The sequence below is a fragment of the Lepidochelys olivacea genome (genome assembly GCF_965140295.1).
Source record: "Lepidochelys olivacea isolate rLepOli2 genome assembly, chromosome: 10".
NCBI classification, from domain to species: domain Eukaryota; kingdom Metazoa; phylum Chordata; order Testudines; family Cheloniidae; genus Lepidochelys; species Lepidochelys olivacea.
In genome coordinates, this window is record NC_140420.1 from 44,707,389 (window position 1) to 44,848,871 (window position 141,483).

General features: G+C 50.7%; 3 protein-coding genes across 7 annotated transcripts; all 3 read left to right on the forward strand.

Annotated features, from left to right (window-relative positions):
• Positions 1 to 3,175: 3,175 nt before the first annotated feature.
• Positions 3,176 to 81,855, forward strand: CPEB1 (cytoplasmic polyadenylation element binding protein 1). 5 transcript variants are annotated; one of them, XM_084640551.1, is made up of 12 exons: positions 3,176 to 3,258; positions 20,428 to 20,605; positions 32,847 to 33,035; positions 61,605 to 61,831; positions 66,221 to 66,470; positions 66,919 to 67,032; positions 67,723 to 67,827; positions 68,762 to 68,898; positions 71,127 to 71,325; positions 75,890 to 75,984; positions 78,527 to 78,607; positions 80,445 to 81,855. In XM_084640551.1, the coding sequence occupies exons 1-12, from the start codon at positions 3,244 to 3,246 to the stop codon at positions 80,553 to 80,555; spliced, it is 1,701 nt and encodes a 566-aa protein (XP_084496677.1). In that variant the 5' UTR covers positions 3,176 to 3,243; the 3' UTR covers positions 80,556 to 81,855. The 5 variants fall into 5 exon arrangements, with proteins under 5 accessions (XP_084496677.1, XP_084496678.1, XP_084496681.1 ...); XM_084640552.1 differs by having other exon boundaries at positions 3,177 to 3,258; positions 67,723 to 67,812; XM_084640555.1 differs by lacking the exon at positions 3,176 to 3,258 and adding an exon at positions 3,383 to 3,405.
• Positions 81,856 to 95,916: 14,061 nt separating this feature from the next.
• LOC311526890 (uncharacterized protein CFAP97D2-like) lies at positions 95,917 to 101,334 on the forward strand (the record flags this gene model as incomplete). The annotated part of the gene is made up of 5 exons (XM_084640356.1): positions 95,917 to 96,009; positions 98,223 to 98,303; positions 99,195 to 99,313; positions 100,856 to 101,039; positions 101,296 to 101,334. 5 exons carry the CDS (start codon positions 95,917 to 95,919, stop codon positions 101,332 to 101,334), a joined length of 516 nt encoding a protein of 171 aa, XP_084496482.1.
• Positions 101,335 to 113,599: 12,265 nt separating this feature from the next.
• Positions 113,600 to 122,024, forward strand: RPS17 (ribosomal protein S17). The gene is made up of 5 exons (XM_084641834.1): positions 113,600 to 113,706; positions 114,652 to 114,803; positions 116,849 to 116,954; positions 120,522 to 120,587; positions 121,898 to 122,024. The coding sequence occupies exons 1-5, from the start codon at positions 113,704 to 113,706 to the stop codon at positions 121,976 to 121,978; spliced, it is 408 nt and encodes a 135-aa protein (XP_084497960.1). The 5' UTR covers positions 113,600 to 113,703; the 3' UTR covers positions 121,979 to 122,024.
• The last annotated feature ends 19,459 nt before the right edge of the window (positions 122,025 to 141,483 follow it).

Consider the following 141,483-nt stretch of genomic DNA (forward strand, 5'->3'; position numbering starts at 1 on the left):
TTCCGTCCTAAGTGCAGGACCCTGCACTTATCCTTATTGAACCTCATCAGATTTCTTTTGGCCCAATCCTCCAATTTGTCTAGGTCCCTCTGTATCCTATCCCTGCCCTCCAGCGTATCTACCACTCCTCCCAGTTTAGTATCATCCGCAAATTTGCTGAGAGTGCAATCCACACCATCCTCCAGATCATTTATGAAGATATTGAACAAAACCGGCCCCAGGACCGACCCCTGGGGCACTCCACTTGACACCGGCTGCCAACTAGACATGGAGCCATTCCATCATTTCCAGCTAGTAACAGACCATTACCATTGTCAGGATTAGTTTATATAAATACATTTAAATACTCTCTTACTTCCCTTAAATCTGCTGGCCATAGAGTTCTCCTTTGAGTCAGTATGTGGTAGTGTGGCATACATGTTTGTGATGCTTTAAGTTCTTGCTTTCCAGAATCTAAGAAGTCTTCATTGCCCTCTGCCTAACCTCCCCAAATTCCCCCACATCTCTAGCTGATCAGGTTGCTGAGAGCCTTGAAAACCTGAACCAAGTGAAAGTGATGCAGTGAAGTCTGCCTGGGGAACCAGAAATAATTCTGAGAGATGTGAACTGCCTCTTTCATTTCACTGATGGCTAACTCATTCACCCAGTGATATATGTTGAATGTCAACATTGTGGACTATTTCACCACTCATTAAGGCATGGCAGAAATGAGACACAGGATGATAGTATGAAGATCTGCACAACCTCCTATGAATGACAGCTCAGCCCCCCTTGCCTATGGGGAAACCAAGGTCAAGAAGCCCAGTGGGTTGGGGTATACCTGCCCCACCGAGCCCAAGATGGTGTTCTTGGATCTGAGTGAGGAAGAGCTGAGTTCATGGAGACCAGACAGCCTGCAGGCATAATTGTAATTTGAACAACTGTACAAACTACAATGAGCAGCATCTCATGTGGGCAGAGTTTATTTTATGGGCAGAGCTTGGAAAAGCACCTGTTTTTCTCCTCAGTCTGACCCCTGCCTACACCATTCTCATTTCAGACAGGTCTTGTTCATATGAAGAATTTTTTCCTAAAATTTGCTAGTGTTTGTAGCAAAACTAGGAATGCTAGGGAACCAATGGCTTTTTAAGCAGCATATTATGCAGATATGCTCCTAGCCGAGTTGAATAGCATGGTACTTAAAATGCCTGTCTATACTGTTCTTGATGTTATAACCACCAGTGTTAGCAGTGATAAGAAATTTTAAAGAAAAGGGCTAAAAACAACCAGTGAACTTACAGTTAAATAGTGGGTTATATTAGGCATCTCCAGAAAGGCCCAAACAATCAAAACCAAATAAAAAAATATTTTCAACAAACCAGACAAGAATAGTCAGTTAACTAACAAAGTCAATGCACAGACACAATAGAGCACAGTATTATAACCTGGGCCCCAATCCTGCAGATTTATTAACATGGTGCCAGACTCTCAGCTGGTGTGAATTGGCATTAGCTCCAGTGAAGTCTGTTCCAGCTGAGATCCAGACTCTGAGTAATTTGATGCACGACTACCCGCAATGGGTTACTTTTGTGCTTAAGACTTTAGAGGATTAGGGGATTGATGTCAATGCTTGCTAGATATGCACAGGTTGGACTTTGAACACTTAACTGGTCATTTTCAGAGTCCAGCGAAGGGCAACAAAAATTATTAGGGGTCTGGAACACATGACTTATGAGGAGAGGCTGAGGGAACTGGGATTGTTTAGTCTGCAGAAGAGAAGAATGAGAGGGGATTTGATAGCTGCTTTCAACTACCTGAGAGGTGGTTCCAGAGAGGATGGTTCTAGACTATTCTCAGTGGTAGAAGAGGACAGGACAAGGAGTAATGGTCTCAAGTTGCAGTGGGGGAGGTTTAGGTTGGATATTAGGAAAAACTTCTTCACTAGGAGGGTGGTGAAACACTGGAATGCGTTACCTAGGGAGGTGGTGGAATCTCCTTCCTTAGAAGTTTTTAAGGTCAGGCTTGACAAAGCCCTGGCTGGGATGATTTAATTGGGGATGGGTCCTGCTTTGAGCAGGGGGTTGGACTAGATGACCTCCTGAGGTCCCTTCCAACCCTGATATTCTATGATTCTCCTTAAACTTAAAAATATGTTTCAGAGACCAGTCTACACTACACACCTATATCAGTACAACTACATTGACTGGGCGTGTGAAAAATCCACACCCCTGACTGACATAGTTGTACTGACCTAACCCCTCGTGTAGACAGTGCTATGTCCACAGGAGAGCTACCGCCTTCCAGGGAGGTGGATTAACTATGCTGATGGGAGAAACTCTCCCATCTCCATAGTAGCATCTGCACTAAAGTGCTACAGTAGCACAGCAGCAGGGGTGCAGTTGCATTGCTATAGCACTGTATGTGAAGAAAAGCCCATAGTTACTGAGGGCTGAATCCTGCTATGGATCCATGCACAATTCTCCTGCCTGCCCATTGGTTCGGGGGGATTGCCTGCTGGTACCTGGCGCCTGTGCAGGCTGCACTGTCATGTTAAAGATGAGAGAGGGTCATTGCAACTTGGCTACACTTTACCAAAATGGCCTTGTGATGCCGTGCTTGGATTTCTAAGCCATACATGCAAATTTCTAGCAATCCTGGTGCTTCATGAGTACCCAGTGCCTTATTCAGCCTTGCCATCTGACTGCACACCTCGCCCAGGCCATGGAGTGAAGAGCAAAGCACAGTGAGGGGTGAGAGGGAATGGATTATAGAAGTCCTGGCTCCCAGCCCCCTCTGGAGCTGGCACAGAACCCAGGAGTCCTGAATCCCAAGTCCCTTGTTCTCACCAATAGCTACCACTCCTCTCCCTGAGCTGGGACAGAACCCAGGAGTCCAGGCCCCTAGCCCCCCCCGCTCTAACCACTAGATCCCGCTGCTCTCCCGGCGCCAGGGCAGAACCCAGGAGTCTTGGCTCCACCGCTGCGCAGCAGCCAAGCCAGCCCCGAGAACGCGCGGCGCCCCCTTTAACTACCCTTAGGGAGCGTCTGCAAACTCCCCGGGGCCACGGCCCCGCGGCGGGCGCGACGGGTGTGGGCTGTCCGGCCGGCCCCGCCCTTTGGCGACGCCCCCTGGGCCCCGCGAAGCGGGCGCCGCCTGCGCGGGCGGCTATAAAACCCTCCGGGGCCAAGCAGCGCCCGTTGCTGCTGGTGCGAGAGACCAGCCAGCTCACCCGCCCCGCAGCAGCGACCCTGCCCGCCCAGCGCCATGGCCTTCCCTCTGGTGAGTTCCCCGCGCCGCACCCCTCCCTCCGCCGAGCCCCGGGGGCGGGGCGGCACGTGCTGGCCGGCGCGGGACCGCGTGTTGACTTTCACGGGCGGGAGGGGGCGGGGCGCGGCGCGCGAGACTCCTCGTGACGAAGTGTTGGTGGTAGGTGGAAGCGGCTGCTGTGGCGGGGGGGCAGACCCCCCCCCGCGCGCCTTGTCTGAGCCCTGCGCAGGGCCCCTGGCTCGCGGTGGGCGGCTCGAGCTTGGAGCGGGCCGGCCGGCGGGGGCAGGTCTCGGGCGCTGCGGCCCGCGGGGGGGTCCAGGGCACCCGTGGCGCAGCCAGACCCGCTGGGCTGGGCTCTGACCGCGCCAGTTTGGCCGCTGTCGCTCCGCGCAAGTTTCTGAGCTTTTGGCCGTCCGCGGCCGGCCTGGAGCAAGAGGCGTGGGGTGCAGTGGCCAGCAGGTGCCGGCGTCAGCGGCTCGCCGGGGCGTTCAGACCCGCCCTCTAGCTCCTCCTGCAGCCCGCCCGCGAGCTCTACTGCGGGGGCCGGCGGAGTGCGTGTGGGCTTCCACCCTCGCTGCGCAACGTCCAGCACCCAGGGCTCGCCTCTCCGCGGTGCTGCTGGCTTGGGCTGCGCGACCTCGGCCCCCGGGCACGGGCTGTGGGACCTGGCTGCGTGTCTGGGAGGGGAGCAGCCTGCCGCCCTGCCCGGCTCGCTCCAGCTGTGGAGTTCGCGCAGGTGCCCGGGCGCAAGGGCCGGCGGCTCCGGGGCGGTGAGTGGGTGGGGGCTGGGGACCTGGACGGCGCTAGGTCCCCGCAGCGGTGGGGCGGGGTCCTGGCGGGGCGCTCCGCTCTCGGCCCCTTTAAGGGCCGGTCCCCGCAGCGCCAGGCGGGCCGCCCCCTCACGTGGTTTCACACGTTCGCGGAGGAGCCCGGAGCAGCAGCCTCGGCGGAGCCGCCTCCCGGCCCGGCAGCCCCGCGCAGCGCCCCGGCGCGGACACGCCCGGCCCGGCCGGGGCAGCGGCACCTGTTGACAGCGGCAAGAGGGCGACCACGCCAGGTGAGGGCCGGCCGCGGGGCGACCCCCGCCGGAGGATGCTTGGTCATCGCTGTTCCCCCAGGGCGCCCCGGCCTGGGGATGGGGCCCCGGCGCTGCCGAGAGGAGGGCTGGGGGTCCCTGCCTTGGGGAAGGCTCCAGCCGCCCCTGCGGATCTGCCCGCGGCGGGTGAGGGGCTCGCACTGCCGGCGGGGCGGAGAGGGACCCGCCTGCGGGGCAGGGTGAGCCGGGTGTGAGTGCGGGCGGGCTGCCGGCGGGGCTCTCGCTGTGGCTCCCTCACCCGCGGCTGGGAAGGGCTGGGCCGGCAGCGCTGGCTGCGGGTCATTCACCCCTGCCCGGCGCCGCTCGGCCTGGCGCAGAGGCCCTGGGCTCGCACTGTCTCCAGCTTCTCGGGTGAGAGCAGCTGTCAGCGTGGGGTGGGGGAGGCCGGTCCAGCGTGAACAGCGGTTCTGTGCTGCCGCACCTGCTGCTGCTCAGGGGTAGGGGAAGGAGCCGGGGGAGTGACCACTGTGCTCTTAGACTGCCTGGAAAGGTGGTTGGAAAATCAAAGTTTGAATTAACTATTTATGGCAAAAAACAGGAGCACTTGTGGCACCTTAGAGGCTAACATTTATTTGAGCATAAGCTTTCATGAGCTCACGAAAGCTTATGCTCAAATAAATGTTAGTCTCTAAGGTGCCACAAGTACTCCTTTTCTTTTTGCGAATACAGACTAATATGGCTGCTACTCTGAAACCTATTTATGGTAAGAAATTGGCATAAGGACTTGGGTTCAGAGCTCTTCTATAGTTTGCTATGATTTCTTCCAGCCTCCCTTCAGGCTTGGGCTGAAGCCCTATTCGTTTCCCTTATGTTCTCCTGTTGTGAGCAAGGAGACTAGTGCTTGGTGCTTCACTGCCTGTTTTTCCTAGTTAATCTTAAGAGACTTGGATTGTAGAGAATCTCTCTACAAAGGTACAGCTCAATCCAAACATTGGGGGCTTGTGAAGAAAACACCTAAATCCCTTAGGAAGAAAGGTCTGCACACCATAAGAAGTTGTCAGATAAAAACACTGGCTAGTTTCAGTCTGTCTGCCATAGTTACTGCTGCCTATTGGGGCACATATGGCTAGGATGTCACCAGGGAAATGTGCAAGCAGACCTCTCAGGATTTGCTTTGCTGTAATGATCCCTGGCTAAAAGGTGTGTATCCAGACTGAGAAGTACATGAAGGATATGGGTCCTTGATCCTTCACATTTCATAATGAAAGTTATTCTCTGCTCTTCTGAATTTAGCGTGTGGGTTAAAGAACCATATCCTTGCCCCTGGAGTTGGGCAAGGACTTGTTTAAACAGGTTTGTTTAAAGTACCTGTGCTTTAAATAAAGACAGTTGTGCAACCTTTTCCCACACTGTGGAGCCCCATTTACAGGTGGGGGCAAATCTGTCCCCCCACTTTACTATTCAGCAGCCTGAACCCCTACACCAGGGGTTCTCAACCTTTCTTTCTGAGGCCTTCCTGATATGCTGTACAAACTCCATGGCCCACCTGTGCCACAACTGTTTTCCTGCATGTCCAGTAGATTAAAAGCTAGAGCTGTTTGGGGGGGGAGGGTAGCAAGTAGGGCAATTGCCCAGGGCCCTGAAAAGCAAAGTTGCTTGGGCTTTGGTTTCAGCCCTGAGCGGTGAGGCTCGGGCTTCAACTTTCTACCCTGGGCCTCAGGGAGTCTAGTGCCTGTCCTTCTCTTTGGTTTATCTTCTGAAACCTACTCAGCCCCCCAGGGGGGCCCTGGGTCCCTGGTTGAGAATTACTGCTCTACACAGTCTGAGTGAGTGGCATTGCAACCTGTGCATGGGGTCAGGTATCACTCAGGTTTGTTCTGTCCAAAAAGTGGTTGGGCCATGACCATGTTGCCCCTCAACTAGGGTGACCAGATAGCAACTGTGGGGGAAAAATGGGGTGGGGGTAATAGGTCCCTATATAAGAAAGTCCCAAAAAAAAAAAGCATGGCCTCTTTAAAAATAGGACATCTGGTCACCCTGCCCTCAACTCCATTGCCTGTACCCACCAGCTGTTGAATGTTGGGGGAGATGGAAGGTGATTTTTCCAAATTCTTGTCTGAGTGAGTTTGTGCATATGAGCCAAATGCAGCTGTGTGCTCTGAGTTCTGCTTGGCTGCTTAACTGGGAGTGGGGTAAGGGAGAGAATAAGGGCATGGCTACACTGGAAACTTAAGTGCTGCTAGTGTGGTCTTGTGCTGGGAGAGAGGTCTCCCAGCGCTCCTGGTAATCCACCTCCATGAGGGGATTAGCTCTGGCCCTGGGAGCACAACTTCCAGTGCTCGGAGCCTGTCTACACTAGTGCTTTAAAGTGCTCAGACTTGTTGTGCTTTGGGGTGGGGGGGTTGATTTTTCACACCCCTGAGCCAACAAGTTAAAGCACTATAAAATCTAAGTGTAGACAAGCCCTAAGTGGTACAGAAATGCTCCTTTCTTGTGGCCTCAGTTAGGTGTTGCTCACAATAAATTGTGCAAATCTGATCCCCACAATACTTAGGAGGCATGACCTAGCTAACAATGTTGAGATTTAAGTTCTCATTTAGCATGTGGGTTAACACCTCACTGTGATGAATGGGGCTGTTCAGACCTCTCAGAGCTATTGTTCCAGGCTGCCTGAATTCTGTAAATGTCTCCATCTGTTGTACTCGATCACTTTTTGATGCTTTGTTCACAACCAAAACATCTAGATATGCTTAACAAAAGCTGGAGAACAGGATAGCTTCAGAGATGTACCAGTGCACTGTACTGTCACGTACTGCTCCCTTACTTGTAGGAGCTACTAAACTTTGCTGAATGATGCTCCACATGAGCCACAGTTGGCAGTGATCCCCCAACACTAGGATGTATGCCACAGTAACTTGTCAAGCCACTTTTCAGCTACCTGGTGACTGCCTGCCTAGCTGAGTGGCTCTGGTGATGCAATATAGTGCTCTAATTATAGCACAGCTTATTTGTCTTAGATAAGAAAGTGGGTAAGTTAAAGCATTAAATGATATTGGGGAATTATGTCCAAAGTGGCTGTAATGCCATCATGTAGTGTTTAACAATAGCCATGGGTATTTATCTTCTCTCACCAAAAGAACACTATATTGAATTAGTTAGTCCAGGGTCAGACTCTATCTAATGGGGTTTTGGCTGAGAGGGGTGGGGTCAGATGCTTGCTGCAGCATCTGGAGAGATTCCCAGACTAAGGCCTGGTCTTGTATTTTAAAAATTGTTGTAGCATAGCCTTCAGAGGTGTGAATGGCACTGGAGCTATGCCAACGTAACCCCTAGTGTAGACACAGCTAGGTCAATAGAAGAATTATTCTGAAGACCTAGCTACTGCTGCAGGATTACCAACAAGCCTGGTCAGTTAAGCTGACCTAACCCTGGCATAGACCGCTCTAGGTCAACAAGAGGACTTCTGTTGACCTAGCTACCACCTCTTGGGGAGGTGGATTACCTGTCCTATGTCAATAGGATCAACCCTGTCTAGATGGGGCTTACACTGGCATAGTTGTAGTGTTTCAAGCGTAAACAAGCCCACAGTAATGAGAGAGCAATGGAAGGTGTTGTAGGAAGTGTCAGCTGTATGGTGCACTGTGCTGTAGCTGTCCTACTGCAGTGTCCGGAGTGTAATCAGGGCCAAAAGGCATAGTGGGGCTCCATAAGCCCCAACTTCACTTGGGCCCAATGGGCAGCAGCTCTTAGAATGGCCTCCTTTTACTGCCACAGCTGAGGGCTAGGCTACTCTCCCAAATAGGCCAATATAGTGCTGGTGCTCAGGGGTGTGAAACTCACCCTGAAATGTCGTTAAGGTGACCTGGTGTAGACGCTGCTGGGCTGATCGGGGTCTTCCATAGACCTAGCTGCTGTATTTCAGGTAACTTTACTGCAATAGTAAGCATCTAGGCTGTTGTGGAGCCAATAGTTCTGAACCAGGGGTATGCAGAGGCCTTCCAGGGGATACATCAACTCATATTTGCATGGTTTTATAACTGGCTACATGAAAAGCACTAGCAAAGTCAGTATAAACTAAAATTTCATACAGCCAATGACTTGTTTATACTACTCTAGATACTATACACTGAAATTGGTACCATTGGAATTTTTGTTTCCTTTTCCTAATCTGTTCTGCTCCCCATCACTAGTTACTTTACTAATTCAGTTTTCCTGCATTTGTTTCTTAAGCGATGTTGTAACTCCTTGCATTTCCTTTCAGAAGGACCTGTAGTCTAAGGTTCTTATTAGGTATCTTAGATGTATGTATCAAGAGAATCCTGGGTCTCAAAATCCTGAGACATGTTAAATAGAGTATTGTAAATTTCCACCAAACAAAAACATTCAGATCTGTTGTGCCCAACTAGCTGTGAGGCTGGGTTGAGTCTGGTGTCAGGCTGGCCTACAGAGGTGGTCTTCCAGAGCTGCTGTGGATAGGCACTCTAATCTCAGTAAATCAGTAATGGCCAGAATGGTTCAGCATCTTGCTAGCAGGAACTGTTCAACATGGCTTCCTGGCTAGTATAGACAAGATTAAACTATGCAATACAGTATATCCTCACTGATATAATACTCTTCTGTGCTGCCTCTGCTGGCCTGGGAAATGGTATTGAGCACTGTTAGAGCTATTTAAGACTGATCTCAAATGAGAGAGCAAATTCAGCTTAGTTATGGTTTGGGCTTGGGCATGAATGTAGGAGTCCAAACCCCCTCCACCCACAACAAAGCCCCTACTAATGTCAATGGGAAGGGTTCATAAGGATCAAAGGTGGAGTCTGGCCTTTGTTACTATTTAATATTCTACTGTCCCACTTAATTGGGGGGACAGTCACTCCTACCATTCTGCTCTTCAGCAACTGTTTCTGCCCTATATCTCTTGCTTCTCCATCCTCCTGTGTGCTTGCTTCCCCTGTTCTGTATTGCCTTTCTTGCAGCAATTCCTGGGCTTCTGCCTCACCCCTCTCCATTCAGTCTGTTAAAATGCAGTGCAGTAGCTAATCTTGATAGTGCTGTGTCATGCTATTACACCCCAGTTTGTCTCACAGGGCACCCAGAGAAATCAGCTGGGCAGGCTCTGTCCCATGCATGCTGACACCCCAGCTTAAAGATAGTTAAGGCAAATGGTCTTGCTTGGGTCCTGTCTACGCTACAGAATCTCACACATACGGAGGTGGTGGTGGTCTAAATTGTGGCACAGTAGTTGGCACCATTATACTGCAAAATGGGGCTAAAGCATGCCTTACCCATGTTTCCACAGTATGAAGGTTTTGGACTTCATGTTATTTGGGAACACTAGAATCATCATTTGTTCCAGTTGGCTGGAACAATCCCTGGGTTTGTGATTTGTAAGGATTTCCTGTGTTCTAACCAGGTCCCTGACAGTTGACTTTGTCTGAAGCTGTAGGACAGCATGCACAGCATATGCTGTACAAGAAATTCTTGCACAACCCTCTGGGCCACCTAATTGGTCATCTAATTGGCCATCACAAACTAGTATGATATCCTGAGGTAGGCCCAGATGGTGAGGGTGAAAGGGGAAATGTTAGCCAGATGGACGAGGGTAGGTTGCCCTGTCCTGTCCCCAGTGAAGAAAGGTAGTGAGGAAATGGGGAAACAGGAAGACTATGTGCAGGTCTGCACTTAAAATGCTGCCTGGGCACAGCTGTACTAAAGTGAAGACAGTTCTATGCTGGAGTGAATCCATCTCCTGCAGAGGTGATAGGAGGTGCTCTCCTGTCAGCATAGCACTGCTACCCCAGGGGTTAGGTCAGTAGAACTACATGGCTGAGATGTGGATTTTTCACCTTCCCCTCCCACAAGCCTGTAGTTATACAGGTATAGATCTGTAGTGTAGACCTGGCCTATGATGCACAGTGCTTAGGTGACTACTTAGGCATGTTAAACGTGGATAGCTGTGTAAACGTCATGATTCCTGAGTGCAGGGGAGAGGGAGAACTGGGTCAGACTGCTGCTTACTGACTGTAACGAGGTTAACAGGGCTAGTATTAATTGCTTTTTGCAGGGCCAGTTGCTTTATTGTGCACTCTGCTCCCTGCATTTGGCAAGAATTAACTTGTTTGAAACCAGAGCAGCTGAAGCCAGCATGGCTCTTGCGTCTGTCTGTGCACTAGTGTGACAATATTGATGCTGTCAGGAATGTGCTGTGCACATCATTCCACAATTTGTATAGTTGTGGTGTTTGCTTGTGAACACTAATGAGCCTGGGTTGCTAGGAGAGGCATTACCCAGTGTAGTTTGTGTTAACACCAAAATGGCAGCAGCTGGTTTTGGAGAGGTGGAACAGTATGCAAAGCTGGCATCCATAAAATCTTCACTAAAATCTTGAGGTTCAGGTCTGCTCTCACATCTGAGCAGGTATGTGGTTCTTGTTAATCTGTTTGTATTCCCTTAAATGGGTCTCAACACCAACACTCAGTTTCCAGTGAGAATTAATGGGAACTTCAATGCTACAGTGCTGGAACCTGCAGGATGCACTGTTTCCAGGAATGTAGTGCTCTTGACCTTACTGTGATAGTATGTGAGTCTCCATTTAAACACCTTATATTTGGTGGTAGGAATTTAAGGAGGCCTAAATAAAGTTCTTATTAGAGAGTGGCTTTTGTATGTCTGTCTTCTATCACTGGGCAGTGTCTGCATGGAAACAGCATAGCAACAGAAGACAGGCCCCAAGCATTCTTCTCAGGTAGTCAGGGCTCAAGTTGTGTTCCAGACTTTCCACACAGTCCGTACCCCAGGGGAAGTGAAGTGTTTTACTCTAACAAGGCAGCTGGCAGTCAGATTGGAAACACTTTCTTTCATAACCTCATTGGGGGTTTGGTTGAACTTGAATTGGTTCTCTGGAAAAACATGGCAGCATTAAGGGCTGGATAGCTTTACCCCGTCACACCTTCAAAACTGTAAACTGCTCTTTTACCTACCAATTGTGAACTGAATGACAAGGCTAGAAAAACTGTTTGATGGAGGACAGTCTTTCTACATGAACACTAGTGTCTAGGTCTCTTATCTAGCTGACACTGAGGGCAGGTCTACACTACTGCAGGGATTGATGCTCTGAAATCGATCCACTGGCAGTCAATTTAGCAGGTCTAGTAAAGACCCACCAAATCAACTGCAGATTGCTCTCTAGTCAATCCCTGTGCTCATCTTTTGATGAGAAGAGTAAGCTAAGTCAATGGGAGATTTTCTCCTGTAGACCCCATGGTAACTCGACCTAAGGTACATTGACTCCAGCTACATTATTCATGTAGCTGGAGTTGTGTAGTGTAGGTTGACTTAGCCTGAGGTAAGAAGGGTTCTCTGAACAACTAAGGGCTAGTCTACACTGGCAATGTTAAAGCGCTGCCATGGCTTGTGTAGTTGCAGCAGAGCACTGGGAGAGAGCTCTCCCAATGCACTGGAGAGAAAAAACCCACCTCCACAAGGGGTGTAGCTACCAGTGCTGGTGCACTGTCTACACTGGGGCTTTACAGCACTGAAACTTGCTGCACCTGGGGGTGTCTGCTCCCTGGCACTCTACATTTGAAACCAGTATGGTTCCAGTTAGAGCTGTGCAGAGGACTTTGAGATCGAGGTTTTGTGATGGTCTAATTAGGACCAAACCCCAAAATTTTGAAATTCTTAAGGAGAAAATTCTGGAAACATCACTTTGGGTTAATCAAAATGTGGTGTTTCAATGTTTGGCAAAATTAAAACTGCATATCTTGGATTCTACTTTTATTAATGCAATACAAAATTCAAAACAAGTGGCTTCAAAACAAAGTCAAAATACTTTGCTCTAAAAAATAGCAAATGGGATGTTTTGACATCAGAACTTTCCATTTTTTTCAAAGCAAAACTTTGGCAAAAGCAACACAATTGCATGGTGTTTCATCTCAAAAACAATGTTCTCTGACAATGGTTCTGAGATTGTCTGGAAACAGCTGGTCAGAACAAAGCATTTTCTAAGGGCCTGTCTTGACTAGATTGCAAGATTTCCCTCACCAGTTCTTCTCCACTGGCATTTGGAGCATTGAGACTCCAGGTATTTTACGTGGAGTTAGCTTGGGGCTTGTCTACACAAACTTATTTTGCTGCTTTAACTGTCAGTGTAGACAGGGCTGGATTTAGGGGCAGGTGACAGACAACTGACTGAAGTGCAGGGCTTGAGGGGTACTGGGCTTGGGGTGCTGTTTTTTTGTTAGTGATAAGCTTAGAGGAAACAATTTTTAGTTGCTTATATATGGCCCAAATAAATCAGATGCACAGATCCTAGCATGGAAATTTATTGTCTTATGATAGGGATAAGCCATGCATTCAAATTGTATATTGAACTTATGAAATGGGCTACCAATTTAATTAAAAATAATATATGCAAAAGTTTAACAAAAGGTAGGGAGGGGCAGGGGCCAAAAATACTCCTCACCTGGGGCACCATTTGGTCTAGGGCCATTGGAGTGTAGTTAAAGCAGCAAAAACCCTGGTGTGCATGCAGTTACACAGTATAAGTGTATATGATATAGCTTACTCCTGTTTAGAAAGGGAAATGAGCTGTACCAGTGTAAGGCACCTGCATTCACACCAAGGCTTGCTTTTTTTAAAAAAATCACACCTTACCTATCTAGTTATACTGGCATAGCTCTTGCAGTGTAGGCCAGGCCTTGGCATTTCAAGCCCCATTTCAGAATCCAGCTTGTCTGTACTAGGATTCTTGACATCACAGCCAGTGATGGAACGGAACCCAGGTTAGCACCAGTGGGAAGCTACTACAAAATGTTCCTTGTGTGGAAAAGGCTTAAGTTTGCTTGGTAAGCAGAAACAAACCTCACTATTCTAGACCAGGTAAGGACCTAATCTAGAACCTGGTTTTGCCTAAACTACCCTGGATGACCACCCATGTTTGACTTCCTTACACTGTTCAAATCCCACATGAAAACTTCATGTTACATTCTAAAAAAAGTTTTTCCAGCAAGCTTAGATGGAGCTGGCTCAGGCTCCAGGGCTGAGAGCTTTGGTTAAGGGAAGTTGGGGGGGAGGGATAGCTCAGTGGTTTGAGCTTTGGCCTGCTAAACCCAGGGTTGTGAGTTCAATCCTTGAGGGGGCCATTTAGGGATATGGGGCAAAAATTGGGGATTGGTCCTGCTTTGAGCAGGGGGTTGGACTAGATGACCTCCTGAGGTCCCTTCCAACCCTGATATTCTATGATTCTAAGTCCAGCATGAGCAGCATTATTGCAAAGTACCCCCATACATCAGCATACTTCAGCCCCAAGTGAGACCCCACTCAGTGCAAGGAGAGCTCAGTCTCACTGGGCCTCTTGAAATGTGGTCTCAGCTGAAAAAGCCAGTTAAAATCCAATTGGAACTCATAAGAGACCAGAAGTGTCCACTTCACTTCTGAAGCCTCACAGCTGGCAGATGGTAACTCCCTTTGGTCACTAACTCATGCTGGGCCTCACCTCTGGCTCATTGGTTCATGTCCTCAGACTAATCTTCTGAGTCGTCGCTTCCATTGTCTATCATGAAGCCCTGCTACTCATCTCTGGGTTCAGTGAAAACCCTTCCTCTCACTATCCCTCAAGACTGAGCCAGTGATCCAGCTTCCCTCCTGCTATGTCACTCTAGCCCATCCTGTTTCCTCTTTCAGTAGTAGCTGTGTGTAGGCACTTCAGGGAGCTTCATATGTCTAAATACGTATGTTCTTGGCTATGAGTGAGGCTGCTCATGCTTCTGGTAAACTAAACACATCCTTGCACTGGCTTGTTTAACCCTATCTGGTCACCCTTTTATGTAGTAATTTTGGTTCTGCACAATCAGTTGGAGACAACCCAGTACAGAAAGACCCCTCTCTGCAAAGACTAATGCTTCAGCAGTTCTCCATGCTGTCACTTCATCCTGCATCAGCACAGATGCTGCTTGTTGGAGCTGGTTCTCCAGACCTTCTGCACTGATGCTTTAGTTGGAGTAGCCCAGTATCACTTGACCAAGGAAGCAGAGATGAAGGTATTGTACCAAAGCTTGTGGCAGCATCCACTGCAGTGATTTGAATCTTACCTCTTTGTTGGCTAGTCTTCACTAACTAGTAAACCACTTGTGCTAGTAATGTGTGGTCTTTATGCTACCAAGATCTAGAAGGCTATATCTAATTTGCATGCGACTTTACATCACATTTCTGGAGTACCCATCACCATAGTATCAATATATTGAGTGGAAGTCTCTTCTGCCTGTGAATCAAGGCCATGTTTCAAATATTTGAGGTGGGAGGAGTCAAGGGAGATGCAATGTGGGCAAGATATGAACAGTCTACCTTTACAGGAAGGCTTGTAGGCTTGTGGGCTGCAGGGCAAGGATTACTGGCACAGCTTCCCTGGAACCAAAGTGTTGATGTCAAGCTCTCACTTGAGATGACCATGTGACTTAAGTAATGTAGGCTTGTGTCTGGGAGATTAAAGCAATATTCATATTATGGATTTGAACAAATAGATCTTCTTGTGACTCTGCATATATCACTCTGGTGTATAGGCCTGGTCTACACTAGAATTTTAATCCATATAGTTACAGCTCATGGGGTGTGAGAAATCCACACCCTTGAGATGTAGCTTTACTGGTTGAACCGTGGTGTAGACTGTACTAGGTTGATGGAAGAAGTCTTCCATTGACCCAGCTGCTGCCTCTTGAGGAGGTGGATTACCTACACCAACAGGAGAACCATCTCAGTGTAGGTAGTGTCTAGCTACCTGTGAAGCACTACAGTGGTACAGATGAGCCACTGTAATATTTTAAGTGTAGACAAGACCTTAGTAAAGCTACCTCAAATCAGATCATTGTAAATCCATTCTAGCTGAACTTGAATCTTGAAGGTGACATCTAAGGAGGAAGTACCCTTTTTTGCTACTTTTGTACAAAGGCCTAGAAGTTGAGTTGGTTCTGCTTTTTGCTGTTCCGAATTGCCACTCAAATCAGCATGGAAGCTGCTTTACTGAGAGGTTGTCTACACTAGCACTACAGCAGCAGTGCTGTAGTGCATTAGTGAAGAGACTACTTATGCTGATGCCAGGGATTCTCCTGTCTGTGTAGGTACTCCACCTCCCTGGGAGGCGGTATCTAGGTTGATGGGAGAATTCTCCTGTCTAAACTAAGGATTAGGTCAGTTTAACTGCATTGCTTTGGGATATGGATTTTGCACACCCCTGAGGAATGTAGTTATATCAGCTTAATTTCCTGGTGTAGACCAGGCCTGACACTGTAAAGAGCCCTGCAGAATGGCCTTCTGCATGCTTCCTCCCATGGCAGCTTCTGAACTTCCCACATTAGTTAAGCCTGACTAGCATTAACATGATTCCCTGCTTTCCTACTGTCCTTTCCCAGAGCTCCCTAGTCTCTGTATCACTAGAGATAAAAGTAGGGAGTAGGTTTTATTCTACTCCATAGATTGAGTCAAATTCAAGGTCTTTAATTTGGGAGAGAAAGCATGGTCAAGCACCTTTCCTTGAACAGTGGAGCTGTCAGCTGCACTGGCGTTAAATAGGTGTTAACACTTAAAACTATCACTAAAATCTGTTCCATCATTTGCCTAGCTTCTACCTGGTGACACAGCAGGATTTGACAAATCCACAAGTTCTCAGGTATCATAGTTATTCAGGGTACAGAATACCTCAATTTCTAATCTAAAAACTAGAAGAAACATTAAGGCTTGAAAGTTTTCAGTTATAACTGCCCTTGGAACTAGGAAGTAAAGAAAACTGAGAAAGTTGTACTGATAAAGCTAAATATGTTTAAACAGGTGCAAAAACACTGGTGCTGGAGCCAGTGGATGGACTGAGGAACATGGACTATGTACTTGGGTTTAGGATAAAGTTGTAAAGACTTTCTGATTCACACCTGCCAGGTGGATCCTGCCTTCTGAGCCAGTGGTAGCTGTGCGTGTGTGTGTATATATGAGGAATTGGAAAAGGTTCAGAAGGGCTATAAAAATTATTAGGGGTATGGAACGGCTTCCATTTGAGGAGAGTAGTAAGACTGGGACTTTTCAGCTTGGGAAAAGAGGCAACTAAGTGGGGATATCAGAGGTCTGTAAAATCATGAGTGGTATAGAGAAAGTAAATAAGGAAGCGTTTACTCCTTCTCATAATACAAGAACAAGGGGCCACCAAATGAAATTAATAGGTAACAGGTTTAAAACAAACACAGTATTTTTTCTTGCAGTGAACTGTCAACCTCTGGAACACCTTGCCAGAGGGTGTTGTGAAAGCCAATACTATAACAGGGTTCAAAAGGGAGCTAGATTCATGGAAGATAGGTCCATCAATAGCTATTAGCCAGGATGGGCAGGAATGGTGTCCCTAGTCTCTGTTTGCCAGAAGCTGTGATTGGGTGACAGGGCATGGAACACTTGAAAACCTGTCCATTCCCTTTGGGGCCACTGTCAGAGGACAGGATACTGGGCTTGATGGACCTTTGGTCTGGCCCAGTATGGCAGTTACGTTCACTTACAAGAGAACTTTAACAGGGCTTCTAAAAATAAAACCAGCCCAGCAACTGTCTATTCAGTCTCAGCTTGATTTTGTGCTGATAGCAGCATTTCTGGCATACAAGCCTTCCTTCCCATACGAGCGTTGTAGTGAGACTGCAACCACTGGTTATGAATAAAGGAGATTATGTATGTCGGGTATCGGTGTTAGTCTGTATCCACAAAACCAACAAGGAGTCCAGTGGCACCTTAAAAACAGATTTATTTGGGCATAAGACAAAAGCTTATGTCCAAATAAATCTTAGTCTTTAAGGTGCCACTGGACTCCTTGTTGGTTTTTGTGGATACAGGCTGTGTCCAAGATTCCTGAAGAGAAATTTGACTTTTGCATAATTCTAAGTCGGTATGTATTGACCAAGCACATGTTCTGTCTTAAACAGAGCAGAATGCTTTCCTGTTTTCCTTCATTTCATGGGAGCAGATTTAATGGCTGGTAGCTTCAACAGCCTGGCCTGTATCAGCTTTGCTGCAGTTGATGTGTGTTCTGTTCTCGTCCTAGGAATCGAGCATTGTAGCCAGCTTGTTAAAGGCTGCGGAATCCAGGGTTGCACAGTGAAAATGACTCCTTCGCCATTCCAGGGGTCAGGACTGCAGGAATTGTATTTTCCTGCCCCTGTTTTAAACCTTCCCTGCAAGACTCCATCAGTGATAACTTTTGTGTGCCTGTGCATGGGACTTACAGACACCCACAGGAGCACAGCTCTTGGCTGCATTGGCACTTCAGTTGGATGAGTGGGGCAGGTGTCCCCAACCCAATAGCACAGCACAGTGTGGCATCTTGCTCCTAGGTCAGCAGAGGCTTGAGAATGTAGTGCTAACACTCTGGGATGGTGCCAGGGAGTACATTGCTCTCCCTTCCCTCTTCTAGAGGGTCACCATGAGGCAGGGCTTCTGGGAGGACAGGAAAAGACCAACACTTAGTTATGCTTTTCCTCCCTAAAGTCAGGCTAATGCTCGGCTTACTTTGGCTGTCATTCCAGTTAATAGCTGCTGACTGGAGTGATGGGCAGGGAACTAGCTCACAGTGCTGTCCTGTTGCTCTGCAGTGGCTAAAGAGCATGAGTACCAACCTCAGGACAGACTTAAGAACCAGCATGCAAGCACCAAATTGGCTGTGAGTTCTAGACATACATTTCACCAACCACTTACCAGGCATCAACTCCTCAGGTGCTATCAGCCTTAACATGGAGTCAGACAGTCCTGTTGGGTACCCCAATCTGTCTCACCACCCAGGTGGCTCTATCTTTGCAATGGTCCCTTACACCATGAATCACAGCAAGTCAGGTTACTGCAAGTCCCAAAGGGCCAGTCACTTACCCCAGGTCAGCTGAACCTTAAATCTCACCATACACTACACTTGTAGCCAATCCTATAACAAACTGTCTATAGGTTTATTAAATAGGAAAAGAAAATGAGTTGCTTAAAACAGCAGTTCTCAAACTTTGGTGTGTGTGGGCCACTCAAATTGCTGAGACCCTCAGCAGACCACTTAATCTTTCCAGATGTTTTTTGTACCATTAGCTAGCTAACATAAAGCACTTTGGATGAATGTGCTATATAAAAAACCTTAGTGATTAACATTTTTTGTTCTACAAATAAAAGCGCACAACTCGTATTTAATATCAGTAGTCTTACCTTTCTAATGCAATGATGTGCCCTCTCCCCCTGAGCTGAGGAAAGTTGCATGGCTCCACTAATTAGGTGGGTGGCCCTTCGTTCTCTTATGTGGCTGCCCAGGCGTGCACCTTAGAGGGAACTATGTGCAGACCACCTGAATGGAGGTCAGACCAGAGTTTGTGAACCTCTGGCTTAAAAAGTTAAAGCAAGTGTAAACAGACAAATGAGTTAAAATCTTCAGTTTCAAAAGGTACTAAAAACTTCAGTAATAAGTGAGCTTTGTGTGCTCTTAAGGCTAACCCAGGCTCATCATTGGCAGTCTCTTGCATGTGCCTAGAAAACCTTGCCCCCAGAGTCTAAGCAATAATGGTATAGTTCCTCCTTGGTAAGGGTTTTTGTTCCTTTCCTCCCTCTGACTTTGAGCTGCAAACTACGTCAATTGGATGAATTCGCTTGCAAGTCTCCTGTGTGAGACCTCTAATGTTCCACTCATCTGTTGATGGGCCTTCCTAGTTGGACAAGGCATAACGCCTTTTGTAGGAGGCCAGCATTTCATGCTAATTAATGCCTCTCTGCTGTCTGATTTACGGTTAGAGGCTTACAATGCAAATGTATGAACATTACCTTACAATACAATGTTATAAATGTAATTAATATATGCAGCATTTCACAAGCATTCCATAAAGTCTAAACACATTCATATAATTCTAATACCTATTTTAACAGGTGAGCCAGACTGGTTCCAGCTCTGTATTTCAGTATTCAGCTGAGACATGGGGACCTTGGCAGGAGCTAGCACCTGGTCTGCCAGGATCACAAGTGCTCCTTCCCCACTTCCCTCCAAGTGAAATCATTCCTGTAGACTTCATGGTACCTCTCAAAAGTAGGTGTTGTCACCACCTTTTTTTGCAAGAGGGTGGCTTTCTCACTAACCCCACTGCTCTGATTGCTGAGTTGGGCCATAGTACCTGGAATTGCTGTGTCCAGAGCTCCATACCTAATAGTGAAAATCAAGTGAGGTTCTCCTTCCCCAGCAGCTAGGGGGAGGCCTAGGCAGAGTCTGACTCAATGCAGTATGTTAAATGCTAACCGTGATCAACAGAAATTTGCTGCTAATGTGGGCAAGGATGGTTGTGGTTAATGTTAGTGGGGCATGGCTAGCCTTGGGGGCACCACTACAGACAAGGCATGTGAGCTTTGCTGCACCCCAAAATGTCCCAGGTTTCTTTTCCTGCCCCTCTAGCAAGTAAGTGTCCAGCCACTGTAGGTGCTTCTACACAATCTCTTCAGAAGAAACAAGTGTTTATACGGGTACCATCTAGACTGGTGGGTCAGACTATGACCACTGTGTCGTCCATTATCAAAGCAATGAAGAAAGTGCTACCTATGGGCAACCCCCACCCCAGACTGTGCAGTGCAGACAAACTACAGAAGGGCAACTGTGTTCAAGATGGTGTGTTTGGAAATCCTATATTGGCTCAAATGTATCTGTACTCTGGATATGCAAAATTCCAGGACCTTGTCAAACCAGAGCTAGGTGGCCTCTTGCACATCAGTACTGAAAGGGTTCTCAGTAGCTGTTGTGATCTGATCATAGGACTGGAAGACCAGAACTGAGTCCCATATCCCAGTTATGCTGCTGACTTGTGCAGCCCCAGGCAAGACACTGCTTGACTAGGTTGTCTTTTACAGAACAGGGTAAGACTTGAGGAGGGGTGTTCTGATTTCACTGGTCATTCTTTATACTAACAAAAGCTTTCTCACCCATGCTCTTGGCCCTCTTCCTTTGACACAAAGGAACTATACTGAGATGTGGCTCTAAGTGTAGAGGCCTAAAGGTAAAAGTAACCAAGTATTGAACTTAAAACCAAACTGTGGCTGTAAAAATCATACCTTGTTCAAAGTAGGCCAGCTAACATCTAATTAGCATGGCTAGGCACTAACACTTTTCACTTTCTGCCTAGAAGGAAGATATTGGGAGGACCACCAAAGACTGCTGGGATAGCCCTGATGCACCTGCTCTCTCTACTTGCAGCAATGCAGATATCTTCCGCAGAATAAATGCCATGCTGGATAACTCTCTGGATTTCAGTGGAGTCTGCACGACACCCATCACAAAAGGAAGACGTGACCTTTTGCCAGGTGAATTGGCTGGTTTGTGCTCTTATGAGCACAGAGCAATGTCAGATGGTTGCAATACAGGGATTCCATAGCTGGAAGTAATATGTAAACCTGTCTTGCTTGGTATTTTTTAATGTCTCTTTGAAGAGTACTAACAAGTGGGGAGCATAATAAAGATGGTTTGTGAAGGAAACCACTGCAGATCTGTGTGCAGCCCTGTGATGCATAAGAGCCTGAGTCTCTTTCAGCAGCTTCTTTCTACCATAGAAATATCAAAAAGGGTCAAGTCTCTTTTCCTGCTGGAGGGCTGGTCAGGGTCTTCATTCTGGTTTACACACAAACTTGCACTGAAACAACTAAACTGTCACCTTTTGCAAATCTGCTTGGTGCAAGACTTATTCTGGATTGTGTCCTACTTTGATGTTTAAACACTTCCTTAGGGCTTATCTTTGTGTACAGCAGAGCAGCCATACCACTGCAACCCTTCAGTGAAGACGCTACATTGACACAGCTTCTCCCATTGGTGTAGTTAATCCATCTCCCCAAGAGGTGATGGCTGTGTCAATAGGAGAAGCTCACCTGTCAGTATAGTGCGATCTACTTGGGGGTTAAGTCAGTGTAACTACATCATTCAGGGGTGGGGATTTTTCACACCCCTGAGGTGATTTAATTATACCAATATAGGTCTGTAGTGTAGGTCTGGCCTCAGGCCTTGTCTTTAGTAAAATTTTGCCAATATAGCTATACTAGGAAAATGCTCCTAGTGAAGACTCGGCTTATGCTTGCAAGCCCCAAAGAGAAGGAGTCCCTCTGTTCATCCAGCCTGCTGCTAGTAAACCTCTCCTGGGTCCTTTCAGCCAGTGGATCCAAGTCTATTTCAGGAGGAGTGGGTATGGTTATGGATGTATCCTACTCCCCAGTCAGTGTGGCGCATAGTTGATGTACGCTAGGAAGCTAACTGGGCAGCTTTTGTTTAATAGGCATGTCTGTTACTCAGTCACATTTGAGTTCCAGATTATCCTTGTGGAGAGCCTTCATGACACATACAAGGGCAAACTATGAGACTTGGGCATAAGTTTGCCTTGATATGCTGGTCTTAAAATATCAAACTTCATACGTGACTGAAGAGACTGCCATTCCAAGCACTGTAATTACAATATGTATGCAGTCTTGTTCTCTGTCTTGCACAGTATGTTGTGCTCTTCGCTGGCTTCTTTCCAAAGTGGTTCTTGGATTGGCAAAAGCCATAACACTAGCTGAATGAGAGAATAAAAATATTTAAGGGGTCTCTCTAAAACCAGCTGAGACCAATCTGTCAAGATCAGATCTCATTCTCTGCAACAGGAGGCTAAAATCCTTGTTCCTTGAAATAAGGGTGCAGCTCACTTAAGTACAGAGGATGAAAACATTGCAGGACTGGTGTAGGGATTAAAAACCCTAATAAATTAAAAACATGACTAATCAGTAGCATCAAGAAGATTTATAGAGTGCAGCTTCCTAAGGTTTCTGCAGGAGGCCATCTTGGATGTGGTGGGGCCAGAACATCAGAGGGCCACAAGACCCAAGCTATCACCACTTAAGTCAGTTTTTATTGATGGTGTGGCCCCTTCACAAGCATGGGCAGCTTCAGTTACATCTCTCCTCTTGGCAAAGGGGAAGATGCTTTTGCTGAAGGAGCCCTGCCTTATCTAGTTTATATTAGAACACTTGCTCTCAGTGCACCAGGAGTTTCCATATTTTGGAAAATGTAGAGTCCTGTATCAGTGAGTATACTTGCATGGGGACAGGGCATTAGGTGGGGTCAAATCAGTATCTGTTAATGATATTTCCTTAAGCTAGAAAATTTAACCGCATTAATGTTGTACAATTAATCACTAGTCAAGAATGCCAAAACTCATGTTGTCCATGTGTTTCTAATTCTGCCCCTGTGCAGTTGCAGTAGGATCAAGATCACTTACTGTTTCTTGTAGAATGTAGTCCTAGCTGCTTTGTCCAAACTCAAGGACTGAACAAGGCAGGATCCTGCAGGAACTGTTCCTCACTCACTGCAGTCCTATAGTGTAGTTGTATAACTAAATGCTGTATCATAATTCACATGAATAAAGGGCAGCATTATGGTTCTGCATGCATTCTCAAGTATGGCATTCCTCACCTGAGAGCTTAACTGTGCAACTGTAAATTAATGTTGCTTTAATAGTACTACAGTTTTTATCTAACTTACCATCCTGGAAAACAGTTAGGAAAAGGACTTAACCCAGTAGGGAATCATTCATGCTTTAATTTCTGTTGCCAGTTATCTCCATTGACTTCCTCAGCTCATCCTGGATTTTGTTTGTGATTCAGTTTTAGTTTAAAATGCCCCTTTCAGCATGTGTAAAAGGATTACACTCAATGTAGAATAAAGATTTGTAGAGGCTTGGACCCTTTTCTCTAATACTTAAATAATTGTCTAGTGCAATTGAGGAAGTGCACAAATGCATGTAAAGATCCTTCACTTCAAGAGTGGAAAGATGTACAGACACAAGAAAGGAAACAACGCTATAAGCTTGGTGGCCCTGCAGATAAAGCTTTAAGCTTTCAATTGACTGGTGTAGTTTATATGGCTGGAGAGTCATTCAGACTCTCAAGAAGTTGTTTGACATGAAGGAAAAACTAATACCAGTGGGACTGAATGCTCCATACTAAGCCAAACAGTACGTCAGCCTTTTAAAAGGCTGACAATTTTCTTTGTGGTTGTCTTAACACTGGTTAAGATTAAACAGCTGAGTCTTATGGGGTTGTCCCTAGTAATGTTTCATAGATTTAATGAATGTATTGCTCCAGAAGTTGCCCAGAGCTCAGCTTCACTAACAATCCAGGTTACTCAGATGTCCAATACAGCATTATATTGGTTGCTGGCAACACTTGCTCTAGCTGTAGAACCTGTCTGGCAGCCTCTAACACTGCACTTGCAAGTATAACACTCCTGAACGTTTGCCTTTTAGTTTGCAGCCTGTGCTTGGTCTCAAAGGTGGCATTTTTGGAAATATAATGGCATTGGGGGACCTGTGTGCTAAGAGACAGTCCCTTCTCCAAAGAGCTTTAAGTCTAAACAGCTGAGATTAAGGATTGGAGCAGAAGTATTTATCCTCACTCTACAGATGGGGAATTGAGGCACTGAGATGAAGTGACTTCTCAAAGGCAGAGCCAGGAATTTAACCCAGATCTCCTGAATTCCAGTCAGTGTCATACCCACAAGACCATTTCCCTGAGCATAAGGAGAATGCCTTAAGCAACTCTTGTTTTGGGGGGAGAAGAAAGTACACTTCCCACTATCTCAAATTAAACCCCAGTTCTGAGGGTCTGGAATTTGTAATGGGGCATAGTGCTAGTCCTTAAGGCAGAGGAGTCAGATGCCTACCACACAAGAATTGTTGATCCAGCCCATAAGGGTCATTCTGCAGGATCCAAGCTTTCATTTTAAGGTGGTTCTAGCAGTCACAAAAATTAAAAGCTTTTTAAAAACACCACACATCACCAAATAGCATGATCACAACTCATACCATTCCCCACCTTGTTCAGTCTGCAACCACAGGGAAATATTCAACTAAAATGCCAAGTGGAATAGATTTCTTCACTTGCACCTTTGAGTTTGGGCTCCTGAATACTTCTCCAGCATGTTGGGGTCAGAAGCAGTGCCCCAAAATACAGAACTATCTTGAAGCCTTAACCATAGTTCTGCAGGGTATAACATGGTATCCTAGTTCAGGCACAGGTAAGATTCGACAATAGAAAATAACTTGTGACTTAACCTGCGACTGGGCCAACATCAGGAAAGCTGAGAATTGTTACACTTGCATGGGAGGAGATGCATAGCATCTCAGATGTCAGACTTTAAAGGGTGACTTTCTGTGTGGACTTAAGTAGCTGTTTCCAACAACTCATTAAAGTGGGTCTCCATCAAATCTGACTCATCAGTGATTGGAAGCAGATCCCCCCTCAACTCTGGGTCATGTAGTAAGTCTTAAGGCTTGTCTAAAGTGTGGGAGTAGCTTCTAAAGTAAGTTAACATGTTGCATATTAAAAGATCTGTGTGGATGCTGCTGGTGTGCACTAAAGGTTCCCTAGTGCGCTTTAATGTGTTACCTGCAGTGTGCACTAGCTGGTTCTACACTGACCAATTAATGCATGACATGTTGGTGCAATTTAAAAATCATACCCCTGGTGTAGGCAGGCACTGAGATGATAGCCTCTTCTCCACCAGCTGAGCTGGTTTTTGGAGGGGGGGAGGGTGAGAGAACATGGATTTGTGCTGGAAATGGCCCACCTTGATTATCACTTTAGATAAGCTATTACCAGCAGGAGAGTGGGGTGGGAGGAGGTATTGTTTCATGGTCTCTGTGTATATAATGTCTTCTGCAGTTTCCACAGTATGCATCCAATGAAGTGAGCTGTAGCTCACGAAAGCTCATGCTCAAATAAATTGGTTAGTCTCTAAGGTGCCACAAGTACTCCTTTTCTTTTTGCGAATACAGACTAACACGGCTATTACTCTGAAACCTGAGCTGGTAATGTTAGCCTTCTAGTATGTTTGGATTGTGTAGTGCTCTTGCAGCAGCTGTGTTAGCTGGAATTGCTCCTCTTGCTGGTGCAGACTTTAGGTTCTCCTGCAGTGGTTTCCTGACCAGTGCTGTAGTAGGGAGTTCTAACTCTGTCAGTGAAATGGATTTGTGTATGATCTAGGCAAGTATGTCCTGTGGAGTCTAACTCATACTTCCTCCTGCTGCAGAGGCCAGGAACAAAGAATGCCTTTCCCCTCTGTGGTTCTTGAAATTGTCATTAATCATTGGCCTTTCAGAGTTAATCACAAACAAGGTATACTCCCCCACTGGCTCTGAAGCAGTTAATACACCATTAAATGTCAAGTTTTGGCACTACTCAGAGTATGTCTACCCAGTAAAGAGAACCCCATGGCTGCCCTTTGCCAGCCGACTCAGGCTTGGGCTGCAGGGCTATTTCATTGCTGTGTAGACTTCAAGGCCAAGGGACTCCTACCCCCAAAGGGTCCCAGAGCCAGGGCTCCAGCCCAAGCCTGGACATCTACAAGCAATGAAGCAGCCCCACAGCCAGAGCTGCACTGACCAGCTGTGGGGTTTTTTCTGTGTAGACATGACATACCCTCAGATTATGGGAAAAGCAACACTTAACTGAAAGCCTTCAGGGTTTCTTGCCTGTTCCCTGGCTGCAGTGGGCAGAAAGACCCACTATCTACGAACAATAGATCTCAAAGATTCCATGTTCTTTAAGGGCTTGTCTACAGTTCATGGGGAAACTGGGGTGTGAATCCACCCCACACTAGCCTGCTACAGGCTGTCCATGAGGACCCTGCTGCATTTGTTAATGTGCTTTGACTTAATCCCATTTCAGTGAGGACTTGATTTAAAGTGAGTTAATGAGCTGTTAATGTGTCAAGAGGGTCCATGCAGTGGCTGGCTAGTGCAGGATGGATTCATGCTGCAGCTTGCCACGAACTAATTGTGTAGACAAGCCCTTAGTGTGGTAAATGTGAATTCTCAAAGACCTTAGACACTAACGGCCTTAACTCCAGTTCAGTTTCATTATGGGCAGAAACCCTTTAGCAAGTGAATTCTCATTCAGTGGCCTAAAATCTTCCACCTAATGCCAACCATGAGGAGGTAAAGAAACATTTGTTCAGAGCTAGAGCCACAAAGGGATTTAAGTGCCTGGGTCCAAAATTCAGATACTCAAAACCCCTGCCCAGCTGCCATCAAACCCTGCAGATGCTTAGTCCCCTGGCATCTAAACTGCTGCTGGACATGCACACAGCCCCCTCAGTCCTGGTACTTAGTTGTGAAGTGGGTGTAGGTCTCCTGAAGGCATGCCTCTCTAAAAACACTGCCATCCAATGAGGTGGCTCTGATAATTCTTAACCCAGTGGCTAGAGCACTCAGTCAGGATGTGAGGCCTGGTTCACTTTCCTCCTCAGCCTGATGGGGAGCAGGGGCTTGGACCTGGGTCTGACTTATTCTCTCTAGTAGAATGCATGGCTGAACCAGAGCAGAGGGAGATGCCCAGTCCTAGGCCTGGTCATCACTGGAAAATTGGGGAGATGGATTACCTGTGTCAGCAGGAGACTTACTCCTGGTAACACAAGTCCTGTCTACAGTGAAGCACTACAGTGGCACAAACCTGAAGGCACCTGACTTCCTCTGAAGTGTTGGGTTAGGCCACCCCCATTTCCTATTGGCTAGCTTAGGTTGCTCTGCACTCAGCTTGCTGGCTTCTGTGAGCTCTGTTCTTAGGTGCAAGTGCGCTCATGCAGTGTCTAGGGAGCCTAAAGCCAAACTTGAGGCTGTGGATTTTGCTAGGTGGCAGGGTATTGGGCATTGCAATGTGGCATCTAAGGACCAACATGGATCTAAACCACAGGGTCTTACAAAGACCCTGAAACGTCTTACCTTCTGTGAAATGAGGGGCCTTGTAATGGGGGGTTAGCTAAAGATGCATCCTGTACCTTTGAATTTGAATGTTCACTTGACTTCTGTGCTTTATGGGGTCACTTGGCTTGAAAGCTAAACTTTGCAGGGATGCAGGAGTGCACTTTGCGAGACTGCGCTGAGTGTGGAGGCAGCAGCTAGGGTTTGTCTAACTGATCTGAGTAACTGGTGGGTGCAGGTGGAGACAGATTTGTACAACTTCAAGGAACAAAAAAAGGTCTCTTACATTAGGTCTTACCTAAATCTTACTAGAAGGCTGCATACTGGAAAGCTAGGGAGGTAGTGTTCTCAAGCAGATTCTGGAAATTGTATTATCTAGCATCTTCCTGGATGACCTGTACCTATCTTCTGCAAAGCTGGGACCCTCTTAAAAGTAAAGCATGTTTGTGTCATGCTAATTGTCTATTCACCCATAGTGAATGGATGCAGGAAAGCTGTAGATGACCTGAATTGCCAGGCTTAAAAATAAATTTGGAGTGTCTCAGGCCTTTCTCATTATAGCAAGGAGGACATGAACTCATTCCTTCCTTTGCAGGTCACCTTAAGATGCCATTGGAAATGTTAATTACTGGCAGCCTTTCTGCTGAAAATGTCTTGTGGTCTGTAGGGTGTTTAGTTTGGGCCAGTATGACATGAACTAGTGTGCAGAGTCTGACTTGAATGTGCTCTCTAATGTTGTGGTTCTCAGCCTGGGGTATGCAGAGGTCTTCCAGTAGGTACATCAACTCATCTAGATAGTTGCCTAGTTTTACAATAGGCTACATAAAAAGCACCAGCAAAGTCAGTACAAACTAAAATTTCATACAGACAGTGACTTGTTTATAATTGTACTTTTCAGTATAAAGTCAATTGGAATATAAATATGGTAAATGAGATAGTAAGCCTTTCAGTAATAGTGCGCTGTGACACGTCTGTATTTTTGTCTGACTTTTGTAAGCAAGTAGTTTAAGTGAAACTTGGGGGCACACAAGACAAATCAGACTCCTGAAAGGGGTACAGTATTCTGGAAAGGTGGTTCACTGTTCTAATGCATATTGCCCTCTTTCCTTCTATTAAACCTGGAGGTCAGGACAAGTTAGTCACTGTAGTGGTTTTTAAAGTGCAAGTCATCAGTAGAAAGATGGTTCCCACAGACTTGGGCTATGGCACTCCCATAAACAGCCTATGTAGAAATGTTGCATGATCATGAGCTGAGTTATGGTTGCTGTGGGAACTAACTGAATTGCCTGGGGAAAGTGTCTTTAGTGCAGCATCATGACTAAGTTTAAAGACTCAGGCCCCATCTGAAACAAGTTGCACCTCCAGCTATACTACTAGAGCTAAAGTAGTTCCATACCCTAGTGTGGCTATAGGTAGAACATAAGTGTTTATCTTTGGTGTCGCTTAGGCCTGTGCAGGAAGGGGAATACGTTGTACCAGTATTGCGTGCAAAAACTACATGAAGATCATGCAGCTTGCAAAGGCAAGTACTCAAAAGTTAGGACATGCCAGTTTGCCTCTGCAACTTCAGCTCAGTCCCCTTATGCATATGCCTCATGATAGTCCTCAGCACAGTCACAGGTCACGTTTCAGTCAGTGCACAGAACGGATAGTGCTCGGGGAAGGAGTAGCTATGTACTTCGTTCTCACTGTTCAGCATAATCCTAGGCCTCATACTGCATGCTAGTCAAACCCTGCTCTAAAGACAGAATTATTTCCTCGTGGGCTCTTCTGTGGTTCTCATCTCAGTATGAAGCTTCACAAATGTTCCTGTGAGTTGAGTGGTGGGATCCCTATTGCCCAAGTTAAGGTCAGAAGTACCTACTGATCCAGGGTGCCCAATTTGAGACCCCTTACAACCTGATTTTGTTTCAGAATCCTTAGCATTATATAGCACTTAATTATGTTCACAGCACAGCTCCCATTTGAATTCATTTGCCAGCCAAGAGTGGTCAGCACATGTGTAAATCAAACCAAAGGTTTTAAATTGGGCACCCAGAAAATGAGGAACACTTTGTGACCCCCCCTGTGAAGTTTTAAGTGACATGCCCAGCTTTACATAGGAATTCTGTGGATGAGGCAGGGATAGAATTGAATTCCTCAGGAGCATTTAACTGCCTTAATCATGAGACCCTCTGTCACAGGTCAGGCCCATGGCTGTGCCTGCACACCCTTGGGGCTGTGTAGCCAGTCTCACTGTCAGGATGGGCTGCCACCTCAGGGGGCAGTGGCCAGGATGGGGGACCCAGGCCCACCCTCTCCACCAGGTCCCAACCCAGGGCCCTCTTGGTGGCAGGGATCTGGCCGAAACACACCAAGCTAGCCTCCTGTTGTCTATTAACTCTCTGGGTTATTTCCTGCCCACTTCTCTGCATCTCATGGCTTCCTAGTTCCCTCAGTTCCTTCTCCCTCAGTTTTGTCCAGTGCCTGGGGGTTGAGGGTTGCTGTCAGCTGGCTGGCCTCCACATTGTAGGGTGCTCACAGCCCTTCAGAGGGGCCAGCAGCACACCACGTTCCCCTACAGTGGTCTGCCCAGACTGAGCCAGGCTGCTCCCTCTTATACTGGGTTTGCTCTCTGAGCATGCCCAGTAGGTCCATGAGGGCATGGCTTCCTCAGCCCATAGTGAGGGGTTAACCCCTGCAATCCCAGTGTGGGGCATGCATGCCCTGTCACACCCTCCTTTCTGCAATCACCTGCCTCACTCACTACTCACCTCCAACTTCCTTGACTAATGAGGCAGGGATCCTACAGGCACCTTCACTAACAGCCCTGACCTGTCCCCACAGCAGCTGGACTCCATGCAGTGAATGAGGCAGGGTCCTGTTGAAAATGGTCTAATGTGATGAGACTGTTGTAATACATACATGAATTAAGGCTGCACCTGAATTCTGGCATTTCTGAACTCCTGAGTGCTTGACTTGTCAGTGTTCTCAGATAGATAGCTTTTGTGACCTGGACTGGATTCAGTTAATTGTTTAAAAACTCAAATTTTGTCTTATTGACACCCTATGGGTCCCAAGCTGGGTTGGAACCTTTGGATCCATATACAGACCTCTGCCAGTTGAGGGAACAGAGTAACTGACAGCAATAGTACTATCCTCTGCATGGAGCAGCACTAGAGGTGGAAGGGTCACCTTGCCAGGTATTTGCTGGCAGCAGAGGAATGCTGAGACTTGGGAACTTTGGTTCCATTCCAGGTCCTTGGGGGGGAAATGTGCTCTTCTGCCCATTGCCTCCAGTTGACCCCTTTGTGCCCATACCCCTTTTACTGGTACAAGTTTTTTTCCCCACCCCAGTTTAGTCCTAGCCCTATTCTTCCCACTTAGTTGCCACTTATCAGGCTTTCAATCCCAGTCTGCTTGCCCAGTAAGCTGGTCTCACTGCTCCAAACTACCCCACTCCTAGTCTCCTTGCCCAGCCAGTTCCTAGTCCTTCCATGTGCCCTACCTCTGTTCCCAGTCCCTGCCCACCCCACATTACCATCCCCACTAACTCCTAGTCTCCCTCAGTTTTCTCATCTAATCTGGCCCCAATTCCCCTGGCTCCTTGTCCCAGTCTCCCCCATCTGATCTCCGTTCCCCCTGCCTTGAATCAAATGACTGCCTGGATGTCAGCTGAGGGTAACAGAGGGGCTTCTTGCTCTCTGTTCCAGTGGCCAGCCCTGCCCTGGCCCAGAGCAGCCATTACAGGGAGAGCCTTCACCCCTGGCCAGTGCCATGTGCTTGGTCAGCACTAGGGGCTGAGACTGGAGCATGTGCAGGATGGAATCTTGTTTATCAAATCCCTGAAGCCTCTTCTCAGCATGTGCAAACAGTTTTGAAAGGTTTGTCATATGGATGGATCTACAGCAGACTTTGGATCAGGGATGTGCCTTTTGCCAAATTCCAGGTCCCTGCTCCAAAGCATGGGGATGCTAGAGCATTTCAAAGAAATCTTCTGTTTTTTCCATGGTAAAGTTCTGCTTTTTTTCCTAACCTCACTCTTGGAAACAGATGAATGCTTAGGCTGATCTTTGGGGAAATTTCTGTGGAGGCTGACACATGGCACAAAACTTTCAGCCCAAATGGTTACAATTTGGCAAAGTTACAGATAACTGAGAATGGCCTCATTAAGGTTGCACCAAACTTCCCATTATAGGCAGGGCTACTAGCCCTGCCAGTAATAAGCACCTTTACACCATTGTGTCTACACTAAAGGCTGTACTAGTCTGACAATCAGTTTTTTTAAAAAGTGTACAGTGTGTGTAGGCCTTAGTCATGAGGGTGGTGGGGACAGAGTGCTGGCTGCCAGCAGGTGTGGCTGCAGCATTACCATGTCCTATTCTCTCTGACCTGCAGGTCCCAGACTTCCCAGGGATCATCATACTGTATGTGTTAGGAAACTTTGGGGTTCCCAATCTGAGGGTTAGGTAGGGTCCATCTTCTGCTGTAGCACAAACCTGGTTCTGCCTTAAGGTATTTGATGACTGGTGTCAGCATCTGGAGCTGTGCTAGGCATGTAGACCAGTAAATCACTTGGGATTCTGCTGTGGGGCCAGAAGGGAGGTCACAGAGCTGAGTTCCAGACTGGTAGTGATGCCTGGGGTAGCTATAATTACATGTGACAAATGTGGCAAGCAGGAGTCACTGCAGCACCCTGCTGAAGAGTGAGGGGGTGGGGTGTTCATTGCATGCCATGCAATGGTGGGGGGTATGGGGACAGCATGGAGGAGACTGTCCTTCTGCTTGGGAGCTGGCTTACAAATGCCCTGAGTGACTCAGGTTTTGGGTAAGGTAGCTGAGCATCTTGTGGCTTAATCAGCCCCCAGATCCTGCATCAAACTGGCATTCTTGTTCTAAACTGTCTGCCTTTCTCTCTAGCATGCTGGCACAGACACCTAAACTAAGGCAGGAATCCAGCATCTTTAATAGCTCTGGCTGGAGGACACCCACCCCCCATGGGGGGGCAGTGGGGTGGGGAGGGATAGAAGGTCAGTGAGCCATGAAAATTCCTGTCTAAATGTGAACTGGGAATTCTGCTCTGCCCGGCCAAGTTTTTCCTAGTGTGACATGTAGGCTCAGACTGGTCTGCAATATAATGCACTTCTCTTCCTATTGCTGAGGATTTTTTTGAAGGTTATCCATATTATTGAATAGTAAACAATGCAGAGTCAGGGAGGCTCAATGGCCAAGTTGAAGCAAATAGATTATGCTAGCAGAATTGTGAAGCTTTGCGTTGGGTGGCTGAATCGGGTCTGGAGCCTGTCCAGGACTAAAGTGTTTTTGGGTTTGTGGGTGGAGGGGGAGGGGCAGGGACAGGAGAGCTGGATAGCACTAAACTAGTGGGTCAGAGCTGTTGCCGCTGCTGAGGATTGCTGTCTCGATCCTCTTTTCCACTGTGCTGTAGCTCACGGCTTATTTGTGCTGGCTGCCTCCCTTGATGTACTGTAGCTGTGCCTTTTCCTTTCTGCATGCTGTCTCGTCTTTCAGGGGAATCTCTCCTCTACCTTTATTTTGTAATAAATGATGCGGTTATGTTGCATGCCTGAGTGACGTCACTGTTAGCACAGTAAGCATCAGCAGCCTGATCACATGCTGGCCCAGTCAGTAATGCAGACAGGATAGGAAGGTGGAGGGGGGGCAGAGGAGGGAGGGGGCTGGTTCCTGGACAAATGGTAGTCTTCCCTTTGGGATGAAGTTGTTAGTCTCAGTGGCTTCATCATAGGGCAGGATCTGGCTTGAAGCTTTGGAAAACTCCTCCTAAAAATTCCTGAACTCTTCAGCTTGTGTTTGTTCCACCTGAGCAGACTTCCAAGACTCTGAAGGAGCAGTGGCAAGCAGGATGCTTTTCCCCAACTCTGCTCAAGAGTCTCCCCGTGGGCTCCCGGACACAAACGACCTGTGCCTTGGCCTGCAGTCTCTCAACCTGACTGGGTGGGACAGACCATGGAGCACCCAGGACTCGGATACTGCAGCACAGACCAGCACACAGTCTGGTGAGTTGCTTTCTGCTGGCACACAGCAACAGTTGTTGATTATTTGCTTTTTTAAAATGTGAAGCTATTGCCCAGAAAAGTGGCTGTTACAGGAGCAGATTGACTGGTTGAGGGATTCTCTTAGCCTTATAAATGCTCTGAGTGTAATGGGGTGGTGAGTTCAGGGGGACAGAATAAGGGGAGGTTTTGGTTCTTAGTGTTCTGCAACTATTCCAGTCTTGGCTGGAAAAACAGGAAACTTAACTTACAAATACCCAGGCTTCTCTGGATCCTGTGATGTCTGGGGAGGGATTAATGTGCTGATGGGCAAGAGGCTTTATTAAAAACTGCTCATACCTTCCTTCCAAGTAGGTTAGGATGTATTTGAAGATTGAGTTAAACACCTACACTGCAGTGTGGAAGTGGCGTTAAACTCACTCCACTCCAGATAAATCGACTGGCAAATTGCTACCTGGGCAAAATAGGTTGTGCCGGCAGAAAGCTGTCTCTATACAGGGAGGGGGCTGCATGCTTGCAGAAGGACCCCCTGCCTGGCAGCAAATGCTGCTGTAGCACACAAGCTTAGGCTCTTGCACTCACGGGGTCTGCTGCCCACACTCTGCAAATGGGGTGTGGTAGGGGTGCAGACTGAGCTCCAAGTACCAAACTCAACCAGAAGGTTCCCAGCTCTGTAAAAGGGCTAGGAGGGACTCTCCCCAGAACATGCTGCTTTGTTTTAGTTTGAAAATGGAGAATGGCACTTGGTCTGTAAGTTAGTCTCTCCCCAATAGCAGAGTGAGGGCATGGCAGCAAAGTATTGGCTTCTTGTTTTGCCCTTCCAAATGCTGTTCACCCTGGCTTTCAGCTGGGTCTAGCTCAGCATCAGCAGTATGGAGTGTTCTAGATCTGAGCACTGTTCTAAAGCCTGGTATCTATAGAAACTGAAGAGTAATGCTGTACCCCTCAGTTTTCTAGACCAGGATTTAGTGGCATCCTTGTGGTGTAGTCAAGTAGGGAGCAAGAGGGGAGTGGGGACTCATCTTTCAGGTCCTTATAATAAAGATCTAGAAAGAACAATCTCACAGATGGTGTTACTTCAGTGAATGTATCAGTCCATGGAAATATCTCCTGCTTCAGCAGAGTTTGCACAAGTTCAGCCTGGTTGCTACAGAAACTCCTCCTTTTTATAGAAGCAACCTGCTGCTTTGTTAAAAGGCTAGTGCATCTTTGTGCATTGATGGGGGTGACCTAGAAGGCCCCAGGCATGTTGCAGGTGCTGATAGGAATGTGGGTTGCAGTGTCTTGCACTCTTCACGTGGGTGGCCATTCTGGGGTAGTTCTGGAGGAGTGTAAGTGACCACTGCTACCTTCCCTGAGCAGGATGTAAAGTGTTGCAGGCTGTTCTGCTCACAAGCGTCATGCCAAAGCTCACAATTGGTAGGAGCATGTCTTCCTTCCCACTAACACCTGTCACTTGGTTGTAGCAGTGGGTCAGTCTGCCAGGGGCAGCACCAAATGTCACTTCAGATACTGCAAAACTGATCTGCATGTTACCCAGAGCAGGCCTCCTGGAGGTGCAAGTGCATCACTGCGGCTTCCTCCCATGGCTGGGGGTGGGACTTGTCAGGTGACCGTCGCAGAAGCAATATGCCACTGTAGGGGAGGGAGCAATGAGTATTAAACAGGTGTATGCACAGACCCCTGGAAAGAAGTTCCTGTTGAGGGTTTTCCTAGGAGCCATTGGCACTCCAGTAGGCTTGGATTCCTGTCCTGTGCAAATCCAAAAAAATCCATCTGGCTTCCCCTGGTCACCTGTAAATGCTCCATATAGCACCAAACAAGGGATAGTACTTTCCAGGCAGCAGTTGTGCCTGATCTTGTCCTACCTTTGCTTATGTCTTGTCTGTCTTGCCCTTTCCAGTGAAGCTGGGAATAGAGAGCTGATGGCTGACTTTCCATCTCTCGGTCCTCCAAAATGGTGGTGGGGGAAATCTGAGTTCTTGATCAGAGCTGAATGGAGCAGCAGCCTTGGATAATTAATAGCATACATCATTTTGGGAGGTGTCTGATAGGCAACTGGGTACTGAATCTGGATTATGGAAGCTTAACTAAGGCCCTGTGAACAGCATAGTTGTACATAGGTGCTGGAACTGAGGGTGCTGCTGTACCCATTGGATTGAAGTGGTTTCCATCAGATACAGGGTTTATAGTTTCGTTAAATGGCTCTCAGCACCCTTGCAGTTGTAACCAAGCCAACAACATCCAGGTCTGACAGTACTTCCTAGTGTTGTTACAGCCATAATGTGTAAGACATGATGCACAATGGCAGTGCAAAGCAGTTTTGTGTGACAGCCTCTTGCTGCTGCTGCTCTGAGCCCCACATGATCAGCTATAGCCGTCTCAGATGTTTTCTCAGCCAACATCCTGCCTGGCTGTTTTGACAAAGCCTCCATTCTCACTAGCTACTGTTACTTGTATGGCAGCTCTCTGCTATTCAGTGGGATGAAATGGTACATTGCTCTGTGGAAGGCTTAACTGTGAATTGCATGTTGAGGAAGCAGCAAGTAAAAATGGATATTTATGCAACACAGATCACAACTCCACTATAAACTTCATATGAATTCAGATTTTGCAGCTTAAAATAGCCTCTGAATCCATAGAAAATTCAACTGGAAACTAGTCTGGGGTACTCCAGTGACCTTCCTGATCACTTAATTATTTTGGTGTCTGTAGAACACATCCTTCACAAATAAGGTACTGAACTACCCACAGCTCTGTAGTGCATCACATATATTTCTGAGTTCCTCACTAATAGGATTGCAAAGATCAGTGGAACTGATGGCAGGAAAGTACTAAGTACTTGTGATACTAAAATGCTCAGGAATGCAGGCCTCCTGGATGCAAGGGCTGAGTACCTTGCAGTGGTGAAATACCCTGTTTGAGGGTGAGCACACAGAATTAAAGCCTCAAAGGCTTGCATTCCTCCTGCCACCCAGTCACTATCTATTAGAGGGGTAGAAGCCCCACAATATAGAAAAAGGGAGTTGGTTTTGACAGAGCATAGACTGGCCCATGTGCAAACTTGCAATCTACCCATATTCATATACCCGGAGCCATTTGTTGGCAGTGCCATTTCAGTCACTATAGTCTCTCCACCCCAGTGGAATGTGCTGGCTATGTTCTCATAGTCTAACTGCTGTGCATCCTGCACCAAGCAGAGGGAAATGGGAGACTGAATGGAGAAGCAGGAGAAGTGGCACTTGAATGGGCAACCATGGCTTATCTTGCTGTGGGTATGGCATATGCTTGGCTCAAGAAGTGAAATGCTGGTATTAGCGTGCAGCTGTTCCATTGTTCATCTGCACCTCCCACGTCTGCAGAGTCTCGTCCCTCCCTCCCTCCCTAGGACCAGGGAGTTGCCTTGAAAAGCTTTGCAGGAGGTAGGGCTGGGGGGATTCAGACTGGGTCTGGAATGCTTTGGGAAGCGCCGTGTGAAGTGGCTTCTCTTCTGTTTGTGAGAGGGGTGGGCATAGGGGGTGTTTCCCCACTTGAGACCTTCACTAGCCTTCAGAGGGGCCAGCAGGTATGGTCAGCTGGTATTGCCCAACCATGCCTTGTGTAGCAAAGGCAGAGAACAGCATGTGAACAGTCTAGTGCCTGTCAGTAATCTCTGGCACTACAGTGATGCAGGTATTGTTTCCCAGCTGGCTGCCCCCAGTCCCTCATTGGTGCTGTAGCTGGCATTTCAGCACTGAGCCAGGGATGATCAGAATCAGGAAATCCTGACTGCAGATGCACTGGGCTCAGCATTGGGTTGTCTGTCTCTAGAGCCTGGCTGGGAGGGGCAGGTGTTGCCAGCGAACAGCAGTTGGGATGGTTCTAGCAGTGACTCAGCTGTATAAATCCACAGGGAGCTGGCCAGGAGGATGGAAGTACAAAAAGTTAACAATCAGTCTAAAATTGATGCTGATTTGGTTTCCTGCAGTGTCAGTGCTTGAGCATTGATGAGCTGGAATTCAGGTACTCTAATCTGTGGCAGACTTTTCTTAAATCTGCATACAGCCATTGCCAGGTGCTGGCTGTACCTGAGCCTGAAAAGGAATGTCTGGTAATAGGGAAATTATACTGGTGTCACCTTGTGCCGCCTGTGGAACTGGTGTACAAATACGCTTGATATTGTAGTTGTGTACAGGGCCCCAGTCAGGGTCAGGGCCCCATTATGCTGGACACAACTAGGCAAAAATGCTGCTTTTGTTTTGCAACACTGAGGAGTTTTCTCTTGCAATCAGACTGCTGCTTCATGCCTCCCCAGGGGCTGGGAAACTGCGCAGTCCCAGGACATGGGGCTTGCAGTGCATTTTCCTGCTGATTCTACTGCATTGTAGAGGAGACAATCCACCTGTGAGAGGGTGGAAGAAACTTTGTCCCTCTGCCAAGGAGCATCCTCTGCTCCTGAAGCTGCTGTCTTGCTTGGGGAGCCTCTGCTAGAGGTAGCAGCTGATGCAGTTCAAAATTGCTGCATCTATTGGCTATAGGATTTAATTGCTGTCTTGTGGCAGGAGAAGAACACTAAACCTACTGCTGCCACTAAAACTGTCTGTCAGACTAGGAATATTGACTCAAGTCCCAGAAACCTGTTCTCGTGTCCCAAGAAAGGGAAGCTGCAGGAAATAAATGCTGGCCTTGGCTGCTTCCAGCTAAGTGTCCCATGTAATGCAGTATTCCCTTCCCAATTTAATAACTGTAAATATGCAGTGTTCATAGCATCCAGGTTACCAGTTTCTCCTTGGGGAAGGGTAAAGGGACACTATCAGGACAGTGGAGGAAAGAGATGAAAGTGCTGGTTTAGTTTGTATGCCTGCATAATTGATGACAGTAGTGCACAAGGATATGTGAGGTAGAGCCCTGCAAGAGACTACCTTTTAAATCCTGATTCCACCCACACAAACCTTAGATTCTGCAAGACAGCTTCCCCCACTACTTGAAACACAAGAACCACAGTTGGCTAATATATAATGGAATTCAGACACAATTTTTACCACTAAAAATAAAATAAATCTTGATTAAACTATGTAAAAATATTTAACTCTTGTCATAATAGACATCAAATCTCCATCCCTGTCCTAAATTTAAGTATTAAAACCTTTATTTTTCTTAAAGAGAAATGTGCTTTACATTGAAATTCAGTTTGAAAAACTGAGACTTAGTGTTTTCCCTCAAATTTCTGCAGTCTGGTGGTTTTTTCCCAGTGTAATCCTACCTGTAACAGTACATTTTATCCTCTCCTGCTATTATGGCAGCAGGTCCTGTGGGATCCCAGTTGGGCTGCAAGGCTCTGATGGGATGTTTAATACATGTTCAGTCTCTCTGCTCTCGCTGGCAGGTATGAAGCCTGTATACTGTTAACTTCGTACCTGGCATGAGTATGAATGCCAATATTGACATACTGGATCAGACTAGTATCAGCTCTCTAGCTCTAAAGTACATGTGACTCCATATGGACAGTGACTAGTCCATGGAGAAACATTCTTAAACTCTGGCAGTGCTTGCGTATGCCCTGTATCACAGGGTCTGTCTTTCAGTCTATCTTATATAACTAGATGTTATCCATATAGCTGATTATTTTAATCTTCTCATGACAGTGCATTCCATAGGTTGACTGTATCCTTTTATCCATTTCAGACATATTGCTTTGTTTCCTTAGCTGTCCCCAGTAAAGAGGAGTGCCCTACTACCTTCCCAAACGCTTGCTTATATACACCTGTCCTGTCTCTTCAGAGAAGAAACGGCCTGTTCCATTAATGTCCCCTTTTGGAAGCCCCTCTATAGCTCTCACTCTCATTCCCAGTCTCTAGACACATCTTCTCTCCCATCAGGGTTTGCCACTCCCACAACTGGGCTTCCCCTCTGTGCTGCAGTTGGCTGGGTCTCCTTGCCAGTCAGACTTGGCTGGAGATGGGACGCTAGATGGGGAGGGCTGAGTCACTACAGGGAATTCTTACTCAAGTGTCTGCCTGGTGGGTCTTGCCCACATGCTCGGGTCTAACTGATCGCCACGTATGGGGTCAGAAAAGAGCTTTCCACCCAGTCAGATTGGCAGAGACCCTGAGGGTTTTTGCCTTCCTCTGCATTGTGGGGCATGGGTCACTTGCAGTTTAAACTAGTGTAAATGTTGAATTCTGTGTAACTTGAAGTATTTAAACTAGGGCTGTCAAGCAATTAAAAATTAATCTCAGTTAATCACACTTAAACAATAGGATACCATTTATTTAAATATCTTTGGATATTTTCCATTTTCAAATACAAAGTGTACCATGCTCACTTTATATTTTGGTGGGATGATTTAGTTGGTGTTGGCCCTCCTTTGAGCAGGGGCATGGACTAGATGACCTCCTGAAGTCTCTTCTAGTCTTAATTTTCTGATTTTTGATTACAAGTATTTGCACTGTAAAAAAAAAATCACCTAATAAAAATACTGTAGTGCAAATCTTTATCATGAAAGTTGAAATTACAAATGTAGAATTATGTACCAAAAAAACTGCGTTCAAAAATAAGTGTAAAACTTCAGAGCCTTCTAGTGCACTCGGTCCTTCTCATTCAGCCAATCATTAAGACAAACAAGTTTGTTTATATTTACCTGAGATAATGTTGCCCTTATTTACGTCACCAGAAAGCGAACAGGCATTTGCATGGCACTGTTGTAGCCAGCATTGCAAGGTATTTGTGCCAGATATGCTAAACATTCGTGTGCCTCTTCATGTTTTGATCACCATTCCAGAGGACATGCTTCCATGCTGATAGTTACAGTGTTAATTAAATTTGTGACTGAACAATTTGGGGGAAAATTGTATGTCCCCTGCTTTGTTTTACCTGAACTCTGCCATATATTTCATGTTATAGCAGTCTCAGATGACCCAGCACATGTTGGTTTTAAGAACACTTTCACTGCAGATTTGACAAAACACAAAAGGTACCAATGTGAGATTTCTAAAGATAGCTACAGCACATGATTCAAAGTTTAAGAATCTGAAGTGCCTTCCAAAGTCTGAGGGATGAGGTGTAGAGTATGCTTTCAGAAGTCTTAAAAGAGCAACACTCGATGCAGAAACTACAGAACCTGAACCACTAGAAAAGAAAATCAACCTTCTGCTGGTGGCATCTGACTCAGATGATAATTAACATGCGTTGGTCCGCGCTGCTTTGGATTGTTGAGCAGAAAGTAATCTGCGTGGACGCATGTCCCCTGGGATGGTAGTTGAAGCATGAACTGACATGAATCTTTAGTGCATCTGGCAAGTAAATATCTTGTGATGCTGGCTACAACAGTGCCATGAGAACACCTGTTCTCACTTTCAGGTGACAGTGCTGCCTGCTTCTTGTTTACAGTATCTCCTGCAAATGTAAACAAACTTGTTTGTCTTAATGATTGGCTGAATGAGAAGTAGGACCGAGTGGACTAGCAGGCTCTGAAGTTTTACATGGTTTTGGAGTGCAGTTATGTAACACAAATATAGGGTTTTAAGTTGCACTTTCATGTTAAGAGGTTGCACTACAGTACTTGTGTGAGGTGAATTGAAATACTATTTTTATAGTGCAAATATTTGTAACATACACTATTTCAATTATGATACAGAATACAATAGATAACATAGAAAAAATCAAAATTTAATAAATTTCAGTTGAAATTAACAGTGATTAAAACTGCAATTTTTTAAATCAATTAGTTTTGACAGGTTTCAGAGTAGCAGCTGTTAGTCTGTATTTGCAAAAAGAAAAGGAGTACTAGTGGCACCCTAGAGACTAACCAATAAATTAGTTTTTGAGTTAGGCATGTGAGTTAACTGACTAATCAACAGCCCTAATTTAAACCATGATTGAGGACTTCAGTAACTCAGCCAGAGATTAGGGGTCTGTCACAGGAGTCTGTGGGTGAAGTTCTGTGGTCTGATGTGCAGGAGGTCAGGCTAGATCACGCTGGTCCTTTCTGACCTAAAGTCTGAGTCATCTTCAGAAAGAAATCTCTAGTCTGTCCTGCTAAGAGCTGGCTTCCTCCCCTGCTGCCTGACCAACCCACAAAAGTAACTTAAAAATCAATGGATCCATAGAAAATCAAACCCTCCCAATCAGATTTTATCTTGGCACCTCTCCCCTTTACAAGAACTGGACTATATGACCTCTCAAGGTCTCTTCCACTCCTATGATTCTAGTTCTTGACTCTACCTAGAAGACACTCAGTTACCACAGCAATACGTGGCAGTACATGGACAGTGTAGGAAAATGCTTGCTTGTTAAGAAGGGTGCTTAGGTAACAGATGTCACATTAAGTGCATCCCTGGAGGTTCAGTGCTCCCCACTGTGGCAGTCTCTGGTGAGCTGGGTTCTGGGGGAACTTGATCCAGGGCATACAGCAGTCTCCCTTCCCTCAGAGCCAGAGGGAGCAGACAAGCCTGCCAAAAAGCCAGTTAGTGCTCCCCTTGTTGCCAACTTCAGGTATGCCTCTTGTGTGCGCAGGAGCAGCCAATATGATCTTGCACCAGTGGCTTGGGGAAGAGGCTTCAGCTTTCTCTGCTACTGGCTCAGCAGCACAGCCCTTGTGGGATTGAGTTCCAGTCCCATCTTTGCATCTCAACAGTGGTGGCAAAGCTGTCTGCTTATGGGGCCTTTCTGGTGGCTGTCACTTTTGCAAGTGGTGTGAGCTGAGGGTGCTGAGTACAGTATCTCAGGACAGGACCTTCCATAGTGAGCAGGTAGAGCTGCCTTTCTACCCAGCCTTGGTTCTAAAAGCTACTGCTGTTCCACAGACCTCGGGGTTCTTCAAGTAGTGTCCCTGTGGGTGCTCCACTGTAGGTGTCTGTGCCCCTGCACCTCTAATCCAAGATTTTTGGTAAGTGTCCCCTTGAGCCCACACATGTGCTCTCCCTCCCTCATGGTCTGTCTCCAGGCTATTTAGCACTGCATGTGCAACCCCCCCACTTCCTTCTCTACCACCTGTGGCCTCTGATGGAACAAGCAGTTGTCCCTTATCTGTGTCATTAACATAAGTAGTGTGTGTGTTACCTTTGTTCTCCCTAAAAGTACTCAGGCTAGTGTTTTGTTTTTTTTTGGCTTAAAGAGAAAAAGGAAAAGAACTTCACTTTCCTTCCCTGGAGGCATTCTCCCCCCACTTCTAGTAGACTCATAATTTTTCTTTTTCAGTTAATAAAAAAAGGTGGACTATTCTGCATATTCCTTCCTGCTAGAGGATGACAACCCCCTGCCCAGGGGCTTGCCTGGCTCTCTGCTCCAAGTGGTGCCTCTCCTGCCAGGAGTCCATTCCTGTAATGGCCAGACACTCGCTGTGCCTGGGAGACCATCACAGACGTGCTTTACCTGCCACACCTAAAACTGCAGCCTGGCAGGAGCTGGGAGCTGAAGTAAAATTTCTCTATACAGAGAACACTTTAGTCTGCAGGGGACTCCAGTGTGTTGACCCCAGATCATCCCCAGAGCCTTCACTTCAAAAGGGGTCAGGTGGTGAAGAGGAAGAGAGAGGGGGGGAAGCCACCAACAGACTCCTTCTGGAAAGGCTCCTACAAGCAGCTGGCCAGCCAGAGGGGTGTTCCCCAGTGCAGCCATCTCCACATGGATCCCTGAGCAGCTGGCCAGCCAGTGGGATTCCCCAGAGGGGCCACCTCAGTAGGAGAGTACCAGCACAGGAACCTGCTGTGAGCTCAACTGCCACTCCAGTTTGGCACAGGGTCTTCCTGCTGTGAGCTCAGCTGCCGCACTGGTTCAGCACCTCAAAGCTCTGGAAGCTGAAACCTGAAGTTTTCCTGTCCTGAAGGGTCTTCCTGCTGTCAGCTCTGCCCTGCTCTGAGCTCTGCTCTCTGCACTGACAAGGGGCTTCTGTAAGCTCTGTGCTGCTCTGAGCTCTACTCTGGGCATCTACTTCACCGAGAGGGGACAGGTACTGTATCAGAGCGACATAGAAAAGCCCTGCTGTCTGCTCTGGCACTGAGACACCAGAGGCTTCCACTGTCATGCTCTGAGGCAATGGTACCATCCCCTAAGGAGAGGGGACAGTTACCCTACCATCTCTAAAAGAGCAGCATAGAGAAACCCTTTGGTACCAGATGCAACAAAACTCCCATCTAGGAAGTGTTCTGCACCTTCCCAACCATTGATACAGACTGCGGACACTCCTCTGGGGTTCCAGATGAGCCCATGGTAACACAGGTGCTCTGATACTCTGGAGACCTGTGGCCTCAGTACCCAGGAAGATACCATTACCATACCATCTCTAAAAAAGTGGCACCAACAAACTTTTTGTATTGGGCAAAACTCTCATTTAGGGAGTGCTCTGCCCAACTATCAGTACTGACAGTGTACCATGGACCCTCCTTTGTGGTACCAAATGAACCCGTGGTACTGCATGAGCTCTCCAATCCTGGAGACCTGATGATTGGGGAAGACCCACAATCCCCATTACTTGATACCAGGACCCCAGTATCAAGCACCATCCCAGCACCCAGAATCGCTCTTAGCATTGTGCTGTATACTACCAATACCCCAGTCAATGACACCCTTACCCACAGATGAATCTGACACTGGCCCACCACCACACTACAAGGGTCATCCCCAATCCATCATGCCAACCACCCGTGCCTGCCTTCCTGCCTCTCCCTCCCAAGGCCATATTGTAACTCCTCAGGTATATACACACATGGGGCGACAGTCTCCGGTGTCTCTCAGGGAGAGTCCACCAGATGGTTTGCTACAGCCTGGTACCTGAGCTAGGACAGGAGAGAGCTTTTTCAGAACAGGAAAGAACGGGGGGAACCTGAAGAGGTAGCTTCCTCTTCAGCACACTTCTCATCTCTCCCAGATGAGACTGTGCTGCCCACCCCTCATCACTAAGTGAAGATTGAAGAACTTTCTGGATCTTACCAAGAGGGTAGCCAACAAGCTGCAGATTCCCTTACAGGAGGTGGCAGATACACATCACAAGTTGGTAGAAATTCTGCACACTACCTTCTCATCTAGAACTGTCCTCCCAATTAATGAGCTGATTCTAGATCCTACCAAAATCATCTGGCAGAGCCAGCCTCCATTGCACCAACCACAACAGTGTAAACAAAAACAATCCTACATCTCTACCCAAAGAGGCAGACTTTTTCAGCATCCACAATGCAACTCCATCATAGTGGATGTGGTTAATACATGAAGCAAGCAACATAATACCAAGTCAACTCCATATGATTGGGCTTTGCAAGGTGGTATATTAATCAACAACGTTACTGTTTAGTCATAAATTACCAAACTATCCTGGCCAAAACAATTTTTGTTAATCTTGGGAAACCCAGGATGTTTCTGGAACATTACTGGAAACACACAAACAGATTCAGACCATTCTTAGAGAAGGTCAGTTAATAGCCAGACCGGTCCTAAAGACACCACTGGATGTAGCTGTTACAGCTGCCCGCCCAGTCTCCATGACAGTGGTACTGAGGTGGGTTGTGGGTTGGCTTTTTTTAGGTTCGCTGCACCTCTCTAGATTGCCCAAAGAGCTACAGACTTCCAATTTGAAGGGCCAAACTGTTCAGAGAAGACAGATTTTTCTCTCCACATCCTGAAGGATTCTCAGACGGCACTGCACTCAAGAATCTACACTATGGAACAGAAGAGAAGATGTACCTCTCAACCACACTACAGATCACAATCTTCTCAATACTCACCATCTCTGTGCTGTTATGAGCCACAGTGTAAGAGGCCCAGGGCTCAAAAGCAAGAACAGTCTGCACCCCAGTCCATGACCTCTCAAACTGCCTCTTATAAGCACTTTGAGCTGATCGGGGGCTTGAACAATGATACCTTACAGCATCAGCTGCCATCTGTACACTTGTCATGCCACTCAGAAGTCACCTTACCTTCTCAGCAGTTAGGACCAGCTCTAGAGCAGAGAGATTTCTAGGCCTGAACCTACAGGGTACCTACTTCATATCTCAATATAACCATCGTACAGGAGATTTCCTACTGCTTACCTTTGGAGCAGGATCATTATAGGTACAGACTGCTCCACACAGGGTAGTCTCCAAGGTTCACTTCATTGTAGTGGCATACTAACCCCGGTACAGTGATTGGACTTCATCAGCACCAACCTGATGCAGTACAAGCGAGAGTGCTCCTCACTACCCACATTCACCACTCTGGGACACATCTCCCTAATACGCTGGGGAGCTCACCTACACAGCAACAAGGTTCAGGACAAATGGCCTTCTACAGAAATGACCTTCCATGTCACTCTTTTGGGGCTAAGGGCTGTCAGGAGTGCCTGTGCACAAACTCTGCCTTTCATCAAAAACACACAATGGCTATGATGGACTTAATGTGACCTGTATGTTTTGTATAAACGGCCAAGGAGTTGCCAGATCTCCCTCCCTCTGCAAGACAGCATTCAAACTTTGGAATTGATGCACCCATCATAATGTGCTCATCTCAGCTATCTGTCTACAAGGGATACAGAACGGGATAACCAACAGTCTGTTGGAATTTTCTCGCCACAATGAGTGTATACTAAATTCAGAGGTGCTTCAAGATATAGCCATCCTTTGGGAAACCCAGCCTATGGATCTCTTCACTACCTATCAGAACAAGAAAGGTCCTTTGTTACTGCTCCAGGGCCAGCTTGGGGAAACATTCACTGACAGTTGCCCTCACCTTCCTAGTGGACAGAGCCCACTTGTATGTCTTTTCCTAGTTTCCTACCCTATCCAAGATTCTGTTGAAAATTCAACAAAAAGCAAGAGTTATTGTGATTGCCCCTCTTGACTATGACAAGTCTGGCTTCCTCACTTGACACAGATGGCAGTATGCCCTCCTGTTCCTGTCAGCCCATTCCTCACCCGCTCTCTCAAAACAGTGGGCTGACCCTTCACCCCAACCCATGGGTCCTCTGCCTCCAGGCTTGGATCTTTCTTTGTTCCAAGGCTTAGAAGCAGAATGCTCTGACAAGCTGAAACACATGTTGCAACACAGCCACAAGTTGACCACTCCACATACCTACAAAATGGAAACGACTCCAAGTTTTTGTAGCATTCCAAACACACAGACCCAACTTCATCTTTCCTCCCTCTGATTTTGCACTACATTTTAAATTCTCACTCAGCTCCCTTAAGGTACATCTCATGGCGAAAATGGCTTCCCACTTGAAGTTTGCTCAACCACTAATACGTAGATTCTTTAAGGGCATTGGTACTCTCTTCCCCCGTGACATACCACCCGCTCCAGCCTGGGACTTTAATTTCATTCTCAGGGCTTGGACTAGACCTCCCTCTGAGTCCAGGGCAACTTGTTCTCTCTTACACCTGTCCATGATGACAGCATTTCTAATTGCCATCACCTCAGCTAGGCACATAAAAGAAATAGTGGCCCTGAGGGCACACCCATCATTCATGGCCTTTGTCTTTTTAAAAAATAACTCGAAGGCCATATCCCAGGTTTCTCCCTAATTTTTCTACATTTTCCATATGAATCAACAGATCAGTCTCCCTGTCTTTCCCAAAACCACATTGTGACAACTGGGAGACAATTGTGCATATGCTAAATATTAGGACACGAGCATTCTACTTGGACAGGACTAAGGACTTCAGGAAATCCCCTAAACTCTTCCTTTCATCCACAGAAAGATCCAAAAGCTGTAAAATCTCCTCATACTATCCAGATGGGTCTCTAGTTGTATTAACTACTTAGCAAGGGCACAACTTGCTCCTGTCCATACGCACTCCATGAGATCAGTTCCTACCTCAGTCACATTCCATCAGGATACCCCTATCTCCCCAATCTATAGAGCAATGACTGTGGCCTCTGTCCATACTTTCGCAGAACATTATGCGATCACTGAAGATTTGGCTGCTGATGCAATCTTCAGCTCCACAGTACTCTCTAGTAAGATTCTGCTCCAAAGTTCCAGCCTCCAGTGGTGGGTACTGGTCACCTAAAGTGAAGCACCCATAGGAACACTACTCAAAGAAGAGGAAGTTACTCACCTTGTACAGTAACAATGGTTCTTTGAGATGTGTCCATATGGGTGCTCCACAACCTGCCCTCCTCCCCTCTACTTCAGAGTTCTCTACAGGGCTCTGAGGTTGGGAAAGAAGTGAGGGGGTTCACCCATGCTGCTAAATAGCCTCAAGGCAGACCACGAGGGAGGGAGAGCACATGCACACGAGGGAGGGCTCAACAGGACACTGCTACCAAAAATCTCCAATTAGAGGTGCAGGGGTACACAGACTCCTCAAGTGGAGCACCCATAGGGGGACACATCTTGAACCGTTGTTACTGCACAAGGTGAGTAACTTCCTCTTCCTGGAAAAAAAAAACAAAAAAAAAACCCCAAACCTCTTCAACCCTGGAAAATGCAGACACCCATAGCTGTTAATCTGACTGCATTTAAGAATATATTGGAAGGTTTGATGCCTTTTACTACTGGTCAATATAGGAAAGACATCTAATGCATTGATTGCGAAGTGGTTGTGTTGAGGCATACAAGACAAAAATAAAAGCCTAAAACCTTTTGCATCAGAAGAGATCTGTGAAGCAGCAAATTGGTCTTCAACTTGTACAATTGTCAGACCCTTCCAGCTACAGCCCCAATGCAGAAATGTGCTGAAACATGTGCTTACATGCTGTTTTTAATAGGGATGTTTCCTGAATTGAAGCCTAATATACAGGTGTTGGCAGACCCAGCCTCTGGTAGGAAGGTACTGTGTGTTGTGTTGCTCTGGAAATCCACTAAATCAAACTGCCATAAACACGTGTGGGAGGGCATTAATCCCAATAGCAGGGATGGCTAGCATGGATCCAGAAGTTGGATCCTGTCAACTATCCAAGCTCACCTTCCTGAACCATCCATGAACTGAATGCATAAGGTCAGTCCAATGACCATTGTTCTATGCACTGTAAATGTGCTTTAATTCAGAGGAAGCAACTTAAACTAGAAGACTATGTATTTCTAATAGTATTGGTCTTCATGGAGGAGCTAAGCTTCCTGCCTTGTCATTATTCAATTGCAAAGACAACCGACTGGTAGGAATGGAATCTGGGTAAGCAGAGAAATGTATGGGATATCAAATACCTGTCTGCTCCATCTTGAGATGTGGGTGGCAAAAGTTGAACTCTGTATCCAAAGCAAGGACCTACCACCAGCTGATACAATGGCATAATATTTCTGGTATTCTCCAGCCCACTTGTTATGCATCTCTACATTTGCTCTCTTGACAGCTGCTGCACCTTAAGCTTCATCAAGCTGTTGACAGTGTCCCCTAGGCCTTTCCCAAGTAGATACAGCTGACTCAGAAATGAGCAATGTGTAGTAGTGGTTGGGAACTCTTTTGATGTATTACCAGGCATTTGTCAACATAACTTCACCTGCCACAAGCTTAGAATAAGCTCTCTAGGTTTATCCTGATTCCGAAAGAGGTCTAGCTTGTCGAGTTTCTCCTGTACAGTCCCCGTAGTATCCTAAATGAGCCCTTCTCTCGATTTTAGTGAAAGGGAGATGTCTGAGATCATTCCTGGGGCAAAGGGTAAGGAAATATCTACCCACCACAAACAAGGGGGAACAAATTCTTGTCCTCTTTTTGGTGCGTCGTTCATATGGATCTTGATCTAAGTCTAATCTCTCGATGCTCGCCTGCAGGTGGTCTTAACTGCCTTCCCCCACCCTTTTAGCCCAGCAGCTACCTCCTTCAAGTTCTGTATGGAGGCCATGTCTACATAGGTGCAGTTACACTGGTGCAGACCTAATAGAGATGTGCTGCATCAGTGCTAACCTGGGCTTGCTTACACTGCTGCAGCAGGAGTGAGTCCCACAGAGTGGCTTTGCTGCATGCACAGGGACCAAAGCTGACGTAGTGCTGAAAGGGAGGACCACTAGTCCTGAGACTATTGGAATCCACATCTTCCCTCTCACTATGGAGTTCTGTGCAGCAGCTGCACTTCCATAAACCGCCTTGCACAAGCACTTGCCTCATCCCACCAGTAATCCCTACATTAGTGTTCTAAAACATTGTAAGTGCAAATTGCTAATGAAGCATTAAACAATTAATTGAACGTGTTTGGCTGGCTGTCCAGTTAGAGGGCTGCTCAAATTCAGTACAGAGAAAACCACTACAGTATTAGAACAAAATACGGTCAAACATCAAGTTTAGACTAGTGCCCAATAGCTGCCAACTGGCCTCATGAGGCCATCTTGGATTCTTAACTGAACCAAATGTCTGTAATATGCATACACATGCTAAAACTGTCAGTGGCTTTCTCAGTGCCTTCTTCCAATGGAAACTGAATTCTGTCTGCTATGCCTAAAACATGCAATCTTAACCCTCTCCTCTTTTTTGAGACGTGTCATTTGACTGACTTGCATTGATGTAACAGAATACCTATTGCAGCACAATACATAGGTGCTTGAGTGAACATACCAGTGATATCAGATCTGCTGGTTGGGTTCCAGTTCAAGTGAGGTTTAATCTCTGATCTTGTGCAGCACTGTGTGAAAGCACATAGCACAGAGAACCCTCCTTCAAGAGCTTCTTTAAACAGTCTCTGCTGGGAAATCCCACTGCATTGTTGTCTTAAAGCAATTCTGGTAAGATGTAGCCACTGTTAGTGCTGACCCTGCCATTGGTCTGTACCAGTGCAGTGCCATTTGGAGATGGTATTCACTCATTTACTAGGGTAGAGAGGGCACAGACAACTTTATCACTGCCTCAACCTGCTCAGAGCAAGGTTAGGCATAATGATGGTATGAACGCCTGCAGTCCTTTGTCCTGGTGTATGCCAATGATTTGCCATTGTAGCTGCATAAGTGTGCAAGTAGTAGTCAAAGTCCATTGTGAATGCACCTGTTGATCACAGAATTTGAGGCCCTTTGATTTTGGGGGCAGTGACATAGCCAAGTTCTGCTATTGGTGCAGCTTTATAGGGTGTAGATTGACTGGCAGCCTTCACACTTAGCATCTCAAAGTTGAACCAGCCTGTAATCTGGTGGAGGAGAACCTTGGCATTCTAAGCCTGCTCAGGTAGCTCTGAACAGCCCTGGCCTGCTAATCGCTTACAGATCAAGCTCCCTAATAGTCTGCTCTGCATTGCCAGTACTGGGGGTGGCAGCAAGGCATGGAGCACAGCTTCTCAAACCCACACTTCTGTACTACAGCTGAAGTCTTGCATGGCCTCATCCAAACTCCCTTCCACTGGGACAGTTACTCCCAATCCTGACCCTGGTGCGACCGCACTGCTCCACGCTTGTCTCAGGCTCACACAAGAGGTGAGGTGAGGTGCACACTTCCATAGATTTCAAAGCCAGAAGGGCCCACCGTGACCATCTAGTCTGAACTGTACAGTGCCGACCAAGAATTTCCCTGAAATAATTCCTAGCACAGGTCTTGGTGGAAAACCATCCAGTCTTGGTACACTAGCCCTGGTGACTGAAGCAAGCAGAGGTAAAAGTTCATATGTGCAACCTGGTCACTATAACATGGTAAACCTGTGGAGGAAGCCCTGTCTTGCTGGCTGTACCTGGCCCTCAGGCCTTCATTGAGAACTGTTAAAAGATTTGTTAGTCTATACCAGGCCAATCTGTTACAGCTGTGATCTGTGGCTTCTGGTGTCTGCAGACAGCTGAAGTAAAGCTCTCAGCCCTTCCACTATACATGATTTAAATAGGGTTGTCGGAGGGTTCAGATTGTTTGCTGCCGCAAACAGACTTCAGCTCTTCGGCATTATGCTGCATTGCACCTGGCCATAATAGTCTGCTGTTCAGTTGGCATAACTAGGCCATATATTGCTTGATGCTGCAGAATAATGGTCATAGCTGTGCCTGTGGGGCTAAAGCCAACTGGTGGGGAATGACACATGCACTGCCAGCAGAAGAGCCACTATGGCTGGTCTGGTCAGACAGACGAGACCCCCCGTAGTTTGCTCCTTTTACAGACTGCACATCTGACTGCTTGGCATCAGATAAACCAGGATCCATGCTTGTCTTTACATCACTGTTACAAAAGGCTTAATTGCATGGTCTGCAAGGGGGAGGCTCTGAAAGGGTTGCAGTCAAGGTGTACCTGCCTGACCGTAGGCTTGAGATTTCTCAGGTGTGTCCCGAAACATCTGGGAGTGAAGGGGTCTCTGCACAAATGGCAGGGAGTTTCCTCTAGGGAGGCTGCAGGGGGTATTCCTGAGCCTCTCAAAGCAGAGTCAGTGGGGCAGGAGCAGTCTTCCTGGGTCTCTGTGACAAAAGCACTTTCAGAATTGAGCTGAGATGCTGGGAGCAGCCACGAATGCTCTTGGGGCTCCCAATTTGTTTGATGTGGAGACCTATTAAAGGCAGTTCCCAGCTAGCCAAGTGACCAGATCGGTGGCATGTATCACTCAGCCCACATTAGTGGACTTGATCTTGATTAGGGGAGTTGGTTAATCGCATCTTGGCCTCTTCTGCATTGCATATCTTGATGTGTAACTGAGTCCCCAGATTGCTTTGTCGTCTTAGTGTGGCTGGGCCCTAAAGTGTCAAAACAGCTGACTCACAGGTGATGTGATGGCTGTGCTGCTGCCATTTGGAGCCAGCAGAGTCCTCCTTTTAGAGAGCCTCAGGACTGCACAGCCTCCCTCCTGCTAAAATGCTCTCTGCCATGAAGTACTGAGTAGAAAAGGGTGGAATAGAAAGTGAAGACGAGTGGAGAATACCCTAAATCATGAGGCAGACACCTCACTGCAGGGCTGGAGGTCAGCTATTTGTCAGAATCTGACTCCTAGGCTAAAATACATGTGCTTGGGGCAAGAGTCTAAGTGGAAGGAAGAGGGCTGGGATCTTAACCTTGAGCGCATTCTTGTTGCAGTGGAAGCTTGTTTGCTTTGTCAGTGCAACTAGATCCTGGTGTCAGGCTCAGATCAGTTACAAACTGACTTCAACTGGTCTGGCAATATTTTACAGGCCTGTTTAAATTTTGTTGCCTGTTTTAGGTGCATTTAAGTTGCTATTTCTTGCAGTCAGGTGTCTAGCTTAAAGGTGCTTGGCCAAGCAAACCCATGTTTTCAGACTTGTCCTGCATTATAGAGAATTTTTAATCCAGCTATTCTCATAACTAGGCACTCATCTAGGCTGCATATATAACTGGATAATGGAAAGGAATCTGCTTCCCCTGTTCTTGCATATATTATCAGTCTCTAGTTTGCACCCTAAGCATTGCAGCAGACACTTGTGAGGGAACATCTAATTGATACTTATATTTAGAAATGTGTGTTCCTGGGCTTTGCAAAACATCAAATGTATCAAATTTGACCTGACAGTTTTTTGCTTTTAAACCTTGGCTGCTGGAACTGATGCGAATACACAGTGGACACCATGCCATGCTGCATATTTGTCCCGCTCTCTAAATAAGCATGCAGCTGTGCATGCTGTCTAAGTTACCTACTTGTGCGTACACTAGGCCTGAAGGCATCCGAACTTTCAGCAGAATCTTGCAAATCTTGCCTATTTCTATAAACTCCGTTCTGGCTAGTCTTGATCACTGAGCATCCCTTCTGTCCCTACCCACAACATCCTGGCAAGTCTCTAGACAGCCTGCTTCTCAAGTCATGCCTTGACCAAGTATTCAGGCCTGCCTCTCGCACCTCACCTGCTTGGAACTCTTCTCATGAACTACTTACATGCTGCCTATACAAGGGACAATGCTTCCAAACGCTGAGTTCAGCCTATTCACCCCTGAGGCAAGAATGCCATCCCCGCTTGTAAAATGGGGAGCTGAGGCGTACAGATCAGGTGACTCCCCATGACATCTGAATTGGTGCTAGAGCCAGGAATAGAACCCAGGAGTCCTGGCTGTTTTGTGTTGTAACTATTGGCTCATGATCCTCCCAAACTTCCTTCTGCTGTTCTGAGTGAGCATGCAGATGGCTACCTGACATCTTAGCATCTCATTTCAAAAATAAACATCCATGCTGTTGTTGGAAGTTCCAGTTAGCTTTTTTATTGTAAAACACTGGCATTTGGTGTTAACCCTAAAACCTTTCAGGTGGTAAGCCTGGTCCTATTAGCAGGGAAGAAAGCAAAGCAGAGGCCCTACAACAATTCTCAGGTAAATATCTACAAATCCAGAGCACTTTCTCTCACTCAAAATGCTTAACCGTGTGCTCATCATTGTGCAAAACTCGGCCTGTGTCAAGACATGGCCTAATACAGAGGTAGGCAAACTATAAGGTCCATGGGCCGGATGGAACTCTCCTGCCCAGCCCCTAAGCTTCTGGCCCAGGAGGCTCGCCCGCAGCCTCAGTGTGCCATGCCGCCGGCGCAATGCTCTGGGCAGCACAGCTGTAGCGTCACCAGCCACCGGTGCGCCAGGGAGCCGGGGGGGGGGGGTTGGAGGTGGTGGTCAGAGGGCAGGGGTGTGGATAGGGGTTGGGGCTGTCAGGGCAGGGAACAGGGGGGTTGGATGGGGCAGGGGTCCCATTGGGGTAAGAAGGGGGGTTGGATAAGAGGTGGGGGGCTGGGCCCCCCTGGCTGTTTGGGGAGACATGGCCCTCCATAACCAGCACTCCATACAGTTTTGGAAACCCAATGTGGCCCTCAGGCCAAAAACTTTGCCCGCCCCTAGACTAATATGTCAGGCTACATCAGGGGTGGCTAACCTGAGCCTCAGAAGGAGCCAGAACTTACCAATATACATTGCCAAAGGGCCACAGTAATAAATCAGCAGCCCCCCGTCTGATCCCCAGCACCTCCACCTGCCAGCAGCCCCCACCAGTCAGTGCCTACTCCCCCTGTCCACCACAATCAGCTGTTCCATGTGCGCAGGAGGCTATGGTGGGGGGCGGGGAGGGGGGAGAGAGAGGGTATGCAAGTCTTGGGGGAAGAGCTTGGGGCAGAGCAGGTGATTGAGCAGTGAGCAACCCCCAGCAAATTGGAAAGTTAACATATATAGCTCCAGCCCCAGAATCAGGGCCTTGGTAAGGAGCCACATGTTGGTTGGCCCCCCCCAGGCTACATGAAGAGGTGTGTGTGTGGCTGTTACCAGATAACTTAACATAGTAAATAAAACCAGTGTTTAAATCCAGGTGCTTCCCACTGAAATAATTGGGAGTGACTTTGCCATAGCTGTGGAAAGTAATATCCACTCCCTGCAGGGAGCTGGAGCATTCCACAACCCCAGAAAGGCTGCCAATTCATGTGCTAACAGTATTAGTACAGTAACGTCAATTCTCAAATGTTCTTAAAATTTGTCTTATGCCAGAAGATAGGAGGCAGAATTGTAGGTGGCCTGTTGCTAGATTGGTGCTGTTGGCTAGATTGCCAGAGTGAGTCCATCCCTGCATCTGGTTCTGCTTTGTGGAGCAGACTTGGTGATGCTAGCTTGCTACCCCTTCTGAGGCTGGGATTATGGCATCAATTGAATGCCATTTTGTCTTGCAGGCGCTTTCCTCATGCCGCCTCTCCATACAGATCTTGGGGCAATTCCTGTCACTATTTTTTTTTGGGTGGACTATAAATATACAAGTTGCTCTCACCTGGCCAGGTGAGAACAGTGGCAAGCTCTTTCTCTAGAACTGGAGTAGGCTGTTCAGGGCATCTGGCTCTTTTGCTGCAAGCTTGCTCCCACAACTGGCACTGAAAAGAAAAGGAGTACTTGTGGCACCTTAGAGACTAACCAATTTATTTGAGCATGAGCTTTCGTGAGCTACAGCTCACTTCATCGGATGTATCTCACAAAAGCTTATGCTCAAATTTGTTAGTCTCTAAGGTGCCACAAGTACTCCTTTTCTTTTTGCGAATACAGACTAACACGGCTGTTACTCTGAAAACTGAAAAGAAACTGCACGGTTTCAATATCTAGGTCCCCAGACACTTGGCTTCAGTCTCTCTGCCCTCCCCAAAACGTGTGCAACTGTGCTTGGCTTCCCTTGTATCAGTTCTGTTCATTCCTGGACCATTGCAGTGCAATTCCAGGGAGCAGCAGGCCTAGTTCTGAGACCGCGTGGGCACAAGTCTCCATATCTGGCAGCAATGTCCCACCTTTGTATGAGCCATCTTCTGTGTCCATCTTGCTTGGTAAACTGACTCCTTACCGCCCCTGTTCTGAGTAGCTCTCAGTTAGCAAGACTGGTTTATCTTCATCGCTGTACTCCAACGTCTGCGCAGGCACAGCATTGCCATCCGGCCCGCTCTGGGTTCTGTGTCTGCTGTAGTAAGCAGTGATGTGCCTTTCTAAACGAGCATGGCAAATCTCCGTGGTGCCTATTGTTCCTTTCAGTGTGCCTGGGACACTTAGAATTGGGAAGATTTCCCAGTTCTCATGGAAACAGGTGACCTCTTCACCTTTCCACTTCTAGCTCTTGAGGAGCACCACTGGGTCAGCTGTCTCCTTGCTGAACTGAGCAAGGAGCTGTAAGAGATCCTGACTTCACTGGCTGTTGGTCTTGACAAGGGATGGGGAGTCTTTGGCAGTTTGCTCTGTGCACAGAGTACTCTTGTTCCAGGGTCTCTGTCCCTCTATAAGGAGACTAGAATGTCCTTTTTATAACTAATCTTGATGCAAGTTGTTGGCCAGCTAACAGCGATCAAATGTCTGGGCTTCACAGACTTGCAAATGCAAGCCCCGATGGCTCCTGCAAACAGCAGTTCCCTGCATAGCTGAAGGAAGCCGCTTCCAGAAAGGAGCAAAAATGCATACAGAGCCTGACTCTCAAAACAAGTGTCTGCACACTCAGTAACCCAGCCAGGCGCAGAGCGCGTACACGCTACAAGCAACAGGTCTGCCTGGTCACTTGCATGCCTCATATCTGAATGTGGCCGGAGGTTCTGAACCTGCTCACGGTCCAAGAAGTTCCAGACATCTCTTCTTTCCCCAGGTGCACATGTGAAACACATTAATCCATGAGTTGCATGTGCCTCAACTTCTAAGGAGGCTGAATATGAAGTGCGGGTGGTATACCCCCTGGCCAACACTAACTTGTCATTGTTCACTGTACAGCTGAGCCCAATGATCTTTAGGGGCTGGAGAGCATTAAAGGGAGCAGAACCTTTTGGGTCACCCAAACCTGAGTCCTTCTACACAAGTTTCTTTTCTGAATATAATCTTTACTGGGGTCTTCTATACAACTACTACGAGGAAAGTTGTTTCCTGTGATCAGCTGGTCAACAGACGAGTAGGTTCCTTTGCTGGACAGATTTTTTCCATAAATTCAGTATGCATGACTAAGCTTTCAAAAGGCTCCTCTAAAGCATAGTTTGGAAAAGCGTTTCTCATCACTTGTATTTCCCCAAATTAACTAAGCTAGAAGTCTATGGATGATCCTTTTCTTCAGTGTCTCGAGCAGCCTCTCTGAGGAAATAGAAGCAAAGTCAGTTCTTGGAAGCGAAGTCTCGTGTGTATTGTGACTTTGGTAGTAAGGTGGCAATGTATCAATTCCAAATGCCTTTCCTGATCTTATACAAGGATCAGCTCTGTGTCCCGTCCTTAAATTGTGCCATTGCTCTTCCTATAATGAAAGGGTGATGGTGGCTTGGCCTGCTGCTTCAGGCTATCTTCCTTCTCTTATGAACTTAGATGTGCCAAGCAAACTTTGAAAATCTCACGCTTCAGACTTAAATGAAAGCTGAAATAGAAAAGCAGCTGGAAGCCTGTATCTACAGGGGAATTCCAGCCATTGGCAGGCAGCTGCTGGTGTAGCTGAAATAGCGTAGACAGGGTAAACAGCTATAATCTGCAGTTTGCACTACTGTAGTAACGCTTGAACCCAGATGCAAATCTACTGTGCCTGTTTTATGCTAGGGTTTTGCAATGTTGGTCACCAACATCTAAATTTAGGTCAGATCCACAATGTGGACTAGAGCGAAGGAGAGTTCACTTTGATAGCCACCCTTTGTGTCCACAGTTCTAGCTCCTTCCATTACACAATCAGCCTCTACCAGCATAGCTGTATTCGCTGTTCAGGGGCACTAGCCTGGGTGTGATGCCTTAGCATGGCTTGTCTGTTTAGCAGATACTGCACTTCTGTCAAAGTTCCCGTGATGACATAAGGGATAACCTCTTGCAGTGAACCATGTCAGGGCACGAGGCCACCCGGAAAAGTTTGAGGTAGAGGAAGCTGATTCTAGAGCATCACTCTGTTCCATGAAACAGACTGCTGAATAAAGGCAGACTGGAGGAGTGTCTCGCCAGCTCATGCAGAAGGGCTGCTCTAAAACTCCTAAACCTCAGACCTTGTCTTGTCTCACGCTAACTTCTGTACATTCTGAAATTTGCAGGCGTGACTCTGGCTACAGCTGTAAGTTTGAAAGCTGCTTCTCTTGCTCCTCTACCAAGGAGAACTGGCTTGTGCCTCTCTCGCTGCTATATGCTGCGTGAAGGCCTGAGGACTGTTTCAGAAATCTTCTACAAGCTTGAAATATCAGCACATTGGCTCCTCCCTTGTGTCTACTGAAGGATCTATAAACGGGGAGCTTCCTCATCACGCTGACACTTCAGTCAGGGATAAATCTTTCTCAGACCTATTCTTCCAAGATTTCTCAAGTGGTTGTTGGACCACTTTGTAATTTAACTAAATTTAAAACTAATTGCTCCCCCCTTAAAAGGTTACATTTACATGGCTTCTACGGTCTTGATGATTCTTCAGCTGGCTGTAGTCTGAAGGAAACAGACGAGATGTGCTCTTTTGACACTGGAAGGCCAGCCTTTGACATATATCTTAGGCTACTGAGAGCTTTCGGAGGAACTAAAGTACACAATTAATGGGGGAAGGGAGCAAAGTCAGACTTGGCACTCTCTTATTCTGCATTCCGAATGATGGATACTAATGTGGCTCTTGGTCAGTGACTGAGAGGCTGTCAATTTTCCAAGTGAATCACTCACCTTGGAGGACTTTTGGCTTGGTGTTTCCTTCATCCATTGAAAGCTGTCTTGTGCGCTGCAGGCACACCTGCTTCCTGTGAGACCCTCCTCTCCTGGAGGTTCAGCACACGAGTCTCCTGTTTCCAAGCTGGGAACAATGTCTGAGATGTTACGAGTTCCACCTACAGAACTGGGAACTGTGGAGTACAGCTCAGGTAGGTCTAAAGAGCAAGCAGGAAACCTTTAGACTGAATAGCTTCATGCAGTCATCACAAATGGCTTAAAACCTAGGGCCTGCAAACATCCTTCAAACACGGTTTGGTTTAGTGCTTAGCAAGTCCCACTGACCTTGGTGGAACAATGCTGCTAACAAATTTGCAGGATTGGGCCCTCAGCTTTTAACTCAAAGGCTTTCACTTAGTTTAACACTGTCTTGAGGGAAAATATTCCCAGCCCCACCTGGAAATTAGCATGGCTCAAGCCACTCAGCATCACTATACAGACCTTGCTAATGTAGCTAGGCACCAAGTTAATGTACCTACTAGGGAGCAGTTATAGGAAAGCCCAGCACAACTGCAGAGATAATTGGGCAGTCCACAAACAAATGAGGCAAATAACTAGTATCCCTTCCCACCCCCCCACATACTGTTCTGCTAGGCTTCCACATCTCCTGGAGCTGTTAACCTGAGCTTTGGTTTAACTCTGTCACTGTGGCTCTAACTGCAGAGATGGCTTGTTAACACAAACACTGGATATAGGCAGCTGCTAGTGTGTTGGTATGGTTGTGTTCCAGCAAGATAATGCTGGCTGTGGGATTTACATATAGCCCACAATTAACAAAACTTTCTCCCTAGTTTTGTTTTAAGTGTCAAGGAGAGGTCAGCAATGCTGCATTTGCCAGTTCTGAGGCTTGGGTGGCAGGACCAGCCTGCTATCCATCAGAGCTTGTAATGTTCAATGACTAATCAGTTTTTTAGACTCTTAACAAATTCAGCTGTCTTCCTTGAACAATACACTAGCTGTATTGCTTTCAAACATGCCATGTGACTTCAGATAAGCTTGAAACCATGCTTACTCTAGCTTGGACAGAATGTCTCGCAACCCATACAACAAACCTGTATTCTGGAGGGAGACCCAGTCTCCCCTCATCCCCCTAAGCTGTTGACTCTGGCTTTTCCTTAATGCTTGCTACTGCCAGTGCAGCTCCACCAGCAGTAGCAACAGTCAGCACTAGTACAGAGAAGGCTTCATGGTGCTACTCAGGCTGGTGGCAGGCACCTGGTCTGTGGTAGCCCTCCTGCTGTTCCCCCAGCTAGAGCTGAGCTGGTGTTTTGCAGTGGAGGAAAGTCCTGGCAGACAAGGCTGTGGCATAAGGACAGATTGGGAATTAACAGTAGTAAAAACTGACACGCTTGCTTATAGTCTAAAAGGGGCAAGTTAAGCTAGTGCTGTGCAATATCTGGCCTCCAGTGTCCCGAGAAACCAGACCTGCAGACTGGCTGGTTCCTGTGCGATAGGGCAGAGGTTAACTCTGGGCATGCAGAGGTTTTCCAGGGGGTACATCAACTCCTCTAGATCAGTTTCTCAACCTGGGGATTGAGCCTTGAAAGATGGGAATGGGTTTAGGGGGATCGCTAGTGCAGGGATGGCAAGCAGGGCAGTTGCTTGGGCTCCCACACCACAGGCGGCCCCATAAAGATAAGTTACGTGCTTCAACCCCAGGCAGTGGGGCTCAGGCTGATCCTGGAAGGGGTATGGCAGTCTGGAAAGGTTGAGAACCACTGCCATAGGGATCATCCACATGCTATGGACACAGGCAGGAAGAAAAGGAGGACTTGTGGCACCTTAGAGACTAACCAATTTATTAGAGCATAAGCTTTCGTGAGCTACAGCTCACTTCCTCAGATGCATATCGTGGAAACTGTAAATAGGCAGTTTCCACGATATGCATCTGAGGAAGTGAGCTGTAGCTCACGAAAGCTTATGCTCTAATAAATTGGTTAGTCTCTAAGGTGCCACAAGTCCTCCTTTTCTTTTTGCGAATACAGACTAACACGGCTGCTACTCTGAAACAGGCAGGAAGGAATCCTACTCTAAACCTCTGCATGGTGCTTTGTCAGTGAAGGTACAGCCCAGATTTTTCAGTGCTTGGTGGGTGAGGATGAGCAAGCACTGGAATACTCCAGCATGCCACTAAGATTTGTCTAGCTTAAATAGCCATAATGCTGCTCTCTAACTTCTAGCAGTCTCTTGCCATTCACATTTTAAGCTGCAAGTAGGCACTGCACAGTGCCGAGATATACATAAATTCTCCATTTCTGACTTGCGAGGAGGTACCTCTGGTCTTGGCTTGACGGATTTAAAGGTAGGTGCTGGAATACATTAGCCAACATGTTCACACTCTCTATAGGAAAAGTGACTGGTCTACCCTAGAACTATAGAACACATTGGCTAATGTTTTCTGTAACACCTCTAGGCCCTAGTCCTGGCCTAAGGGTGGGGTGATGGCCACCTGACCAATGTTGAGCTCTCATGAAGGCTGCCTTTCTGAAAACCAGCTCCTCCTCAGGCTAACTAGGCATAGTCCTTGAAGCCACCGCAGACTTCAGACTAGCTATAAATGCTCTTCTAAACGATGGAACCTGCTGCAGAACTGTCCCTCTGCACAGGTCAGGGCCCTGGGGAGATGGCTCTGCAGAGCCTGGCCTGGGTGATAACTGACCGTGTTTGATCACATCCTTGCACGAGGGAAGTCTCCACTCCTTTGGGGCGGGGGTAAGCATCCAAGGCTTAAACCCACATTTGGAGTTCTGGACCAGGTGCTGACAGGAGATGCTCTGGTAAGGCTTGGTGTTGGATTGCAACAGTGCAGTCTGACCCGGCACTGGGAGGGAATGCTGCTGTGGGAGGAGTGATGTGTCCGTGTCTTCCCTCTCCAGAGGTGGAAAAACAAAGGCAATGGGCAATTCCCTGACAATGTCAGAAGGTGATGTGTGCTATGGGCTGGCTTCTGGGCATGGGCCTGTTGACATGTTTATCAGCATGCTCTGGTAGTGTCAGAAGCCATGGCAGCTACATGTAAGGTCTAGCTGTAACCACTTCCAGTGTACTGCTTCCAGTGTTCATGGCCACTCCTATATACCTGTTGTAACCAGTCTTTGTTCCTTCCACCTCTGTGCAGTAGGGTGTCCCATAGTGCATTGCCCCACATGGCACTAGGGTGGTGTGCATGCCCTCCAGGCACTTGATTCCTTGCTGAGACGCTAAGGGATAGCTGCCCAGACTTCGCCAGCATGCACTTGTGCAACATGTCTGAGACTAAGTGAGTCAAACTGGGAGCAGAATTGTGCTTTTGCAACCAGTGCTAATGGGGCCTTGGCACTCAATTCCTCCGCTCTCCCTGGCCTGGGAGGGCAGCTAATGAGACAGATAGTATTAAACATCCATCTGGCCACCCATGCTGGCACTGCTGACTCTGGGATGTGCATGTTAATCATGATGCTGTTGCATCTGTTTCAGAGCAACCCTGCAGTGTTTTTTTTCAGGAGCCCACTAACTTCCAGACACAGCCTGGCAAAAGGAGATTGAAGAAAGCATGTGTCTAGCTTCTGTCCAACAAACCTCCCCACCAGACCAAGCCTCCTTGATGCTGCCCGATACCAAAGCCTTTTGGGAGTGCTGGTGGAGATGGGGAAATAAGTCTAATATGCTAATGAGGGGGGTTTCTCTGTTCTAGTTCTCAGCATGCTCAGTAGCCCTCTGGGGAACGTTTTGGGAAAGCCCCCTCTGGGCTTCCTGCCTCTGGACCCAATTGGCTCGGACTTGGGAGAGAAGTTTCCCACGCAGACTCTGAGGAGCTCCCGCCTGGACAGTCGTGCTCTCCTGGATTCCCGCTCCAGCAGCCCCTCGGACTCTGATACCAGTGGATTCAGCTCTGGATCTGACCATCTCTCAGACTTAATCGTAAGATGGTTCTTGTTTTCCTAACCTCAAGTCTTTGCATTGCCCCTCTTAGATCAAACACTCAACTCCTGGCACATTAGGAGAACAGCATTGTGCTGTAGAACACCATGAATCAATCCTGAGACAGTAAAAAGGAATTAATTGCTCCATTGTTCTCTCAATAGCTCCTAGCCTGAAACTAAGGGAGTTGCTTCCCTTCTGGATCTGCCTTCATCCAGGGTTTGGAATGCAGACTGGCTTACCCAGCACTACACTCCCAGGGTGAGGGGAGTAGACCATTGTACCAATTTTTCTTTAAACAATGGACACTAAAGGGGTAACTTACTACTGAGACTTTTTTAATGGCCTTGCTTATCAGGGTCCTTAGACTTCAAATCCAGTCACTCTATATCAAAGTTCCGGGACAAACACTTGCCCTTCAATCCCCATGCTAATTGTTGTGACTTCAGTCATTTCTCATGTTCAGAGAAGCTGCTTTGGTAAAGCTCAAACAGCTAGAGCAGCAGTTCTCAAACTGTGGGTTGGGACCCCCTTTGAATGGGGTCATCAGGGCTGGCTTAGACTTGCTGGGGCCCAAGGCTGAAGCCCAAGTCCCACTACACATGACAGAAGCTGAAGCCCAAGGGCTTCAGCCCTGGGTGTCAGGACTCAGATAGCAGGCCTCCTCCCTGGGGCGGAAGCCCTTGAGCTTCAGCTTTGGCCCCCGTCCTGGGGTTGTGAAGTAACTTTTGTTAGGAGGCGGTTGTAGTACAATATTTGAGAACCCCTGAGCTAGAGTGAATGCCCCAAAGGAGGGGGCAGTGAATTGACATGGTGGTGGGAGGATGCCATCAATTGTTGAAAGCAAACTGAGTAGTCAGGTATTTTTTACCTGTCACTTAGTGTTGTGCCTGTTACAAATATCCTTCAGAAGTGTTCTTAAAGTTGCCAGTGTCCTTTTAAATCTGACCCAAATCTTAAACTGTATTAAACAAGGCTTTAAAATTGAAGGCTGAATACACTTCCCCACATCTTTCACCAGTTCAGAGAGAAACAGGTTTCTAAAATTTAATTGGTTGGTTTCTTTTGATAGTACTTGCCATGTGCTTTTCAAACACAGTGACCCTGCCCCAGAAGTTATGAACTAGTTAAAGGAAGGGGAAATAGGTAAGTGGCCATGTTAGAGCAATAAAAGTATTTTAGGATAGAAGTTATCCAAGTCCTATTGCCTGTGGCATGGCTAGTTTCTTTTGTAGCAGTCTTGGCGGAAGGATTTGCAACTCAAACGCTGCAGCACTGAGAGTAAAACTGATGCTTCACTAAGCTGAGGGAAATGCAAAAAGCAAAATCAAGTCTTTAACTTTCACTAATATGGAGTGCTAGTAACTTGGGAAAGACTTCTTTAATTTTCAGAAGGGACAACAAAATTAGTCTGGTTGTTCTCAAGCAACTTGAACTAGCCACCTTCAGACATTTCTCACCTTTGTGCAACCTGCCATTCCCACCAGCACTGCAGCTGAATTGGTGCTGGCAATCAGGAGATTTTTTTCAGGAAAAGTCTGATGTAGACAAGGCTCTAATCCTACTCCAGATGGCTGAGTCTAGTTGTCACTGGGGAAGGTAAAGGATAGTCTTGCTTCTCATGTTCTGTAAAGGTAGCTTGCACATTACAAGTCTCTGCTTATCCTTTTATCACACTCATTCACCTGACTGGCAGGGCTTAAAGTGTAATGTCTTTCCTAGTGTGCAAACAGGATTTGTGGGAAAGTCTCTTACCTACTTTCCCACCCTATGCTGGGCACTCGGATGCCACGAGCAAATGTTGATCTTCACTCTCCACCTGCTCTCTTGGTGACAACCTCACAGGACTGAGACACTGAATGAATTTTGCAGAAGGAAGCGGATTGGCAAAAATGTCAGTTCTATGGACATCTAATTGTATGTTCTGCACATGTCACTCAGAGCGAACTGCTGCTTCCTCATCTGGTGGTCAAGGCCCACGTACTTACAATCAACAGCATGCGGCTCACTATACAGTGTTCTCCTAATGCACTTGATTGGTTCACAGCTGTATGCTGTGGATTCTAGATTAGCAGACTGTGGATGTCCAGATGTCTTCAAATTCTAGTCTTAGATACCAAACCCATTTGTCCTGGGAGAATCAATTAGCTGATTCTGGGCAGCTCTTTTGAGGCTCATTAACTTTGGGTTCAGTGTACAAATTCCTCCAAGCCTGTCAGCACCATGCAATGCCTCTGCTCTGGTTTGCAGCTTGCAGTTCTCGCCCACCTCACTTCTCAGACCTCTTCTCTGCATACCCACTCTTTCTGCCACTAGCAGTCTACTGCTCCGCTAGCCTGAATAATATGTCATAGGAGTTTCCTCTCCTCTTCTGAGGTGTTGCTGGAGATCCCTGTGATCAGCACTTCCTTGCAGCCTCTGTTTAGCCTAAGGTGCTTTGGGTTTTTCAGACTGGGTGTTCAGAGCATCCCTGTAGCCAAACCCAAAGGAGACCTGCAGGCTACTGTATACCTACCCAAGACTTTCTCCCCGAGCCACAAAGGGAAATGGTGCAAAATCCAGCAACAGTAGGTACTTCAGAAAGTCAGGCTCTCCCTGGACTCCAGATAGTCTGTTGAGATGGCCTTTAATCCTTGGAAGGCCTTAGCCCCTAAGGATGTGAGTAACTGACCATATGGGGGGGTGGAGAAGGAATTTCCCCCCAGGTCAGAATGGCAGTGACTTCGAGGGTTTTTGCCTTCCCTTGCAGTGTGGTTGGGTCACTTGCCAGGATGATCTGAGTATCTTTCACTTAATCGTTTCCCTGCTATTGCAGGGGCACTGGTGCATCTCTGTCCCTCTTATTCTCTGCCTTTGGCACATCATAGTCCAGCCTCCCATGGGCCATAATACTACTTGCTAATTTTAGAGACAAGATGGGTAATCTAATCTTCTATTAGACCAAGTTCAGTATGCAGTTGCTATGTGGCACTGATGGCCTGTGACACACAAGAGGTCAGACTAGAAGATCTGCTAGTCCCTTAGGCTGTAAACACCGACCTAGATCTCTACAAGTGACGTGGCCTGGTTGCTGTAGAGCAACCTTGCCTGGGACCAGTAGAGGAATTAGTCTGAGAGGAGAGCGTTTGTGTTCAACCTTCTTCCATTTGGAGTGAACTTTGACTCCTTATGGGCAAGACGTATCGCATCCAGAGCATTACTTCTAGCCTGAGTGAACTGATCCTGATCCCCATGCCCAGTGTCCTGTGCCTGAAAGTTCTACTCTAGCTGGTCTGTTAGTATGTGGTCTCCTAGATCAAAGTGTAGCTTCCCCCTCAGCATTGTAGTCTGAAACCGACTTCTCTGGGACCTGCTTCCATAGAGCTCTAGGTACTATGGAAGGAAGGGAGTGGATCAGAGCGACACCTCTGGAATCTCAAACACCAGGTGCTAGCTGCAGGCCTGTCACCTGCCTCACCCAGTACCCTGCTGTGGAGAAGCAGTGTCTGGAATCCATGCTGTGGCATATCTTGCCCAGCTGAAGAAGAGTACTGAAAGGCAATCTCATGTCAGGAGGACTCTGGATTGCACTCTACCAGTCTGGCCATCATTTGGCTCCCTGTGGCCCAAATACTTGCCCCCTGCAGCCAGCCTAAATGTCAGTGACCACCCTGCAGTGATCAGTGGTAGATGCTGCGTAAGAACCTGCTCTCTGTCTGACAGACTAGTACTAGGGCAGCCTGGGCTTGCCCCATGTGGGTACCAGGAGGGAACTCTTCCCCTCAGGGGGCAGCATTTCCATTGTCTGCATTCTTAGGGCAGATGTGCCTGAGACTGGGTCTCGCACCCCGTGGAATCATGACTTAGCAGATTTCCTACTTGATGGTGAATTGCAGATTTATGGACCAGAATTGCTGGCCACCTTCAAGTGGCTTTGCCACATAGCATCCAAATATGTGCCTTGCCTGCCAGTGGTTCTCCCCTCCACTGCTGTCAGCAGCTGTAAGACTGAGCTATCCAAACATCGCAGCCTTGAGTGCCTGCCCATTTCCTGTGTTGCATTGTGGTAGCACATAAAGGCCAGGCTCCAACATGCAATGTGCTGGACACACAGTCCGTGACTCTAGTTACAGTGACAAGACAGCCCTAAGGTGGAAGGAGGAATCTGCCTCCTACAGATGGAACACAGCCCCAGATTAAACAGGGAGCATCCCAGACTAGTGACTTAACCATGCGATTACTCTTCAATAGACATAAACGCAAAAGGACCCTGCCTTCTGGCTTGCATAACTGGGTAGGAACACCTGCTCCTCTTGTCAAGTAGGAGGGCTGCTGGCTGCCCTGTAGGAGTTCAGGCTGTCATGGGTATCCCCTTGGACTGGGGATTACAGAGCACTTTGTTTCTTGCAGTCAAGCCTTCGGATCTCCCCACCTCTGCCCTTCCTGCCCCTCAGCGGTGTGTCAAGGGACCCCTTAAAGATAGGTGTGGGGTCACGACTGGATCAAGATCAAGCTGCATTGGCTGCAGTAACTTCCTCCCCAGCCAGTGCATCTAAAAGGTGGCCTGGGGCATCTGTATGGCCTTCCTGGGACCTGCTGGACTCACCAGAGGACCCTTTCAGCATTGAAAGAGAGGCCAGGCTTCATAGGCAAGCAGCAGGTAAGTTGGGGCTCGGGGGTCTCATCACTTATTTTACATTACTATGGGCCCAGTCTACATCTCCTAGCACACTGGGGCTGTGGTCTGAGAGACAACAGGAAGATGGTCCTGGCCCCATGGACCTTACAGTCTAAGTTGGCAGTGTGCTCCATAAAGTTGTCACCTAACTGCTGACCCTCGCTTGTAGGGGCTAGAGGAGACTGGCCTCGATGCAGCTGGTGGCGCTGGGATGCGAGAATACTGTTCTTTGCAGTTCTGGGTCTGGTAGGCTGGCAGAAAAGTAGCCTTGTATGGACAAGTGTACCTACTCTTGACTAGAAGCGGTATCCTTATTTGAATGTGGCAGCCTCCTGAGACCATATCAGACCAGGGAGCTAGGCAGAAACTTATCCATACCTTGCAATAGCTCCAAATGGTCCTATAAAGCTACTTTTGCATCTATTTTAAGCTGTGAACGAGGCAACCTGCACCTGGAGCGGGCAGCTCCCTCCCCGGAACTACAAGAACCCGGTCTATTCCTGCAAAGTGTTTCTAGGAGGTGTTCCATGGGATATCACGGAAGGTAAGTAGCCTCCTGCACTCCTGGGCTGCAGACCTCTACAAGAGCCAGTCCTGAAGCTGTTGCTAGGGTGCCTCAGGAAGGGCCCTGACACTACACCCCTTTCCTAGGGCTGTCAGCTCTCTCCACAGCTCCACGCTGCAGCAGGCAGTCTCCATGCACCCAGGGTGTTTAACCTGCCAGGGCAGGACTAGGCTAAATACAGAGGGCTTTCTGTACACAACTTGGCAGCTGGCAACAACTGGATGTCTCCAAAGGAGTCTGTGAAATACCTTCCCCAGGGCTGGTGTGGGGAGGGTCTCAAAGGCTCACTATTCTCTCTCCCACCCCCACCCCCATGCACTCAGAAAAATGTCAAGCAAATGGCTCTAAAGGCACTGAGTAGCTGGGGGTTAACCCACCATTGTCCCATTTCAGCACAGTACTCAAACACTTAACTCTGAGCATGTGACTAGACCCATTGAAGTCGCTGGCCTCTGCCTAAAAACCTACATGCTTGTTGGGGGCCCTGGTTCAGCACTGAACTCTGCTGCCTTGGCCATAGCACAGCTCCATTCAGTCCCTCTTAGAGGGGGGCTAGTCGTGCACACAGGCATCAGCCCCTAGGGAAGGGATGGCTCCAGGGATCCCAGTCCTTGCATTTCCAGGGTGTGCTCTCCCGCTGCCTCTGAATGAGACTTTCTTTGTGTGCAGCGGGACTGATCAACACCTTCCGTGTGTTTGGCTCACTGAGCGTGGAGTGGCCTGGTAAGGATGGCAAACACCCTCGCTGCCCTCCCAAAGGTAATATGCCTAAAGGTAATGGAGACATGGTAGGCCTATTTTTTTCCCATGCTATGTTACAGCACTGATGCTGGGATGGCACGGCTGCATGCTGGTGACTAGATGGGACCGAGCACTGTAGGGTGAACACGCCGCTCTCTCCCTGTTCTGCACAAGGGTAGCACGGCTTCTTTTCTCTTACTAAAATGCTGCTAACCTGTCCAGAGTTAGGCAATGCATATCTAGACTGGAAAGCATATGGGGAACTCCTGCCCAGAGCTAAGCTGGTGGTCCAGAACCCCGAGGTGGGACTGGATTGCCAGGCACCATAGCCAGTGTCAGCGTCCTGCACTGGCGCACAACACCAGGCAGTTAAATACAGTACGTGGCTGCTCGTTACAGTTAATCTGCTGCAAGCTGAATTCTGTCCCCCTGGACTGTCTGCCCAAGAACAGTCAAACTAATCAGACTAATGGGTAACTGTTAATCAGATGGTTTGGTTAGGTGCCCAATGACCCGGCTCAGTGTATTAAGTCTTGGGATCCAAGCACTAGCACTTAATGAAACACTTCTGTGCTGTCCTCCGTGAACTTAGAGCTCTGAGTTGATGCATCATAGCAGTGAAGCCAAGGATGCTGGTCTGTTGGGAGCATGTTCTGGCCAGAATAGTTACACCCATCACTTGTGACACTGATACCATCACTGTATGCTGATCCCAACCACGTAGCTGACACAGGTGTTGAAACAGATTCCAGTGAACATACAGAGTGATGGTACAGGTGGAAGGATAAAGCACAGGGCTGAGCGCTAGCTGTTCCTTTGATCCCATTCCATGCAGCAGAAGACTAAAGTGGATGCAGTTCAAATGGGGTTGCTGAGGGGCCTTTAAAAAGGCTTGGGCTGGGATAGGGATGATCCCCTCTTGCAGGTGCTGCTGTTCTAACTCTGTGCTCTTTCCCCCTCCCCCCAGGGTATGTCTACCTGGTGTTTGAGTCAGAGAAGTCTGTGCGGGCCCTGCTGCAGGCTTGCTCCCAAGACCTGCTGAGCCCTGACGGCCTGAGTGAGTACTACTTCAAGATGTCCAGCCGCAGGATGCGCTGTAAGGAGGTCAGTGGACTTAGTAGCCCTCCGGCTCAACTAAAACAAGACACTGCTGAGCTCATGCTTGCTCGACTAAAACCAGGGTCGGTGGCTGCTTATGGTGCAGCAGTGTCCTTGGTACTGCTCTGCTAGGAGGCTGAAATCCATAACTCATTGGCGAGGAAGCCTTTGGAGCCAACCTCTGCAGAGAATACTTGGTTGATGGGCTGTCTGCCAGCCTCCTTCCCCCACCTGCTAATCTGGGTGTTAACGCAGAGCAGCAGCATGGCCTATAGAAAAGGTCCTCAAATGCTCTCCACTCAACCCTTGCTCCCATGAGCCTCATGCTTCACAGCAAGAAACCATGGGTGGGTGGGGTTATGGTGTCAGCTGGCTATCCTGCTCCCGGGAAGCACTGCTTAGACATGGAGCTGGCTGAGCATGGAGCAGCAAGGGTGGGTCAGGCAGCTGGCTCTTGGCTAGCTTTGCCCAGAGCTTTCCTGCAGCAGAGGCAGTGTGGACAGAGGATGGGGAGGAAAGGTGAGAAGCAGCAGCACAGAAGAGCAGAGCTGCTTAGCCTTTAACCAAAGGCTGGCAGCTCCTAGGATTTCCCTGATATATCCTGCTCCCACGTGACTCATGGAGGTTGGGAACCCTCACTGGAGGTCCCTGCTCAATCCACCAGCCCACAAGACTGATTCTGGATTTGCTGTGGACTCTGGCCTCATGCCAGCAGCTGATCCTCTGTTTCAGCATGTATAGAATGAGAACCACTTACCACCTCAGAGAGCCAGGGTTATTTTTACACTGCTCTGTGGGGAGAGGGGCTTGGCTCCCTGGATCTTCCATCAAGCCTGCCTGCTGCTTGCAGAACAAATGGCCTTCATGCATAATGCATATTGCTATTCCAACTGTGGATATGTTTGGTCCCAGATATAGTCTAGACTGCCTGTCTCAATCCGGGGGCTGGTGATCTTAGGGCTGGTAAAAGGTGCTCGATTGGAATTTCTGAGACAGAAACCTGCTCTGACCACAGGGCAGGTGCAGCCTGGACAGTAGCTGTACAAGTTTGCATGGTTACAGAATTGAGATTCAGTTCTTATCTGGACAGGAACAACAGCACGGTGCTCTAGACAGCCCTCCTGTTGTCTGGCCACTGATAGCGCATTCAGGCTTGGTGATTTTTAGCTCTGAGCCCTCTATCAGCTGTCCTACAGGAGCTTCCATTTGTAAAAATTGACAATAGGTGGGACGTTGCATTGAGTTGTTCCAGCAATAGGTCTCTGCAGGGCGATGTGACTGGGCAGTAAATACAGGTACAGACAGTAGGTAAAATCAATCTTGCCTGGCTGGTTCCTGGCTGCCTGCCCCAAGGGACTTGTGCTTTTGATTCCAGCCTAACACTGCAGTGTTGTGTTGGGGCATCGCTCCAACAGATGGGACTGCTCCCGTGGCGTGTGGTGCTGGCGTGGGGTGGCTGCAGCGGTGCAGATTAGGATCAAGGCTCTAATGGAACTGGCTGCTCAAGAGGCAGAAACATTTCATAGACTATCAGGGTTGGAAGGGACCTCAGGAGGTCATCTAGTCCAGCCCCCTGCTCAAAGCAGGACCAATCCCCAACTAAATCATCCCAGCCAGGGCTTTGTCAAGTCTGACCTTAAAAACCCTCTGAGATGGAGATTCCACCACCTCCCTAGGTAACCCATTCCAGTGCTTCACCACCCTCCTAGTGAAAGTGTTTCCGAATATCCAACCTAGGACACCCCCCCCCTCAACTTGGTGCTTGTTCTGTTATCTGCCACCACTGAGAACAGCCAAGCTCCATCCTCTTTGGACCCCCCCTTCAGGTAGCTATCAAATATCCTGCTGGAATAGTACCTCTGCTGGCTCAGGGCAGGTGGGGGAGCCCAGTTAGCTAGCACTGGGGCAAATGGAAAATCCAGCAGAGAGATGTAGGGTCCATTACCTCTTAGTGGGGGCAGTCTTTTGGCACTCCCCTAAAATGGTGCTGTGCAGAGTGGGCTGAGCAGAGCACTGTAGCTTGTGATAATGGGCAAGACCTGCATGGTGCAGGGAACTCTGGACTCCAAAGGCAGCAGGGCCCTGCTACGAGGCCAGAACAACAAGGCTCCTGAGGGGCCGGAGCCTATCTGCAATGGACCCAGTAACCCACTGATATTAGTATTGGGCAGCCCCAGATTTTAGCTTACCAGGCTGTAGCTCACAGGTGACTTACCTGCTTATGGGGGTTCCAGGTGCAGGTGATCCCCTGGGTCCTGGCAGACAGCAACTTCGTGCGAAGCCCATCCCAACGTCTTGATCCCAGTAAGACGGTCTTCGTGGGGGCCCTGCATGGGATGTTGAACGCAGAGGCCCTAGCAGCCATCATGAATGACCTATTTGGAGGGGTGGTCTATGCTGGTATCGACACGGACAAGCACAAGTATCCTATTGGTAAGTGTGAGCCCTGCAGGCCTTGCATCACCTCGAGCTGCATGTAAACATCCCCTTGACACTTCTTCTGGCAGGGCCCTGCCCACTCTGAGGGGCAGAGAGCAGACCAGCCACTCTGCAAACCAGGAGTTCCCTTGCCCCAATGACTGGAGTGCACAGGGGGAGGGAAGAAGGTGAAAAAGACTATCTGGTTTACAAGGGCAGAGTCCCAGGCAGTGTATGAATAAGTGCAGCCCAGTTCCCAGAGTGTTAGGTATGTGGCTAGGAAAGCTGGTGGGACCCATGACAGGCCTGCAGCCCCTAACAAAAGGGCTGTTCTAAGCAGTGTCCGTCCTCTTACCTGGGAGGGAGGATTCTTACTGTACTCCTCTGCTTCCTGTGACTAATCTCAACTTGTCCACCACAGTGGACAAGTCACTCTTCAAGCAGCACTTGGTTGATGCTGCTTAGGGCTGATGGAATGAATTGCACTATTAGCCCCAGGGGTCTCTGTCTCCTGGGAAAAGGCATTTCTTTGGGCTGAGGTCCACAGCACTATTACAGTGGGCAGTGTAGGCGGCTGGGGGCAGAACCAGTCCTGGCTGTCAGAATGCCCCATCTCCTGGTGGTCCCTCCAGTGTTCTGCCTCCCGCTGTCCTCCCTGTTGCAGTTCCAGACATTACAATAGCTGGTTCCCAGCTGAGTCCTGGGGCTACGTTTACCCTTCGGGAGATGGTCCCTTCAGCTCTGCTCCCACTGCGAAGATGTTGGCAGTGGCTGGTTTCATGCCAGACTGAGGGAGCAAGGCTGGCTGAGAACCTGTGGCCGAAGGAAGTCTGTCTTCTGCTCCCCCTATTGCTGGGGAGCTCAGCCAGCTCAGTGACTAGGACACAGTATGCCCCCCAGCCCTGGGCAGGAAAGGAGGCAGGGCTGGAATAGAACTGACTCCAAGGCAGGTGGCTCCACCTCCAGGAGGGGAGTGATGCCAGAAGGGCAGCACGACAGGTGGAAGATGGCACCTAAATCCCTATGGCTCACACCAGTATCCTCACCTCTGACTGCAGAGCTCAGCCACTCCCTCTTCTCTGCAGGTCATGTATGGACGGACATTGCTAGTGCAGTAAGGGGCCTTCACACCCAGCTCCCTCCCCCTTGGACAGCCCCCTTTGATCCCTGCTTGTATCTGAGACCTCCAAACAGTCCTACCTGCCCTTGTGGATTCCATGCATAAAGGTGTTGAGCTTCTGGGGAGCCTTTCATTGACACCCCACCAGGGCTGGCCCATGTTGGGGAGGGGAGACTAAGCTTTCAGCCTCTCTGAGATCACTAGCCATGGGAAGTGTTTTTGGAGCAAACCAAGCACAGTCTTGTTCACCTGTGAAGCTGGATTATGGGGACAAACTCAAAGTGGAAATGTATGATCAAACCAGGGCTGGATTCCCACCTTCATGGGGTGCAGCAGGCAGATCACACCTGGTCTTTTCTTTTTGCATTGGACCTGCTGCTTGAACTAGGTGTGCAGGGACACGGAGTTATTCCTCTGAGGAGAAGGGCCAGCAGCCTGAACCAGAGTTTGTGAATCAAGTAGTAAAATAGTTTTAAACTGGGGATGACTGTCAAGCAAGAGTGTACAGAGTATTGTGAACTACACCTGGAATCTGCAGCAGCACTGGAGAAGATAGCTTTCAGTCCTCTGTCTCAGAAGGTGTGTAGGAATGGCAGGAAATCCCTGTCCCAGTCCCCACACTGGGAAGTGTGGGCTGTCGTTCCCAGCTGCCAGTGTGGAGCACGGTGCCCTAGAGTCCTGGCTTTCTCCAGCTTCTGTTTAGGGTTGCCATGCCTCACCACAACCTCCACCTCCTACCCCAGCACATGGCTATCAGGTGATGAGTAGCAGCTTGGATGTGGAGGAACCAGCAGGCAGTAAAGGGCTGCTAGGCCCACCATTTCTTCTACCCCAAGGTTGCATTCTGTAGGGATTGAAGGATTCTCAGTGTGCACCAGTCAGTTTGTCCTGGGATCACCACCAGAGATGTGCCTATTTCCATGGACTCTTATCTGAAAGTGGCCTCCTTGCTTTACTGACCCTTCACCAGCCAAGTCCTGACAGGTCTCATCTCAGCCCCTTCTTCCACCATGGGAGCTGTCAAGCAGCATCAGGCCAACAAGAATAAAGAACTGAGCTGTCTGTCCCCCTCTGGTCTCCTGCATGCTCTCACAAGCAGTGTTACCATGGCTGTATGGCCTCTCTTGACCTATAAATCACATGGCCTGAGGGGGTCTCACCAGCAAAAGTGGGATTCAAATCTGTTTCATGCTGGTATATTGGGCTTTGATCAGGGGCTCACATACGAGTTCCCAACTGTCTTAGTGATTACAATGAGAAGTGTTATAGAAAGCTGAGGCTATTCAGAGTAATCGGAAAAGGCAATTTCCAATCCTGACTCCTGCCAGACTCATAGAGGAATTCAGGACACATGGCAAGCTGAAGCCATCCGTGAACTAGAACAGGAGAAAATACCTATTTACAAGTGTTAACTAGAACAAGTGCCAGGTCAGTAGTTGCCCTTTGATGCCAGGCTCTCTTTGACAGCAAAAAGCCTACCTATAGCTTTGATCAAATGAGGTCTGTGGTCACTGTCCAGAGGAGGCACTTGCTGGGATTGGGCAAGAATTTCAGAGCCAGCTTTGTCCCAGCCCCAGTCTCCACAACCCATGGAAACATTATGACATGAATGAAATCAGCCATTGTAGACTTCAGATGAGAGCATTACAACCCACTCCCCATGCTGTTCCCAGTTTCTGTATATCTGAGATAAGTAGAACAAGACCCTGTCTGAAACATCTAATTTCCTAATGAAAGCTTAGCTTATCTTCAGAGCATTCCCATTTTACTATCATCTGACAACTTACATGTTGCAGACAAATAAAACCATCTTCTTTTCCTAACTTTGATCTTGCATGTGCTCCCAGGGACTCTCCCCAGCATCATAGTGGCAGTAACATTGGCTTTAGGAAGAAGGAAATTCATTTTGCTGGTCATGGACAGTGTTTCTGATCAGGGCTCTTTATTGAGGAAAGCTGAAGCAAACACAGTGGAATGGTTCCTGGAGTATCTTGAATTCGGGACAAACGCATGGTACTGAGGGGAATTCCATTACAGGATTCCTCTTCAGTTCAGGCCTGTAAGTACAAGCACTCCTCTCAAAGAACGTGAACAAGATTAAGATGGCCACAATGAAAAACAAAAGGCCAGTCTGTGTGGTGCATCTACTGGGAAATCTGATCTTGTGTTGCCATGGCCCATAGGGCTTGCTATGGATATGAGTTGTCCAAGCAAAATAGCAAATCTGAATACATGAGACTTTACCAAACAGCCATATTAGCCATTAGTACATAAATTCACCAAGTTCTGCATGTTGGTCATCCCGTTTTCGCCAACACCACATCCTTTCTTTTGGCAGAACACTGCTCCTTGCCTTAGTGCACCCATGGAGACTTGTGTAGAAAAAACCCTTGTTTTGGATCATCCTGTTTCCTATCCTGGAGGCACACTATGAAAATCCCATTGTAATGAATCCATGGACCTGAGCTCAGACTGGGGAAATATATGCATGTATGTCTGAACTTTCTTCATGGATCTAGCCCACTCTGGAGACAAATGGATCATCCAGCATAGATGGAAACTTGACATCCAACTATTTGGGTTTGTCACTAGGTAGAACTTACCCTGCAGTAGAAATTCTTTCTCAGAGCACAGTTAGGCTTGGCAGGACATGATTTTTATTTTTTCTCTAATTTTGACAGAATAGTAATGGGCATTTATCAATTTTAAATTTTCAGTTGTGAAAGGAGGGGTCAGACAATTAACAGATGCTGAGTTTCAAAAAGTTAAAGCTTTAGAATTGTCAACGTCACTTGTCAAACATACAACGTAAATACCCTTAAATCAAACTCCTTCTCAAACTGTTCCTTATTATGCATGTCTATAAATCCATGGTTAACGTTGGAAATGTTGTTTCCTCATTTTGTGTGTGCAGTGAAATCACTGACAGACATTTACTGATAACCATGCATGAACTTGGAAGGGTTTGATTAACACACCTAGGTCAGAAAAATAGACACAAGACTGCTTCTGCAGCCATGATCATTCAACTGGAAGGAACTCCAGGAGGCAGGGTATCCTGACTGCTAGTGACTGGTCTGCTTCTGTCCCCAAGCAGGCAGTGTACCCAGTGTATCCCCCCTGCAGAACCAACACTGGAATGGACTTTACCATAAACCACATTGAACTCCTATGCTATGCTTCCATGTGTTCCCACAAGTGTGGGAGTTGGGGAGGCATAGCCACAAAGCCTTGATATTCTTTGGATGGAACATGCTTTGATTGCCTCATACTAGGAGAATTAGGCTAGCTGCCTTGGTAGCTTTTCCTCAGGCCTGAAAGAGCAGAGCCTGGAGAAGCTGCAGTTCAGTTTTTTGGGTGGTTCTGGGGTTGGGTTGGTGGCAGCTCACCCTGAAGATTTTCCACCAGCTTCTGAATAGTTTCCTCTTAGTGTTGCACTAATGGTCTGGCTCATTTCAGGATCTGGCCGAGTTACCTTTAACAACCAGCGCAGTTATCTGAAGGCAGTCAGCGCTGCATTCGTGGAGATCAAAACCACCAAGTTTACTAAAAAGGTAAGTGGGGGGTCAGTAGGAGAGGTTCTGCTAGGGATACCTGGCCTGGTGGGCAAATGGCACAAGGCTCTACCTCTGGACACACTGTCTGAACACCACTAGTCTGCTGGCTACCTATAGCCCAGCCTCAGGCCATCTGTCTGCAGAGGAAACCAAACCAGGACACCACCAGCTCCATGCTGTAGAGTCAGTCCAGTCTGTTCCTTGGCCTCATCCCCTGTAACAGTCCTGTCCAGAGGTCTGGCTGGGATCCTCCCAGGGGTTGCTGATGCCTGTCACCAGCAGGTGGTGATGGGGTGGAAAGGACGAGCAGTGTTTGGGCCTGCCTCTGCTCCTATCCCACATGGCAGCTTGCTCACCTAGCAATCAAGCTGGGCTTTGGGGTCCTGAGAATGAGTTCCTTTTAGGCTACAGGATATAGCTGTGACTGCACCATCATTAGGGGGCCAGTCCACACCCCAAGCATGCTGGGAACACTGACTCTAGGTCCTCTGCTGTCAGGCTCAGCTCTTGAAGGGCTCCTTGTGGCTGGCGGTGTCTGCACTCCAGCCCAACTCCAGAGGTGGTGGTCAGTGCTCCAGCGCCAATACAAGCCCTGGGCTGTCTTCACTAAGAAGTGGCTGAGGCTGGGTCAGGGTTTCCCTGGCTAATGACCAGTCCTGAGCGTTCCAGCTGGAGCCGGATGAGACCAGTAAATCTGCCTGTGCCAGGGATGCTGGGTCCACGAGTGGCGGGGAGATATCTGAGAGGCCATGCTCCTGGAAATGCCCCATCAGTGCTGCTCCAGATAAGCCCTTTCAGGAGTGCTAGCGAGAGAGCAAACAACCATGAGGGCGGAGAGTGACCACCAGAAATGCCATCCCTATGTCCATCCATGGGAGTCCCTCTGGAGTGGGAAAACTACTCTGGGGTTGGTTCTAACTGCAAGGACCCAGGTTGCTCAGTCATCTGGCATGGGGTAAATGGGACTGTGCTGGCTGCCCTGCTGTGGGTGGGTGCCAGTAACTGTCTCTAGGAGCTGGGCACATTTGGCAGGTGGGGCGCTAAGCAGTCCTTCACCCCACCCCTCACAGCCCTACTCACTCCCTCAGGCTGTCACCCTGCCTCCTGTTAGACAGTAGGGGTGCTCAGCCTGTGCTGAGAGCTCTGGCCCAGGGACGAGCCAAAGCTGTCTGGAGTGGGGAGGGGACCCTGTAGCTGGGACCGATGGGAAGTGGCTCCAGGCCTGACTGAGGCAGATGGGCTAGTAGTGGTGGCCCAAGAGGTTTCCCACTCAAACGGCTGCAGTCTGCCCTGCTTCCAGAGATACCTTTGGCGTGTCCCAGGACACCTGCCGGGGGCCTCCTGCCCCCTCTTAGCTGGCCCCTGTTATGAGGGGAGCACAGCCTGTCCTCCGGTGCCACCCACACTGCTGCAGCGTGGCATGTACCCTCAAGGCTCATCTGGCCACTTCCTCTCATCTCTGGGGTGGGTGGTGAACCTGAGAGCTGGGTGATCAGGCAGATTTCCCCCTCTGCAAGCAGCTAGTATCATATCCATGGACCCTGCACTAGAGTAGCCACTCCCCATGGGCCTGGGGAGCAAGCATCTCCAGAGACCATTGGGCAGCAACAGTGAAGTGGCTGTGGTCTGAAAGTGTTGGAGTAGGACATGTCCACTCTCAGGTGTGGCCTGGTATGCAGGTGGTGAATGCAGTGGACACCAGCCAGTCTCTTTTTTTTCTTGGGACAGGCCCACTGACTTGGACAGGGGTTGCAGAGAAAGATAGAGGCTTTGCCCCCTGTAAATGGGGTTTCTGGGACTCTCCATACAGCAGTCTGGGAATCATAGAATATCAGGGTTGGAAGGGACCCCAGAAGGTCATTAGTCCAACCCCCTGCTCGAAGCAGGACCAATTCCCAGTTAAATCATCCCGCCCCCAGCTTGTGTTACAGGATGGGCCTTGGTTGTGTTGCCCAAACCTGATTGTTACTGGCCTCTCTGAAGGTCAAGAGCTTGCCGGGTGCTGAGCTGTGCATGAGACCCCTTCAGTTTGTCCCTGGGGCCAGCAGTGTGGGGTGGTTTGGGTCCTTTAACTCTGCCCAGGGAAGAGCAACTCCAGCCCCCTGCTGCAACTGATTGGGTACTCTCTGTAGGGGAGCTGCTTGCTGCTCCTGGACTGTCTGCCCCAGTCAGCCCAACAGGGAAATGCTCCCCCAGTCCAGTCTGGGTGGGCTTCTGGACAAGTGATAGTTATTTCTCTGATCACCCTGGGGCCCCAAGAGCTGAACTTGGGTGGCCTGTTTGCTGAGGACAACCTCTCATCACCCCTGGTCTGAGCTTGTCTGGAAATAGCGCTGAGAACTGAAGCCCCCAGAGGCTTGCCATGCGTGCTGTCCCACAATGCACATAACCACCCCAAGCATGGCATTGCCTAAACAGTCACCCTCTCTGCACAGCTGCTGCTGCACCACCACAGGCCCAGCCAGAGCAGAGCTGCTCCTGACCTGACCCACCCGGTATTCTGACTTCAGGCTGATTGACTCTCCTTGCTCTTGTGCAGGTTCAGATTGACCCATATCTAGAAGATTCCATGTGTCAAGTCTGCAGTGCCCAGCCAGGTCCCTTCTTCTGCAGAGACCAGGTAACGCTGCCTTCACTGGGGATTATCCCTTACCAGCCAGCTGTGCTCAATCCAGGAGCAGGAATTTCACATGCAGCATGTCCTTGAGGAGTAGACCATGCTCTGTCCCCAGAGCTCCTGGGCAGTAGTGACAAAGGGGCACACAGAGGGTACTAGCATACTTAGTGTTTTTAGAAGTCTGCTACAGAATACGCATTGGCACTGGGAATGCTTGTTATCTCACTCCTGGTCAGGTGTCTCAGACAGCCCCCCTGGGGGATCCAGATGCCTTCCCAGCCTGCATAGCTAAGGACACTAGCCAGTGCTCGGGGATGGGGATGAATATGCACTTAGGGGCAGGAAAGCCCCTTGGTATAGCACATTGGGGCAGGCAAGGTGCCATCTCTTGTTCCTCATTCTGCATGAAAATCCTGAGTTTACTGACACTGGCCCTGGCAGGGTTAGTGTTGCAGCAGAAGAGCAAGCCTTGGGTGGAGGTAATAACTAGGCTGATTGCACAGTATGATCATGGCCACTTAACACCAACTCCTGGGAGCGTTTGGTGTGCAGGTAGCGAGGGACTGTAGACTGGAGCCCTACAGCCTGCTGCATCTGGCTCAAAGCCAGATAAAATGGCCTGCTGAGCTAAATCAGTGGGGTATTTTGAGGTCTGATCTGCAAGCCACCAGGGCTAGAAACAGACATAAGCTACCTGCATGTGAGGGCTAAAACCATATCTGTATTGAAGTGGGGTCTGGAGGCGAGAAGCAAGCTGGGAACAGGGAGGGGCCTTAATGCAGGGCAGTCTGTCATGTTTGGTGTCTCAAGACCCTCATAGTTGCACAGACTGAAACGTTTCCAGAGTGAAAAGCTCAGCCAGGAAATGTCTTTCTGGCCTCTTCATCTGGGGGATCCAGCAGCCAGGTGCCACCGCTGACCTAAACTGAGTGATGACAGATTTGTAAGGTTGATGCAAAAACATAGTTAATTTCACTGTTTGACTGGGATGCCAGTACTCCCCTGGAAGGAACAACTCACCTGTGGTAGAAGAGGGATCAAGCTGACTTGAGCTTACTAGGAGAGGGAACCATAGTCTAGAAACACTGATCTACAAGCCTTGTGCAACATGTCACTAACACCTACTGTAACGCTATGAAATAGGCATGGCCAGTGCTGCAAGCTGCAGTCCATGGGTGTAGGAATGCATGGGTGCTTGGGGGTGCTTTACACCCCTGAATTAAGGAGTGCACTCATAAGAGGTTGGAAAAGAGAAGCTCGTCTCTCCTTTTATTGAAAGGGGACAGATTTCATTAGTGAATGGAACTACTATACTCAGGAAAGCTGAATTCAGCAGTTAATGTACTATAGCCCTCTCTAAGTAATACAGCTCTGCCATGTAAAGGTTTCCTGACCAGTGTACTTCCCGAAGCAGGACTCTTGGACCAGGGAGAAGACTTGGTCTCTGGGTTTTTTGAAACAAGTCTACTTTAAACCCTCATTTTAAATACTACCAATGCAAGGGGCCAGCATAATGACCCTGGAGACTGATGTTCCCTTGCTACATGTGCACTGAGGCAGCATCACAATGTTCCCTCTCGCTGTGCCCTTCTGAAACTGAGCATGGATTGAGCAGAGACTGAATTCCCTCAGGAGCAAAGGACTCTTCTGTTGACACCAAAGAGATGAGTGCAGATGCTGGATCACTCCTGGCATGCTCAAATTAACTGGTCTCTAGAGGCAAGACTGCTTATCCCATAAGCCAGTCTCTCCTTTCAGGAGAGACTCGGTTGCTTGCAGCAGTCTTCCCCCAGCTTTGCCATGAGCCCCTTCAGTAATCCCTGCCCATCTCTTCCCATAGGTCTGCTTCAAATACTTCTGTCGCTCCTGCTGGCACTGGCAACATTCCATGGAGGTCCTGCGTCACCACCGCCCGCTGATGCGCAACCAGAAGAACAGAGACTCCAGCTAGAGAGGCAGCAGATGCATCAGGAGCTGCCGCAGTTGCAGGAGAAAGTTCTTTTGTTAACCTGCCAAGTGGAGAGAGCACGAGCGTGCCTGCCAGTGCCAGACCCAGACTGGGAACGCGCTTCCTGAGGACTAATGGGGAAATCTTACATTCACGTTTGCACTTGCTGGTCTTTATTTGTTTCTGCACTAATGCACAGTGAATTTTGTCGGGTTTTGTTTGGGGTTTTTTTGAGGGGGGAGGGCCCCTCAAATGATTCTGCAGTTCCCAGACTTTGGTTCCTCATTTGCTGACAAGAAGCAAAAAGGGCCATGTTTTGAGAAGGTGTCTATGCAGATGCCTTCACCTTGGTTTTTTATTTATTAAAGGCGCTTTTTTACATTCCTTGCAATACTGATGGTAATAATGCAGGTCTCATTGGCTCCATTTTTTTGCAGTTGCCATACAGTGCCTTTCCATTCATTTAACCCCCATCTGAACGGCATAAACTGAATGTTCAGCTGGTGTTTTTTACTGTAACAACAAAGGAGACTTTGCTCTTCATTTAAACCAAATCATATTTCATATTTTACGCTCGAGGGTTTTTACCAGTTCCTTTTTACACTCTTAAAACGGTTTTTAAGTCGTTTGAAACAAGAATTTTTCTTTCCTGGCAGCTTTTAACATTATTGCAATTTGTGTCTGGGGCTGCTGGTTAGAAGACAAGTTTCACAGTTGTGAATCAAGGGGGTTTGCAACGAGAAAAGGACAGGATTTTTGGATTTGAAACTGGACCGGATAAACGATCTCTGAGCTGCTGTATATAGTTTTAAATAGTTTGTTGCACTTTTTTAAGTTGCACTTAAGGGGGGTTGATAGAGGGTTTTTAATCACAAAGTCACAGGACTTAATTTTTTTTTGTAACTGAGCTAAAAAAGGGCTGCATCTTGGTGGGCAGACAAAGGTTCATAGGAGCCCTTTCTCTTAGAGGGGACAAGTCCCTTTCCCTTTGTTTAAGAAATGTAAAAGCAACAGTGCAGTCAACTGAAATGCTGCTGGGATCTCTGAACTTTATAATTTATTTTTTACTTTCCCCTCTATTGGAAGCTGTGTGCCAAAGAACCAGTGTCATATTTTTTCCCTTTTTCCTGCTGAGCTGATGTTGCATTGTTGCATATCCCAGCTGCTCTTTGTGGGGTTTTTGTGAAGCTGTGTGTGAAGTCTCTACCTCATTGTAGTATATGCAGGCAAGACTGCACTCTCCTACAGATGTGTGGAGTAAGCTGTGGTGTAGTTTTTGGCACATAATAAACACGTTGCAGCAGTTCTTAGTCTGTCTCTTTAATGGGGATGTGCAGGGAGGTGGAAGGAGCTGCATAGGAGAGCACTGGGGAAACAGATTCCCTGTTGAACAGCAGTTGTGTGCACAGGGAGGGCAGCAGGGGTTACTAGGGCTCCAGCGAGAGGGCGGTACGAGGGTCCCACCGACAGCAATGGAGGCTCCACCGCCCATGCCCTGGAGTGTGTGTGGAGAAGGACTGTCGGGCATGGCGGGGGACCACAGCATGCCCCTGCTTGCTCTTGTGACAGTGTTTGGCCCTGCTGAGCCTCGCGACTCCCTGGGTTTTCGGACCCCTGGGTGGACTGCTGGAGCTGCTCGACCTCACATGGCGGAGATCTCGGCCGGCTGGCCCCATGGTGCGGAGGGCCGGGCATGTGCCCAGCTGCCCCCCCAAGGAGGGAAGTCCCAATCGGCCCCAGGGTCGGGGGACGCAAAGGGGAAGAGGGACCCAATCCGCCTGAACGCCAGATGCCCCTGCGGTCGGGGCGCTGGCCTGTGAAGGGCCCTTCCCGTCGCGAGCATGAGCACCACATCGATCGGAAGGCGAGAGAGGAGCGCCCCCTCCCCCCCCGCCGGGGGCACTGATAGTTGGAGTTCGCATCCAAGCCACCGGGCCTGCACCAGGGGTGCGAGGGGATGACGGGGTCCCCGGAGGCAAAGAGCCGGAAAAGGGGGGGGCCACAGAGGGCCAGGGGCTGCCCCACCTGCCAATGTGCCCCTTTCCCCCCTTGCAAGATCGGGTACAACGTGCAGATTGGTCCCCGAGGCTCATCTCTGGTTCTCACAGGTCCTGAAAAACCTGTCCTCATAAATCTCCTCGCGCCTGTCAGAATGAACTAGTTGAAAAATCCAACCGCCGTTTTAGTGGAACCAATCTGAAAACCTATCCGACCTTGCGGTTCCCTCGGTCAGCCAAGGGGACCTTTGGCGACCCCATCTGGACATCCATGAGACTGCCGGCCATCAGGTCAACCCATTACTTTGAATGGGGTTGACCTGATGGCTGAGCAGGGACTTAGAAATTTTTTCAGCCTTTTCATCGGGGGTGGCCTGGAGGGGACTTAGAAATGAAGGCCTTGTCTGCACTAAAGTAGTAGGAAAAAACCTGCGGGCTGTTTCTGTCATAGGTGCTTCTACTGGAATAGCTTATTCTGGTTCAGTAAAGCTAACTAAGCTACACTGCTATACAGTACCTTATGCTAGTACAGCAGCATAATAGAGGCCTGGCCTAGACCTAGGGTGTGTTGACCTGGCTACATCTCCCATGGTGTAAGACTTCTACATACTGAGAGAAGTAGTTGAGCTGACTAACCACCGGTGTAGACACTGCTAGGTGGATAAGAACTCTTCTGTTGACCTAGCTACTACCTCTTCAGGGCACGACTTATTACAGTGATGGGAAACCCCTTCAGTTGTAGATACTTGCTACCACACTACAGCACTATCCGTGCTGCTGTAGTGCTTTCATGAGGATGTTGCCTGTTTGACTGACAGGTTCAGTCACAGAGACCCCCTTGGGACTGTCACCTGATGTGCTGAAACTACCTGAGCCTATTTTCTTTACCAGCTTGGGACTCCAGAGCCCTATCTTGTTGAGCCAGACACACAAGCCTGCTGCAACGCAGACCCAGGGGCTGAACCATGCCCCCAAAGCTGAAGACTTACCTGAAAACAGCTTAGCAAGTACGCCTGTCTCCAGCACCCAGAGTCCTCTGCAGTCCTCCCTCCCCCAATCTAAGCTTGCCCTGCAGACAGCAAGGCTGGCTCCATCTGGGCAGTGGGGCTGTGAGGTCCAGCTGCTCTGAGAGGCATAGTAAGGGGGCAGGGGGGTGGGGTTGGATAAGGGGTAGGGAATCCCAGGGCGCCAGTCAAGGAACAGGGGCTTGGATAAGGCATGGAAGTCCCAAGAGGGCCTGTTGGGGCAGAGGTGTGGTGGCTAGGGGTTGGGGGTGGCGGGGGCAGTCAGAGGACAGGGAGCAGGGGTGTTAGATAGCAGGTGGGTTCCTGGGGGGGGGGGGGGGGGACAGATTGGGGCAGGAGGTCCTGGGAGTGGGCAGTCAAAGACCAAGGGGGTTGGATGGGTTGAGGGTTCTGAGGGGGGCAGTCAGGGGTGGAAAGGAGGAAGGGGCAAATAGGGGGCAGGGGCCAGGCTGTTTGTGGGGGCACAGCCTTCCCTACCCAGCCCTCCATACAATTTCACACCCCAATATGGCCCTCAGGCCAAAAAGTGTACCCATCCTGGGCTAAACTCATAAATTGTCCACCCTCTATATCCCTGCTATTCACAGCTGTTTGCTTCCTCAGGTATTAATCACTTACTCTGGATTAATTAATAAACAAGTGATTTTATTAAGTATAAAAAATAGGATTTAAGTGGTTTCAAGTAATAAGAACAAAGTAACTTACCAAGCAAAATAAAACACAAGTCTAAGCCTAACACATTAAGAAGCTGAATACAGGTAAATCTCATCCTCAGATGTTCCAATAAGCGGCTTTCATGGACCAGACTGGGAAGGAATCTGGGCCCAATCCTTTCCCCTGGTACAGTTCTTGTTAATTCCAGCTCAGGTGGTAATCAGGGATTTCTCATGACTGGCAGCTCTTGTTCTGCTCCACACCCTTTTATAGTTTTGGCCTAAGGCAGGAATCCTTTGTGGCTCTAGCTTCCCACCTCTCCTTCTAAATGGAAAAGCACCAGGTTTAAAATGGATTCCAGTATCATGTGACATGGTCACTTGTCCTGTGAGACCCCTAGTCTCCATTCTTCCAGGGCTGATTGGCATGTAGCCTGGAAGGTTTGCAAGTAAACAGAGCCATTTACAGGTGATTGGAAGCCATTAAGGGTGCTTCCGAATCACTTACCATGTTTACATTAGTGATACAAGTTTAATCTTAGCTCACGAAAGCTCATGCTCAAATAAATTGGTTAGTCTCTAAGGTGCCACAAGTACTCCTTTTCTTTTTGCGAATACAGACTAACACGGCTGTTACTCTGAAATCTATATACACACAGAGACCATGAAACAATACCTCCTCCCACCCCACTGTCCTGCTGGTAATAGCTTATCTAAAGTGATCATCAAGTTGGGCCATTTCCAGCACAAATCCAGGTTTTCTCACCCTCCGCCCCCCCCCAACTCACTCTCCTGCTGGTAATAGCCCATCCAAAGTAACCACTCTCTTCACAATGTGTATGATAATCAAGGTGGGCCATTTCCTGCATAAATCCAGGTTCTCTCACTCCCTCACCCCCCTCCAAAAACCCCACACACAAACTCACTCTCCTGCTGGTAATAGCTTATCCAAAGTGACCACTCTCCCTACAATGTGCATAATAATCAAGGTGGGCCATTTCCAGCACAAATCCAGGTTTTCTCACCCCCCCACCCCCATACACACACAAACTCACTCTCCTGCTGGTAATCTTATTCTCCTAACTCCAGACAGAGCAATAATATTTGCAAACAAATGGGATGAACACATTCAGATCATAAGCTTGGTAATGATACCATATGAGAGACCTTTTACATAAAGCACATTCTAGTTAATTATATTCACCCTCATAAACCTATTTCCATAAACAGAATGCAACATCATGCTGACCCTTTACTCCATGTAGGAGATGTAATTATCTGCTGCCTGCTTACGACTAGAGCATGACCCAGGAGCTACCTCCTGCAGGCTAGTGCTGTGGCTGTCAGAACAGCGCAGCTGTAGCTCTTTGCAGAGCTGCCTTTCAATTTAAACCATGAATGCAGCAGTGAGTGAGGGCTGCTCAGCCCAAAGGAAAATGCCCTTCTGACCCTGCAGCCTCCCAGCCTGTTGTGGCTATAGCCAGAGGTGAAAGTAAGCTGATACGGCAAGAGCTGGTGAACTGTACTGGGGCAGCCCGGCTTCCCCAGGGGGCAATTTAAAGGGCCTGGGGATCCCAGCAGTGGCTGGAGCCCCAGGTCCTTTAAATTGCCTCCAGAGCCCTGCTGCTGGAGCCCTGGGGTAGTGGCTGCAGGGCTCTGGCAGCTATTTAAAGGGCCTGGGACTCCCCTGCTTCTACTGCCTGGGCTCTTTAAATAGCCACTGGAGCCCCACGGCTGCTACTCCAGGGCTCTGGCAGCTATTTAAAGGACCAGGGCAGTAGAAGCAGGGGAGCTGCGGGCCCTTCAAATACCTCCTGGAACCCTGGGCGGCTGCTGCTGCTACCCCAGTGGGCGGGGCGGGCACTTACCTTACAGGGTGGGCTGGGGCTGGCTCTGACCCTGACCCCCTCAACCCTGCCCCTTCTGCCCTAGGCCACGCCCCTTCCAGGGGCCAGAGCTGGCCCCAGAGTACCAATAAGTCACTCGACTTACTTTCACCCCTGGCTATAGCCAAACAACGAGGGGTAAGGAGGTGAAGCCGCTTCTCTCCACAATGAGGTGCTAAGGCCAAATCTTGTTGGGAATAATTTAAATGCTGAAATTTATCTGGAGGCAAATCACTCGGTATGTAAACATGTAGGGGACACAGTGCCTCGCCTGAAGGGGAAATGCTTCATTTGAACCAGAAGCCGGGAATATGCAATTGGCCAGTTCTGTACCAAAGACTTCTAACTAGAAATAAGAAAAGGAGTACTTGTGGCACCTTAGAGACTAACCAATTTATTTGAGCATAAGCTTTTGTGAGCTACAGCTCACAGTTCCGATGAAGTGAGCTGTAGCTCACGAAAGCTCATGCTCAAATAAATTTGTTAGTCTCTAAGGTGCCACAAGTACTCCTTTTCTTTTTGCGAATACAGACTAACACGGCTGTTACTCTGAAACCTAACTAGAAATGTTCATATGTATCTGGTTCACTCGCCCATAGGCCTGACTCCTTGGGTGCTCTGGGGCTGCACCCACCTCAGCTCGCCTTCGCTCCACCTCTTCCCCTGAGCATGCTACGTACCCGCTTTTTCCCCCCTAGGTCCCAGCGCTTGCGCCGTGAAACAGCTGTTTTGCACGGCAAGCACTGGGAGGGAGGGGGGAGATGGGGAAATGCGGTGCATTCAGGGAAGAGGCGGAGCCGGGGCGGGGATTTGGGGAAGGGGCCCAATAGGGTTAGGGAGAGGGCAGAGTTGGGGTGGGAACTTTGGGTAAGGGGTTGGAATGGGGGCAGGGTGAGGAAAGGGTGGAGGGGCGCAAGCACCCACATCTCCAGGGCATGGTCGGGGGGCGCAAACACCCACCGGCGCCAGAGAAAGTTAGTACCTATGCACTTGTCCATGGTTCAGGACCTTCAGGCTAGGCTGCCTCAGAGAGCTTTCTAGAAAAGCTATTTTGCATAGGATGCAAGTTTTCCAGAAGCAATGGCTTCTGGATAAATGGGAAACAACTGTAACATGTAATGGGAAACACTGGCCTCTGACAATTTCCTGCCAAATGTCCCTCTGCCATGATGGAGGAAGAATGTGAATAGACAGATGATCCTGGATCAATGTGCTGTCTCTTGGGAGAGATGGCCAGTAACCCCACATTGCGTAGCGTAACATCTTGTGATGTTTGCAGTGTTGTAGCTGTGTTTGTCCTAGCATATTAGAGGGACAAGGTGGGTGAGGTCGTCTTTTAGTTGGTCCAATAAAAGATCATCTCACCCACCTTGTCTCAGGTGTTTTCAAACACTTACTCCATAGAACTTGTCTGGTGAAAGTACAAGGTACATAGATGGAGTGAGGATAATTGTTGGAGGAAATAGTGGAAGAGGAGACTTTATCCATATATGATGGACATGTCCCCTATTATATTGGATGTCATATCTTAATCAGTTAGTAACTCTTGCATATAGATTACCAAATGATGATTTTTGGAAATTCTCCGGGTCTCTTTCTAGCAGAAACAGCTATTCTCAAAGAAACTAAGAACTGGCCTCACTTGCTAGCTGGTTGGTAACCTTATTGGGTAAAGAAATTCAGAGGAAGAGTTTTTTAATAATATAAAAAAAAACCCTAGTCACTCTTGGAAAAATAAATGGTACCAAGCAAGCTATACAGATGCTAAATACAGACTTAAACATTTAGTCAACATTTACCTCCTTGGCAGAGTGCCCTAGCTCATGTGGGGAGAGTGGTCACTTTGGATGAGCTATTGCCAGCGGGATAGTGAGTTTGTGTGTGTGGTTTTTGGGAGGGGGGTGGGGGGTGAGAGAACCCGGATTTGTGCAGGAAATGGCCCAACTTGATTGTCATGCACATTGTGTGGAGAGTTGTCACTTTGGATGGGCTATCACCAGCAGGAGAGTGAATTTGTGTGGGGGGGTGGAGGGCGAGAAAACCTGGATTTGTGCTGGAAATGGCCCAACTTGATGATCACTTTAGATAAGCTATTACCAGCAGGACAGTGGGGTGGGAGGAGGTATTGTTTCATATTCTCTGTGTGTATATAAAGTCTGCTGCAGTTTCCATGGTATGCATCCGATGAAGTGAGCTGTAGCTCACGAAAGCTCATGCTCAAATAAATTGGTTAGTCTCTAAGGTGCCACAAGTACTCCTTTTCTTTTTGCGCATACAGACTAACACGGCTGTTACTCTGAAAGTTATGACAGTGTGGCCCATCTGCCTGCATGGCACACCTTGGCCTGCTCACATCTGGTCACTTCCAGATCTGACCCAAACTAAGAGCTCTGACTGGCCAAGTCGTGACTCCCTCAAGATAACTAGCATTTTAGAATGAAAAGCCAGGATCCCTCCGTCTCACTTCCCCCTTTGCTGGATTTAATTCTTGCAAACTGAAGACACTATCTCAGATATTTCGATTACTGTCTAGATCAGTGGTTCTCAGGCTTTTTAGGCTCAGGACCCATTTGCAAATGTTTACAGCCCTTTGTCTGGGGTGGAGGCTCTGGGGTGGTTTCGGTCAAGTCCTGCCCAGCACTCACCCCCACAGTGGTGGCTCCTGCAGCTCCTTTGTTGTGGGGCTGGCTGGACTTGGCTCTTTGCTCCAGGGTTGCAACCTCTGGGGTTGCAGCACAGTTCAGGTTTGGCCCTGCCCACCTGACTGGACCAAATTTGTGTAAGTGGAGTTGCAACCCGGAGTTGTCGCTCACATTTGTCCTACCTGGACTCTCGTCTCATGCCAGCTGGGTCAAACCGGAGTGGTGCTGGGACCCCAGAGGTTGCAGTGCCTGGAGCAGCAAGGGACAGGAGCTGCCAAGCAACCCTTTGAAACATTCTGGCAACCCCAATTTTGGGTCCCAACCTATGGGTTGAGAAACCCTGGTTTAGAGGATCTAGCCTCCCTTGCTGCAATTTAAGCTCATTGCTTCTTGTCCTATCTTCCAAGATTAACTAGAACAATTTCTCCCTCTTCCTTGTAACAACCTTTTATGTACTTGAAAACTGTCCCCCCTTCTCTTTTCCAGATTAAACAAACCCAGTTTTTTCAATCTTCTCTCATAGATCATGTTATCTAGACTGTTAATCATTTTTGTTGCTCTTCTCTGGACTTTCTTCAATTTGTCCACACCTTTTCTGAAATGTGGAGCCCAGAACTGGACCCAATACTCCAGATGAGGCCTAATCAGTGCAGAGTAGAGCGGAAGAATTACTTCTCGTGTCTTGCTTATAACACTCCTGCTAATACATCCCAGAATGATGTTTGCTTTTTTTGCACCAGTGTTACACTGTTGATTCATATTTAGCTTGTGGTCCACTATGACCCCCGGATCCCATTCCACGGTACTCCTTCCTCGGCAGTCACTTGCCATTTTGTATGTGTGTAATTGATTGTTCCTTCCTAAGTGGAGTACTTTGCATCCGTCCTATTGAATTTCATCCTATTTACTTCAGACCATTTCTTCAGTTTGTCCAGATCATTTTGAATTTTAATTCTATCCTCCAAAGCTCTTGCAACTCCTCCCAGCTTGATATCGTCGGCAAACTTTATAAGTGTACTCTCTATGCCATTATCTAAATCATTGATGAAGATATTGAACAGAACCAGACCCAGAACTGATCCCTGTGAGACTCCACTTGGTATGCCCTTCCAGCATGACTGTGAACCACTGATCACTACTCTCTGGGAATGTTTTTCCAACCAGTTATGAACTCACCTTATAATAGCTCCATCTAGGTTGAATTTCCCTAGTTTGTTTATGAGGTCATGCGAGACAGTATCAAAAGCCTTACTAAAGTCAAGATACACCACATTTACTGCTTCCCGCCCCCTCCACAAGACTTGTTACTCTGTCAAAGAGAGCTATTGCGTTGGTTCGACACAATTTGTTCTTGACAAATCTGTGATTTCTTAAAAACAATGAGGAGTCCTTGTGGCACCTTGGAGACTAATAAATTTATTTGGGCATAAGCTTTTGTGAGCTAGATCCCACTTCATCAGGTGCATGGAGTGGAAAATACAGGAGCAGGTATAAATACATGAAAAGATGGGAGTTGCCCAGTGATGAGCTGCCAAAATCTTAACAACGGGTTCCTTCCTCACCCCACGAGGGGGCCGTTGCCCACCCCCAACCCCCAGGACTCCTGCCCCATCCAACCCCCCCGCGTTCCTTGATGCCCCCCCAGCCCCATCCACCCCCCTCCCCTGTCCCCTGACTGCCCCCAGAACCAGGCAGGAGGGTCTCGTGGGCCACCATAGTGGGTGCCCACCCCACCCCTAAGAGCCAGAGGCACCTGCCAGGGGGCAAGGTGCAGAGTTCCAGAGGTGCTTACCTGGGGCAGCTCCCAGAAAGCATCCGGCAGGTCCCTCTGGCTCCTAGGGGCAGGGAAGCGTAGCTGGGGGAGCAGGGGGAGCAACCGCTCCCCACTGATCACATCAAAAGTGGCGCCTTAGGTGCCGACTCTCTAGGTGCTCCGGGGCTGCTAAGAAGCAGGTGGCAGCTTCCCGCTCAGGCCGAGGGTGGCGGAGGTGAGCCGGGGTGGGGAGCAGTTCCCCTGCACCCCCCCGGGTTACCTGCTGCGGTGCGGGCGGCCCTCCTTGCGCCCCCCCATCCCCCCAGCTCACCTCCACCTCCCTGGTCCTGAGTACAAAGCCGTGGCCTGCTTCTCAGCCTGCCCCAGCTTCCCACGTGAACAGCTGATTCGAGGGAAGCCTGGGGTGGGGGGCGGAGAAGCAGAGTGGGGCGGCGTGTTCAGGGGAGGAGGTGGAGGCGGAGCGGAGGTGAGCTGGGGCTGGGGCCAGGGCCGGGGGTGGGGCGGGGAGGGGAGGGGAGCTGCCGGTGGGTGCTCTGCCCCCACCAAATTTTCCCCTTGCTGGAGCACCCATGGAGTCGGTGCCTAAGGCGCCACTTTTGGCCGGTTAAATTTAGAAGCCTTTTAGAACCGGTTGTCCCTCACAGAACAACTGGTTCTAAAAGGGCTTCTAAATTTAACAATCGGTTCTAGCGAACCGGTGGGAAGTGGGAACCAGCTCCAGCTCACCACTGGAGTTGCCTTACCAAGTGTGAGGTCAGTCTAACAAGACAATTCTATTAACAGTAGGATACCAAGGGAGGAAAAATAACTTTTGTAGTGGTAATGAGAGTGGCCCATTTCAAACAGTTGACAAGAAGTTGTGAGTAACAGGAGGAGGAAATTAATATGGGGGAAATTACATTTTGGTTTTGTAATGACCCAACCACTCACAGTCTTTATTCAGGCCTAATTTGATGGTGTCCAGTTTGCAAATTAATTCCAGTTCTGCAGTTTCACATTGGAGTCTGTTTTTGAAGTTTTTTGTTGAATTGCCATTTTTAGGTCTGTTATTGAGTGACCAGGAAGATTGAAGTGTTCTCCTACTGGTTTTTGAATGTTATAATTCCTGATGATAGATTTGTGTCCGTTTATTCTTTTCCGTAGAGACTGTCCGATTAGGCCAATGTGCATGACAGAGGGGCATTGCTGGCACATGATGGCATATATCACATTGGTAGATGTGCAGGTGAACAAGCCCTTGATGGTGTGGCTGATGTGGTTAAGTCCTATGATGGTGTCCCTTGAATAGATATGTGGACAGAGTTGGCACTGGGGTTTGTTGCAGGGTTTGGTTCCTGGGTTGGTGTTTTTGTTGTATGGTGTGTAGTTGGTGGTGAGTATTTGCTTCAGGTTGGGGGACTGTCTGTAAATGAGCACTGGCCTGTCTCCCAAGGTCTATGAGAGTGAGGGATCATCCTTCAGGATAGGTTGTCGATCCTTGATGATGTGCTGGAGAGGTTTTAGTTGGGGACTGTAGGTGATGGCTAGTGGTGTTCTGTTACTTTCTTTGTTGGGCCTGTCTTGTAGTAGGTGACTTCTGGGTACCCTTCTGGCTCTGTCAATCTGTTTTTTCACTTCACCAGGTGGGTATTGTAGTTTTAAGAACACTTGATAGAGATCCTGTAGGTGTTTGTCTCTGTCTGAGGGATTGGAGCGGTTGTATCTTAGAGCTTGGCTGTAGACAATGGATCGTGTGATGTGGTCTGGATGGAAGCTGGAGGCATGTAGGTAAGTATAGCAGTCAGTAGGTTTCTGGTATAGGGTGGTGTTTATGTGACCATATTATTAACACTGTAGTGTGTAGGAAGTGGACCTCTTGTGTGGACTGGTCCAGGCTGAGGTTGATGGTGGGATGGAAATTGTTGAAATCCTGGTGGAATTCCTCAAGGGCCTCCTTCCCATGGGTCCAGATGATGAAGATGTCATCAATGTAGCACAAGTAGAGTAGGAGTACTAGGGGACGAGAGTTGAGGAAGCGTTGTTCTAAGTCAGCCATAAAAACGTTGGCATACTGTTGGGCCATGCAGGTACCCATAGCAGTCCCACTGACTTGAAGGTATAAATTGTCCCCAAATCTGAAATAGTTGTGGGTGAGGACAAGGTCACAAAGTTCAGCCACCAGGTTTGCCGTGATGGTATCAGAGATGCTATTCCTGATGGCTTGTAGTCCATCTTTGTATGGAATGTTCATGTAGAGAGCTTCTACATCCATAGTGGCTTGGATGGTGTTTTCTGGAAGATCATCAAAGGATTGTAGTTTCCTCAGGAAGTCAGTGGTGTCTCGAAGATAGCTGGGAGTGCTTGTAGCGTAGGGCCTGAGGAGAGAGTCTACATAGCCAGATAATCCTGTTGTAAGGGTGCCAATGCCTGAGATGATGGGGCATCCAGGATTCCCAGGTTTATGAATTTTGGGTAGCAGATAGAATACCTCTGGTCAGGGCTCTAGGGGTGTGTCAGTGTAGATTTGTTCCTGTGCTTCTTTAGGGAGTTTCTTGAGCAGAAGGTGTAGTTTCTTTTGTTACTACTCAGTGAGGTCAGAGGGTAACGGCCTGTAGCATGTGGTGTCAGAGAGTTGTCTAGCAGCCTCTCATTCATATTCTGACCTATTCATGATGACTACAGCACCTCTTTTGTCAGACTTACTTATCACTTATTATCTTCTAGGTGTCTGCAAATTGATTACTTCATTATTTGCTCCATTATCTTTCTGGGTACAGAAGTTAAGCTGACTGATCTGTAATTCCCCAGGTTGTCCTTTTTCCCCTTTTTATAGATGGGCAGTATATTTGCCCTTTTCCAGTCCTCTGAAGTCTCTCCCATCTTCCATGACTTTTCGAAGATAATCACTAATGGTTCAGCTATCTCCTCAGTCAGCTCCTTAAGTATTCTACGATGCATTTCATCAGTGCCTGGTGCCTTGAAGGCATCTAACTTGTCTAAAGAACGAGGAGTACTTGTGGCACGTTAGAGACTAACAAATTTATTTGAGCATAAGCTTTTGTGGGCTAAAACCCACTTCATCGGATGCATGGAATGGAAAATACAGTAGGAAGATATAGATATACACAGAGAACATGAAAAAAATGGGTGGTGCCATACCCACTATAACGAGAGTGATCAGGTAAGATGAGCTATTATCAGCAGGAGAAAAAAAAACCTTTTGTAGTGATAATGAGGATGGCCCATTTCCAACAGTGGACAAGAAGGTGTGAGTAACAGTAGGGGGGGAAGGGGGGGGAATAAGCATGGGGAACCAGACAGTCTCTACGTAAAAGAATAAATGGACACAAATCAGACGTCAAGAATGATAACATTCAAAAACCAGTCGGAGAACACTTCAACCTCACTGGACATTCGATTACAGACCTAAAAGTGGCAATACTACAACAAAAAAACTTCAAAAACAGACCCCAACGAGAAACTGCTGAATTGGAATTAATTTGCCAAATGAACACCATTAACTTAGGCTTGAATAAAGACTGGGAGTGGATGGGTCATTACACAAAGTAAAACTATTTCCCCTTGTTTATTTCCCCCCCTACTGTTACTCACACCTTCTTGTCCACTGTTGGAAATGGGCCATCCTGATTATCACTACAAAAGGTTTTTTTTAATCCTGCTGATAATAGCTCACCTTAACTGATCATTCTTGTTATAGTGGGTATGGCAACACCCATTTTTTCATGTTCTCTGTGTGTATATCTATATCTTCCTACTGTATTTTCCACTGCATGCATCCGATGAAGTGAGCTGTAGCTCACGAAAGCTTATGCTCAAATAAATTTTTTAGGCTCTAAGGTACCACAAGTCCACCTTTTCTTTTTGCGGATACAGACTAACACGGCTGCTACTCTAAAACCCTGGTGAAGCTGTTAGCAGTCTCACAATGCATGGCCTGCATTAGTCACCAATGCTCCATTGTGGCTTCGTCCCCATGGGGTTTATCTGCAGAAGGTTTAATAGGAAACTTTCCTCTTAAGGCTGCAGCACGTTTCCAGCAGAAGGAAGGAGAATAATTTATAAAGTGCACTGCGGGAAAGTGAATAGAGGGGAAATAGGAGCCGCAGGCGGCCATGGCAATGGACACGTGATCAGCAGGAGGCAGCTCGCTCCGGCTCCCAAGAGGAACCACAGGAAGACAGGTGGCCTCAACATGGGAAGTGCTTCTTACTGGGAATCAGCTGTGACAGATGCAGGGCTGTCGTGGTTCGAGAGGGACTGGCCCTGCCCCGAGCGGAGCTCCCCGCAATTCTGCAGCATTTGCTTTGAGCCCATCTCTAGTTCCCAATGGCTTTTCTGCGCCTCCTGCTGGCGACCCCAGTAATGGTGCCCAGTCAAGCCCCTGTGTCAGGGCCTGCTCTCCCAGTGTCTGGTTAGCTTTGTGAAGATCTTAGAGAAACAAAAATCAGCTGCCACAAAAGGTGCACTTGAATTACAGGTATCTGTGTGACAGCGAATCCAGTGGTTAGAGTGGGGGCTGGGTGGCAGAACGCCTGGGTCCTCATCCCAGCTATGGGCAAGAGGGTGATCTAGTGGTTAGATCAGGGGCCTGGGAGACCTCCTCGTTCTTTTTCTGGTTATGCCACTGACTCACTATGTGAGTGTACAAGCAATTCACGGTGCTGCCTCATGCCTCAGTTTCCCCCTCTGTCACATAACTAGTCTCAGGCTCCTGGGGGTGCCGGGAGGCATGGCTCATGTGGGGGGAGGGGGGCCATGCCAAGCATCTCAGGTGCTACGTGCCCAGCTGTCTGTACACACTCACTAGCTTTGGCAGAGCAGGGCGCCAGCTGGCAGCCAGGAACAGGGCTCATAATGCTAAAGGAGGCCACCAGCAGCTGCCCGAGCCCTGTGTGTCACAGGTGGGAGCAGGAGCCAGGCAGGGGGGTTCAGCTCAGGCCTGCGTCTCTCCAGCCATGTCTGGCTTCAGAGGGCAGGGCCCTGTGGGCAGAGGGGGTGCTGTCTGCCTGTGGAACCCAGAGCCCATGGCCAGCCCCAGGAGTCTCTGACAAGACCCTCCTGCTCTGCTGCTAGGACCAGATTTTCAACAGCTTTCCAGACAGGCTGGCAAATCCCTAGGGGAACCTGAGCCTCATGTGGGGTGCCTGCACACGGCGCCCTGGCTTGGAACCAGGCAGAGCCTGGGGCTCAGGCGAACCCGGACCATCACCGGAGAACCCTGTGGTTGGGGCCTGCCTCGATCAGCCATGGAGGGAGGTTAGGACCCAGGGGGACAGTCAGTCGCTGGGTCACCTGAACCTCAGCCTCAGCTGGGTTATGTTTCCTTTGCTCTCCCTGCCTCCTGCGCTTGCTAATAGACAAGCCCCATAGCTGGGTAGCCCAGCCCCATGTCCCGAGCATATCAGCCCATCTTACCTGCTGCCAGCAGGTACCTGCAGGAGAAATGGGATAAGGCAGCCTATCGCCAACACAGGAACAAGGTACGGGACTGGGCGCAGTAGGATGGGGCTGGATGAGGTAGGAGCAAGGAGCCCTGGCCCGTAGTCTGGAAGTTCGGGGCACGCCAGGAATATGTGATCAGGCCCTAGAGAATCTATTCTGTGTGTGTAGCTGGACATGGGGAATATAGTGGGTCTTTGGGAGAATTTCTACAAGGGGCTACGTGGTCCAGTGGAGCAGGTACTGGTCTGGAGTCCAAAGACCTGGGTTCTTGGCCTTTCCCATCCACGCACCTGAGCTGCTGTGTGAACTTGTGCAAGCGAGCCCTAGCTTTGCACTAATCCAGTTTGTAATTGTACTGACCAGCCGCTGTTAAATAGCTCTGGCAGAGGTGTGGAGCAGAGCCATGCGTGTGCTGGTCTCTATCGAAAGCTGTCAGGTTTGCTAGAGCCAGAGCCAGCCTGCTTTGTGCACTGCTGTGGCCTGCTGAGCAAACCTTCCTATGGTGCCTGCCACAGGGATGGCTGCCTGAGTCTGCAGAGAGCCTGAAGCAGAGTCTCAGAAGGGGGGACGCCCCGACCTTTAGTAATCTCTCTGGGTGGCAGCTCTAATGGCCAATAGAGACATTTCAGTGGCACAGTAAACAATGGGTTTCAGAGTAGCAGCCGTGTTAGTCTGTATTCGCAAAAAGAAAAGGAGTACTTGTGGCACCTTAGAGACTAACCCATTTATTTGAGCATAAGCTTTCGTGAGCTACAGCTCACTTCATCAGATGCATTCAGTGGAAAATACAGTAAACAATGGCACTGCTGATCATTTCAGTGCATGGCGTGGGGCAGGGGAGGGAGTGGAGCCCAGGGGTGGGAACTGGGAGCTGCTTCAGGGCAGGAAATGCAGCAGGAAAAGAGGAACGACAGCAGTTCGGGGATGTGTGCAGAAAGGGGCAGATAGAGGAGATTGGGTGAGGAACTGATCCAATGTGGGAGCTGCTCACTCAGCGCTGTTCAGGGTGACAGTGAGATGGGGACAAGTAGAGAGGGACCCTGAGGGCAGCCGAGCCTCTGGATCGCTGTGCATCCCTGCCTGGGCCAGCAGGAGGAGCCCTACAGTGCACTGGGCAGAGCAAGCCCTCTATGCCAATGCTGGCCCTCACCCCAGGATTAAGCATGTCTAAAGCTAAGATTTAGTCACGGATATTTTTAGTAAAAGTCAGGGAAGGGTCACGGGCAATAATGGAAAATTCACAGAAGCCCGTGACCTGTCCCTGACTTTTACTAAAAATACCCTTGGGGGCTCGGAGCTCCAGGGTCCCCCTTCACGGCGGTTCTGAGCTGTGGGGGTCCTCCTGATGCCCATGGGGGCCCAAAGCTGTGGGGGTTCGCCCTGTCTCCAGCAGCCGCCAGGAACTCTGGGGTTCCCCCTGCTGCCAGAGTGGCCAGGAGCAGCGGGAGTTCCCACTGCCATCCAAGGTGGCCAGAAGCTGCAGGAGTCCCTGCCATCTGCAGCGGTCGGCAGCTGCGGGGGGTTCCCCTGCCGCCTGTGGTGGCCAGGAGCTGCGGAAGGCTCCCGCCGCCTGAGGCAGCCCGTGTACCCCGCAGCTCCCTGCCTCTGCAGACAGGAGGGGGCCCTGCAGCTCCCAGCCGGTGCTGGCTGACGTCACGGAGGTCTTTGGAAGTCATGGATTCCGTGACCTCGATGACTAAATCTCAGCCTTAATCATGTCATTCTCTGGGGCCTGTGTGCAGGAGTTGGGGAGCCGTTCCCAGTGCTGGGGAGCAGAGCTGTGACTGGCAGCACTCACCTTGGGTCACCCAGGGCAAAGGGCTTCAACTCTTCATTAAAGAGCCACCGCTACTAGGCAGCCCTGCTCCCGCTCCCTAGATGGCCACATCCCACTGATGGGAGAGGTGCGTGGGGGGGAATTATCCCTGCATTGTTTCTGGGGAGGGTTCAGCAGTCCAGCGCAGAGAGTCCTGCCAGAAAGGTGCTGATCAGAGAGGCTGTGACTGCACGACGTGCTGGTGCCCCCTTCAGGCACAAGCAGCGAAGGGGCCCATGGGTGGCTCCTGACTGCTGGGCGTTGCTCTGGGCCAGCAGTGGGTGGCATGGCTCAGGGCTGCAGTGGGGCCAAAAGGAATTGAGGGCTGGCCCTGCACTGTGAAAGCTGGGGCGAGCCTGGGCTCTAGCTACCAGCGCTCCTGGAGCCGACTCTGTGTGCCCAGCCCCGCAGCCCTTGTGACTTTCCTGTCTGCAGGTGGATTCAGCTTCCCCAGCCGTGGACACCCAGGGACTGCAGCCCCCCAGCCACCTGCAGCTCAACCTGAAAAGGAGGCAGGTGAGCAGCCTCTGGGGCAGTGTGTGGGCTGCCTGCTCCGGCAGGCAGGCTTTGCCGGGCAGTCCAGCAAGGCTGGGGGGAGGTGGTTTGGGGAAGACCCATCCCCAGGGATTTGCTGCTGCAGGCCAGGGCTCACCAGGGCAGGGCTGAAGAGAAGGCCCCAGCCTGAGGGCCTGGTACTCGCAGACTCCCACTGATGTCAGGATGGGACACAGCCCCTTACCAAAGGAGACCTCCCCCCACAGTGTGTTCTGGGTAGTGGCCTCAGAAGCCCCTGATGGCAACCCTGGCAGGAGATTTCCTGGCCTGGGCCTCAGGGAGCAGGGACAGGGAGCTCCCTTTCATCTCCCCCACCCCACTGCTCATCCTGCTCAGAGCCTTTATAAACCGCCTGGCAGGGGGTTGGCCATGGCCTTCCACCTGCCATTTGCATGTGAGTGATGTAGTCACCCAGACATGGCCACTGGCATTGGCGAGCCAGCAGCGGGCACTCTTCCCCCAGGGTCACTACTGACCCAATGCCCCAGCATGGTGTTAGGGTGCTGTGCTGCCGGAGGGCCCTTCTGCTGGCTGGTCCTGTCACTTGTGATCATTAAAGATCCCCTGGCACATTTCCCAAGGCTGCCGTGTTTGCTCTGGGGGCCTGTGCAATTCCAGCTCAAGGGCTGCTGGCAGGTTCAGTCTGATACATTATTCCACTTCCATTCCCCTCCTAAGCCCTGGAGCTGGTTGCATTGCACTGGAGCCTTGTCCTGAGACCATTTGTAAAGCACTTTGTTGTGAGAGGGGCAGAGAGCAGGAAGAGCTGACGGGGTGACTGATTGATGACATGATCTGTTAGTGGCCTCGAGGAGGGGGTGGCTCTACACTCTGGATTTTGTCCCCCTCCAGCTAGACAGAGAGCGCCAGGCCATTAGAGAAAGAGACGACCGCATTCACTCGGCCAGGCTGGTCGCCATTGCGCAGTCCAGGGGGCGACTGGACAACTGGAACAGCTACAGTGTACGCAGGTCTGTGCCGCTGGCGGGGCATGGGGCCGGCATTAAGAGCTGGGAATGGCTAGGGGGGCAGGATCCGAGGGACAAAGGGACCCCTGAGTGGAGAGGAGCCAGCCAGTTCCCCCACCCAGTAACATCATCTCAGCCCCTCCCCTGGGTCTGTTTGGACAAGGAAGCGGCCCATGAGCCAGGACTGGCAGCAGGTGCCAACTAGCCCCATAGTGGGCCACGCCCCCTCGCCCTGTAACTTGCTCAAATGTGTCTGGATATTTCAGTCCTTGCAACAGGGGTCCCGAGTCAGCCAGGAAATCTGGGGCAGAGCAGGGGACAGCCCGTGAGAGCAGCTCAGAGCCTGAGGACATGCTCCAAAGGGCCTGGGGTAGCCCCGTGGGCTGGGACACTTAAAACTAGATCGGCTGGAGCTACGGCTGAAGTGCTGGAGGGTGCAAGTCCCGCCCGCTCCGAGCCTCTCTGGGGCCTAGGCTGTGTGAGCCCAACAGACAGGTCTGTCCAGTTGTCTCCTCAGCAGCAGCGCGTGGGGAGAGATGGACCCGAGCCAGGACCCCAAGCTGGGACTCCCATGTGGTTCCGGGATTTGTCATCCACAGCCAGGCTCTGGTGTGACTCAGACTCATTGCTGCTCTGGAGGGGGGCAGAAAGGAGCAAGCTGGGCAGAACATTCAGGCATCCCTGCAGCGAGCGCTGAATGCAGAGGGATCCTATCACTCTGCCCCATATGCCCCATCCACCCTCTCCCCAGCTTCCCCCTGCCATTCCCTACAGGAGACCCTTCAACATCTTAGTGCTGCTCAGGCCAGCCACAGTAGTGCCTGTCCTGCTGTCTGCCCAGACTCCACTGCATTTCTAACATCCACCAGATACAAAACCACAATTGGCCCTAGAATTGGCCATGAAAGGTCCAAACCACCCCTTGCTTCTCTCTCCCCCATCCTCCTCCTCTGTCCCTGTCCCAGGCTTCTTCCCTGGCTGCTTGGGAAGGGTTGTGTGAAGAAGTGGAAACTTCTGGGATTGGTCTGATTCCCTGCAGCAGGGAGTTCCACCACTTGAGCCACCCACTGGCCACACTCCACCCCCTGGCTCCCAGCTGTCTGATGGGCCATGGCTGGAGAGTGGGGTGCAGTGCCTGGCCCCATCCCACAGGACTCCCAGGTGCTGAGCAGGATGATGGAGGATGGGCGGGGCTGGGGAAGTCTGTGTGGGATGGACAGAGCTCCATTTGCCCCAGCTGGGCTTGCTGGAGCTGAGGGAGGGCCTGGAGAAACTGGGGGTGGGAGATGGGGCCTATAGGCCCCAGCTGGCATCCGGTGGATTGATTGGGCTGGCCCCCCTGCTTGTCTCTGCCCAGCAAAAGGCAAGGGCAGGGGGACCCCACATCAGGGAGAATGCTGGACCTGAGGCTATTGAGTAAGAGCTGCTGCTGGCCTAGTAGCGTCGGGGAGGGACCTAGAGGTGGGGGAGCCTGCAGAGAGGGCTGGGCCCAGGAGGGGAGGTTAAAGGGGCACCACAGCCCCTCCGCTTGTTCTCTGCCCCCAGCCTGAGCAGTGAGAGGCGTCGCTGGGAGCTGGCGCAGATCGGGGTGGAGAACCAGAGGCTCGCAGGGCAGCTGAGGCAGCAGCAGTCAGAGCACGCCCGGGAGCCCTGGGAGCGCCACTGGGAGAGGGTGGAGCTCATCCGCAACGGCATCGCCCGCTACCCCCGCAGCTTGCGGGCCCCCCAGGTAACTGGCTGCCAGGGAGGCCGGGGCGGGGAGGGGTTGCTGCTGACTCACGCCAGCCCCTGGGGCAGCCTGGGCTGGTCAGCAACTGAGTCGCTGCTGGGCTGGGAGGGCAGGGAGATCTTTAGAACCATTGCTGCTTACCCCCCCAACATCGTCTGCTCTGCCCTCCCGCTTGCTCCCTCTCTGTGGTTCCCACATTCCCTTCCCTCCCCAGCCGTGCTCCCCTCTGGCCAATGTTCCCTCTAATTTTTGACAGGCCGTGTGGGCAAAAAGTTTCTTCTGTGCCAATTTTTGACAGGCCGTGTGTGCAAAAAAATTCTTCTGTGCAAATTTTTGTGCGTGCGGTGTTTCGCCGTGTGCGCGGGGTTTAGGATCTGTGTGTGCGTGCACACGCGCACAGCTTAGAGGGAACAGTGCCTCTGGCCCCCCGCTTTCCTTCCCTGACTCATCCCCACACTCCCAGCGCTCCCCATCTCAGCACCCCTCTCCTGTCCTAGAGAGGGGGAGCCCTGGTTCGAGGCTGCTCGTTAGCATGCCCACCACCGGGAGTACCCGCTCCCAGTCCAAGCTGGGTTGTACGCACTCCGCTGGGGTCGGGTGGGGCTAGAGACACACAGGCACAGATGGGCTGGATCCTCCGAGGTGGGGAGCACCCACAACTCCCATTGGCTCCAGCTGGAGCCCCGCGTGCTCAGCTGGAAACGCAGCCCCTGGGAACTCTGATATGCCGTCTGATAGAGCTGATGGAGGAAAAGATCAGAGGTTTGGAGATGCAGGTGGAAAGTCTGGTAGAGTTTAGGAAGGGGTTTGAGCAGATTATGGAGCAAAGACATGAGGTATCTGAAGGGAAAAGCTCAGACTTGCAGATGGAAGCAGGACTAGGGAATTCTGAGGGGAGACTGGGTGAGGAAAGTGGTCAGTGGAAGCATGTGACTAAAAGAACTAGACAGAGGAAAAGACGGGCTAGTGAAGGAGAAATAGAGCTTCAGAATAGGTTTGCAGAGTTGGGAAATGAAGAAGGGGCTCAGCAGGTAGTCACTGAAGGTGACAGGGCAAGGAAGAAGAGAAGAGCGGTTAGTCCTATAGGAAAAGGGGAAGAGTTAATGGAGATTACACCAAATATGAGCCCCAGGAGGATACAGGATGGGTTAAAAAGGATTACAAGGGAGAATGGGAATGGAAAGAACTTGCAGCCAGAGGGAACAGGGGATAGACTGGAGAATAGCACCGTCACTAGGAAAAGGCAGGTCTATGTGATTGGGGACTCTTTACTGAGAAGAATAGATAGGCCTGTAACCACAGCTGATCCAGAAAATAGGAGGGTGTGCTGTCTTCCAGGTGCTAAGATACGGGATGTAGACCTGAGGTTGAAAAGGATTCTAAAGGGAGCGGGAAAGAATCCCCTAATTATCCTTCATGTGGGAACAAATGATACGGCTAGATTCTCGCTGGAAAGTATTAAGGGAGACTATGCTAGGCTGGGGAGGACGCTTAAGGAAATTGAGGCTCAGGTGATCTTTAGTGGGATTCTGCCTGTTCCTAGAGAAGGGCAACAAAGGTGTGACAAGATTATGACTATCAATAGATGGCTTAGGCAGTGGTGCTATAAGGAGGGCTTTGGGATGTATGGCCATTGGGAGGCATTCATGGATAGAGGACAGTTCTCTCGGGATGGACTTCATCTGAGTAGGGAAGGAAATAGACTTCTAGGATGGAGGCTGGCACAACTGATTAAGAGAGCTTTAAACTAGGAATTTGGGGGAGATGGTTGGGAGATGTCCAGGTAATCTCCACGCCAGAATTTAGCATAGAGTGGAAAGAAAATGAAGTAAGAGTGGATACAGCTGTAGGTAGGAGGAAGGGCAGTGTAGATACAAGTCTAATAGGTTATACTGGTAGTAAAATAACCGTGCCTAATAGGGTACAGAATGTGAGTGAGGCCAAACAGCAAAAATTAAGATGTTTGTACACTAATGCAAGGAGCCTAGGTAACAAAATGGAGGAACTAGAGTTACTGGTGCAGGAAGTGAAACCAGATATTATAGGTATAACAGAGACCTGGTGGAATAGTAGTCATGACTGGGCTACAGGTATTGAAGGGTATGTGCTGTTTAGGAAAGACCGAAATAAAGGTAAAGGTGGTGGAGTAGCACTGTATATCAATGATGAGATAGAATGTAAAGAAATAAGAAGCGATGAAATGGATATGACTGAGTCTGTCTGGGCAACAATTAAATTGGGGAAGAAAACTATTAGAGCCTCCCCTGGGATAGTGCTTGGGGTGTGCTATAGACCGCCGGGATCTAATTTGGATATGGATAGAGCCCTTTTTAATGTTTTTAATAAAGTAAATACTAATGGAAACTGTGTGATCATGGGAGACTTTAACTTCCCAGATATAGACTGGAGGACGAGTGCTAGTAATAATAATAGGGCTCAGATTTTCCTAGATGCGATAGCTGATGGATTCCTTCAGCAAGTAGTTGCTGAACCGACTAGAGGGGATGCCATTTTAGATTTGGTCTTGGTGAGTAATGAGGACCTCATAGAGGAAATGGTTGTAGGGGATAATCTTGGCTCAAGTGATCATGAGCTAATTCAGTTCAAACTGAATGGAAGGATTAACAAAAATAAATCTGCAACTAGGGTTTTTGATTTCAAAAGGGCTGACTTTCAAAAATTAAGGAAATTAGTTAGGGAAGTGGATTGGACTGAAGAATTTATGGGTTTAAAGGTAGAGGAGGCCTGGGATTATTTTAAATTAAAGCTGCAGAAGCTATCGGAAGCCTGCATCCCAAGAAAGGGGAAAAAATTCATAGGCAGGAGTTGTAGACCCTGCTGGATGAGCAAACATCTTAGAGAGGTAATTAAGAAAAAGCAGAAAGCATATAGGGAGTGGAAGAAGGGAGGGATCAGTAAGGAAAGCTACCTTATTGAGGTCAGAATATGTAGGGATAAAGTCAGACAGGCTAAAAGTGAAGTAGAGTTGGACCTTGCAAAGGGAATTAAAACCAATAGTAAAAGGTTCTATAGTCATATAAATAGGAAGAAAACAAAGAAAGAAGAAGTGGGACCGCTAAAAACTGAGGATGGAGTGGAGGTCAAGGATAATCTAGGCATGGCCCAATATCTAAACAAATACTTTGCCTCAGTCTTTAATAAGACTAAAGAGGATCTTAGGGATAATGGTAGCATGATAAATGGGAATGAGGATATGGAGGTAGACATCACCATATCTGAGGTAGAAGCGAAACTCAAACAGCTTAATGGGACTAAATCGGGGGGCCCAGATAATCATCCAAGAATATTAAAAGAATTGGCACAAGAAATTGCAAGCCCATTAGCAAGAATTTTTAATGAATCTGTAAACTCAGGGGTTGTACCGTATGATTGGAGAATTGCTAACATAGTTCCTATTTTTAAGAAAGGGAAAAAAAGTGATCCAAGTAATTATAGGCCTGTTAGTTTGACATCTGTAGTATGCAAGGTCTTGGAAAAAATTTTGAAGGAGAAGGTAGTTAAGGACATTGAAGTCAATGGTAAATGGGACAAAATACAACATGGTTTTACAAAAGGTAGATCGTGCCAAACCAACCTGATCTCCTTCTTTGAGAGAGTAACAGATTTTTTAGATAAAGGAAACGCAGTGGATCTAATTTACTTAGATTTTAGTAAGGCGTTTGATACTGTGCCACATGGGGAATTATTAGTTAAATTGGATAAGATGGGCATCAATAGGAAAATTGAAAGGTGGATAGGGAATTGGTTAAAGGGGAGACTACAACGGGTCCTACTGAAAGGTGAACTGTCAAGTTGGAGGGAGGTTACCAGTGGAGTTCCTCAAGGATCAGTTTTGGGACCAATCTTATTTAATCTTTTTATTACTGACCTGGGCACAAAAAGTGGGAGTGTGCTAATAAAGTTTGCAGATGATACAAAGCTGGGAGGTATTGCTAATTTAGAGAAGGACAGGGATACCCTACAGGAGGATCTGGATGACCTTGTAAACTGGAGTAATAGGAATAGGATGAAATTTAATAGTGAGAAGTGTAAGGTCATGCATTTAGGGATTAATAACAAGAATTTTAGTTATAAGCTAGGGACGCATCAACTAGAAGTAACGGAGGAGGAAAAGGACCTTGGAGTATTGGTTGATCATAGGATGACTATGAGCTGCCAATGTGATATGGCTGTGAAAAAAGCTAATGTCGTCTTGGGATGCATCAGGAGAGGTATTTCCAGTAGGGATAAGGAGGTTTTAGTACCGTTATATAAGGCACTGGTGAGACCTCACCTGGAATACTGTGTGCAGTTCTGGTCTCCCATGTTTAAGAAGGATGAATTCAAACTGGAACAGGTACAGAGAAGGGCTACTAGGATGATCCGAGGAATGGAAAACTTGTCTTATGAAAGGAGACTCAGGGAGCTTGGCTTGTTTAGCCTAACTAAAAGAAGGTTGAGGGGAGATATGATTGCTCTCTATAAATATATCAGAGGGATAAATACCAGAGAGGGAGAGGAATTATTTAAACTCAGTACCAATGTGGACACAAGAACAAATGGATATAAACTGGCCACTAGGAAATTTAGATTAGAAATTAGACGAAGGTTTCTAACCATCAGAGGAGTGAAGTTTTGGAATAGCCTTCCGAGGGAAGTAGTGGGGGCAAAAGATCTATCTTGCTTTAAGATTAAACTCGATAAGTTTATGGAGGAGATGGTATGATGGGATAACATGGTTTTGGTAATTAAATATTCATGGTAAATAGGCCCAATGGCCTGTGATGGGTTTTTAGATGAGGTAAGATCCAAGTTACCCGGGAAAGAATTTTCTGTAGTATCTGGCTGATGAATCTTGCCCATATGCTCAGGGTTTAGCTGATCGCCATATTTGGGGTCGGGAAGGAATTTTCCTCCAGGGCAGATTGGAAGGCCCTGGAGGTTTTTCGCCTTCCTCTGTAGCATGGGGCACGGGTCACTTGCTGGAGGATTCTCTGCTCCTTGAGGTCTTCAAACTACAATTTGAGGACTTCAATAGCACAGAGATAGGTGTGAGGTCTTTTTTAGGAGTGGTGGGTGAAATTCTGTGGCCTGCATTGTGCAGGAGGTCAGACTAGATGATCATAATGGTCCCTTCTGACCTAAATATCTATGAATCTATGAATCTATGAAACTCAGGGGCCGGGGATGGATGGGGCAGCAACTTGTAGATTTCAGATCAGACAGGCCCATCGTGACCTGGTCTGGCCTCCTGCATAGTGCAGGCCAGAGAGCCTCCCCCAGGAGCCCATAGGAGATTCTCTGGAAAGACACCCAGTCTTGACTTAGAGATCTCAAGTGATGAGGAACCCACCCTGGCCCTAGGGCCTCTGTCCCAAAGGTCAATTCCCTTCTCTGTAAGGACACCTCACTTTGTGTCAGCCCAGCCCCACACATGCCCTGGAGCACCCAGGCCCGTCCCACTGGGTGCTGACAGAATTCACAACTCTGCTGCCCCTAAGGAACTGTGCACACCAGCTTGCAAGTTACACCGCCGGCTCCCCGCTCACAGCACGTGGATACGTTTTAGTCAAAACAAAAGAGGATCATTTAACAGAGAGCAGAGACTCGAGAAGAAGCAAGGCGATTTAATGGCACCAAATGGTTACACATGAAATAAATCATAGCACGCTTTCAAAGCCTAAACCGAACTATCCGGACGTTCCCTGTCCCGTAAAGGTTAGCTCACCCAAAGCGGCTCTCCAACATCAAACAGCCAGACTGGCTGTGCCCCTCCATTCGTAAGACAAGCCAGCTGGCAGCTTGGAACCCTGGGGTGCCTCTGCACCCCCATTTACAGTTCCCCATTGTCTTTACTTGTAAACAAGATGACTCCCCGCTGCTCGGTTTTCCCCTGGAAGACTTTGCAGTCACGTGATTGACCTTTTGCTCAGATTCTAGCTAGGCATCTCTGATGGGATCCCTAGGATGCAGCCTGGGACTGTGGGACCGCTGTGCCCCCTTAATTCTCTCCAGCCTGGGCTGTCTCTCACAACGCCTTGCTAGTGACCAGCAGCAAACCCCTCCAAGTGCTGCTATCACTCAGCACAAACACATGTGGAGTCCCCACACCCAGCTAGATTACATGAATGCTTCCAGAGCAACTAATGAATCACACAGAGAAAGGCACCAGAGCCAAATCCCCCCAGCTCCCAGCACTGTACCCCAGGAATATATTGTCTTGCACTGCTCAAGATAGGCAGTGCAGATTTTTAATTGGTTCACCAGTTCATCAATGGAAAGTGGATATACACCAGCCTTTGCAAAACCTGAGCAGATTTGCTACACACTTCATACAAACTCACTGGTAAAAATAAACAGTAAAACAAATTTATTGACTACAAAAGATAGAGTTTAAGTGATAGGCAAAGAGTCAGAGGTAGTTACCAAAAGAAATAAAATATAAGCACACCGTCTTAACTCTCAACCCTATTAGACTGAGCAACATCTAGACTAAGCAGTTTTTCTCACCCCACTGGATATTGCAGTTCATAGTATACAGACTTCACCCTTGAAATCTGGGCCAGTCCCCTCCGTTGGCATCTTCAGAGTGTCCTTGTTGCTTGCAGCGTAGGTGATTGAAGGAGAAAGGCCAAGCATGGGCCCCCTGGGTTCGGCTTTATACCCTCAGTCCATGTGCTTGGAGGACACAAGTCCAGGCATGTCTGGGTGCATTGCTGAGTCTCCAGGCAAGGTTGAGCAATTCCCCTGGTGTAGCCTCATGCTGGTGAGTCATTGAATTGTAGCTCCCTTGCTGGACAATGGTTGTGGATGGGTTGTTTGACACCCCACCCGGGTGTTGGTTACTTTCCTTGCTGTTGTCTCTGGGGAGCTAATATCTGGCTGATTCCCCAACTTACAGCATGTTTTAGTGACAACCATACAACACAATTCTCATAACTACATATGCATTAATGATACACATATATGGATAGAGAAATGACTTTCAGCAGATCATAACCTTTCCCCTGTTACCTTACAAGGCATGCTTTATATGCAGGATCACAATCATATATAAATGGGGAATATGGGGGTTACAGGGTGCTCCCCCAAGCAGGGCTGGTGCAACCACTAGGTGAACTAGGCAGTCACCTAGGGTGCCAAGTGGTTGGGGGTGGCCAAAAGCGCACTCTGGGGAGGCGGTGGAGCGGAGGTAAGCTGGGGCAAAGGGGCGCGGGGAGGGCCGCCTGCAGCAAGTAGCGGGGGGGGGGGGGCGCACAGGGGAATCGCTCCCCGCCCCAGCTCACCTCTGCTCCACCTCTTCCCCTGAGCACCGCCCCACACTGCTTCTCTCCCTCCCAGGCTTGTGCGCCAAACAGCTGATTGACGCCGCAAGCCTGGGAGGCGGGAGAAGCGGCGGCGTGCTCGGGGAGGAGGCGGAGCAGAGGTGAACTGGGATGGGGAGCTGTCGCACACAGCTCCCTGGGCCGAGGGAGGGGGCAGCGGGGAGTTGTTGCACGGCTCCCCGGGCTGAGGGGAGGGAGGGGGCGGCAGGGAGCTGCCACGGGGGGGGCACGGAGCTGCCGCAGGGGGGGCACCTCAGGGTGGGGGTGAGGGGGAGCTGCCGCAGGGCTGGGGGGGGCAGGTGCAAGGTGGAAGTTTCACCTAGGGCGCGAAACATCCTTGCGCTGGCCCTGCCCCCAAGGTACAGAATGTCACAGCCTCCATTGAGGAATAGACAGCATACTCAATCTACACACACCCAGGCAGGTAGAGAACCGTCTCCTGCCTGAAAGAAACTTGTTAAACACTTGCTGGTGCCCAGCCCATGTCACAGTGTTAAGAACATGACCCCCAGTATAGCTACATAATTACCGTACACATTACCCAAACGTGCGTCTCTCAGTGATTGTGAGGCCCAACGTGACCCAGGCTTGCAGCAGAGACCTGACACTCTTTGGCAAACAGGTATGAGGCTACCAGGCCCAGGGCATCCCTGTAACCCTGCACCCTCTGGCACTGAGAGGCCCCTGTGTCACAGCAGTCCTTGCACATCTCTGGGAGTCCCAGCTGGTCAGCAGAACCTAAGGTTTCCTTGATTGAAATCAGGGGTCCAGATGCTCCAGTGAGGGAAGCACCCCACTTGTGCCGGGCCAGCCTTAGGGGGTGCTCTAGGCTGTGCTGCCTGGTAGCAGGCTTTGAAGGGCAGGATGGTTAGTTTTTAATTACATCTCCCGGGAAAGAGGCCCAGGGGAGTTGTGTCTTTGACTTCAACAAAGCCAGGATTTTGCCCTGTGGTTTGAATGGCAGGAGGGGGGGGCTCAAAGACCCACCCCCCCAGAATAGTGGGAGAGGTTCACAGAACCTGGCCCCCCTTGGCTGGGAGACCCAAGTAGGATTGCCAACTTTCTACTTGCACAAAACCAAACACCCTTGCCCCGCCTGCTGCCCTGCCCCTTCTCTGAGACCCTGCCCCTACCCCACCCCTTCTCCGAGGCCCCACCCCTTGTTCACTCCATCCCCCCCTCCCTCCGTCGCTCACTCTCCCCACCTCACTCACTCACTCATTTTCACCAAGCTGGCTCAGAGGGTTGGGGTGTGGGAGAGGGTACGGGCTCTAGGCTGGGGGTGCAGACTTCAGTGTGGGGCCAGAAATGGGGAGTTCAGGGTGCAGGAGTGTGCTCCAAGCTGGGGAAGGTGGGATGGGGTGCAGGGGGAGTGAGGACTCCGGCTGGGGGTGCAGGCCCTGGGGCGGGGCTGGGGATGAGGGGTTTGGGGTGCAGGAGGGTGCTCTGGGCTGGGATTGAGAGGTTCAGAGGCTGGGAGAAGGATCAGGGCTGTGGGTTGGGGCGTGGGAGGGAGTCAGGGTGCAGGCTGTGGGTGGCGCTTACCTCAAGCAGCTCCCGGAAGCAGTAGCATGTTCCCCCTCCGGCTCCTACACAGAGGCACGGCCAGGCAGCTCTGCATGCTGCCCCATCCGCAGGCGCTGCCCCTACAGCTCCCATTGGCCACAGTTCCCGGTCATTGGGAGCTGCAGAGCCAGTGCTTGGGGAAAGGGCAGCATGCAGAGCCCCCTGGCTGCCCCTACATATAGGAGCCAGAGGGGGAACATGCTGCTCCTTCCAGGAGCCATGCAGAGCTACGGCAGGCAGAGGAAGCCTGCCTTAGCCCCACTGTGCCACCAACTGGACTTCTAATGGCCCAGTCAGCCGCGCTGACCAGAGCTGCCAGGGTCCCTTTTTGGCCGGGCGTTCCTGTCGAAAACTGGACACATGGCAACCCTAGACCCAAGCCTGTGGCAGGCCTGTACTGGCTGAGCAGGGTAGGACTGGGCTTTCTGCATGCTCTCCCCAGACAGTGCCCAAGGAACAGAGGCAGGAAGCTCTGAGCAGCGGGTTCCCCTCTTTGGGACACGAGGAGAGGCGGAGGGCAAACGCCGCGCCCCTGAGGATGGCAAGAGGAGCAGCCATGCCACACCGAGGGGCTCCTGGAGATGTGGGGCCGTCTCCTCGCCAGAGGCTGGGACGACCTTGTCCTCAGCTATCAGCTCGGTGTGAAGGCACTGTCCCAGCCAGCGGGGCACCTCAGGGCACTGGAGCCTCAGCCCAACAAACCACCACAGCAGCTGTGCTGTCACCAAGAGGACTGGCCAGGTCAGCTGGGGCTGTCGCAGACAGGAGCACTGGGGGCTCATTGGCTGGTGGGCCATGGCCCATCAAGCCTGTTGTGAAACATCAGGCTGCAGCTGAGAAACCCAGCAGCTCCTTGTGGCTCTGGAAGTGCAGACAGAAGGCCCTGGTGCCCTTGTCCAGGGAAATGGGGCAGAGTCTGGCTCTCCCAGCCAGGCGGGTGCAGAGGATCCCTGACTGCCATCCAAGAGAGGCTGAGCGGACCCCACCCGTTCCATCTTGAGACTCTGAAAGGTGACCCCACCTCTTCCCATGGAGTGGGGCAGGAGCCTTCATCTCTGCTCCAGAAGGTCTCAGCAAAGCCTGGAGCCCTCCCTGAACTGCTCACCCACGGAGCCACTGAGCAGTTCCCCTCTCCCAGCTAAAGTGTCCTAGGGGTGCTCTGTGCCCTTGGCCCAGGCCTCGGCGCTCACTGCCCCACAATCCAATGCCCATATCTTTGTGGTGCAGGGGTCACTGGGAACTCAGGGCTTCCCCTGGGACCCTGTCTGGAACTGAGTACTTCCCTCCGTTGCCCTGTAGCATTCCCTCCCATAGCAACCAATTCCCCTGGTGGGAGGAGAGTGGAGTGGGTGTTGCCTGGAGTGCCTGCCAGGGCTGGTATCTGACTTTATTTTCAGGGCACTAGCTCAGCCACCAGCAGGTATTGGTTTTGTGCCCCGTTGTCTTGGTGCTTTGAACTGGTGGCTCTTTGAGGATGGGGGTGAGTGAGGAGTGGAGGCTGAAACCCCTTGTGGCATCTGCCACGGAGCCATCCAGGTAAACTAATCCCTTTGCCTTCTTGGCCCAGCTGTGGTCCCTAACCGGGTACCTGAATGTTGCTGGCCGGAAGGCTCGGGTGCATGAGGTGTGTCTCCAGGAGCAATGAACCGGCCGTGCCATGAGGCGGAAGCAAGAGCCTGGGCGTTGCATTCTGCAGGCTGCAGAGCAGGGGCTGGTGAGTGTAGTGAGCTGCATAGGGGCAGGTACAGGACCAAGACACAATGCTGATCCCATTCTCCTCCAGGGGAAGGAGTAGAGCGACAGGAAGATTCCCAGCTGGGTTCAAGCCCTTCCCTGCTGGCCAAGACAGCACTCTTCCAGCCTTGGAAGGGCAGCATGGGCCCCCAGAACACAAGGGTTGGGAGCATGGTAGGGAACGGGAAACCTGTGGGCCTGTGGCTGCTCACTGTGACTGTCCCCTCTCTCTTGAGTGTCCCCCCTCCCCTGTTCCTCCTACTGGAGAGGCGGGAAATGTAAGTGCTTGCTCTGGGTTCCAATATCCCTGGGACACCTGGTGTCTCCGTTCATTAGTTAACTCCGTTCATTAGTTAACTCTCTTCTCTGGCTCCGCAGAAGTTGCTTTAATGCAAAAGTCCTGGAGCCAGAAGGAATTTCTCATGTGCCTGGGGGTGAGGTCCAGCAAGGCTACAAAAGCTGGGAGAGAGCCTTGACACCAAGTCAATCTGACAGTCCAGTGCACCATAACCATTCCCTTGCTGACACCCCTTCGCCAGGCAATGCCTCAGCCCTTCCTGGGACCTTTGCACTCATCATGGGCTAGGGGCTGCTTTCTACACTTCCTCATGCCCAGACCTGCCTGCAGTGACCAGCTGGAGCTATGCCAGGCCCTGGTGGATACTGGTGGCTCTCAAAGACGCTGCCCAAGGCCAGGGCTGCCTGTGGCCCAGGGGCTCTCAGGGCTGGCTTTACACTGTGTATTCGATTATGAAATCAATTAAACCTTTTCATTAAAAGGTCAGAGTTGGCCTCTAGTCCTTAGGCTTAGCCAGGCTTAGTCCTGGCTCTGTCTAAGCCCCGCCCAAGCTCTTTATGGGAAGGTTCCTTGAAGAAGAGGCTGCCCATCAGAGGAAGACCAGGGAGAGCTCACCTTGCTCCAAGGCATGTGAAGGGGGTGGTAAGGCTGAGCGATGGGGTGTTGTCAGGGGCTGAATGGCTGGGAGCTCACCCCTACGGCTCAGATCTACACCAGAGGTGGGGAGGACCTAACAGGAGACTGGAACGGCATGGCTGAACTCTAACCACTCTCAGAACCCAACCTAGTGCCTGTAACGGTTCCTGCTGCCACTGCACTGGCGGGGCTGGAGCGAGCCCCAGGGAGACTTTGCAGGTGGGAGAAGCTCAGCAACAGAAATGGCAGCTGCTCCTGCCCCCCCGGAGTGACTACATGGGCTCGAGGGGTGTTCAGATGTGGAACTGGGGAAGGTTTACCTCCCCCTTATCATCCCAATTCACACACGCCCCGCCCCACCCCATGGTGCCTGGTGCAGGAAGGCCGGGGCGTGGTTGTGCCGGGGTGATGCCAGGCCGCTCTGACCAAAAAGTGGTGTCTGCAGGGGCAATGTCTAGGAATGTTTTCCTGACAGCCACACACCACCTGAGCCAGGCCCCAGCAACTCCTGCTGGTAGGGAGTAATGACCAGGGGGCTTTTCACAGGCATCTGACCCACTAGGGGCCCTGTTCTCTAGCTGTTCTCTGCACCCATGTGCACAGTAATGGGCTAAAGTGAATGCTGAGGCTCCAGGGCTGGTTCTTAAAGACAAACTCCGATCACAACACGGGTACTGGAGTGGGGGGCGCTGGCTTTTCCATGGGGCGAGCATGCTGGTGCTACTGTGCCGCCAAGCCATAATCCAGCTGCAGGGGCAGGACAGCTCTGCCAGCCCTCCCTGGGGGACAGTTACTATGGTTACAAACCTGTCCCCAGCTCACCTGGCGCTGGGGGTCGCTGTTCACAGCTGGGCAGAGCCCCTAACTCTGCCTGCAGCACCCCCAGGCGTTACTTCTGGGCTTAGGGCGGCGACACTTCCGCCATCTGGCCACGCGGTGGCGCCGTGGCCTGCTCACAGTCCCTGCTGTGCATCCACCTAGCCGCCGGGTGGCGCTGTGGGCAGCCGGCCCGCGCTCTCCCCGGACTCACAGCGCCCTTCTAGCCGCGCCCGCGTTATAGCTCTTTTCCCGGCATCCTTTGCCCTCTTCACCGGCCGCTGCCAATATGGTGGGTACCGGGCCTGGTTCGTTCTCGCTCCTTAATCCGGCGCCATCTGCCCCGGGCCGGGGCTGCTGGGGCTGCCGGGGCTGGGGCCGCGCTGGGGGCTGCTGCCGCCGCCGCCGGGGGACGGGGCGAGGCCCGTGGGGCAGGGCGGGGAACCTCGGGCGGGCCGGCTGGGGAGCCGCACGGGGCCGCTACGGGCCAGGCCCGGGGAGCTGTGAGGGGGGCAGGCGGTGCCTGGGCTCGGCGATCCCGGGGCGGCCCGGGGCTTTGGGCTCACCCAGCCCGGCTGCAGGGGTGCGGGATCCGCGCTCGCCCATGTTGGGGCCGGGCCCTGCTGGGGTCCCGTCGGAGGGGTTGGGGGGAGGAGCGAGCCGTGGTATCTCGGGGCGCTGCGCGGAGTTGGCGCCCAGAGCAGGCCCGCTGCGGTGTGAGGATCCCTGGTGTAGGCCTGTCTGCCTCCCTGGGTCTCACTGCGGGCTGGGACCCTGCGAGCAGTAGTTTACGGAGAAGCATTGGCTCCCCGTAATGAGGCAGTTTTACCCATGCAGAGTATGGGTATGGGGGCAGGGCCTCTAAAAATACCCCTCAGCATTACTGCCTGCACAAGAAGGTTGGGCTTGAGGGTGAGTAGAGAAGCCACCGCTTCTGAGGCCTGGGGTTCCTTGTCTTCTGGGTAGTTAGACACATCACTGCAGTTTTCTGCGTATTAGGCCAGGCTAAGGGTCATGTTAGCCTCCTGTCTACAGACTTGGATGTAATGAACTCCATGTGTCAGGCTTATGGATTTAGTTTTCTGAAGGAAAGTTGCCCCCCGTTACAGGGTACAGGATTAATGCCACCTTAGTGGCTCTTTAGGAGCTCACCAGGAACACTTTGAGCTGGAAGCAGAAATAGATGGGTAGATTTTGCTATTTCACACTGTGGTGACTTGTTCTTCAAATCTTCTAGGGACGTGTGCGAACAAAGACCGTGAAAAAGGCGGCCCGGGTCATCATTGAAAAGTACTATACCCGGCTAGGGAATGACTTCCACACGAACAAACGGGTGTGTGAAGAGATTGCCATCATCCCTAGCAAGAAACTGCGCAACAAGATAGCTGGGTAAGGCAGCCCTGGGATTTACTGTACTCTTATATGAGGGTTTAGTTTTACACATCCTAGCTCTGGGGTGGTGAGAAGAAACTCATTCTGTTACAAAGGTATTAATCTAAGTACGTTTCGATAACCTCAGTAAATGCATCTTGCTCTGACAGTGGAGCCGTGGATTAAGGCTTATGGAGTGCTGAAACATCCCTAGTGAGCTAGGAAGGCATTGATTTTTAATATATCAGAGGGGTAGCCGTGTTAGTCTGTATCCACAAAAACAACGAGGAGTCCGGTGGCAGCCCTTAAAGACTAACCGATTTATTTGCGTATAAGCTTTGGTGGGTGCAAAACCCACTTTTTCAGATGCATGGAGTGAAAATTACAGATACAGGCATAAATATCATGTGCTAATCTGTTAAGGTGCCACTGGACTCCTCGTTGGTTTTTGTAGATTTTTGTGAATTTTGAAGGGTAATGTCCACCTGGTTAAGTCAACTTAAATTTTTACACTGGCAGGGATCTGAAAATTGTTTGTAATATCACTAGATCAATCATATCTTTAGAAATAAAATCTCTAGAATGTTTAAGCATGGAGTACTGCCTTACTTAATCTATATGGTAGATTAAGTAACACATGCTCTTTAGTCCTTACCCAGCATCTTAAAAACATTTAACTTCTGGATAATTTTTCCGTTGGCTTTTGGGTGTCAGGAGAAATTGATTCTTACCTATACTTACTAATTACAACTCAATCCCTGCTTAATGGAAGTGTGCTCATAGAATCTTCCTTATGTTCAAACTCTTTTTCTGATAGACTAAAATCTCTTTATTTCTCTACTCTAGTAGCACTGAGTGTCATTTCCTTTTAGCGTAGCTGTTTCATTACTGTTTTGTTTTAAAAGATTTTAACAAGTCTTGGCTCAAGCTCTGTGTATCTCAGCTAACACATACGCAGAGTTGCATGGAAATCTCTTTCTCCGCTTGTCCATTGTTTTTCCTGGACTCCTCTAGCAGGCAACTGTCAGGTTAGCTGGTCAGACTTCCCTAGACACTGAGGCCTAGATCCTCAGAGGTATTTAGGTGCCTAACTCTCATTGATTTAAACAGCCTAAATACCTCAGGGGATCTGGGCCTGAATTACTTGGTGTTCTGGAAGTGCTAAGATGTACTTCCACATTTTAATCTCTTATGAACTCTGTTTCACTGCCTTTTTGGTCAGAGCTTGTTGTATTTGTTTTCCTTGGGGCAAATCCAGTATGGGAGTGGGTGAGTTTTTAAGCGTTCGCCACTTGCATTGCTGCAGGCTCAGTATCCCTGTGCCACCTGACTTTTTATGGGGGGAGGTAGAGAGAGGCTTGCTGATTAACAGAGCTGCAGTTCTCCAGCAGGCAAAGTCAGAAGTGTCAAGTTATCCTCTTGCGTACCCCTGGAAGAGAGGTATACTGAAATCAGGTGGGTCCTGAGGCCTGTTGCTGTTTGACTTGCCTCTGCCAGCCTCGTGTGTGCATTTGCAGCTGCACTGAATTAGAGCTTGAAGGAAATACCCTGGTGTCTAAGTTGGGTTGTTTATAACCAGCCTCCCAAGGCTTCAGTCACTGAACTAGGAGAAATTGTGTGTTTGGCTTACTTGCTTTGAAACCTCCATTCGAAAGTGACTCTGGTCTTGTCTGTGACCTGGTCATTGATAGTGCAGGGAGAGGAACTTGTGAAAGCTTTTCCTGTGTTTGGAGGGCTCATCCTCATTCCTACCAAACCCTGTAACTTTCAGACATTGCTGCTGGTCTCCTTGCTCCCTTCCTCTCCCAGGAGGCAGGACAGGAAGGCCTTCTGCTGCAAGGTTAATATGGTCTCTGGCTGTGAAATGGCTGGGTAGATTTGAGCAGCTGTGGGCGTTTAACTATGAGACAGATACAAGGTCTCTAGTGACCCACCTCTTCCAATATTACGGAGAGCAGAGATGTAAAGCTAGGGCTTCCTCTGGGTGGGTTAAAGCTGTTGTCAGTGTGAGATATATAAGAAAATGGGGTGCCAATTGACTAGTTTCTGGATTCTCCCTGCAGGTATGTCACCCATCTGATGAAGCGTATTCAGAGGGGGCCTGTCAGAGGTATCTCCATCAAACTGCAGGAAGAGGAGAGAGAGAGGAGGGATAACTATGTCCCTGAGGTAAGATTTCTGGCCACACTTGGGTGCACCTCAGGCCTCTCTTGCCAAGCAGAGTGGCTCATCCTGCCATGCTGGTATCCAGCTTCTGCATGGCTATCAAAGGGGCTTCCATTCTACTTATCACACCAGCAACCATGAGATCTCTCCTTTCCTGAGAAATGGGACCATGACCAGATAGCCTGAGTTAGCTGCACAGAGCTGGGATTTATGAGAAGAATCCAGGGTGACAGACTGATGACTTGTCGTGAAAAATCCCCAGGGACATAGGGAGCCAGGAGCTCCTGCTCTCTAATCTCAGCTGTACTGCTGATTTGTGTTGTGGAGCAAATAATCTCTGCCTCCATTTTCGGATCTGTGAAATGTGGAGAAATAACTCCCTTGGTGTAAAGTGGTGTGAAAGCTGCGATGTATGTTTTGAATCTCATTGAAATTCAAGAGAACTACAACCTTATCTGTGCTTATCAGCGCTTATCTGTGGAGGGTCCAGAATGGGACTGGGCTTTCCTGAACTCACACTTGGACGGGCAGCGGAAGAGAAAGTTGTCGCTCACTTGTCATTGCTTCAGTTCAGTTCACCCAGAAATCTGATGGCCTAACTGGCATCTCCCCCACCCCCTTCCGCTCCCCAGCTGGGTTTAAAGGGCTCTCATTCTGAACCTGCATTCGAAAGTGACTCTGGTCTTGCCTGTGACCTGGTCATTGATAGTGCAGGGAGAGGAGCTTGTGAAAGTTTTTTCCCGTGTTTGGGGGGCTCGTTCCTATCCCTACCAAACCCTGTAACTTTCAGACACTACCTCTTACCCTCATCTCCAGTCCAATGTGGTGGGTGTGGTAGGTGACCTCAAATTGGCTTCCAGCAAAATTATTTTTGCAGCACCATGGACTATGAAGTGACAAACAGCAACAAGCCAGCTTCAGGCCCTGTCTTCAGTGTGCAGTTCACCCAAAGGTTGGCACTCCATTGTGACCACAGGTTTGGTTCTGTGGCAGATTCTGAGTGTAGAGTTCAGTTGTCACTAGAAGTCTTATGAAAAACAAGTGTGCCGCCAGTGAGTGAAATGGGAGCTTTGATGTCACGGAGTGGGCTGGGGTTATTCCCTTCTTGATACCTGGCTTGCAGATCTCATCTTTCCCTGGAAGTGGGGAATCACTGCTTATATCCAGTCCATGATGTGCTGGCTGGGTAGCACCCGATGTAAATGCAGGAGGACTGTGTCTGCTCTTGCCTCCCTCCTGATAGTGTGTGTTAGGCTGGCTCCCTCATAGCTACCACCCATGTGTCCCAATCATAGGACTGGAAGGGGCCTCAGGGTCACTGAATCCAGTCCCCTGCTGTCACTGTCAATCCCGTCCCCCTCATGTCTACCTGTGAGGTGTCTGCCCTCTCACAAAAGTTCTAGCCAGCTCTGAGAATTTGGCATGCTAGGAACATAGGGATAGCCATGCTGAACCCCAGCTCCATCTCTCCCAGTGCCCTGTCTCTGGCAGTGGCCAGCCCCAGAGGAAGGTGTACGTACCCTGCAGTAGGTAGATGAGGGAGAGATCACGCCCCCACCTTCCTTTGATTCTCTGTGCACAAAATGTCCGACTGCTAGAATAATGCAGCTATTGACCTGTATCTGCGCTTCAAGGGCAGGACTTGCTGGTATCAGCTGAACGAGGAGAGCCCTGATGTAGCTGTCTTCCCATAGTGTCACTGAGCGGGGATATAACTCCTTTGTACTCATGTTGCAGGCAAGAGAGAGTGATTGTGAGTCACTGTGAAACTCTAAAATAGGCTTCTGGCAGAACCTCTTGCAAAAGCTACAGTAAAACTAGGCAGATCTCTTGCTCCATTTATCAGACAAATGCCTGCAAGTGTCATTTCATGGCAGATGAAAAATAGCTATTTACCGAGAGCCCTTAAATAAGAAGCATGTACAGGAACTCATGGCAAATCGTTGGCTGACTCCTGCATTAGGGGTTTTGGATAGTCAGTGATAAATGCTTGAACTCTGGAGCAAAAGAGAGTCGTCTTGGCTCACTGTACTATGTCTCCTGCTTCCTTAGGCCGTAGGGGTGCTGTTAGAACTTGGAGATGATCAGGGTTCATATATGTTGTGATCGTGCCATAAGGGCAAGATCAAACAGTTACAACAGGACATGTAAAGCTTGTAGTGTAAACGATGTTTGCAACGGATCCAAGGTGGGTGAGCTCTGGAGGGAGAGAGTTAAATCCGGTTCAGACTTGGAAATTTCTACTATTTATTGCCAGTTTAATTTAAAATGCGTTTAGTTATAAAACGTCCATGCTGTGGTGGTCTTTTGAAGTGACACTACTGGTGGGGTAACTTACTGGGATTTTCCAAAACTGCCACAGGCAAAAAACCAAAATATTGAAAATGAAAGCCTTGGTCTGTAATTTAACTCACTAACCTCAGTGGGACCATTCATGGAAGGTCAAACATGTACATAAGTGTCTGCAGCACTGGGGGCTGAAACTGTATTTTTATTTAACATTTCTCTTATGTAAGAACGTAACTTCCTCCAGTACCCAGCAGTGGCCAGTATCAGAGCTTCAGGGGGTGTGGACTGAACAGGGCAGTTAGAGGGATTCACCCTGTTGTCACTTCAAAACAGACTCACTTCAGTGTTAACAGTGAGAAGTTATTTAGCCTGTTGATACAGTGAAAAGCTTCCCAATACCTGTTATGCACGCAGTCCAAAAGCTTGGCTACTGAGCTCATTCACGTCTAGGCACCTGGGGGCTTTTGGAAAAAATCACACCCTCCAGTGACTTAGGCACGTCAGTCCCATTGGCTTCAAATGGCAAACTGTGAAGGGCAGAGCATAGCCTGGTGGCGGTGGTTGAAATATAGCCTGGGCTCATCATTGTCTGAGTTTGTGGTGCTGTCACAAGGGTGGTAATGAAGCATGGCACTTGTCTCTCTCAGCTCAGAGGAGTACTTTAAATGAGACTGCTCAACAGTATCATGAAATTCTGGTAACAATTGAGAAACGTGACTAAAGTGGGTGCTGTCTTTCTGAACTAAAACAGTAAGTTTAACCAATTGTGAGGGCAGTATCCTAGGCACAGCTGGAGTTGCGACGGTCCCATATGCTTTAGGGAAGACAGCTGAAGGCAGAAGAGACTGTCCCTGCTGAGAGCTCCTGCTCTGCTCCCTTGCAGCATTGTATGGCAGGATTCTTGGTGCACTTCGCAGCTCTCCCCACAGTATTTATGGGGCGAGTGGAAGGTGAGGGCAATGAACTGTGGTGGAGGCTTTGTCCCTGCAGCTGTTTGTGAATGAGAAGCATTTGTCTTAGCTCAGGGCTTCTCAAACCCTTCATTCCCATTTGGTGATGTGAGTTTAGCAACTGGACTCAAGGGGTCGGCGCTATGTGAGCTTGGACTGTACTGGAGCTTGGACTCCCTGGACTGGTTGGGGACTCGCAAGCTTTGTCTGTAGGCACCCACTCCAGCTTCTGACCATCTCTGAGTGGGGTCTGAGTAACGCTGGACTCCCAGAGCTCTGTGTGTGTGAGTGATGTTTAACAAAGTGCATCCGTGTTCCTTTTCCTCTGCAGGTCTCTGCCCTTGACCAGGAGATCATTGAAGTTGACCCAGATACTAAGGAAATGCTGAAGCTGCTGGTGAGTGTGAGCTCTTCAGAGAGATTGGCTTGTGCCTTCACTCTTAGCCATCATAGCTCGGTGCAGACTGAAGGCCTTGTCCAGGCACCAGGGAGAGCCTCCTAGCAACAGCTGTTTGGAGGACTTTGTTATGAGCAGATTTCAAGCACTGTTACTCTGTGAGAGCTGGGCCATAGACTGACTGGCCTCTGTAGTGTGATTATTATGAATTGGCCAGGAAAAAAAAACCCCAGCAGTGGCTGGAAAAGATGCTAGAAGCCTGCCAGCAATACTATGCTGACCCTGCTAGCATGGCTTTCAACTGCAATACAGCTAGGCAGTTCTTCGCTTACATCTCAGGAACCCAGAAACCCGCAGTCAGCACCTGACAACCTCTGTGTGTGTGTGTCTCTCTCTCTATAAAGTGGGTAACGGTGTTCACCCACCTCTGTCCAAGCTCTGGGACCGGTGGATGTGAAATATTAGTATTACTGGGGTAAGGCTGGGGCTTCTGAATTGAAATATGAAAGAGCCAGAGCTCCTGAGCATGATCAAGGGCCACAACCCTGCTAGAAATCCTAGCACCAGCAGCATGAAAGGGGGAGGGGCAGGGTACCTGGAGAGGACTTCGCCGTGGACCTCACTAGTGGTGATGGATACACGCGTTCTCTTCCCTCCCCACCCACCCCCAGTCTCTTCTGTATCAGCCTCTAGGACTCAGTGTCTGGTGTGGTTTTTCCCCAAGCTCTCCTGCATGCAATGCTCCTTTGCACTCGGAGTTGCTCTTAGCTGTACAAGGGCCTAGAAGCCTGTTTTTGTTTTGCGTCTCCCCTTCCCCACTGGGACATGTGCTCTGATACCAGAGCTGTGCTCAAGGCCTCCTGCCCCTGATTAGAACACAACCACTACAGAAGTAACTCAACGCTGGGTAAGCCTGTGATGTCCGGTTTCCAGCCCAGCTGCCAGCATGTTAACTGTGTAACTTTCACGATTGGGTGCATCTCCCACCCCAGTCCAGTAAATGCTCAGTCAGGCTGGTCCCTAAGTGTCCCCACCCTCCATGTGTCAAATTTGCAAGCCCATTGGGGCTCACTGCTGTGTTGTGTGACACACTTCCCCCTCCCTGTCCCTGCAGCACTGTCTCCTGTCTGTGGACAGGCTGAAGGACTCACCCTCTGTTCTCACTGGGATTCGGGGTAGATGCGTTTGTGTGTTGGCAGGGAGAGGCGAGGCAGAGCCTGCTTTGCTTTGATCTGGGACCTCTCCCAGCAAAGAGGAAGGGGCAGGCTGGCATGCTGAGTGTGACCTGGTCTGTTCTATATGTCTTCCAGGACTTTGGCAGTCTGTCCAATCTGCAGGTCACGCAGCCCACTGTGGGAATGAACTTCAAAACACCAAGAGGAGCTATCTGAATCCATTGCTGTGCTGTCACTTTTCCAATAAACGTGGGAAACCAAACCTGTGCCCTCTCTCCACTAGTGCTGGGGTGTCGGCGGGGTGGGGGGGCTTGACTGGCCCTTACTGCGGGAGGGAGTGTCACAGGAGCAAGAGGCCCATGAACAGTGACTAGGGGTGGGGGCTTTCACTACTGTTTTGGAGTATGGGGATGATCTTCCTCTGCAGAGCACCCATAGTCGCTGTGTTTGTGAATGCAGTATCTAGCCACCAGAGGGCAATAAACACAGTGCATTGTCCTCCGGGCCTAGCAGAGTAGTTCTGATCTCCTGGGAGGACGGTAGCTATGCCCTGTCCCCCTGGGGAGTGGCTGCTGGACCCTTCTGAAGGACAGCAGTTGGTCCTGAATGCTGTGTTACTCACCAGGATGAAGGTGCTGAGGAGTGGCCTGAGGGCTCTTTGCACAGGGAAGGTAATATTGGTGTAAGTGACAGTGTATGTAAACTGCTAGTTCTCCCCGTGTAACCCCCACATGGACACACTCATATTCCAGCACCAGAGAGTTACCCTGGTATGTCTAGGTTGGTTAAATACACTGGTTTAATCATACCAGTAACTGGTAAAGACTGTCCTGTGTGGACAAGCCCTAATTCCTGCCCAGCTGGTGAGACTGTGAGCTTGCCAGCTCTCCCTTACCGTGTTTCACCAGGGTGGAGGTGAGAGTTGCAGCCCCCCCCCCCCCCCCAAATACCACACTGGCGCCTTAGGTCCTGGTGTTGCTCTCTGGTTCCATGGGCTTTGTCTCCTCTAGGTCAGCGGTCTCCCCAGCACATGAGCTGCAAGTACTGCCTCATGCAGTGCCATCCATGCTGAGGCATGTGCTGTGTGATGCATTACTGGATGGGAGGCATCAGTGTGCTCACAGGAGGTCCAGACATGCCTTGTGCTGGTGCTGACATGCTTAGGACTTTCTGATTGACCTACCCACCATTGCGGAGGGGGTGCTCTACACACACCTTTCCTACACTCTGGGGCAGGTGTAGATGTAGCACCCTGCATGCATTAAGTAGTGCTCTGTCCCCAGTTCCAGTCAACCAAGGTGGATTAGCAAACTAGGGACACCAGGTAGTGTGTGCTCTGAGCCCTGACACTGCAGCATGGGGGCTCTTTACCTTCTGTGAGTCTCAGAAGAGCTTGCAGCGAAGCAGGGGAAAGCCCAGGGGAGGGGTGACTACCTGAACACAGTGCCTTCTATGATGATTTGTTCAGTTACACCCTTGTTTTCAGAATGCAGAAGTGCGGTCGCTGGGGTTACTGTGAATTGGAGAGGTTCTGCTGGGAGTTGTCCCTGATGCCCTCCGTACTAAATCTGTCTTGCAGCCTCCTTATCGAGATGTTTCCTGGCCTGGGCTGTACCAGCACATCCGTGGCTGTATGGGGTTTGAAAAGTCCCAGATTCAGCTCATTGTGTGTGCTGTCAATTTCTCTGAAATAAGCTGGTGAGTCCCAGTATGTGAGCACTACTTTCCACTCCAAATAAACCACCTTCCATGGCCAGTCACTGCACACTCTGTCCCCTTCCAATAGCCCCAGCTAGACAGACCGTGTCCATGGTGGCAGGGCTACAGAGGGGTCCTCAGGGCTGGAGAGGAGCAGGGGAAATGAGCTGCCCTGGGTTCTCTGGCTGGTTGTTGTATTTCTGCTCTAGACAGTCAAGAAGTAAAAACAGAAGTCTTCAGTCGGGTCACTTCTGAAATGTGGGCCTCCCCTGTGCCTGAGGTGGGCGTGTGAAGATGATGTCCTCAGAGAGGTGTGCTCTGAGTCACCACAAAGTTCTTAGCTTCTTGGGTAGGAGACATGCTAAAAATGCAAAATAGGAGCACCTGAGATCTGACACGGGAAACTGACTAGATCCATTGCCCAAGAGACGTGCAGCGTGGAAACAAATCGTATCAATAGCAAAAAGGACACAGTATCTATAATGTCTCTAGTAATCTCAGGTGTGACTAGTAACCTGGCTAATTCATGGGGTCCAAAGCCAGAAGGTACCGTTATGACCATCTAGTGTGACCTGTATAAGACAGGCCATGAGCCTTTGCAGAATTAACTTCTAGTCGCACTAGAGCGTAACTTAAAAGAAAAATCCACTCCATCTAAAAATTGCCAGTGCTGGAGAATCCACTGTGACTGCTGGTAAATTTGTTCCGATGGTTAATTCCCCTTGCTATTAAACGTTTACACTTATTTCCGGTCTGAATTTGTCTAGCATCAGCTTCCACCCCCTGGATGGTGTCAGACCTTTCTCTGCTAGGCTGACTTATAGAGTGAGCAGCGTCCCAGCTGTTGGCCGGTTACCCAAACCTGAACCATGCCCCTTCACAGAGTTGCCTGGTGGTAGCTGAGCTGCTGTCAGTTTAGGGTATTGCCAAGTAAACTGCAGCTAAAGGAGGTTTGGATTCCATGGTGAAAACCTCCATCCTTGCCAACCTGATCACTAGTGATGCAGCCAGGTAAGTAGCAGAGGCTAAGGCCTGGGTGTGGGTGATTTTCCATTTCCTCCTTCCGTAGAAGCTGTGGGGTGTGTGCACTCTCCCCTGGGGACGCAGTTACTAAACACCTGTTTATAGTAACCATTGTGAGCATCAGGCTGGAAAATATCCCCAAGGTGCGACTCACTCACTCAATAGCAGCCGATGCTGGAGCTCCAGGCAGGTGAGTGACTTCCAAGCATAGGACTTTTCCACTCAGTGCGTTGCCTCTTAAGTTTTCTCTCCAGCTCCTGCATGCCTGCGAGGTTCACTATCCTCGTGAGGTCTGTAATGCTCTGGCACAAGCTAGGCTATGCTGAGAGGCCATAGCTATCTAATGCACAGCCTCTCCAGTAACGATGGCTTTCTCTAGGAGCTATGGCCTCACTGCAGGAATCTCGGTGAGATTGCCTTGCCTGTGCTGTGCAGGAGGCTATATTAGATCATCATCATGATCCCTTCACATCTTAATGCCTGTGCATTATACAGAGCCCCACTGTGTTCTGGGGAGTCCCCAGTCTATCCTGGGGCAGGGGGGCTGTCACTGGAATGGCCCAGCCTCTCTCGTTGCCTTGTCCAGCTGTGAGTGGTAGGAAGGGAAACGCCCAGAGGCGGTGTGACTGCCATGGTGTGTGAGGAGTGGGAGCGCTGAGCATGTTGCTCCCGCAGCCCGCTAAAGCGAGATCAGGGTGTGTCTGTGTTCCCAGCATGTGAGCACAGGCCAGAGCTACATGGTAGTGAACTGCCTGGCTGTGAGCACGTCAATCTCTGCCCCTTGGTGCTGTGTTAACAAGAAGGGTGAGAGAGGGGGTGACTGGTGTAAATAGCAAATCCAGCGCTCTGCATGCCACACGGCACAGCACTCCCCATCCCACCCCAAGGTTTAGGAGCCAGCTAAAGAGCAGATAGTGGTGGGTCAGTGAGGGACTCAGCCCCGTAACCAGCCTCCTGGGCTGAGCTGTGTGTATAGGAGGGGCCATGTGTGGAAGGGGGGAGAAAAGGAAAATCTGTGGATCATCTGAGAGCTGGGGTTTCTCTCAGCCCAAAGCCAAGGAAACAAATTACATAGGCTGGGGGCAGAGACTCCCGCTGCATCACCTCTGCCTCCTCCCGCCCAGGCTGGCGGCTATGGAGACCAGCTGGGACAGCAGCCTCCACAGCTGGGTCGGGCCTGCCCCGACTGTGATCCAAGCCACCACGTACTCCAAGGCAGCGCGGCAGGCTGAGGAAACCAGGGAGGAGCTGGAAAAGATCCGGGCGCGGATTGACCATGTGAGCAAACGGCATTTCCATACGTCCATCCCTGTCTAGCTGCAAGTTGCCCCCGACCAGGGATCCCATGCTGTTCCCTGCTGGAGCCCTGACCCAAGCGTGACACAGCTTCCAGCTGCAGCAGGGGTCGAGGGGGCACTGCCGCTGAAGGGAGAAGTTTGTAGCCCACATAGTTGTGAAAGGAAGCTGCTGCAGGGATGTCTGTCTGAGTCTGCAGAGAGCTTGAACCAGAAGCTCAGAGAGGGCCGAGCTACCTCCCCCATCTCTACAGCAGAGAAAAAGGGCAGGCAGGCCTTGCTCCCTACACATCACCCTCTGCTCCCTTCCCTCTCCTCTGCTGCTTTCCACTCCTGCCCCCCTGTTCTGTAGAGATGCTCCTGCTCTCCTTACCGGCTCTGCTCATCCCCATAGGTGAGGGGCATGCAGCCGCCTTCCTGGCATGTTTCCCTGCCTGCTCAAGCTAGGATGCTCTCCCCAACTCTAGCAATGGGCCTTGGCCCTGTCTGGGTGGGGGGGCAGCAAGTGACGTGTGTCATACCTGGCAGTGCCCCAGGCCTTTCCTAATTAACCCTTTCACTTCCTGTCAGATGATGCAGGCCTATGAGCGCAGTGAGCAGGTCTCCTCTGCCCAGCAAGCAGCCATGGAGATTGTGGAGGATGTGGTAGGTTCAACAGGGCACAGTGCTTCTCCCCAGGCCTGTTCCATAGCCCCCTGCCCCACGGGGCGAGGGTGAAACAACCGCCAGGGCTGGGCTGCTGCACAGACAGGTCCCTGCCCCTGCATGGGGTAGTTCCTGTCAGGGGAGGGGAGGGGAGGGGAGGCAGGGCTGAAATGGGGGGGGGCTAAGGGCAGCGCAGTAACGAGTCAGATTGGAGGCTGATTGCAACCTAAGGAGCCCTCCTGCTGGAATAAATGTATCCCACCCCTCCCCCCAGCCCTATGCACTCAAGGCTCCAGTGTTGTCTCCTCCCCCCCAGCTCCTGCCACACAGCTGGGGGTGATGTAACCCCAGGGCTGGGAGCTATAGAAGGTGCCAGCGTGGCTGGTGCCCACTGTACAGAAGTGGAGCCAGGCTTTGTGGCCCTTGGCTTGCGCCCTGAGTGCTGCCACAGAGCCCCTCTTCAGGCACCTCGTGGGCAGGGGGGATTTGCAGCAAACTGTCACGTGGGATTGTTTGTGCATCCTGATCATAGGATATCAGGGTTGGAAGGGACCTCAGTTGGTCATCTAGTCCAACCCCCTGCTTAAAGGGGGACCAATCCCCAATTTTTGTCCCAGGTCCCTAAATGGCCCCCTCAAGGATTGAACTCACAACCCTGGATTTAGCAGGCCAATGCTCACACCACTGAGCTATCCCTCCCCCTTTCACTTGATTGGCCAAGTGAAAGTGTTTAACTAGGAAAATCCCCACCCTGTCAGGAGTTTTGTGAGTGCTAGGCCCTGGTGAAGTGCAAATTAGGCTGGATCATGTTAGTGAATGAGACCCCCCCATGAATTGTGGGGAGTGCAAGCCACTGGTTTGGGTGGGTTTTTAGCTCTTTGCCCAGCATTGCTGCAGAAGGCAGTGTGGTCTAGTGGAAAGAGCACTGCACTGGGTTTCAGGAGATCTGGGTTCTAGGCCTGGCTCTGCCCTGGCCTGTTAGATGACATTGGGCAAGTCATAGTCCCTTGCTGTGCCTCAGTTTCCCCTTTGTACAATGGACATAATTACAGAGGAGGTCGGTGTCAAGGGCTTTGAGAGCTGATGGGAGGTGCTATAAGAACCCTGGATCATTATGTTCGTAACACTCCCACGCTTGAGCCGCAGCGATGCCAGACACCCGCCTGTACATTACATGGGACTTAGCCATTTGCTAATGACTTGCTTTGGCAAGCAAGGGAAGCCAAAGGCTTGCACCCTGGTCTAATCTGGGTCTGGGGAGAGGGCAGAAGGGGGAATCTGGGCCACAGTCCACCTTATCCAAGGGTGAGCTCTGGAGATCTGAGTGAGGCAGGACAGGCCCAGTTGGCTCCGAACAGCCTTAAGGGAGAGCCAGCGGTGTGTATTCGTCATACACCCTGAGCATGGGAAGGGGCGCGCTGTTCCGGGCTGCATGAGCCCAGAGTTTCTCTCCCGGATGCCCAGGAGCAGCTGGCAGCCGTCTTGGGGGACCCTGTGAAGAAGAGGAGATACCAGCAGCAAGTGACTGTCTTCATCGTGGGGTACCAGGAGTCCTGTGGGCAGCGCAACAGCCTCCTGAGCCAGCTGCAGGAGGTCAGAGGGGTCCGTGGTGTGCGGGGATCCGGGGAGAATCTGGGGGGCCCAGAGGCAAACATCATACCCGTGACAATGCCTCTGTGCAGAGATGCAGGCTCCAGGTTGAAACGGGCACAGCTGGGGCCTCGCCAGTTGGGCCTTGGCAAGCAGCTGTCCCCTCTGGCCCGGGACGCAGGCTGGACTCTGACCCGCGCTTCTCTCCCTTGCAGTTCTTCAGCTGCTCCGCGGAGCTCGGGCTGGCGGAGGAGAGCCACAGCCTGCCCGACGACTTCCCCGTGCACATGGACGACGTGGCTGGCACGGTAATGCCCAGCAGGCTGGAGCCACTTTGCCATCCCTGGGGCTGAGTGACTGGCACAGCAGTGCCATGACCCCAGAGCCCACGGGGCACCCTGTCCAGCCCCACATAGCCACCCACCTGCTAGACAACCCCATGTCAATGAGCAACCCACTGGCTGCTGGCAGTGTGAGCCACCTCCCCACTCACATTCCTGCTGCTTTTTATAGGCTCTTGGAAGTGTCGCTCCGCTGGTTTGCTTAGGGCCTGCCCACGAGCCCACACTCCTGCGGGCCAGTTGCTCTGGGCTAGGGATGCCCCCGGGGTGCTGGGAGAGATTAACCAAGCAGCACCCGACCAGGAGGAGCTGAGTCAAAGGTGAAGGGAGGGGCAGACTCCAGGGGCTTCTCCCATCATGTCCCTGGTTAGTGCCAGCTGGGAGCAGACCATCAGATGTGGGCACTAGGCTGTGCCCCCCCCAGCCCATTTCACCCAGGGCACTTGGCAGCCCGCAGTCACTTGTGGGCACTGTCCCTAGGCCCCTCTCCCATCCCCACCCCTGCAAGAGGCTGTCTCAGGGGCTGCCCATCTCTGCTGCCAGGTGACAGCGGCTCTGAGTTCGGCCGAGGCAGCCATGTCCCGCCTGGCGGATCTGAACAAGGACATTGTCAGCTACATGACCAGCGCCCTGGCCACCCACAGCCCCAAAAGGTACCTCTGGGCAGGCAAATGTGTCCACTACAGCCTGCCTGCCTGCCTTCCGGACCCTGCGCCGGCAGATCTCCCTTTTCATGTGCTGCTCCTGGCACCTGCTATCAGCCATGCTCTTGGAGTGGGTTGAGGAGATAGCCTGCAGCAGAGCTGAGACCTCCAGGCTCATTACACTGATGACCTTCCCTCAGCAGCTGAGCAGGATGGTCACTGTGCAACTTGGCTAGGTGATGGCCATGTGCACGCAGCCTAACGCGGATCAGTCTAGCTGGGGGACCAGCCCCATTTAACCCCTAACACAACCAGTAGGACCCTGTCGATCTTTTGTCAGAGTCCTGGGTTCTCCATTTCCCTGAGGCAAGTCACAGAGAGGGGTGCTGGGCAAAGGGGCCAGTCCACCATGCTCGGGTCTCCCCCACACACAGCAACCGTGTCTGGGTAACAGAACTGTATTTCCTCGGGAGAGAGAAAGTAATCAAAGACCGTAGAAAGGTCAGATCACCCTATGTCACGCTGTGCCCCAGGCCAGTGGGAGGGAGTCTGGGCCTCCTGGATCTAACAGCTAAACCCCCAGGCCTGTTAGCTGAGGCCAGCAGGCTCTGAACAACTAGCCCAGACAACTCGCAGGAGACCAGCCCCCTGCTGAGTGGGTCCCATTCAACAGAGCAGCTCCCCTTCGAGGCAGGCTACGTTTGACCCCAAAAGGCAGAAGCTGTAGCCGCAGGGCAGGGGACTGTGGGATTTGTGCCAACAACCAGCTGGTCCCAGAGAGAGGCTGTGTACTTGACACCCCTCTGCCAAGGCAGGACAGGGCACAGGGCAGGACAGCCAGGCTGAAGAGCTGGGCTCTGTGCTGAACCCCCTTGAAACAGGCTCTCTGCCCTGCACGCGTGTTCCTAGGTACTCTACCCTGGGGGTTCCCCCAACTGCAGCTGGGCAGGGGCTGGCCTGGGGCGCTGGCAATGATCAGGCAAGATGGGGTTTGTCCTTCAGGAGCCACAGGAAGCAAGTGGAGAAGGCTTTAGACAAGGCTAAGGAAGAGGTGGTCCAGATCAAACACAGGCTCCTGCAGGCTCAAGCAGGTGAGGGGCTGTGTCCCACCCCCTGTGACACGGGTGGGCTCCCCAGCATTGCATCCTGTGGCTGCAGCTCTCCACCACGCGCAATGGCTGGCCACATGCAGGCCCTGCAGCAAGGCCTCTGGCAGGTGCGTGAGCAGCAGTCGCCAGGCCAGCCACTACACAGGTGATGCCAGTATCGGAGCCCAGGGTGCCCTGTGAGTCCCAGCATTCAGCTCTCCTGGCCCTCCCACCTGCCAGGCTCTGCAATGGGGCTCTGGCTGACCCCTGGCCTGGGGTCTTTGCTGGCAGCAGGCAGTCCCTGCTCAGGGTCCCCTGGGGACACTGCCCTGTACTGCCACCTGAGGGCCTGACAGAAGTGCCCTCTCATGCCCGGCGGCTGTCGGTCTCTTCCAGACGTGGAGACCAAGGAACGACAGCTGAAGGACCTGCAGCAGCTGAGCGAGATGAAGGCAAAGGAGAGCCGGCTCTCCCGAGCCCAGCTGGAGAGCACCCAGGTGGGCAGCGGGGAGGGGTGCCCGTAGGCCCTGCATGGGGAAGGGATGGAGAGACAGCTTCTGACACTGCCCCGGCCCACCACCCGTAGCAGCTCCCAAAGTCTGGGGTGGGGAGAGGGACCTTCTTCTCCCTGGTGCTGTTCCTGCCCCACTGTCCCTTGTGCCCGGGCGCCCTGCTAACCAGCCCTCCCCTCCCTGCCCGTGCAGAGACGCCTGCAAAGCCTGGAGCAGGAGAGTGGGGCTCAGAGGGCCCGCCTGGAAGCCGAGCTGAGGACCCGGGACTTGCACATAGCAGAGCTGGACGGGTTCCTGCAGGAGAAGGCGCGGCCGCGGAGGGATGTGGCCACCCAGGTGAGGGCCCAGCTGGCCCAGGAAAGGAGCTGACCCCACAGACTCTGTGCCCAGCTGTGCTCGCAGGGTGACTCCCCGGCACTGCACGCTGGCCCAGGGGATGGGGGAGGGAGGGACTCAGTGCCAGGACTAACCCCACTCCTCCTGTCCCAGTGCAGCAAATGCTCCCCATCCAGCCCTGCTGCATGCTCAGGGGGGCTGCTCCCCTCTTGCGCGGGGGTTGCCCAGGAGGGGCCACCAGCAGGAAGGGAGCTTGGGAAAGGGCTGGCAGAGTCCATGGTGCGACCTGAAGGGGTGTTCCCGATCCCAAAGGTGAGTCCCCGTCACCCCGACAATGCTCGATGCCCTCGACCTGGCTGCACAGCAGACTCTCCCCGCAACTGAGGATCCACCCTGGATGGGGTGGCTGAGCCGCCCCCCGGGCAGGCTGTAGGGGGGGGTCGCGAGTTCGGGTCGTGGGTTCTAGTGTCCTCCCCCCATCAGCTCGGAGCTTCTGCTCCTCTGCACCCCCGGTGCTTTACTTCCCCCCACCCAGCTCCTCCGTGAGTATTAGCTCCCTGCTCCAAGCCCCCTCACCCCCTTGTGAGTTACTTACCCCCCTGTTCCAGCAGATCCAGGTCTCTGGTCCCCCTGCCTGTCTCCCCCTGTCACTCCCTCCGTCCCCACTTCTCTCCCTGCTCAGCACTCGGATCAGCCGCAGCCCATTGGTGGTCCCTTGGCACACTCAGCTGTCCCGGGGCCAGGGGCACTGGCTGGGCCAGCCAGAGGGCCCAGGGAAGCCGGAAAGGAAGAGGAAGATGCTGAAGAGGATTCAGCCACACATCCTGCAGGTACCTGCTATCCGGGGCTGCTCAGCCGAGCCCTAGCTCACCTTGTGGGGAGGGGAGGCAGGTGGGGTTGCAGCCCCTAGAGTCCCACTCCTTGGAAGGGCGGCTCTGGGCTGGATCCCTGAATGAGGGGCCGGAAATGCCAGGGGACCCCAACAGCAGTTGCCTTCTCCCCCAGGCTCCATTCCCCAGGGGACTGGCTGCCAAGCTGTGTGGTAGGATCTGGGTGCAGGTTTGGGTGGGGTGGAGGATGTGCAAAGGCCTAGGGGACAATACCAGAGAGGTGGTGAGATCAATGCAGGGATCAGGCCCAGAGACTCACTGCAAAAGGGTTGGGGGTGACTGAGTGTGCCCAGCCCTGCCCTGCGTGCCCTGGGCTCTGTCAGCCCCAGGATGGGCAGCCTCTCCTCTGGCTGGAGGGGTCCAAGGTCATGTCCCCAGGGCAGAGGGGACAGGGCTCCAGGAGATGCCCAGGCCCCACATCCCACTGCCCTGTGCTGTTCCTGCTGGCAGTGTTCCTGGGGAGCCCGGCATGCCAGGCCTGTGTTGGCCCAGCCTGTGGACTGGCGCCCGCAGCTGGGGTCAGCGGGGCGAGCTCATGGTGGGGAAGGAAAACGGGTGATTTCACAGCTGCTCCCGTCTGGGAGGGGCTGGCACTGCAGGGAGATGTCCTTTGTGCATCCGCTGCCAAGGCTGTGTGACTCAAAGGTATTGAAACCAATGGGAGTTAGGCACCTAATTACCTTTATTTCGTGCCCGTCTCTGCAGGGGGTGAGAGGAGCCCCAGGCGGGGCGCTGCAGCCGGGATTGGAGCGGTGCAGACCCCCGAGGCCTCGGCTACATGTGAGGTGGGTGTCCTGTTGTCGGGGGGAGGGGAGAGGGGAGAGGAGGTCGGCCTTCGGGGACCACTCAGGAGGGCTCTTTCTTTTCCTTCTCACTCCTGATTTCCTGAGGATTGGGCCTGGGCCTGGGCCTGCACCGCCATGAGAGCGAACCGGCACCTGGTCAGGGGTTGGCACCTCCTCAGAATGGAGATGGGTAGGGGCACGGTGGGGAGGGGGAGAACCGGGCAAGGGAGGGGCCAGGGAGCTCGTCCTGCAGCTGGGTCTCAGTCTGAGTGCTGGCTTGTGGTTTCCAGCTCCTGGCCGCCCTGGAGGCAGAGTTAGCTGCAGCCCAACTGCAAAGCCATGAGGACACAGAGCACTGGGAAAGGCACTGCAGGACCATGGCAGCTGAGTGGGAGGAGGTGGGTGTTTGCAGGGCCTGGCATGGTGGGGGATGGGGGCTGGTTCCGGGGGCACAAGATCTCCTAGGGGAAGAGAGGAGATTTCAGATTCTCCCAAGTCGCTGCCTGTCATGTGAGGGAGTGTCCAAGCTCCGTGGGGCTCTCCAGGATCTGTGGGTCCAGGGGGTTCATTGCTTGGATGCCGGGTGTGTGACAGGCCTGGGCATGGCCTCCCAGCCGGGCATGCTCCAGCAGGCACGCATTGCCAGGATTGTCCCTCGCCGCGGGGGGGGGGCCGCATAGCCAAAATCCGCACCTGCCCTGTGTGTGGAAGGGCAGGCTGGGGTGGCCTGGAACCTGCACGAGTGCTGGGGCGGGGTTGCCTGTCCTGTGCTCTAGGAGGGGCAGAGATTCTTGCAGCAGACATGGCACCCAGCGGAGACGACGTGCCCAGCAGAGACGTCCCAGCGGGGGGAGACCGCTCAGCAGTTGGGGACAGTGCTGCAGAACCTGCCAATGCAGCCGATGGAGATGGTGCAGCAGACACAGCCGGTGCAGCCGGCTGAGCGAGTGGAGACAGCCCCACAGGTGAGGTGACGTCGCAGGCACGGTGGGGGGTGGCGCAGCAGCTGAGCCTGGCAGAGTGGAGGGGGCAGGGCAGCGACTTGGTGTGAGCTGAGCAGAGGAGCAGCGTGGAGCGGACTGAGGCTGGTGGGCGGGGGGCAGAGCGATGGGCTGGAAAGGGATTTTCAGCAGCGTTTTGAATGGGGCTGGGCAGAGCAAGGGGCTGGCCGGGAGCCTGGCACCATCACTGCCTTTTCCGGCGCCCCAAGGTGGGCGCTGCTGCTGCCACGGTGACTTTGGGGATTCTTGGTCTGATTTCCAGATGTTTGCAGCTGGATCGCAGTTGGCTTTGAAGGCCAGAGGTTTCCCTGAGCTGACTCTGCCCCCCACCCCTGCTGGAGGAGCCGCTCCTTCCCCCGGGCCCACCAGACATGGGGGCGCCCCCAGAGCAGGTGAGTGGGACATATTGCAGACAGCCTTCACCAGCATGTGCCTCCTCTGTGCCCAGGCCAGGCAGGCCTTCAGGATGATGCTAGAGAGGGACAAGGACAGCCTAGCACAGGCATGCTGGGGGGCAATGCCCTCAGGTAATGTTGCTGGGGGTCTGCCTGAGACTGCAGGATCAGGCCCATCATCCCCATGGCTTGCCTTGGGAAGCCAGCTCTGCCTGTGTATTGTAGGGTGGGCATGCCTCCTTGGCGTCCCATACTGTGTGTCTCTGGGCATGTTGCCTTGTAGAAGCAAGGCCCCTGTGGGGGGTGAAAGGATTGCTACTGCCAGCAGCGAAGGGAGCCAACCTCCTTCAGATCAGGCAGCAGAGGCCTGACTTTGGGGAGCAGATGGGTGGGGGTTCTAGGCCCTGCTCCCCAAGTGTCTGGGTGGCATTTACAGGGCCAGGGGGTGTTTTCTACAGCACAAGGATTGGCCCTGCCATGCCCAGGCAATGCCCCCTCGATCACAGCCTCTGCTTGGCACCGTGAAGAGCCATGCAGCCGTGGGGGGCCGGGGATGTGCCCAGCCCACTAGGGCCCCTAACCCGTCCCCCCACAAGCAGTCGTGCGGGTATGCCCAGAGAGGAGCCCCGCTGTGCTCTGCTGCCCAGAATGGTGCCTGGCCAGGACTGACCCTGTCTCCACCTGACCCAGGTGCTTCCCCAGATGCCCTGTCCCAGTCCCACGGCGGGGCAACCCCAGCGCCTGCAGCGGGACACCGTGGAGCCGACAGCTGCGTGGTGGCCTTCATAGAGACCTTGAGGGCAGGACTTATCGCTAAAGGTGAAGCCACCAGGAACGGGGGGAAAGGCAGCAGCAGCCCCTGGTGTGTCCGTAGCAAGCTGTGGTGCTTAGGCAGGCAGCGCACTCCTTAACCGGAGGGCAGAGGCCCTAGAGTTAGCAGGAGCAGCCTGTTCCTGGGACCCTGCCACCCCAGCAGGCCAGTCCTGCCTGGGACTAGCTAAGGTCTGTATCTGGTCCCATCCCCATTCAATGTATTTACCCTCCCAGCCTGCAGTAGGGCCGTGGCCAGCTATAGGCTACCTAGACAGCGTAGTGGGCGAGCAATTGGTAAATCCACTGGTGGTAACGCCAGGAGCAGAGTCATGATTACAGCAGGGTAATGGGCATCAGGACTCCTGGGTTCCAGCCCTGGCTGTGCCACGTGCTGCCTGTAGACCCCAGCCAAGTCACTGCCCCCCTCTGTGGCCCAGGGGTGGCGAGGCTGAGCTGGTGCACTTTGGGTGCTCCCGTAGCCCGCTGCCTCCGTCTCTGGTGGGCAGACCATGTGGGTGAGCTGGGCCTTGGTGCTGCTGGCCTTGCCCTTCAGCTCAGGCAGCAGGGGCTGTGGTTTTGGATCCAGCAGTTCCAAGCTCAGTCCCCGCCACTGACCCATGTGCTGGTGCCCTCGGCTGGAAGGTGCCGCGCAATGATCGTGGTTAAGCGGCTGACCCGTTAGTGCTTGGATTGCAGAGCTCCACGTGCTGGCTCGGCTCCTGGACGGCCCGTGTGGTACGCTGATGACAGCGCTCCCAGCGGCCCCGGAGGACGCAGCCAGAGCTGAAATCTGCACACTGCTTGGGAACGCTACCCTAGGTATGGGACTCGCTGGGCCTGAGACTCCCAGCCAGGCATGGCAAGGCTGCCCAGGGGGCTCTACAGCGCTGGGTGTGGTCTCCAGAGCAGCTGACTGTGAAGCTGAGCTGCTTCTGTTCCTTTCCTGGGTCACGTTGCTGCCAATGTGATCTTGGGCGGCTCTGATTGCTCCCAGCTCTCCCAAGCAGCCCTCTGGGTTTGAAATCGCTGGCACCCTCCTGGCATTGCTCCCTGCAGCCCGCCGGTGCTCCTGCCCAGGCTTGCAGGAGGGGCCTGCTTGTACAGCAGCTGGGCAGTTGTGCTAGGTCCAGGTTGTAAAAGCAGCGAGTACACGGCCAGTGATCCAGATCTATCAGAGACACCCTAGGATATCTCAGTTTTGTGACACCCAGAAGCTGGAAAGTCTGGCTGGAGTTCCAGCTTCACTGCCCACATTGGCACCCCAGCCGGTGCCTGTGGAACCTCCAGCCACTGCAGAACTGAGCTGTCCCCTTCATGAGCTGCTGGGCTGACATCAGCTCCTAGCACAGGTGCTCGGGTGTCTGGTCACTGCTGGGTGCAACGATCATCAGATCAGTAAAGCCCTGATTGGTCTGAGATCCCTCCCGCCTTGTGCCCTGCCTGGATGCTCCTGCTGCCTGCATTTGGCTGCTGCACGTTCAGCCCTGGGCTCTCTCATGCAAGCATCTTGCTTTAGGATTCGCTCCCCTGGGTGACCTGCCCGACCTCAACTCTACTGACCGCTAGGGAGTGGCACCAAGACACTGTTAGTTTGTTAACGATCCTGGTACAGTGATACCTAGGGCCCCATTGCACTGGGGCTGTAGAAACCCAGCAGACTAGACAGTCCGCCACCGACTCCATACAGCTCCTAGCACATGCCATGGCAACCAGTGTTATCGCAGTGTGCCAGTGTTGGAAGAAGGGGTTTATCTGTCGGGGGTGCTGGGGACAGTGGAGGGAGAGCAACAGGCAAGATCGGCTTCTGTGGCTTCCAGTTTTTTACAGCTTGCTTGAAGGTATATGCAATAACGACAAGATGCTGCTCCAGCCGCAGGACGTGACGTCAGATCAAGGGAGAGCTGCGGCACCAGCTCTGGGAAAAGGCGTTGCCCTGAGTGGAGCAGAGTAAGTGGTTGGGGGGGCGTCGTCCCAGTTTCCTGAGCTCCCTGCTGCCGGGCACACAGTTCAGCTCCCCAGTGCTCTGTGGGACCAGGTGCCTCGCTGCTTACCCAGCTCTTTCTCCCCTTCGTTTCAGCCCGTTGGCTCTGGACCAGCGCCCTGTAGGAGGAAGGCACAGTTCCCATGCTGTCCCGGTAAGGGAGCTTGGGAGGCTGGGGTGGGCAGTACAGGCCCAAATCCCCTGGACTGGCTGAGCTGCCCTTGGCACAAGTCAGTGCAGGGAGCTGAGGTGGCATGGTGCCTCCCAAGCTGCAATGAGCAGTGGGGGCATGAACAGCCAGCATCCACCCCCAGGTCTCTGCGTGCCCAGCCACAGAGGCAGCCAGACAGCTAGCGATGGCTGGTACCCTGCTCTCGCGCCCAGTGTCTGTTAGTCTGGCCACTCACCGGCCAGCTCTTGTGCTCAGGATGGGCACTCCAGTGCTTGTCCTGGGGCATGGCTCAGCACTGGTGGAGGGAAGAGCGCCCCCATATGGTGATTCACCATTGGCTGCAGTGGAGCTGTGCTCACCCTGACGGGGGAGCTAGGCCCAGGGGTTGCTACTGCTAACCATCTCCTGCCATTCTTGTCTAGCTAACCCAAAGCCGGCTGATGAGCGCAGGAGGGGGGCTGAGTCCCAGGTCCAAGCCTGGCAGCGCCGGGGCCAAGAGGAGAGCCCCCAGGGTCCTGTTTACTCAGCAGGACGAGCTGCACAACAGACGGGTGCTGAACCAAGGTGTATGCAGAGGCCAGGTGCCATGGGGCCTGTACCAGGTAGGTGAGCCTGCTCTCAGACACCAGCCGAGCCTGGAGGAACAGCTGGAATCACCTCCTGGCAATGGAAGCTACCAGCAGACACCTCCCCTGGCATCCCTCTGCTTCTTGCACTGGCACTGAGCTGCTCTCACTCACGGCCTCTAACCGTTGGCAACGGGAGGGGCATTTTCCCTTCATCTGGGAGCTGGGGTGGCCGGAGTCGCCCACCATCTAAATGCGGGGAGGAGGAATGTCAAACAACTCACGTGATAATCTCTCCAGCTGGCTCCCCCCGCGCTCCCTGCCCTGGGTCAATGGCCTTGCACCGAAGGGCAGATGAGTGAGTGGGGCCCGTTAGCTCAGAGAGGCCAAGTCTAGAATGTGTCTTGCCCTTTCATCGGAGTGTCTCCAAATACCTTCCAAATCCTCACGCCTCCAGGGAGACAGATGAGGAAACTGTGAGGCCACCCCAGGAGTCCATGGCAATTTCCACACCCTGCCCTGTGCTCTGACCACTAGAATCCTGCTGCCTTCAAGCAGGAAATGAGCTAAGAGAGCCGTGTGCCTCACCCGGATCCAGGGAAGGCCAAGCTACATTTAGCCCATGAGGGCTCTGCCATGATTCCTGGGTGGGCTGCCTAGAACAGCATCTGAGCTGACTACTGGGGTCTACTGCAGACAATATGGAGGGTGTAATGGGGTCCCCGGGAACCCCAATGTAGTAAGAACAGGACCACGCCGGGCTGCGAGTGGTGCTGTGCTCAGGGGCTATCTTCCCCGGCAGGACGCCAGCCTGCTGATGGGGGGCTTCCGATGGCTCCGCCGCCAGAGGTTCGAGGGCCTGGTGAGGGGTTACCTGGCCCATGTCTGCATGAAGGAGGCAGAAGAAACCCTGGAGCAACGTCAGGGCAGTTGTGACTGCGTGAAGGCACACAGTGTGCTGGGGCGACTCCGAGGGCTGAGGCAGCAGATAGGGCTGGCTAGGACGGCTCGGCAGCCCTGTTTTCCTTCGCTCCCTGGCTGGAGCCCAGAGGCGCTTTGCTCTGAGTGGGTGGATCAGTGGGTCTGTGGCCAGAGGCCGCTAGCAGGGTGTGGCTGAGCAGGGGTGCTCGGGGTCCCTTTGGAGTGTGGGGGTGCTAGCAGTGTGTGTCCGCATGTGCTGGGGGCATGCTGGGTGGTTGGGGTGCTGGCACTCCCTGCTCTCTGCATTGACCCCACTTCGGTTTCCTCCGTGTCCCTGGCAGAGACTCCAGTGCTGGTGGGGCGAGCGGCGCTGCAGCTGGGCAAGGCGGCTGCAGCTGGCAGAGCTGCTCAGCGAGACGTTGGGGCGTGTGGAGGAGCGTTCGGGGCTGTTCCTGATCCAGCCCGTGCTGCCGTGGGCTGGCCGGTAATGCCCGCTCACACCCAGGTGGGGGGCAGGGTGGGAACCAGCTGTCACAGAGTCCCTGGGCGATGCTCTGGAACTGCTTCCCATGAAGCCAGTCAGGACTCTGGGGTAGTCGCCTTTCTGTGAGCAGCCTGTCTTCAGGACACACAGCTCACACAGCTTCCACCTTCCTGGGTCTGACCTCGGAGCATTCAGCATCCTCTGCCCCTCCGTGCGCTTCCCCCAGCGAGTCCACTCAGGTGGGGCTCCTGGGGAAGCCAGAGGGTCCTGCACCCCAACTCCGCAGTCAGACGTGACTCTCAGCCAGCCAGTAAAACAGAAGGTTTATTAGACGACAGGAACATGGTCTAAAACAGAGCTTGCAGGTGCAGAGAACGGGACCCCTCAGCTGGGTCCATTTTGGGGGGCAGTGAGCCAGACAACCACGTCTGCACTTCACTCCATGTCCCAGCCAGCCCCAAACTGAAACTCCCTCCAGCCCCTCCTCCTCTGGGCTTTGTTCCTTTCCCAGGCCAGGTGGTCACCTGATTCCTTTGTTCTCCAACCCTTTAGCTCTCACCTCGCAGGGGGGAAGGGCCCAGGCCATCAGTTGCCAGGAAACAGGGTGTCGGCCATTCTCTGTGTCCAGACTCCTGCACACACCGGCCCTCTAGGGCTCTGCAATGATCATACACCCTTACCCCACCACCTAGATACTTAAGAACTGCCTAGGGGAAACTGAGGCACCCCCATACTATTCAGAGGAAACATTAAGAAGAGTCCCACTTCGTCACACCAGCCCAAGGGATCCCCCTGTCCATTGGCATTGCTGGTTCTGGCAGCAGGGAACAGGGCAGCTGTGGGCCCTCGTCCCGCCCACCGTCCTCCTCTGGGCAGCTCCCACTTCCAAACCAACCCCCTGGGGCCCTCTTGTTCCAGCCTCCCTTGAGATCCCTCCCCATTACAGCCTCTCCTGGGAGGTGGGTGGGTCTGGGCTCCTGGATCATCCCCCAGCCCCCATTACCCTCCCCTCCTCACAGCCTCCCCGGGGCTTTATCCCATCTGCTCCAGGCCGACCGCACTAACCCCTCCTGGAAGGAGCGACACTCGGCCCCAACCCACTCCCAAGATGCTGGTTCCAGCGCTGATGGGACAGGTAGGGTCCTGGCCAGCTATGACCCCCCCAGGACTAGGCTGGGCGATGTCTGGAGGGCCTAGGGCTACCAGGTGGGCTACCCCAGAGAGGCACCTCACCCTGTGGGCCCAGTGCAACCTGGGCACATCAGAGGGACCCCAAACCCTTGCCCCTGGCAGGAGGGTGCTGCCTGCATTGCCACTGGCCTGTCTGGGCCACATTCATCCCTAGGGTAAGTGTAGGGGTTCAGTGTTGCTCCCCCAGATCCAGGCTTGGTCTCGGGCATGGGGCAGAGACACAGAACCCAGAGGGAGAGGCCCTGTTGCCCACACAGGATGGAACTGGCAGACTCAAGAGGCTACAGCTCCCCTGTCTGCCCTCTGGCCTTCTCTGCCCCAGTCGTTCCTCACTGGGTCCCCCTGCCTCAGTCTGGCAAAGGGAGAGGCGGGAAGCTATCTGCCCTGACGCAGCAATGAGGTGCCTGTGTCTGACTGCAGGAAGTGAGCAGCCCCCTGGCCATGCGGGGTCTCCGGCTGCACACCCCAAGGGAGGAAGGGCCCCACAAGCTGTGGAGCTTCCCAGCACTGGGGGGCAGCGGGGTCTGGCCAGAGCAGGACCTGGCACTGCCAAGCCCACTGGTGATCACCCCACGGCTACTGGAGATGGACCTCAATGGCTACCTGCTGCAGGAGCGCCAGGTGAGGTAGGCAAATGAAAGAACCACACACCCCCCACGTACCCGTCAAGGGCCCCAGAGCCACCACTCCTCCTCCGCAATGTCTCCTGCCTGAGGGGTCTCAGGCAACCATGCTGTCTCTTCCTTGCCCCCGAGGAGCCTGGGGTTTCCCTCCCCTCTGTGGTGCCCTCTCCCATTGCCAAGAGCTGAGTGTATTGTCCTGACTGCACCCCCAGAGCTAAGTTGGAAATGTGCCCCCAGGTAGCCGGGGAGGCCTCTGCACGTGACTCAGGGCCAATGGCCAGCTTGCTCTGGATGCCAACCCGCCCCCGGGGGCTGGGCTGCTCGGCCGGTCACAGATTTAGCTCGATGCCCCAGTGGGCGTCGCTGGAGGGTCCAGCTTCTGCTGGGGTGTAAGCAGAGCCCCCTGCCCTGTCCCACGAGCATTGAGTGACCAGAGTGCATCACTAACACTCAGGCCACAGCTAAAATTGGGCAGCATCCTGCTTGGCCCAGGCTGGGTCCCTGCATATCCTGTAAGCTAGGACCCTGGTGTCCATGCCCCCAGTTCCAGGGCCTTGTGCTGCTCCCAATGCTCGTCCTGTTCTCCCCATGCCTTGCAGCAGGAGGAGCCAGCCTGGCCCAGGCCCAGCCAGTCCCAGAGCCAGGCCCTTCGCAGCCTCGCTGAGGAGTTTCTTTCCCGTCCGACGCGGCGTGGCCCTGATAGGTACCAGCCACTTGGAGAGGCTGT

What these genes read in the sequence shown, in the direction of transcription:
- CPEB1 (XM_084640551.1), top strand. An exon ending in AAGACGTGACCTTTTGCCAG is followed by an intron (nt 20,606 to 32,846) that starts GTGAATTGGCTG and finishes CCACCTGAGCAG; the next exon opens with ACTTCCAAGACTCTGAAGGA. An exon ending in GCAGGATGCGCTGTAAGGAG is followed by an intron (nt 68,899 to 71,126) that starts GTCAGTGGACTT and finishes TGGGGGTTCCAG; the next exon opens with GTGCAGGTGATCCCCTGGGT.
- RPS17 (XM_084641834.1), top strand. An exon ending in CTGCGCAACAAGATAGCTGG is followed by an intron (nt 114,804 to 116,848) that starts GTAAGGCAGCCC and finishes TTCTCCCTGCAG; the next exon opens with GTATGTCACCCATCTGATGA. An exon ending in AGGAAATGCTGAAGCTGCTG is followed by an intron (nt 120,588 to 121,897) that starts GTGAGTGTGAGC and finishes TATGTCTTCCAG; the next exon opens with GACTTTGGCAGTCTGTCCAA.